Below are 129,901 nucleotides of genomic sequence, written 5' to 3'. Positions count from 1 at the left end.
GATCAGACCAACTCTGACCAGTCAGACCGAGGATATGTTTGTACTCGGACATTCATTTCTGCTGACACTTCCACTTTCCCCATCTCTTCCAGCGCCAGTCCAGATTAACGCCTGTGTACGATGTCTGACTATTGAGCTTATTGTCTAAGGTTCAATTAGACCGCCAGGTAGCTTTAGGACCAACAACCCAGAGACGGTCTGAGGATGGATTGTCTGAGAGTGAGTTACCTGTAAGCTAACTGTTTGACAGGTCGGGGGCGTCTGCCTCATCCCGCCAATGCTTTTCGCACTTGTATGAGGAGATAATCCAACGGGCTGCGGTTTTCAATAGAAGGGTAAGGGAGGCGACTACACAAAGCAGGAATCAAAAGTACCATCTTCTGAAATAATATTAATAGTATTAATAATAATTATTTCGTGCACAGAGCATAAAATTCGACTCTACCTGGTAAAAGGCAGGCTATTACTACTAATGCCATGTAGCTCAGGGAAGAACCAGTACCACCCGCGCTGCGGTTGTTTCCCTTGATCAATGGCCCATGTAGAGATAGGTGTGTGATACACCTTTACGGTGAATGGTAAATGGCTACTGTCTAACAGTCAGCTAAGCTGCTGATATAATTACTATAAGAAGCATTTAAGCTAACTGGATACTTCAGCTAAACAGCAATATGTTAGCGGAGAGCTGCACAGCTGGCTCCGGATTACTCCATTGCAGTCGGCTTAGGATGGTTAAGGGTGAAAAAAATGTTACATGAACTTTGACCTGTGTGTTAATATGTTAACGTCAGACCACCGATTACATTGCAATCTTATGTTGTGAGAGAGGGAGGGTGTTGAGGGTGTGTTGAGGAAGGGAACTAATATTTCGTGAGTGAAGCCAATGTGCTGCGTTGTTTAAAGCTCACTTGTCAGCGATTGAAACAAGATTTTGGTGAGTAAGCTTTGGGAAGAGGCTCAAGCGAGATAAATGTGATAATGTTTTCTTAAACCACAAAGTATTCACGGTCGCTGGAGTAGTTAAGGGTGAGGCGCGTTAGTGGTAGTCTATAAAATATAATTAATAGTTAAAAGTTAGACTGTTCTGCAATAACGGTTTTTTAATGTCCAATGTGGGTGGATGTTTGAACAAGTTTGGCAAAGTGTTTACATGATAGTTATATACATGATAGTTACATAAAAGCTTTCCAAAACTTGCTCAAATATTCCTTCGTGTTTGTTCGGTTCACTGGCCTTTTTGGATAGATTTAACGGTTAACATTGCCTTTTCAACAATATTCTTTCTTTTTTTCTCATTGAGAATCCTTTTATAACACACTTTAGGCATAATGTTTTGACCTTTACTCAAAATATTAATTCTTCTTCATAATTAAGTGTCTTCATCAAAATGAATATAGGACGGTAAAAATCAGCCCTGCTCGTTATTTTCCTTACATAGTCTGAATAATTCATGTTAGTTCCTGCAACAGAACATTTACGCACGTGCTTTGAACGTTCTGGAATGTGTGAGAACAGTCTTTTTGTTCATGTCAGTGCAGCTGGGTTGTGACTGTGCCAGGTCGTGTAAACAATAGCAAAGTAGCATACACAGTGGGAGTACCCAGCGTTGTTGATGGTAGTGATAGGTGGATAAGAGGAGAGAAAAAAAAAAGAGAAGAAATATAAGGTAATATTTAACATTATGGCAAAAAAAAGTTTCCATGGTTTAAAACATGTTTGGGTATTTATTGCTACCAATATTTTCTTTAGAAAAAAGTTTAATATACGTTCTGACTAGAACAGTTTTTTTCACCTTAATTGCTGGGTTAGTTAATTTGCTTGATTACATGCTCACAGATTAGGTATCAATTTTAAAGGAAATAAATGAGAAGGCAGCCCATACTTCTTCAGTTCGGCTAGGTGTAAATAATCATAGTTTACTGTGTATTCAGTTAAATTTATTGTTTAGAAATTAAAAAAAAAAAACTCCTCTGTATCTGTCTCCATATTCCCGTCTATTCTTCATGTCTTCTTTTTTTTCTTTCCATTATGCTTCTTTTATTCGTGCTAATTGTCATTTATATTTTGAGTAATTGTTTTAGCGCATTCATTACTCACTTTTAAAATTAATTTGCACAGTAAGATTTGTCAACGTGATAAAACCTCTCAGCACCCAACTCCAATCACAGGTGGGAAAATTTGTTGACAGGTATCATCGTCGTCGTCGGCGGTCATCCACGAGCTGAATAACCGCAGTGACAAGAATCCTTTCTGAAGGCTGTCTGGTCGGACCGTTCCGGAAGCGGCTGACAAAGGGGAACAACAAGGAGCCGTCGCTCATCGGCTGACGACAATTGCCCTGGCGATGGCAAAACGTTTGGTCTGCGCCATCGTCATTCATGATCTTGGACAGGGGAGCTCACTCGAGGCGAAAATTACCGCCGCTGCCCCGTTTTCGCGCTGCCCGATCAACGTCTTGTGTACACTGAGCCTCGACGCATAAAAGTCTCATCAATGTCGGCCTTATCAGGGTGGGGGAACGGGGTGGATGGTTTAAGGGAGTGGCGGGGCTAGTCCCAGAGTGACGATGAGACGACAAAAGGGGTGTCAGACCGGGTACTGTTTTCTTTCCTCGCGATCCTTTTGTTTGCTACCTCCCTGCCTCCCCCCTGCCAGTCCTGGTCATCAGTTCGGCCCAAAAGGAAATCGACTATTGCACGCCATGCGAAGGTATTTTGCACATGTGCGATAAACGACCCTCGGCTGCCGCGAAATGGCATCCTACTGTGACCCTCCCATCTCTCTCTCCCCTGCCCCCAAGCTCTTTTCTTTCAGCACAGTTCTCGCACCCATCCCTCTGGAAACTGGGAGATGGGATAGGGTGGGGGTTGGGGAACTGAGAGCGTGACAGGTTGCCTTGTACAGCCATTTCGCACCTGAGCGACACCTGAGTTCTGCGCCGCACCGTCTTCCTCGCTTCCTGTAACCAAGAACCCACTGAAGCGGGTTGGGGGTGGAACCAGCGAAGCGACAGACAAGAACAGGAGACATCACAGCTTGTGGTTACATCACGATAAAGGAGAAACGGCCCCGGCGGTGGTTTCGATACGAGGTGACAGCTGACACCCATGGAGGAATGCAGGACTAAACAAGGGTGGGAGGCAGGGAGGGGATGTAGTAGTGGTGTATGGGTGTAGTTCACGGAAATATTTTCCTCTCTCTGTCTCATTTGTATCTTCCTCTCTCTATATATATATATACACACACAATAGTTTGCTTTTTTTGTAAAAAAATTTTTTTTTTGAAAAACAAATAACTTTATGTTGCATTGATTTAAACTATATTAGCTATATTAAAAATATATAGTGGTGTGTACATTGGCGTATTTCTGTACATAATTATAGAACTCAGCTGAGTGAAAAACACTGACAAACTAAAGTCCTGACGATATTACAAAACAAGAATCCAGACTTAAGTATTCCACATTCGTACTACAGCAAGTCCTCCTCGTCGCTGATCTTTAATTAAAACCGCTGATTAAATAAGCAGGAACTTTACAAAAGGTATTCAAACCGGACTTCTCAAATAAAACATTTTATGTCAGTGTTTATTACTTGCTAAGTCCTAAATCACTCTTTCTGTGACTGTAAAAGCTTGTCTTTTTACGACTTCTCGCAAGGGTATCGTCTTGCATTTGTCTACCATGAAGCCAGTTGCATGATCCTTCAATTTCATTTACTGAATATAAAAGTCGCAGTGCTCCCTAGTTCCTGAGAAATTTGTGGAAGGTGTATGTCTCACAGTCGTGGGTTTACCATGTATTACCATGTAATACTGTACTTTAAATTTAAAAAAAAAAACTGTTTGCCATGTCTCGGGTACTCAAGCGAGTTATAATTATAAATATTTGAGCGAAAGCCAGACGCGGAAGAGAGGAGGACTAAGCGGAGGCACCGGTGTTCAAAATATTTACTCCTCTTTCTTTGCTTGGAGCAGTCAGTGAGTTCACGTGCAAACATCCGAACCTTATCTGCACCTTGTCGTCTCTTTTGTGGCTATCGTTCGGGCCTGGTCTAGTGAAGAAATGCACAGATCAAACAAACAACATGGCTGTGGTGCTAACGCAGAAATCCACTCAAGCCCGGGGGGCGAACCCTGACAGATTAGTTGATCGCAAGGGTCTCGAGTTCTAGTGTGAAGTTTCCTCCGAGGTAGACCTGCCATTGGCAAGAGGCGAACCTTCAGACCATTGTTTTAAAGGCGAGGCCGAAATAATGACAAATAATTCGAGCTTATATGTGCTTTTCTTGTTCTGGCGACGGCTTTGGCTTCACCTTACCTAGCATCTGGTAAAGTAGTTGATTAGAGATTAGCATTTCTATTAAAACTTAATTAAAAACAATTAACAACAAAACATTGTTTTAAAAACGGTTTATTTTAATAATCTGGGAAACATTTCTAGCTTACATTCGAGGTGGGCTTTAAGCACGATTTATTGATGTAGAATCGCTTAGAGATGCCATTAAAGTCTGCGAGAGTTTGGGGTACAGATGATAAAAAAATAATACAGAAATACAAGATAGCCGAGCCGGATGTCGAAAATGCAAGAGAATGCAGGATTTGAAGTTGGAACGGGTACGTGATTGTCCAGTACTGCAGGGTGGTAGTGGTTGCTGCACACAAGTACACCGGGACTGGAGTCCGCTGCTATAATATTGTCAAGGAAGGGAGCTAATCTGATTTACTCTCGTGCGTCTTATCGCTTGCCGCCCTTGATGGGTGTCGTCTTCCTGCTGCTGCGCTGACAGTGAGCTTTGCCTAGTTACCCTGCTCTGCTTCCGAACATTTTCTTTGCACACTATGTTATTAATATGCACACACACACACACACACACACATCTGCATATTGCCACGTGCGCACATGCACATGAAGAAGAGTTGGTGATTACAGAACAAGCAGATAAGACTGCATAACTTCAGTCTGCTAACCTGCATTTCATGGTCTATTTAACACCAGCCCAGTCTGCTGATTCGCGACTGGCATTATCTCGTCCGCGCGCTTGGCGTAATAAGCATGTCCGATATAACCTGGCGCTCGTCTCGACAGACTTAATTTATCGGTGTCTTCATGACCTGCTGGTAACCTGAAAAAAACTTCATTACCTTTAATGCGCTGTTAGCTTCTGTCTACAGGTGACCTGGAACTAAATTTGAATATTCGACGCCTCTATAGCCTCTGGTTGTAATCTGTGAAAGAGGGACTTTTTCTAGAAATACATTTGTTATAAATTCATGTGTCATATATTAACCCTGTATTATGTTGTGTATTCCAATGATCGTGTTACTCGCATGTGACTTCAAGAATTACTGAAGTTTTAATGATTGATTAAAGCTCAGTGCAGGTTACTATGAACCCTAATCTAAGTGAACATCTCATTTCGTTCTCGAGATACACGCCTGGCAAACATCACCATGCAGACAGAGGTAAACAAATTAAACATCCTGATTTTGACCTGTTTCTTTTAACTCCACTAGTCCTTTAAAACTCTCTTGTTTCTCGAAATGGAAGCTTCCATCCACCCACTTTCACTAAAATTGCGAAGAACAAAAAAAAATAAAGCGAACTTGTAAATAAAAAGAAAATGGCAAAAAGATAAAAGATAAAGGATAAAAAGGATGAAGATAAAAAAATATACCAGCACACAAGCTCTAAGATAACTGTCAGAACTTATTTTTAAAAATTGACCTGAATGCTGGAAACCAAGATAGTAACAACAAAAGCAAAGATGCAAGGAATTTCAATTACTACAACTAACATTTTATTTAAAGTTTTATTCAGAAAGACGTTTAGCAAGTATGCATGTGCAGAGCGAAGAGATCTGCTCGCTTGGTAGCCTCGCAACAGTTCGGAAAGATAGGCAAGAAAACTGTTCTTCCATTTTCATTTAAATTTTTCCTTTTGTCTTAGTTGTTGCCGCAACGACCTCCTTTGTCAAAAGAGCGATTTTGTTAAAATATACGACGGCTCTTTAAAGTTGGCTTTGTATGCTTATATTTCTTCCCCCTGAGGATAAATGTTTAAACGCAGCATTTTTCTCATCTTATCCTCAGTTTGTTTTCAGTCTATTTTTTATTTTGTTGTCTGCAGAATATCTAGAGACGTATTCCATTTGACAAATAATAATCGATATACAGTGAACTGGCTGGCAGATAAGAAATCGAGCGAAGAGAGAAAATGGGGGAAAAAACTAGAAAATGGGAGTTGGTGGGATGGGTGGGTTGGGGGGTGAGAGAGCTCCATTTTGGAGGGTTTGAGGACGAGGTGAGATACGGCAGATTCGGCTCGCCAGAAAATATGGGCGCACGGTCGAGCTTGTTATATTGCGCTGGCACTAGGGCCTGGGGCGTCTGTCCAAACGACAGCAGGAAGCGGATAAAACAGATAAAAATCCAAAAACGCTGCTTTTGGACAGAAAATTGTGAAATTTGAGCCTCTTTCACAAAAACAGCCGACAGTTTGCGAAAATCCTGGATTTGTGCCACTGATCTCTATCCAGTCAGGAGAAAAACAGGAAGATGAAAAGGAGAAGAATAAGATGACGATGATTGATGATGAAAATGAAGAGGACGATGAAGAAGAAGGTCTTTAAATAGCCGGGCTGTTCATATTCTGTGGTTAATGTTTGATTATCGTTTGGTACCCGCCCACTTTCCACCTATTAGCTCCTCAAGACTCAGAAGTCCTGGCACACTTTAGACGACATAAAAAACATTTTATTTGCAAGACCTTATAAATCTCTGCTCGCAGTCATTCGCGTCAAAGATATGCTCGCCCTCGCCAGCTGAAATCTCCTGACGCGGCATTGCCAAGCCAACGTCTATAATCTTACAGGTGACCAAGGAATTTCATCTGCGGCTCCTGCTGTCTTTCTCTGATTAAGGTCTCTCTCTCTCAAACACACACACATTCTTCATCATAAGGTTACTCTGGGAATATACGACCATCAAAAGATCGGGTGCTTTACAGCTTTGAGAAGTGGAAGCTGGCAAGGTAGTGTCAGCTCTGGTGATGGAAAGGGTGGCGTCAAGTGTGGTGTTGGTGGGGCGAGGGGAAGTAGGGTAGGTTCTTGTGTTGGAAATCTTCACATATATTTAAACAGTCATCAGTGAAGTTATTTTGAATTGCAGGCGACATATCATCGTGCTTGCCAGCTTTGAGACAAATATATGAGACAGGACCGCAGGAAGGTGTAAAACATTAGTTTCAGCATGGAATACGTCCAGACAAAGCGTTTCTAAGTTGGTAAATGGTATTTTATAAAGAAAAAAAAAACAACGAGGACAAGTTAGCCTTTATTGCAATGAGAGTAAACATGATTTACAACATCAAATTAAAAACGCATCATCATCGTCAATCATTATCGTCGTCGTCATCATCAGCAGCAAAATCGACAAAATAAAAGAGATAAATGCTCGTAATAATGTACTCATGGAGACAGTTTTACAAGTTACTTCAGTTAGCCTTCATTGCAAGTGTAGATAAAACAATAAGAGTAATCAAGATTTACATCAAGTTAGATAGAAACACATCATCATCATCAAAATAAAAGGAGATAGATGCTTGTAGCAATATACTCATGGACAGAATTTGCCATTATTCAAAGAGAATTTATAAAAAATATGGTACACGTCTTGGTAGGAGAGCTTCATTTCATTGTTTTTGTTTTCTAATTAAAAAAAAAAAATACTGTTAATATGTCACCTCTCCGCTCTTCACCACACCTCTCACCATTCCCTCCCCTTCACCCGTCTACCGACGAAAATAAAGTGGTCCGTCAATAAATAAGCGCCTATCAGGGCCAGCTGATTACCTGACGGCACTATGGGAACATGCAGCCATGCGATTCTCGTAAAGCACACGCGCTTTCGATAAAAATAAACATTTTCGGCGAGAGGACGTGCCTCACGCGCAGATAGCGCGCAACTGTACAATGTTAGGCCGCAGACGCCTCGGGGCAGCAACACAAGAAGAATTTTCCTTGCTTGTTGCCGATACCCCGCTGATGTATGAGACGGAGGAGTCGGCGTCGTCGTCTTGGTTTCTGACACATGTGCTGCCGCGCTGAAGGAATTGTGATCCGCAAGGGGCCATAACTGTCCAGAAACAGACGTGCACAATCGCACGCGCGCCCCCTAGCCGCGCCAGGGGAGGCGACTGCATTAAGTTAGTACTGCGCAGCATGGGAAGGGAGTTCGAGTCCGTCTCCCACAGATTATGCCAAGAGCGGGGTTGGGTTTGCCGAGGTGTTTGAGACCACCCACCGGAATAATCCAGGACAGGTGTGGGACATCGCGGGTATGTAAGTAAGTACACTACAGTAACAACGCATATCGTGAGTTGCTTGTTGTTCAACAGTCTTCAAATAAATCGGTCACAGTCTATAAAAATGATAAACGATCACACCAGACAATCATCCACTTCTTTTTTGTGTTTTTTTTTAGTCATCAGTCAAACTTCTGTATCCGCGCAATCACACAGCCTGACATGGTACAGCCACCCGTACCTGACAGTTACATTAGGCAAAGATGTTGCATGGTCGCCAGCGTGAAGTGGTCCAATTCCAAACTCATGAACGACTCCCTCCTGCTTTGTGGCGACCCGGCCTTTATATACCTCGACACCTGTGTTTGTCTAAACTCTAAACAAAGACCCTATATCTCTCATTATGCTATTCTCATTAGCAAAACCTACTGTTTAAGCCTCCCTTACGGTAATGCGTAAATCCAATCCTTTTCGAAATAAAAAACCCAGGCGCAAAACACAGCAAAGATTTACAGATGAAATAGGTACCTTGTGTATTAAAAAAACAAAAATTCTGCACTTGTAATATTTTACTTGCTGTTCCAAAAGTCCCGATGCTGTCTACAGGACATAAGTCAATGAGTCAAAGGTCGCATGTGCCAAAAGTAAATTACTTGCGTGCAAGAGTGCAAAGAAATGAGGTGGGGGAGAAATAAAGCTATCTTCTGGGTATATTTCGCATTTTCTGTTCCAAAGAGTGCCATTTCCATCTTTCATTAAATTAAAGGTTAAAGGTTAAAGGCTTCAGTGTAGTCACAGCTTGCGTCACAGTCGGTGAGCGCTTCATGTGACTTCCTGGCCGGAGGAGCTGCAGGTGACTACAGCAGGATAAGTAAATATCTCCTTGAAGGTGTACGACGAAGACCTTTATCACCAGCCCTTATTACGGTTTACATTCGAAGTCAGTCTCTGGTTTTAACTGTTGTTATGCCTGCAGCCTTGCTCTGTGTCGGAGCCAAGACTCGTTAAGAGGATGAGAAAGCTGGACATAAAAATGCCCTGCATAACCTTATAACAATGTTTTTCTCTCTCACCTGGTGTTTTGTAGTTCTCAATGACTGTGATTATTTTGCTCCTTATCGTATAGTAGGGGATGCGGAAGTGACAAGAGTTCTGTGTGGCTGGTGGACAAGCGATGGACCGCTTACGCAAGATAAAGGGTATGTGATAGCTCAGAGAGAGGTCACGTGGAGCAGACAGCCAGCCAAGCGCGACCTGAAGTGTCAACAGCCGGGAGGAGAGTTACATCAAAGAGTTCTCCCATACCTATCAGTAGGACCCTAGGATGACACGGGGGAAGGCTTAGTCGCCTGTCCACAGGTGGTCGGGCTGCTGATAATTTTTAAGTCAAGTTCTCAGTGAAGCGAAAGACTCCGGAAGCGTGACGTCAGCGACCTTGACAGTCTGAGCTAAGCAAACCTCCATTTCAATCTTTTCCAGCTATGAAAATTGTTATGGCGCTAAGTTCAGCAACTTTTAAACACTGTGAAGTGCTGCATAAAGTTAAATGAGAGGAAAAATAACTCAAGGCCTAAAACAGATGACATGGAAAGGTAACATAAACGAGGGCCCAAAACAACCGAGACAATGTCAAAGTAAAAGTAGGTTTGATTAGAAAACATCGCGAGCATTTACTTCTTTTGTTTTGTCTACATTTAGCTTCAGAAAGTTCTCGTCGCACCACTGTACAGAGTTTGTTAAGGCATTCACCATGATCATTCTTATGTTCCTGCAAAAGAGTCAGCAGTGCAGTGTCATCAGAGAACTAAATGAGGAAGCTGTCTCTTCTGTACTTCTTCAGCTGTCAGTGTACATGATAAACAACAGACAAACCTTGTGGGGAGCCAGTGCTTGTAACAACAATATCAGAATTATTATTTACATATATCCTCTGTTGTATGTATCCATTATCCACAGAACCAGTTGACGTGGAAGATTAAAATCAGAAATAAGTCTCGCAGCCAGAAGTTAAGGTTGCACTGTATTGAATGCAAAACTAAAGCAAAGTTCAGCAAGGAGGAGTCTATCATGCTTATCCAAATGTTTGTACAGTGTGTTCAGAATGAGCAACTTGGCATCGTCAACACCTCTTCTTTTCCTAAAGGCAAATTGTAGTGGGTCCAATTTACTCTCTACAGAGTATCACTTATGGAATTATTACCCCCTCCCCACAAACATATCAAACAGTCCTTCACCAACCCTTCCTCCGTGGTCAGTAGAGAAAAAGAATAAAATCGTTGTCTTGATTGAAATAAACTTTTGTTCAACTGCAGCCGAACCATCCGAGCACTCACAAATCTTACAAAAGGGCACGGACAGAAGACATACAATTTTAATTCCTGAATTCAGAATGTATGTATGTAGTATAACTGATGTAGAAACAACAGCTATAGTAACACTTTCTTTCCTAAACGACACAATCATCATGAGATGAAACCAAGGCCGAGAGCGCGAGACAGGAAAAGGGAAGTAACAAGAGATAACGTTCATGAGACTAGGGATGGTTTACTTCCCTTGTATCATAAAACACCTATAGTAATCTGACGACTCGACGATAATAATTTTAAAAATTAAAGAAAGTAAATAAATACAATCAAGCGCGCGCACACAAAAACACACATATAATATTGTGTTCTTTAGAGAAACAGAAGTATCCAAAGTGAGATAATGAAGCTAGCGCGTTCGTTTTGACACAGACATGCGAGCCGTTGCCTGCTGTATGATGCCAATCATGTCCGCCCTCTCCAAGTCTTTGAAAGATTGATCCAGTGCGAGGTCCTTTAGGTTCTGAGACATGAAGTCGTAGCACAGTTCAAGAATGCTTTCTGGAACAGCAACACACCATCAGTGTTATTGTCATTGGCATTGTCGTCTTATGTTTGTCCATATTTCCTTAATTTCTTTACTTTTTAAAAATTTCATTCTATCTTTCGTTTGTTTTTGTTATGATCACATTTTCTTAAGCCTGAACAAGACTTTTACTCTAGTCATGTTTTGTTTTCGAAAAAGGGGTAAAAAGTAATTCTCGAATGAGGCCTTTATCTGCAATGGTTAGTGGATTAGTGAGTCGCCAGGTAAGACATGGCGACTGAGGCATTAGCAGGCATCGTGTCGCAGATAATTCATGGCAAGTCTCACCAATGGGCGGCTCCCTGATGGCTTCTTTGTACACCGAGACGACACTGGGGACCCTGAGGATGTTCACAAGATTGTGAAGGGCAGCAGACTGTCCGTCTGTCATGTTGAATATACAGGCAGCTAGGCAGACAAATCTCCACAATCTATACATTCTCCGTTGGTATGAATTCGAAATTATTCGTCTGAGAAAGCTAATAAACAAAAGAGAGTGTAGAGATGTTTGTGGCTCTGTATAAAGCCTATGCAAATTTACACAGTTAGCCCGAATCCTAAACAAATTTAGTAGGAGTATTCTTCACGCCTACAGACAGATGGTAACTGTGTTGTATGTTTCCATAGAGTGCATATTTTCCGTGTTCTTTTTCTATACTCATACTACCACCACAGCTATTACTAATTATTAATATTGGAAGACAGGCGTCTACAATATATTTTACTGTCCCCTTTGCTGTCCTCTGTCTTGTGCTCTTTCTGTCATTCCCACTGACACGCACACACACACATATGTACACCTTTCTACTCACCTCTCCACACTGACACCATTGTGACAGGATCAGCTTTGGCAGGAAATTTGTTGGTGTAGAGGTAGTGAAGAATACAGTTAAATGCCTGACTGGAAACACCTTCTAGCCAGATTGAGTCCTTTGTTAAATTAATAATAATAACAACAACAATAATAATCATCATCATCGTCATCATAAAATTAAAATATACAGTAATAAAGATATGTGGCAATTTTCATTTTCATTTTTTTTTAAGACAGAGAATACAGAAATGATGCTTTAAAAGATGGAAAGCTGATCATGGGAATAGGAGGAACACAATTTTAAAAAGATGGAAAAAGAACGAGTCAAAGCGTAAAAGGAGAAGGAGATAGAAGAAAAAAGAGCGAGCCTCCTTTCCAAAGTCTGAGAATGTTGTCTAGATTGTCTCCCTTGATATCGAGATGCATCACAAGGTTAACAACTCCTGGCCTTTTGCCTCTTTACCATTTTGCGGGTGCTGTCCTTGCACAAGAGCGAGAAGTACTGTGATCGTACGCTCAGGATGCCCCTGTGAGCGTAGAATGTCTGACCCTCGATGTTGAAGCTGATGTCGCTGGTGTCCTTGTCGTTGACCAGCCGCGCGAGATCTTCCTGTAACTGTGTCACGTCCGGTGGTGGCGCTGAACATTTAGGTCAGAACCAATGGAAGTTACAAAAAAAAAAAAAAGATAGTTATCTCCACACGTAGTGCCCACTGTGTGGAGTATGTGTGGGTAAGAACAAGTAATAGACATATGTTTAGAGATTACAAAGAAATGACACTAGACATATAGAAACCTTGATCAAAACTCTATTAATTATTTTGTTTCCAGGTGTGTGTGTCATACAGGTGTCACATGAGTTGTGTGTGTGTTTATGAGAGACACATTTACTCGTAAATTTGGTAAATAGTCAAGAAAAAGGAAAAGGCCTTTGCCAGAAAGAAAAGAAGAAAGCGAACAAACATTTTTATTTTCAGCAACCTCGTTCTTCTGTGTATCGTGCTTAATGTTTAGTGTTGACAAACAAACAGGAGACCTGTGTCCACGATTCTGCCGACCAGTTCCACGGCGTCAATCTCCACCCACGTGCCTGAGGCAGTGCAGTCCACGTGCAACTTGAGGGCACTCACGCGGAAAGGAGGAGCCTGCGCAAAAGACCAGGATGCTGACGATTTTGTGAAATATGATGACCTATGACCAAGCTGTTAAAGTATTGATGGGCATGCAGGACATGTCAGACAGAGAAGTTTCAACTACAGTACAGGAAATAGTATACAAATAGGTCTCTCTTACTATATATATACAACAAAAATTCAAATATATCTCACTCTTACTGTAAGTACAGTAAATGCAGATACAAAAGCAGCTCACCTTCTCTATAGGCACTGAAAACATGCGACTAGTGGTTATCACCATCGGGTGATCAGCTTGCCACACACTCAGCCAGGACCCTTCAGGTGACAGTACCTCCACATCAACCACTCCCCCCGCATTGTAAGTCTCGTAGATATTAATGGCATCAACGAACACTGGGTCACAAAACCAAGCTGCAAAAGAACATTTTCTTAAAAACCTATTTTAAGGTTTGTAATTTGGTAAGGACATTATGAACGCCGAGTGGATAACCTTTGTGAGGACCTTGTCATGTACAGTGTGTGGAACATGTTAAACTCTTGTGATGAGACTAGCACACATAGTCATCGCCGGCCTGACAGCAGAGAAGATGGGAGCAAACTGAAACGGGGGCTTGCCTCAAGAAACTGCTTGTTATCCTTCTTTTGAGGAGCCCAAGACCCTTGGATGTCGCCGTAACGCGGGAAGACTTTGGGCGATCCTAAGGCCTGTTCTGCTGACCACCTGCACTGAGCAGATGACTGACTTTAACTTTGGTAATGACACAGGGAAGTCAGAAACAAAATATAAACACAGTAGAAATGCTCATAAAACATTCACTCACCAATGCTAAAGACACGAACAGGCATACACTGTTTTATACGCTCGCGCGAACGCAAGCACGCACACACACGAACTTTCTTTTTCTCTGTCTTTGTCACACGCTCTCGTCAACGCTACACAATTTTTCTGACATAATAACACGTACATAATATACACAATACTTATTAACTACAAGGTTCTCGGAAAGCAGGTAATCGGCTACACAGTTAATTTTTATCCTCCAGAGACTCCTCTTGCTCTGACGACAGGGGCCCGGACAACTCTTTAAACGTGTGAACGTATCACTGACATCCTGATCCAGCATCCCCGCCTCCTACCCGCTACAAAACTGCTAAAACGGGTGTCCCTTGCAAAAATTCAAGGTTACTGCATGCATTTATAAGCAGAAGTCTACATACCCGTCCTCGTTGTACTGCGACGAGGAAGACAGAACATAGGAGGCGAACTGTTTGAGTGCCATGAAGGGCATGGATCTCCAGGTATGTCCGTGTACCTTGTATCGCCTGTCATACCCACTAGGGATATGCAAATTATTGACATGATAAAGCCGTACTTCTATTCATACAATACTAGGTAAAATGACTAAGCGTTGCCAAAGCAAACCACTGTCAGGCGTATGGAATACAGCTGTGGTCATAAAAATCAGCTGAAAGCCAGGTATGAATGAGGCAGGATCAAAGGCTGACACTAACACACGTGTTTATACAATTGTAGAAGCATGTGAATGACTATAAGGGCAGCAGACAGAAATGTGTATTTTGCAGACGACAAAGATCTTGACCTGACTGTTTCAGGACCAAAAGTTGAATGCGTTCAAATGAACAGATTTTACTTTTGTTGACGTTTAACTTGTAAATGTTCATTCACTGTTACAACAGGAACGTTAACGTTTTAGTGTGTGTGTGCGCGAAGGATAGCTGGTTAAAAAATTGTAATAAAAGTATTATTTCTTTTTATTTACTATATATATATTGGATGATCTGAAAAGCATTTCTCTGTTATAATTAATGGTAGTAGACTAATAGTTCCTACACATTTCTCCTTTTCCGCAAAGATTCATTCCTCTAACAGCAAATCTTTATGAATATTTATTAATGGGTATTTTACAACATTTCTAATGTTAACACTTAATGTGGTTCTATTAATCAGCTGCTATTTCATAACAAATAACAAATGCTGCAACACGCATCTTTTACTTTATTGTTTTCCATGCCGAGTAAAGACGTTGGAGCTTACACTGTAAATAGTTCGCTTGTTTTTTTTGTTTTGTTTTGTTTTTTTTTATATATTTGTTTGATCTCGGAAACGTTTGTATGCTGTCACTGGAATATCCGATTCCAAGCGGTTGAACACGGGTCTTTAATTTGAAAACCTGATACGAAATGTCCACTGCATACAGACAAGATTTTGTTCTTCGCTAATGGATCAAACGATCGCTAGAATAAATGCGGTAAAGCAAGGGAGACAACTGCGATACAGCTATTCTTTCCCGTTTCGACTTACTTCCCTTATCACGACTTCCTGAGCAGGTCCCTTGACGTGTGGGCTTGTTCACCTTTTGGTATGTAATTAAGCTGTAAGATTGCTCATGCAATTGGTAAGGTGCTAGAGAAGATATAGACAGTGGTTATATTATTCATTCCAAATGAGTTTCCATTGTAAATGACTCATGCTGGCATGTTGTAAAACAACAAAATGACTTCAGACAATGTGGGACACTTGATGTTTATTTTTCTAATAAATTTGTATTCAGTAATTTTACTCATGTATTTCATTTTATGTATATCAAATTGTAGCTGGTGCTGAATGTCATGAATAGCGCACTAAAAGAGGGATTCGAGTGTAAACATCAGGTTAAAAAAAAAATAATAATGTTTTAAACTGTTGGAAAAATCTAATAACCATTTATCGTCAACGTTAAAAATTAGATAAGTTAGAATTATTCGAGCAGAGAGACTGCCATCATCAAATCCTTTAGAACTATAACCTACAAAAAATGATAAAATTTCACAACTGAAAATCATCCGCTTTTTTTGTTGGTTTTTTTTAAAACATTTTTTTAGTCATCATTCAAATTACTGTATCCGCGAAAATCACAGCCTGACATGTTACAGCCGCCCTTTCCTGACAGCTACATTAGGCAAAGATCTTGCATGGTCGACAGCGTGAAGTGGTCCAATTCCAAACTCATGAACGACTCCCTCCTGCTTTGTGGCGACCCGGCCTTTATATACTTCGACACACAGATGATGCTTTGGGCATACAGTGAGAGTGGATTCAATCCTTCCTGTTGTAACTCAGCCGTCGCCGCGCGAACTATTTTCTTGCGTTGTTTAGGCAATAGTACAGGACAGTGCATAAAGATGATTGTAAAATCATGAAGCAGTATTTTCAGATCTTGGGTGGTTATGGACCCGAGGCGGTACAGCTTCAAAATTATGGCCACGTCACAGTGTTCGTAAAACGCTATCACTAGAGAAAGGTCAAAGGGCGTATTCAGACACGAGAGGGCAGCGCCACATCTCAGAAGAACGTCCACGAGCTTCTCACGGACAGACCTGTCTTCGGGACGAGTGGCGCAGTATATCGGCGTTCTGCCTATGTTGTCCTCGACCAGGACGTTGGCCCCGCAAGTGACCAGCTGCTCAATAAAGGCATAGTGTCCACGCTCGCAGGCAACATGCAGCGGGGTTTTCCCCTCCCTATCCCTCGTGTTGAGATTAACCAAAGGTTGCTGCAGCAAAAGGGACACGCAGCTTTTAAAGTTGTGGATAAATTGCAATGTGCTGGCGCAGGAGGCGTGATGGAATAAATTAAAGAGGATGTGAAGAGCAGTTCTACCCTGCTCATCACCATTTCCAGACACCTTAGCGTTGACTTCAGCACCCAAACTGAGGAGGAACTTTATAGCTTGCTGGTCTAGGTTCTCGACTGCGGTATGAAGAGGCAGGTAGCCTGAACTGTCGGGTACGTTCAGCAGCAGTCTGTGCTGCTTTTCCGAGAGGATATCAGAAAGGTCAACTCCACGCTTAACTGCCAGGTGCAAAGCAGTCCCCTCGCTGTTGATCTCCCCGTCATACCAAGCTCCGTATGAGGGAAGCAGCAGACGGGGTACTAAGTAAATGTCCAGACGGCAGCAAATATCATTCACGAACATCGCGCATGGCACAGTGCTGTTGACTTTGGCTGCCTCGAAGTTGAGGTCCGCTCCTGACTTCACCAACATTTTTGCAATGCTTACAGCAGGACGCGTGCCTCTGACGAGGGCAAAGTGCAATGGAGTCAAGGCGAAGTGTCGGTGCTGCAAAGTAGTGAACTGCCCAGCATTGACATCAGCCCCCAGATCCACCAGCAGCTCCACGACCTGCGGGTCATCGCTCAGAGCCGCGAAGTGAAGGGCCGTGAGTCCGGTCTTGTTCTGGGCGGTCACTAACTCCTTTCGGTCGTCTTCGTCCTTACACATAAGCAAAAGGAGGGACACCAGAGTCATGGCAGAGCCCGAGGTAGCGGCCAGCATGAGGGTAGTGTTGTCTCGGCTGTGAACGTCAGCTGCCTTCTCCTCGAACATCATTGTGGCCAGATCCTTGTGGCCAAAGAGACAGGCCAGGTGTTGCGGGTAGCAGGTGTAAGGCTCCGTGCAGCACCAAGGGATGTAAGTTGCGTCGTCAACAAGTGACCAAGGTATATCATAGAGCTGAACGGGTATCTGAGAGTGTGGATCGAGGGCTTCTAGGAAAGAACAGTCTGAAAGGTAAAAAAAAACAACAAAAAACAAAAAAAATAAACGGCATTGAACGAGTCGTGCTAGTTGCAAAAGGTTAAAGGTAACCAGCATCATACAGCATAATATATAGTGCCTAGTAACCAATGCCTTTAAAGCTACGAATGCATGTAACCTAAGTTTGAAAAAACTACATTTAATCTACCGTGACCAAAGAAGTATCCCAAATATCTGTTTCAGCGGAGGACATGTTTCACAGACTTTTGTATCAAAAATTGACCATTCGTTTTCGATAACCATTCCTTTATCTTGATTACAGTATGGCAATGTGTTTGTCTAAATAATTACCTTAAATCTTTCATTAGCCTATTCTCATAAGCAAAAATTCCTGTGTAAGTCTCCCTAACTGTAATGCGTATTTGCTGAAAGAGTTAAAGAATAGAATCTTTTCGAAATAAATAGCTTGGCTTCGATCTCTCTTTGTTCTTGTCTTTTTACACTTATAACAGGAAGATAGGATTAAAAATTTATGAAAGAAATAGAAACATATGTTGAAGTCCTTATGCATACAACCATCCTCCAATTTGCACCGAGAGGCTCCTTCTTCGCTGTCGTGTCTGTTCTCACATCCGCAAAGTGGTTCTGCTGCAAGAACTTCATTTTGCTGACCTCGGACAGCCTGAGGGTTATTCCGGATATTCTCTGCATTATCAATTTGCCAGAAATCTTGTAAGGGGCCTTCCAGAAAGTCAATGTCTGCAGGAAAAAGAAGTCTTTATTCTTTCGTCGAAGATATACATTCGGAAAACACGCTTACTCGGCAGATAATTAATTATCAGTTGTAAAGAATTAATCGTAAACAGTTAACAGGTCAAGTCTTCATTATTTTAATAAACCCCATACGTCACCGGTATAAAATTAGACGGTCATATATAATCAACTAAATTAAATCATACACGCCGCCCTGTCTTTTCCAAAGGAAAAATTATTGCTCCACTGTAGAATACTTACTGCTGAATGGGAATAAGACAAAAATAGCTGTTTTGAACCTAAAAAAAAAAATCCGGCTTACTATTTTCGAAACAAAGTTCTAGTTTTTCTCTCTTTTGTTTTAAAAGTTTAGATTACAGGACCAAAAGGAGTCAGGCAGAGTACGAACAGAGAATAAGTTCAACAATTTAGTGTTACTCTAGAAATATTGTGCGTTTATATATTTTTCCCTTCTATGGGCATACTAAAATTAAAATATGAAAATTCAACAACAACAAAAAACCCGTTCAAGAATACCCACCAAAAACAAAAAGACATAATAACCTCTCTCAACATAAAACATTAAAAACGCATAACAAAACAAACCCGCCACAAAGAAAAGAAACCAAACAAGCAACTTAACAAAACAACAATAGCAGAAACTTGAAACAAACCTATCACAAAATTACAATTATATACAAAATATCAAAACAAAGGAACTATACCAACAACACTGTAATAATATAACAAAATAAAATAAGTATGCATCGTTATTCTGTATGTTTTATACATACAGATGTTACTGTGACTTATTGAAGATATGCTATTAGTCACGTGTGCAGTAGACGTGATATTGTTATTTCAGAAATTCATTCAACATTCGCCTTTTCAATACGATCGGAAGTTAAAAACAAAATAAAGGTATTACGTACCGGTGTATAAGCGGTAGAACATGGCTGCTGTTCTCAGGGTTGACAGCAGAACGTGAAACTACCCTGATCTGAAACACACATCAGAATAAAAGCAAAAGCGATGCACAATCTACAAAAGTTGAAGAGAAGGTCTCTGCTTGCACGTGCCTCTCTTTGTAAGCTAGTATCTCACTTATAGTAATAGGATTATTCATGAAAGAGGAAAGACCTACTCTACAATATATATATAAAGATTCACTGTCAAAGTTGCCTTAATATTGAAAGACAGTTAGCTATAAGTAGATTTCTATCTTAAACTTACTTGCCTTTTTCTAGACCTTTCTCGTGAGTGTATCACTGGTTTTACTTTCATCTGGAGGTAGTGACCGTGACACGTGTTCCTTCTCCGCAGAAAAATCTGAACTGTCTTCACTGACTCTTGCGACCAATCTGCACTGCGGCAAAGCGTGGTTTGACCCTCAAAGTCTAAACTGTCACGTGACTTATTTTTGCTGATTGGTTGGTTTGTTCAGTAGTGCTGCCACCTTACGTCGATTACTCATTATGTGGGAGGGGGAGTGTAAAGAGCGAGGAGGAGGAAACCAGAGTACTCGAAGAAAACGTCCGACGCCCTGACCTGGGGGCTTATGAGGCGCTAAGAAAGGTCTGCGGAAGTTCATAGGGTCACAGTTGTCCGACCATACGAAAAGAGAATGATAATAAATGTAAACATAAATGATTTAAAACTTCATACAACGCACTTCTAATTTAGATAGTGTGTGTGTATAACAATCAAGATTTAAATGTACAAATCCTTTATTAGTTCGTCTTAAAAAAAAAGTTTGCCAAGGGTATATTTAAATTATGCATGTTTATAGCATATGGAAATATCAGGTAGTGGGATTGGTGGTAGACAATCACAGTATAAATAAAGGTCGATGTTGTGGTGAGCGTTTTTTGAAATGGTTTCGCCCGTGAGAGGTAAGTAAGGAGTACCTGTCATTAGTTTAATAGTTGTTGAACATAAAAAGTTTTATAGCTGGCGAAGATTGAAGATGGAGGTTTGCTTAGCTCACACTGTCAAGGTCGCTGACGTCACGCTTCCGGTCTTTCCCTTCACTGAGACCTTGACACACAAAATATCAGCTGCCGCCACCTGTGGACAGGCGACTAATCCTTCCCCCGTGTCCTCCTAAGGTCCTACTGATAGGTATGGGAGAACCATTAGACGTAATTCACCTTCTGGCTGTTGACACGTCAGGTCGCGCTTGGCTGGCTGGCTGCTCCACGTGACCTCTCTCTGACCTGGAACGTACCCCCCTTATCTTGCGTAAGCGGTCCATCGCTTGTCTGAATTTCTAGTGACAAGATTAAGCAGTGATGTACAAGCGCTTTTGATAGATTTAGCCTGATGGATAATTATTATTATTATTTACCCTAACCCATTAATTTATCAATGAGGGCATTTTCCAAATAAGAAGTGTGTTGTAAGAAATTTAAAATGAAATTAAAAATCATTTATATGCTTACATTATCATTCTCATTTCGAATACTTTCTAAAATTCCTGTAAAATATTTATAATTCAAAAATGTGTTTGATGACTTATTTTTGCCATTTTGCATTTTCACCATGGGACCGAGGCTGATGTGTCATATGCCCCCCCCCCCCGATACTTATGACATGGAATCTAGATGTCCCACCTCTTTCTTTGCTACTTGAGATTAAGTTCGTGTGATTAACAGTTGCATAACTCTTGGCCATGCTTGATAGCCCGTGCGGAACGGCCATCGCGACTGGTCGGATAAATGTGAGCTGATGAACCTCCGCAGACCATTCTTAGCGCCTCATCGGGGATTCTCTTCAGGTACTCTGATTTCCTCCTCCTCGCTCTTCACCCTCCCCTCCCACATAGTGAGTAATCGCCGTAAACCAACCAATCAACACACCTAAGTCACGTGACAGTAAAACGATTTTCCGCAACAGTCAACGAGATTTTTTTTTGCAGTAGGCACACGTGTCACAGTCACTACCTACAGAGGAACACAGTGATACACTCAAGAGAGAGGTCTAGAAAAAAAGGCAAGTATTTTCACGATAGAAATCTACTTATAGCTAATTCATTTCAATTCAATCTACATTTCATTTCATTTCTACAATCTTCATTTCAATCTACATATAGCTAACGTCCAGCAAATTTTCAAAAATATTTTTGTAGAGTAGGTCTTCCCTCTTACATGAATTTAAGTGAGATATTAGCTTACAAGTGGAGGCATGTGCCTTCTCTTCAACTTTTGTTCACAATGCGAATAAGAGAGAGTATGTGTCCGTGTGATGAAGGTCTTCCCTCTTACATGAACATTTGAAACCGTATTTTGCAGCTTGACAGTCAACCTTCAGTATTGATTTCAATTTTAATTTAAGGATACCCTTGTTTTGTCAATTTATATTATTTTTATTAATATATCCGTTTGCAAATTTGTTTCTATTTTAAAAATTGCGGTGGTGTTGCTAATGGGGGAGGTGGCACTTCCGTTAGTCTTCATTGCAAGTGCAGATAAAACAAGAAGAGTAAACATGATTTACATCAAGTCAGAAGCACATCATCAAAGTCAACAAAATAGATGAGATTGATGCTTGTAGCAATGCACTCAGGGACAGGGTTCTCCATGACTTCCAAGAGAACGTATAAAAATATGGTACCAACTTCTTTCTTTACTCAGTTTTAAAGATTACTGTCTTCAAATAAAATCGGCCACAGTCGCGATTAGGGCACTAGAAGGGGTTTCGAAAAAATCCGCCAAAGACTAGATGAGTTATTAGATGAATGATTCGCGCAGGGTTCAGTCATCATCAACTTATTGAACACAATAGCCTGCAAAAAGGATAAACGTTCACACAAAATAATCAATCGATTTTTTCTGTGTTTTTTCAGTCATCAAACTGTATCCGCGCAATCACACAGCCTGACAGGGTACAGTCGCCCTCACTTGACAGCTACATTAGGCAAAGATCTTGCATGGTCGACAGCGTGAAGTGGTCCAATTCCAAACTCATGAACGCCTCCCTCCTGCTTTGTGGTGACCCAGCCTTTATATACTTCGACACACAGATGATGCTTTGAGCATACAGTGAGAGTGGATTCAATCCTTCCTGTTGTAACGCAGCCATCGCCGCGCGAACTATTTTCTTGCGTTGTTTAGACACTCCTACAGTAAAGTTCCTCATGCTATATTTAATGCTATAAAGCATTCTCTTCAGATTTTGGGTGGACATGGCCCCGAGGCGGTACAGCTTTAAAAGAATGGCCACGTCATAGCGGCCGTAAAACACTTGCACTGGAGAAAGGTCAAAGGGCGTATTCAGACACGAGAGGGCAGCTCCACATCTCAGAAGAACGTCCACGAGCTTTTCACGGACAGACCTGTCTGGGGGCCGCGCGGCCAAAAACAGCGGCGGTCTGCCCTGTCTGTCCTCGACCAGGACGTTGGCCCCGCAAGCGACCAGCTGCTCAATAAAGGCATAGTGCCCACGCTCGCAAGCAAAATGCAGCGGGGTTTTTCCAAGCGAATCTCTTGAGTGCACATTCACCGAAGGTTGCTGAAGCAGAAGGGACACGCAGCTTTTAAAGCGGAGGCTAGGCTTCAGTGTGTTGCAGCAGAAGATGCAATAGAATGTCACTAACTGGAAATTAAAGAGGATGTGAAGAGCCGTTCTACGCGCTTCAGTCACCTTGGCGTTGACGTCAGCATCCAAGCTGAGGAGGAACTTTATAGCCTTCTGGTCGAGGTTCTTGACAGCTGAATGAAGAGGCAGGTACCCCCAATGGTCGGGTACGTTCAGCACCAGTCTCTTCTGCTTTTCCGAGAGTATATCAGAAAGGTCAACGCTGCGTTTAACTGCCAGGTGAAAAGCAGTCCCCACGCTGTTGATCTCACCATCGTACGAAGTTCCGTATGAGGGAAGCAGCAGATGGGGTACTAGGTAAATTCCCAGACACAAGTAAATCCCACAGGAACACTCTCTAACGAACATCGCGCATGGCAACGTGCTGTTGACTTTGGCTGCCTCCAAGTTGAGGTCCGCTCCTGACTTCACCAACATTTTTGCAATGCTTACAGCAGGACGCGTGGCTCTGACGAGGGCAAAGTGCAATGGAGTCAAGGCGAAGTGTCGCTTCTGCAAAGTGGTGAACTGCCCAGCATCGACATCAGCCCCCACATCCACCAGCAGCTCCACGACCTGCGGGTCATCGCTCAGAGCCGCGAAGTGAAGGGCCGTGAGTCCGTCCTTGTTCTGGGCGGTCACTAACTTCTTTCGGTCGTCTTCGTCCTGACACAGAAGCAAAAGGAGGGAAACCATGGTCATGGCAGAGCCCGAGGCAGCGGCCAGCATAAGGGTAGTGTTTTCTTGGCTGTCCCTGGCATGAACGTCAGCTGCCTTCTCCTCGAACATCACTCTGGCCAGATCCTTGTGGCCAAAGAGACAGGCCAGGTGTTGGGGGTAGCAGGTGTAAGGCTCCGTGCAGCACCAAGGGATGTAAGTTGCGTTGGCCACTAATGACCAAGGTATATCATCCAGCTGAACGGGTATCTGAAAGTGTGGATCGAGTGCTTCTAGGAAAGAGCAGTCTCAAAAAAAAAAAAAACCGGCAGTGAATGAGTCGTGCTAGTTGCAAAGTGTTAAAGATAATCATCATCATACATCATAATATATGGTGCATAGTAACTAATGTTTTTAAAGGTACGAATTGATGTAACGTAAATTAAAAAATAACTACATTTAACCGACTGAGACCCAAGAAGTATTCCATATATCTGTTTTACAAAAACCTTTTTGTTACATTCTTTTCTAACATAAATTGACCATTCGTTTTCGATAACTACTCCTTTAACTTAATCACATTATGCCAGTGTGCTTGTCTAAACAATTATCATAGCAGTCATTCGCCCATTGTCATGAACAAAACCTTCTATTTAAGCCTCGCTTAGTGTAAAGTGTATTTGCTCAAAGGCAAAGAAACGTATCCTTTTGGAAATAATCAACGATCTGTCGATCTCGCTTTTTTCTTGTCGTTTTACACTTACAGCAGGAGGACATTACTAAAAATTTGCGAAACAAATATAAACGTATGTTAAAGTCCTTATGCATACCACCATCCTCCAATATACACCTCCAGTATCCTTCCTCGTTGTCGGTGTCGCTTCTGTCGTTGCTTTTCTCACATCCGCAAATCGATTCTGGTGCAAGTCTTCGTTGCAGAGCGTCAATATGCTGACCTGGAACAACCTGAGGGTGACTCCGGATGTACTCTGCATTGGTAATTTCCCGAAAATCGTGCAAGGGGCCTTTCAGAAAATCAATGTCTGCAGGAAAAAAGTCATATTTAAGTATTTACTCTTTCGTCGAAGATACACATTTGGAAAAAGACATGTTTACTCAGCTGATAATTAATTTGCTTAATTTTTTTCTATTTGAGTACAGGATTATATCTATAATAAGGTTTTAACGGTAGGTAAAGTACGAACATGGAGGAAAAGTTCAATAATTTATTGTTTCTCTACAAATATTTTCTGTTTATTTTTACCCTTTATAAGCGTATGAAATGATTATGGTACATTATTTCTCTTGCTTTGCTAGCAGAAAATATTAAGCACCAAGAAAATTATTGTTTACATTTTATTGCTCAACATTTCAAAAGCCATTCACATTTCAATGATTTCATAACCCTAAAGAAACGAAGTTAAAACAAAATTAAAGGTATTATGTACCGTTGTAAAAGCGGTGAAGAAATTTTGATGTCATTCTCAGGGTTCTACACAATTTGAAACTGTCCTGATCTGAAACACACATCAGAAAAAAGCAAATTTTTTTGTACTATTTGTTTCTTGATTGCCATGATTTACTTGTATGCATAAACATAGTAAAGATGGCACGTCAGTTTTTCTTTTTAAAAAACTGAAATTATATGTTTTCTTCTTTTGATGTCACCTCCCCCATTAGCAACACCACCACAAGCGAATATATTAATGAAAGTGATGTCAATTGACAAAGAAAGTTCTTTTCAAATTAAAATTAAATGAATACTGAAGATTGACTGTCATGCTGCAAAATACGGTTTCAAATGTTCATGTCAGAGGGAAGAAATCATCACACGGAGACGTACTCTCTCTTTTGCGCACCGATGGCAATCCACAAAAGGTGAAGGGAAGCTAGGTCTCTGCTTGCACGTGCCTCCCCTTGTAAGCTAATATCTCACGGATAAAGTAATGGGGTTATTCATGTAGGAGGGAAGACCTAGTCTACAAAAACAGATTTGCTTTTAAAGTTGCCTTATTTTTAAAGGCAGTGAGCTATAAGTAGATTTCTGTCTTGAAAATACTTGCCTGTTTTGTAGACCTTTGTCTTGAGTGTATCGCTGTTTGTCCTTTCCATTGTAGGTAGTGTGACTGTGACACGTGTGCCTTCTGCAAAGAAAAATCTCAACTGTCTTCGTTGACTCTTGCGACCAATCTGCTCTGCAGCAAAGCCGTTGTTTGACCCTGAAAGGTTAAATTGTCAAGTGACGTTTGCTGATTGGTTGGTTTGTTGATTAGTTACGATGATTTCACCACCACCCCCACCCCCCGCCTGACCTGGCCCCGTATGTAAATCGACTGAGGATAACTCCAATGAGCTGCTAGTCCCGGAAAGCTTGTCGAGACCTTCTCCCTTCGGTCCTTCGGTCTCTCCGAATTCCGCATGCACGAAGCGCTACTCGCCCTCGACTAACTCTCCGGGCCTGGCTGCGGGAAAACCCGATGGCTGTCAGTGGAGGTGAAGGAGGCTAACTACTTCCTATCGTCACCTCCTTCTTTCCTTACATCGAGCTGTCGTCTCCGAGGTCCCACCTACTTAATTAGCAAGTCATTGTCTCAATGTTCGGTATTTGACCCTGTTGTAGTCGAGTCAAGTAACTCAGAGTGTGAGGCAGCGATCTCTCAACTTGGTGTGTTTGTGTGGGTACTAGCGGAGACAAAGAAAGTAAGGAAATAAACAAAGGGGCTGGCGAAAGGATTTGTCAGAGAGTAGACGGGTTTGCGATGTCAACTACCAAAGGGAGTTGTATCTTGTGACTACATTACATGTGCAAAAGTTTAAAATGTTCAAGAAATAAACATATGGGCAAGGCTAACTTCAGCGTTCCGACATTGCTTGTAGAGATCTCCCTCAGTTATAAAACAAAGTGGTACATCGTAAAATAATGAATGGCTTGATAAAAAAAATTCCTAGTTTCCTACATCTGTTCTAGGATCATACCTTTCACACTCACACACCTTTCACTTGGTATTCAGCAGTTGAAATGATAAAGGAAATGATTTTTTGTATATATATATTGCTTCTGCACTTTTGGAATAGCATTAGGTTTGCCTGAATTTAATAAAACAAGTTCTCCTGCAGCGACATGTTCAGATATTGAGTAAATGCCAATTTCCTGACAAGTTACTAATTGCAACAAAACCCAAAATTCCTCTGCTTGACACCAATGATCTTATAACTATCATAGGCAAAAGTGTTCAAACTGTTCCTATCATGGACAGACAAGCACAGCATTTGGCGTGTGTAGAAAATGTGTTTCCTACATTTTGTCTTTTTTAAGGTGTAGTGTGTTCACTGTGTTTAGTTACTTTGTAATGTTTGATTAGAGTGGTTAAATTGGTTGCTTGGACAAAACATCGTGTGCGGGCCAAGCCGGCACATCTCCTCTGGCTGGCGCGACAACCATCTCGCTGCCGGTGTCCGGTGTCGGTGTCAACTTCGTCGGAGCACATGACGTGGACGACCGCGCTTGACGTACGGCAAGGGGAGATAATACAGTGGAACATCGGTTAGCGAACGCCTCGGATAGCGAATATTTCGGTTAACGAACAAAAATTTTGTTAAAAGTTTGTCTCGGATAGCGAACAAAATTTCGGATAACGAACAGCCACGTGAACCACACGTGACCGACCAGCATGTCATCATTCGCGCTCGAGACACAGCTACGATCAGTCGTTCCTTATCTGTGTGCATCCTTCTTATTTCCTGATTTTTGTGCTTTATTTTAATAAGATAATCCTCAATCATGGCTCCAAACAAGATTAAGAGCAATTAATAGTAGTGAGGTAATCACAAGGAAGCGGCCAACAAATGAATTGAAAAATGAAATGATTTCAAAGTATGAAGGTGGCATGCGTCTGTCGGATATGTGATGTCGTATTACCGTATTACCGAAGTGTTTTACAAAAAAGTCAGAAGGAACAGACACTGGACAAGTTTTGTTCTTTAACCTCAAAGCTAAAGAAAAGGGAAGTCACCCCCGATTTTATAATGTCACGTGCTCATGGAGGGGGAATCAAAGCGGTAATTCCACCCCTTCCTCCCCTCACCTGCTTCCAACCACGCCGTCAAAACGCAAGTTTTCTGATGTTTAAATGCTTTCGTTAATGTTTTTATGTTTATTTAACTCCATTTATATTGCATTATAACTGCTCTCGTTAAAACAAACACCTATATATATAGCCTGTAACTTTCATATATCAGCGAGTCAACAGGGGCTGGGAACCAATTAAATCTATTTCCTTTATTTCTTATGGAAAACATTGTTTCGGATAACGAACATTTCGGTTAACGAACAGCTTTCCAGAACGGATTAAGTTCGTTAACCGAGGTTCCACTGTAGTTCCAATCCTTTTGGTAGTGGTTTCGGGCCACCCTCCTAGGTGGGGAAAAAACCCACAGGAAGAAACGAACAAAGGAGGGAGAAGTGGCAAGAACTTCACCTTTCCAGGCGACGGGCTAGAGCAGGGTGTCAAACACCCGGCCCGCGGGCCACATCCGGCCCGCCATGAAATTTTACAGGGAAAGAATTTTTGTTAATCAATGTTAATGGCCCGGCGAGGGTGCCAGTTAGAAGGCAAAGAACAGAAAAATTCCCGTCGAGCACAGCAAGCGATGGGATGAGTTTAGTGAAGTTTGTACAGACCACCAACAGTGCACTGGTCAAGTTACCACCGCTCCTGTTAATGACCTGAAGGGAGGGTGAAGGCGGGGCCCATAAATCTGACCTTTGACACGGTACACGCTGGCCTGAACACGGGCCGCGGGTCGACGATTTTTAGTACCTGTTAACTTCCCTGACTCGGTCCGAGATCAAAGGGTGACTAGGGGAAACCCACCTGTATGATGTTAAGTTTTGAGAAGCAAACTTGTGGTCTTTGTGGAGATCAAGTTGGTGGGAGTATAGCTTCTCCAAGGACAGGGGATTATATATATACCTACCAACTAGAATTATATGTGTAAACTGTGCATGATACTTGTGAACTGAATTAAACACGTGGACTGTGGACGATAAGTATCAACTGTGGAATACTGGCTGTCCAGTTCCTGCGTCGTCAAGAGTTAATGACTGCCACCAGAGAGATAAGTATCCGAGTTTAAACAGCAAGCCATGGTGTAGAAATAATTGCTGCTTGTGTATTGATGATTTGTGTCTCTTTTGCCTAATTATATCTTCTTTTACATACATGTACTGATGCAATAACATCGCGTGTCATAGCAAATAGTTCTGAGCAAAGCAGAGCACGCGATTGTTTATTAGAATTAATTGAAAGCTGTGTGTAGTGTGCGTAGGTATTGGTGCGCCATCTGTCGGGGAACAAAGGCAGATGATCAGAGCTAAGCACGTGTTGTGACTTTTCTAAAGACTTTTATTTAATCTTAATTTACTTAATAAAGATCGAGAGCATTACACTGTGTAGTGAAGGGATTTTTATAATTTCAATATCAATCATATTTCAAATTAAAGTGCCGTTAAAATGGCCAAGAGAAAAGTGGATTTTGAAAACAATCTTTCAAAGCCGATGGGAGGCTGATTACATGTTTACTAATATCAGCGGTAAACCAGTGTGTCTACTTTGTGGAGATAGACTAGCTGTGACCAAAGAATATAATCTGAGATGGCATTACGAGACTAAACATCAGGACAAGTTGAAAAGCCTGAATGCAGAACAGAAGCTAAAGAAAGTGGAAGAACTTAAGAGGAATCTGAGATCACAGCAGACATTGTTCACTATAGCAACATCACAAAGTGAAGCTGCTGTGAGAGTTTTATTGTGGCAGAGGAGATCGCTATATCAGTCCGGCCATTCAGTGAGGGAGAGTTTGTGAAGAGTTGCATGATGAAAGTGTGTGAAGTCTTGTGTCCAAACAAAAAGCAAATGTTTGCAAATGTAAGCCTCAGCAGAAACACGGTTGCTAATAGGATTTGTGAGATGGCCACTGATGTGAAAACACTGCTGATCGAAAAAAAGCAAAGACTTCGTTGCCTACTCTCTTGCAGTCGATGAAAGCACTGACACGACGGACACCACACAGCTCGCCATCTTCATCCGTGGAGTCGACTCCAGTCTGAATATCACAGAAGAAATATTAGACATAAAATCCATTTATGGGACACGACAGGAAAGGACATTTTTGACAACGTATGTCAAAGTATGACTGACATGAACCTGCCCTGGGACAAACTTGTTGCACTTACAACAGATGGAGCGCCGGCGATGTGCGGCCCACAGACTGGACTAGTTGCAAGGTTGCGGTCACATGTCCAAGAAAATTGTAGTGGTGAGTTGATAGCATATCACTGCATAATACACCAAGAACCGTTGTGTGCTAAAGTCCTCAACATGGAGCTTATTTGTGTGAGCAACTTTTCTCTGCGATGAAGATCAACAAACATCACACTGGAGTCGTCTTACTGATACACACTTGCAGTCAATCTTGAGAATCTCCACAACACAGAAACTTACTCCAAACATAAACGAACTTGTTGCCAAGAAAAAATGTCAAATGTCCACTTCTGACAAAGTAAATTAAAAAGAAAAACTGCTAAGCCTTGGTTTGTTATTACTTTAATTTTGTTTTAATGTATGATTTTGTTTACACAAAATTAATAACAAAAAGTTTAGTTTTCTACTGTTCAATAAAAATTTATCGGACTTAAATAATAACCTTCGGCTCGCCACCTTGTGTACGATGTGACATTTGGCCCGCTGGGTAATTGAGTTTGACACCCCTGGGCTAGAGAGTGGCCACGACGGAAAGTCCGAGACAAAGACACGAGGCAGACATGAAAAAAGTAGAAGCAGCGTTAGAAGGCCAAAGGCTAGCGGTAGAAAGCGAAAGGATAGCATTAGAAAACAGGAAGCTAGAATCGCAAAATAACTTTGGAAGCGACAGAGTAGCGATCAAGGAAAAGGAGATCCTGGCAGGGGTTTATGTGGTAATAGTAACTTTTTTTCCTCTTATGAAGGTTCATTGTTGTAATTGATTACTGGTTGCTTTATTCATTTAACAGATGCTTATGTGGTAACAATTTTAGCAACTGTTTGGATTTAATTGAATTATGCTAATTCATTTCATGTCATGTTATTATGTATGGATTTGTATTTTAAAAATTGTACCTTAGCAGGCACAATTTTTTCCCCGGAGGAAGGGGTGATGTAGAAAATGTCTTTTTTAAGGTGTAGTGTGTTTACTGTGTTTAGTTACTTTGTAATGTTTGATTAGAGTGGTTAAATTGGTTGCTTGGACAAAACATCGTGTGCGGGCCAAGCTGGCACATCTCGTCTAGCTGGCGCGACAACCATCTCGCTGCCGGTGTCCGGTGTCGGTGTCAAGTTCGTCCGAGCACCTGACGTGGACGACCGCGCTTGACGTACGGCCAGGGGAGAGAATTGTTCCACGGCTTTTGGTAGAGGTTTTGGGCCACCCTCCTCGGTGGGGAAAAAACCCACAGGAAGAAACGAACAAAGGAGGGAGCAGTGGCAAGAACTTCACTTCTCCAGGCGACGGGCTAGAGAGTGGCCACGACGGAAAGTCCGTCTCGTAACAGACGTTAAACGGTCCGAGGGACTTTGAGTTTTATCCTCTTCTGTAGAGAGTGTGCGAACTCCCACTTGAAGATTAGCAGTGACCTGTATGTTATTGAACTTAAACTTCACCGGAATCTGTGAACTCTTACATGCGGACGTGTAATCTGTGGAATACTAAAGGACCGTCAGAGAGATGAGTGTAATAAGTCATTGTAACCAGATGTGTGGTATATATAAACTCATTCATGTATTGCTGAAATTATATTCTTTAATTATTATCACAAACTACAATGAATTGTTGTAATTAGGTGTGTGGGCGAATGTATGAACAAAAGAGTATCCATTGCGCAGCAGGGCCCACGTAACCATCCATTACAGCGTGTTTAACCAGTGCTTGTATTTGTAGGGATTTGATTTTATAACCTTTTACTTCAAGAATTCTTGAAGAAATATTTTGTGTAATCTAGCACTAACTGACTTGGTTCATTCCTTATATCTTCACCCATGCACTTAGTTCATGTTTTGGTGTGACTATATTCCTTGACGGGAGCGGAGAGAAGGAACAGTCTCCTGGGTGTTGTCAGTGCGACCGGAGCGGACGTTTTTGTTTTGTAACAAGTCTTGAGCGGACTTGGTGTTGTAGTCCTGTCCTGAACAGACTTGGAAGTTACCAGATTTGTATCAGAGAGTAACATTGAACCTGTTGAGGTGAGTGTGTATCTTTGTTGATTTTCAGTGAGCTTGTGTTTAATGTTTGAAGAATGGGGAAATTTCTGATGAGTGTGATATATTTGTGTATATTTTATGGATATGGTTAAAAATAGTTAAGTTTTGAACTTGTCATTTGTTATTTTTTTTTCTCTCCAGGTTTTTGTGTTTTGTGTTTTTTTGTGTGTGTGTTTTTCTCTTTTGTTTGTTGCTCATTGTTCTTTGTATCCGTCTGGGGTTCGCCGACCAGCGTTGAATTAACATTTTCATGAAGGACGTCGGTGCCAGTGGAAACTTCGTGTTACATTCAAGTGCATACTTTGTGTCATTTTCGAGTGGAAACTTTGTGCAACTTTCAAGTGTAGATTTTGTTTGTTTTAAAGTGGAGACTTTGTGGGGAACTGTATTGTCGGCAAGAAGATCGGATATTTTGAGAGATGTTTGTGTGCCTTGCCGACTGGTGACAGCGATCTCGCATGCCACTTCGGCGGTCAGCGCTAGAATGTTCTCTTGTCTAAAATGAAGTTTGCAGTACAGATTTAATTCATCCAACACTTCAAACGGGTGCGATCTGTCACCAAACACCCGATTTCGTCTCGACAATCGATTTTCCTCCCGAGTAGTGAGTTATTCATCCCCGGGACCACCGATAAGTTTATACGCGAGAAGCCAGACCGGAGTGCTTCTCCGGGCTCCCGTGAATACGAATTTTTCGCTTCTATCCACCCGGATGAGCGCTACTACCGATTAGACCCCTTCTCCGTCTACATGCATACGGGGCCTGTAGATGAAAACAAGCCGAGAGCGAGTTTATGTCCTCGGAGCAACTCGCAAGATTAGAGGAAGATAGGAGAAGGGAAATAACAAGAGATAACGATGATGAGATTCGGGATGGTTTATTTCCCTTGTATCATCAACACCTAAAGTAATCTCATGACTCATTGATAATAATTTAATAAAAAAAATAAAGAAAGTAAAAAAATACACCACAGAGCACACACACAGAGATAATATTGTGTTCTTTAGAGAAACAGAAGTATCCACAGTGAGATAATGAAGCTAGCGCGTTCGTTTTGACAAAACATGCGAGCCGTTGCCTGCTGTATGATGCCAATCATGTCCGCCCTCTCCAAGTCTTTGAAAGATTGATTCAGTGCGAGTTCCTTTAGGTTCTGAGACATGAAGTCGTAGCACAGTTCAAGTACGCTTTCTGGAACAGCAACAAACAATCAGTGTCATTGTCATTGTCGTCTTTATTTTTTATGCCTGTCCGTAGTTACTTTTTACTTTACTTTTTGAAATTTTCATTCAATCTTTCGATTGTTATTGTTATGATCACATTTTCTTAAACCTAAACAAGACTTTAACTCTAGTAATATTTTGTTTTCTAAAAAGGAGAAAAAGTAATCCTCGAATGAGGCCTTTATCGGCAATGGTTAGTGGATAAGTGTGTCACCAGGTAAACATGGCGACTTAGGCATTAGCAGGTATCCTGTCGCGTGCAGATAATTCATGGCAAGTCTCACCAATGGGCGGCTCCCTGATGGCTTCTTTGTACACCGAGACGACACTGGGGACCCTGAAGGTGTTCACAAGATTGTGCAGGGCAGCAGACTGTCCGTCCTTCATGTTGAATATGCAGGCAGCTAGGCAGACACATCTTCACTATCTATACATTCTCCATTGGTATGAATTCGAAATTATTCGTCTGAGAAAGCTAATAAACAAAAGAGAGTGTAGAGATGTTTGTGGTTCTGCATAAAGTCTATGCAAATTTACACAGTTAGCCCGAATCCTAAACAAATTTAGAAAGAGTATTCTTCACGCCTACAGAAAGATGATAACTGTGTTTGTGTTAGTTTCCCACGAAAGTGCATGTTTTCCGTGTTCTTTTTCTGCTTTATACACTCGTACCAATTGTTCCAAATAATAATAAATGTAAAAATGCATACAAGAAATATTTGCATAAATATACTAGGTATAAGCAAATGTGAATAGTTTGGTAATCCGAGAGCGCACGGTGTGCGACTGTAAAAGAGTGAGCGAGCAAGGGAAGGGAAGTAAGCTAGCGATAGCAACTTCACTTGAAATGTTATGACCCCTTAGCAAAACATGAGCTGTCAACCTGTCAAGTTAGGAAGGGATATCAAGAGTACAAATGTTTACTTCACTACACTGACGCCACGCATGAATAAGCTTGACTCAAATGAAGCAATACATCAAAAGTCATAAAATCACGACTGGAATAGTTAGTGTCAGTATTTTTGCTTGTAAGAAAAGCACAAAAAGAAGAGAACTGCACAAGGCAAAAGAAGAAAAATTGAAAAGAAAAAGACGAAATAGTAAGGTCATGACGAGAGTTACAACAAAAACGCTGCTGTTACTACTTCTTGTTAAAAATACTACTACTACCAGCACCAAAACTATTACTAATTATTTCAATTGTCTACAATACATCATCATCATCATCATCATCATCATCATCAAATTAAAATACATAATGCTAAAAATATATTGCAACTTTAATTTTTATTATTTTTTCAGACAGAAGACAGAAATGACTCTTTAAAAAGGTGGAAAGCTGATCTAGGAAGAACAAAATTGAAAAGAGAGAAAAAGAACGAGTTAAAGGGGAAAAGGAGATGGAGATAGAAGAAAAAAGAGCGAGCCTCCTTTACAAAGTCTGAGAATGTTGTCTAGATTGTCTCCCTTGATATCGAGATACATCACAAGGTTAACAGCTCCTGGCCTTCTGCCTCTTTACCATTTTGCGGGTGCTGTCCTGTGAGCGTAGAGTGTCTGACCCTCGATGTTGAAGCTGATGTCGCTGGTGTCCTTGTCGTTGACCAGCCGCGCGAGATCTTCCTGTAACTGTGCCTCGTCCGGTGGTGGCGCTGAGCATTTAGGTCAGAACCAATGGAAGTTAGCAAATAAATAAAATAGAACAGCCAAGTAGAGTAGAATTCCATTGTTTACAAAGACAAACTGCAACTGCAGTGCACACATGCACACACACAGTAACACACACGCACACACCAACATTCTGTCATAGACAAGAGCACATATGAGCTTTCTCTCTCATATCAGCCCAAGCTACACATAATAACACGTACAAAATATACACTATACTTATTAACTCTACAAGGTTCTCGTGAACCAGGTAATCGTCTACACAGTTAATTTTTATCCGACAGAAACTCCTCCCCAAATTCTCTTTCCTTGACGACAGGGGCCCGGACAACTCTTTCAACGTGTGAACGTATCACCGACATCCTGATCCAACATCCCCGCCTCCTACCCGCTACAAAACTGCTAAAACGGGTGTCCCTTGCTCTTACGAGCAAACATTCAAGGTTGCTGCATGCATTTATAAGCAGAAGTCTACATACCCGTCCTCGTTGTACTGCGACGAGAAGACAGAACATAGGAGGCGAACTGTTTGAGTGCCATGAAGGCCATGGATCTCCAGGTATGTTTCCGTGTACCTTGTATCACCTGCCAGACCCGTGTAATTCGAAGGCTAGAGAGCACCCCGCTAGGGATATGCAAATTACTGGTAAGATAAAGCCGTACATTATACAAGTATTTGTACAATACTAGGTAAAATGACTAAGCGTTCCAAAGCAAATCACTGTCAAGTGTATGGAATACAGCAGTGGTTATAAATATCAGCTGAAAGCCAGGTATGAATGATCTGCAAAGCACTTCACTGTGATATTTGATTGTAATAGACTAAACGTTCCTGCTCATTTCTCCTTTCTTGCAAGGATTCATTCCTTTAACAGCAATTATTTATTTTGCGACACCTTTATGAATATTTATTAACGGGTATCTTACAACAGTGCTAATGTTCGCACTTAATGTAGTTCTCTCCATCAGCTTCTATTTCATAACCAATGCAAAATGCTGCAACACGCATCTTCTACTCTACTTTTTCCATGCCGAGCAAAGAAGTTCGAGAGTAGTGTTTGTATTTGTCACTTAGCTTCATTAATATTTCCGTTCAATGTGAACAGCCGCACAATAAGTAGGGTAATATGTGTGATTCCGGATTTCGTATACCTACTTACAATACAAGTTTATGCATATCACTTTTTTTCCACTTTCTGTTACGAACGCTAGATTTTCATGTCCTGATATTTGAAGATTAATATTTTGACAAACTCACTTCCTGAGGTATCTCTCGAGGACCTGGTTGCGTCTTTTCGACTTTTCTATTTAATTTTCGATAAGCATGTATGACAGGTTAGTGGTCCATACGAGAACTTCGCTTATGCTGGGTCTGGAGTTCACGGCAGTAAACGAGTGCATGAAGAAACGATTTAATGCAGGGGAGACAACTGCGACATAGTTTTATTTCTTTACCGGTTCGACTTACTTCCCTTATCATGACTTCCTTGAGCCTGTCCCTTGACGTTTTGCCTTGCTCACCTTTTGACATGTAATTAAGCTGTAAGATGGCTCATGCAATTGTTAAGGCTGCTGAAGGTTTTGTTCCATCAAATAACATATTTAAAGGAGTTGTAAGGTCTTGATCTGATTTACAGTGAAGAAAGGTGTAGGAGAAGAACTGCAGTTAGTGGCTTGTGTGTGGGGAGGACAAGCAAAAAAAAAAAATTGTATTTGGAGGTTTGATGCTTGAGCACATTGTCCAGATAAGAACGGTCTTTAAGAAAAGCTTAACCTACATTTCCTAAGCTAGGTAGAAAAAAGGAAGAACAGGCCATTCGCAGAAATTGTAAATAAATAAAATAGAATTACAATTTACAGTTTAGCAAAAAGCATATCCTACCTTTTCGGTCGTTATAGGACTGAAGTTATAGAGACCTCAAATTTCGCGGAACCAACCTGTCCCTCACTGCCTGACCTAACCCATATCGTCTGCGGAGTCAGGTACTCATTAATGCCAGCTGGGCAAATTTAAAAATAAATCTGAGAAAACAGTAGTCTCAAAGGGTGGGGTATTGTTCAACTCACAAACAAATCATATTTCCTAAATGAGTTTCCAAAAATATCAACGTGCGCTCGGGGGATCCAAGCATCCGGGCATTACAGTGCTGACTTTGGTTTCACGACATCTTCTACCATGACTTCAACTTGTGTCTCGCTGTCTGGGCAATTCTTTTTGCATGTTTTCCCATTGGCTGCAGGTTAATTAAGAGTCGTCACAAGTTGAAATTAAGGTCAACGCATGTGTGTTGAACAAATCAAAATTCACGGTTTTATTTTTGTAACATATTAATAACAGATGAGAAAGTAGAAAAGTTATAGGATGACATTTTCTTGCAAGTGGTATTGGTTCGTTTAAAAAACAAATAGCGCAATGAACTGTGGATTCATTGGGCTAAGTGTCTAAGCAGTAAACATCCAAGCTGCTCGCGAGCTAGATAAAAGGTATAAGGAGAAGTTGGGTTAGGTGGGGAGCGCACGGTGCGACAGCTGGACGTGTGAGGTAGGCTGAATGTATCAGGGCCGATGATCCGCTAGTTGCTGTTCCGCGGCCATCGAGCGCCAGAAGCGGGCTGCTGCTGTGCCTCGTGCCTCAGCTTCCCTACATCCATCCTCCTCTCTCTTTCTCTCGCTCTCCCGGCGGCGGTCGTCAGACTCCAGCGGCGCCGAGCGCAAGCCAACATCGCGTGTGCGCATGCTTCGCACGTGCCTTTCTACACTCCCACCCCCTACTACCACCACCACCATAACCATCATCACACCCACCTACACCACCACCACCACCCCCAACCGGCAGCTGCGACAAGAGCTCCGTCAGTATGCCGACGTCTGCTCGGCAGCAACATATGCGTGGACCTTACAGCGGACCCCACAGGTGTGGTCTACCCTCCAGCCGGTACCTAGGGACAGATCGGCGAGGAATATTCGCGCGTGGACGGCGCACGTGAGAGAGCGCGGTGTGGTGACTGTGAGAGGCGGGCTCTCACTATGTCAGTGCTTTGCAGGCGTCGAGCCCTGACTTCGGCGAGCGCGTGCGACTCTAGCGCCCACCAGTCGTTCGCTGCTCCACGTTCGCACCTTTAACAGGTGTTGCGAGATGTGTCCGCCTTGTACCTGAGTGCATCTTTCAGGTGGGATAAATCTGTGCACCTGCGAATTCTGAAGTCGAAGGTAGGAGTTCTGTATTAACCATAAAATGACAATTTCATTCATTTACCAGATTACTTCTTATTTTATTTCTTTATTTACTGATCGCAATAGCGAGTAACCAAAGTAAATAGAATGTTTGTGCTGGTGTTTTTTTATGGGAGATAGAAAGATGGTGTTTAGAAAGAGTGGGTTTTAGCTTTGTATTTATTTCGCTTTTCTTTTTCTCAAGGAAAGGAGCTTGGAGTGGAAATTGCTTTCTTTTCCCTCTTTTTTTTCGATCTCAATGTTTAATTAAGGAGAATGTTTCAGCAGTGTTTGTGCTTGAGTTCGCTTGAAAGAGTAAACGAATATTTAGTAAAATGAAGAATTTGCATGAGTGCGTGCGTACGTATGTCTGTGTGCGTGTATGTGTGTGTGTGAGAGAGAAAGAAACAACAAAGTATGACATAGAATAGAGTGAGAAAGACTTTGTGCAAATATTCATAAATCTGCATAAATATGAAAACATACTACCCATGTAAGATAGTTCTGAGATAATGATTTCTTAGGATCAGTGTTCGGGTTCAAAAGAAAGGCATCTCCCTTCCCTTGTCCGAAATAAAAGCCGGCATCAGAAAAGCTGGCGCCGGGTGAGTTTAACCTCTCTGGAACCATTCAAACATCGATAAAGTGAGTGAGATTACATTCGTTGAGCTCGGTCGTGGCAGAGCCTTACAGTAACATCGCATTAATCGGTGTTGTGCAGCTTCCGACATTTGGCAGCACTAGAAACATTAAATACTTAAACGAAAGTTTTGTATTCAGGTTTCTTTCATTTCTGTTTAAGAACGTCTAGTTGCGAACGAACAAAAGAAGGAAAGAACGATGAAGAGCAAGAGAAAAGATAGAAAAGGAAAATTAACAAAATATTGAAGAAAAGAGTCCTTTTCATTAATTAGTTTTTTTTTTTTAAGACTAGTGTTTCTCTCAATGGTGACATGTAATCATCAGCGAGAAAGCTCGCTGGTCCCTTAGGTTTCAATGGAGGAGGGAAATCAAAATGAATAAAATTAAAAGACGCCAAATGTAAATGAAACTGTCTCTGGAGTATTGTGCTGTAAACCCTTGCTGGAGATTTATGTAGCTTTTCCCTCATTCCTACTTAACAATTCCTTCACCGTACGTAGCTTTGGGACGAAACGACGCAAGGGGAGGAGGTGGGAGCTGGTCTTGGCTGTGAGTGACAAAGTGAGTATTGGGGCTGGTGTGGTGGTGTGGTAGTCGTCGTGGTGGCAAGTAGTGGGAAGGAGGGTGGGGGTGGAGAGACCTCAGTGGACGGGAGGTACAGTCACGTGATGTATGACCTAGGACAGGTTTGGCACGGACATCGCGTGCTGGCAGACAGACACTGTGTAAGCCGGCGGCGTGGGATGTCCAAATAGTCCGTCAGACAAGCGGAGGTCAACGCATTCAGAGCAGAGTGCAAGGCCACCGCCTCGTCCCCCCATGTGCATGCGTTCACCTGCTTTGGTTACCGCCGAGCCATAACTGCCGCCCTTCCTTATTCCCTCCCACCTCTCCTACCCCCCAGGCCCTCGTACACTCTGGGGTCAAGGGGTCAGCAACTACTCTAGGCGCTATCTCCATGGCTGAGCAGTCATCTTAACTTCAGCATCAACTATAAGCACGAGGTGCACACGTGACTCAGGGCAGTTAGGGGGCTCAGCAGTTGATGCTCCATTCACCCAACGTGTCGCACTAAAACAGGGCGGAGCTTAAAATTTGATCAAAGGATTTTACAAGCTCCAGGCTTAATTTAAACGGAGCAAAAAAGGAAAACAAAACAAACCATCTGAATATATCCTTATTACCTGGTCTATTAAACACTTCCATATACGGCACTCATCTCAATGATGTACTCCCTTCTGTTGAATCTGTTCCCCTCCCCTCTCTTCAATGGGATCGTTGAATTATCTTTAAATTAACTTCTTTAAAATGTCATCTCAATACCACAGAAATCACATGTATGACAGTCGCAAAGGAATTTGAACTCTCTCACACACACACTTGCCATGTTTAGACAAAAGTTTTCTGCAGCTGCCAGAGTTAACTCTGGGAAGGCGTTGATGTTGACAATCTTCGACCACATCACAGGAAACCCTGGTCAGCGTCTAGTCTTGTGTTTGGGGTCATGGAAAATCCCCCTGTTTTGACCCTTCAAGCCAGTGATTGTAACCATTACACGGCACATACTCTCTCTTTTACTAAATCAGCCTTTCTCTCCTTCCCATCATAAGCGCAGCGATGCACAATCCACGAAAGTTGAAGTGAAGGTCTCTGCTTGCACGTGCCTCCACTTGTGAGCTAATATCTCACTTAAAGTAATGGAACGAAATGTGTTTGTCTCATAACTGGATAATGTTCAGCGCAAGATGCTTTTCCCTGACTGGATGAATACCCTTTTCTTTCTCGAGATACAGGTATAACAAACCTCATCATGTAGAGAAAGAGGCCAACAACACGGATATCAGAATAGTACATGGATACATTTATGCTGTGTAGCTCTTAGCCAATGGGAAGGCTGAGAAAATGAATTTAAACAGGTTTAGTGCTAATTTATATAGTAACAGATAATAACATCGATATATTCGCTTCAAGTAACGTGCCAGCAACTTTGAACAGAATTGATGTTTGGCTGAGGGTGGCCTTTAACCTTCTGAAACCTGATGACTTTCTTAATAATTTCAGCATTTCGATACAACCATCACATGTATATGTTCTACTACAACACATTCTACTCGTCCTACCCGGTGTCAAGAAGGTTTTTATAATTAGTTCTAAACACAAAGCCGCTGTTTCGAAGGTCAGGTTGGAGAATACGAGAAAATTCCTCTGTCCATAAAGCAGCGGATGGAAACCTGATTTACCATGGAGGGTCCCAAAGCTGCTGAAGGAAAGTGGCTCCATCTACTACTTGAGGGCCCCAGACACGGAGACACACAGTTCACTGCCTTTTCGATTCCTTGACTGTGGGAAATCGACCTTATTTATGAACACAGCCTGTAGTTCATTATTTTCCCGCTGTTACACCCCTTCATTACCTCAGGATGTGCAGAATCGAGTTCTCTTTGAAAAGGGATCGAGCTGAAGTGAACCGAAAACACAATATTTGAGACTGTTTTATCAAATATCAAAAATATCATCAGTAAACAACCAGACAATCAACCATGCCAAAGAAAAACCACACAACAACAACAAGAACAAAAAACAACAACACACAAACAAAAACAAGCAGTGAGACTACTTACCTTGATATAAAGGTAGTTGCCTACCTGTGTTATAAAAGGCCATCTGAGAAGAAACTACAATCTCGATCGTAAGGTCACCGTTATGTCGGTGACTTCAGCTCGTCTAGGAACACACATGCGTATACATATTCAAGCATGCTCATTGCAATGGAAGATGTAAAGTTAGGTGGGGAAGAGAGCAAAAAAGGAAAAAAAAAATACAGAAAGATAAGGAGAGAAGAGAGATAGGAGGGGAGTGAAGAGACGTGGAGACAGTATAGAAAGAGAGAGAGAGTGACAGAGAGAGAGAAAACTTCCTTCCCCCCTTTTAGTGCTATGATCGATGTAGCAGACAGCAGCAAATCTCTGGGTAAATTCCCTTTGATGAAGTCAGAAAACGGAAAACCCTCAACGGCCGCACTGTTTACAAAACTTTCTGTGCCGAGGGCATTAACTTCTCTGAATATATCTCCTGTGCTAGACGGGCATGTGGTTGTTGATAAACCCTGCAACTGGCGGAGACGGCTAACATGTTTGAACAGAACCCACAGCGCATTTTGGAGAAATCCTTTTTCTCTCTGTCTCTCCTCCACTACCCGTTCTTTTTTAACTTCACAAGCGGGAAACAAGTTTGGGTCCTAACGGCTGTCTGTACAAAGCAGGAAGTCTTGCTTGTTTCCGAGGCTTTCAAAGGCCGAGCCACATTCTTTCATTTGAGCAATTCTCCTTCCACTCTGCATGCCCGTCCGCCCACCCGCGCTGTCAGGGTGAAGAAATTTACCCGTTTAGAGTCTGAGCCTAAACATCGATCCTAATTTCTCAGGACATCTGGTAGAGGTTCGAATCCAGGTCACAGACGTAGATCAGTTTGAATAATCAGTTTAAAAAAAATGTTTTCATTTATTTACATCTCAATTCTGCATCCTTTGATTTGTTGCTGCGGAGGTCGAGCTCACCACAACCATCACACACCCGACACAAACAGACTACATGGTATCTACAGACAGTTTATACTTCATACTGCAAGATATTTAGTCTACATGGCAACTGTATTCAAATAGTTGCTTGGGAAATACTTTCCAGTTAACGCATGTCTGAGCAGAATACACCCTGCCAACTCAATATAAACATGTCAGCTCAATAGAGAGGAAGGCATGCCAGGACCTAATGTATCCATCGAGCTCAGAATTCACACGTGCATAGGTGCCATGTGTATGTATATTTAATGCAACATGCATGTGCGCGCAGTTATGTGAATATTTTTGTATCCAAGGCTATCATAAAGACAGAAAGCCTTCTCGTATTGTGTCTACAAATCTTCACCAAGATAAACAAGCTTTTATAATGTTCTTGATAAAGACAGACAACTCTAAACGTATCGATAACAACGGACAGGGTACTCGAATTACTCCCATAAATTACGAGAAACATTCAACAAACATCAGCAACCGAGTGTGTACATTTTGTTAAACAAAAATGAAAACAGATGAACAGGGAAGAGACGCCGGCAAAACTTTTACAGAACTGGACAGAGAGGAAGCAGGCATGACAGGATGCCGGAATGGCGATAGGGAAGAGGAGAGAGAGAAAGCAAGAAAGCGAGGGGAGGATGGAGAGAGAGAGAGAAAGCAAGAAAGCTAGGGGAGGAGAGAGAGAATGTTCATGGAACAACAGTTTAGATAAAACATCAGCGCGTGGGGAATAATCTGGGAAGGTCAACCTTCAGTCTGCTGCTGAATTGCAATGACGCAACTTCCGTTGCTGTGAAGAGACAGGGAATACACGTCGGAGCGAATGTATGCAAATGATTGTCGAACTCGCCTGTTGATGGCAAACGTCGGTTCTAGTTAAATGGCCGACGGAAGATTCCTCTTAACCAGCACCAAAAACACGTGACCACATTATTCGTCGAAAGACGGTCCAGCAAGGGAGGCTATTCTGAGACACACGAGCTTGAATAAATTAGCGGTTACTTAATGACCTCAAACTCGTGACTAGGGCAGCATGTTCCTGCCCTCCCCACTCGTGTTTTAGGGCAGTGACTGAGAGAAGAGAGATTTACAGCACGATAATTGTGTCTAAGGAAGTAGGGATTATTAATCAATGATAACAAAATGTCTCGAATATAGGATGGATATTCATGTAAACAAATTAAATTTCTTGAGCACAAGTAATTAATCAAACATTATAAAAAGAAATATTTCTACAATCAGACCACACCCCGTTCAAAATAAAATACTGGTCGATTATTTTATTACCTGTGGATTCATATCAGTGTATAATTAAAGGTTGAAATTTGTCTATGTTTACATCATATTGCATTATTTCATTGAAGACGGGAATAATGAACAACACTATTAAATAGAATATGAACAATTAGTCATTCACAGTCTGTGACCGTCTTGAGGTCCGAATGATCAAAGGCTGTTTGTAATGAAAGACGAGTTTGACATTCATTCAGGCAGACATCATCGGAGGCTACTGAAACATTTACATCTGATGCCGAAGATCATAGATTCACTCCCTTTCCCAGGTGGGAGCCTGTATAAATTACTCTCAAAATCAGTCATCCACAGCGTACTGTTCATTATTAATGATGATTTTTTTTCTCTGTTAAGTAATCCGGGCAGTTGCTATTCTGACAACAACCTTTAAAAGCTTTGTGGGTCTGGGAGGAAGTTAGGGGAGGCAACTGGGAACAAAAAAGATGGACATGTTAGTCAATCACGTGAAACGCCCAAGACAGCTTCTGAGTCCGAAGTGTCACAAATACTTAAGAGACGACCTTTAGCCTTAAATGCCGGGTATGGGGACACTTCGCGTGAAGAGTTGTGGGCCGTACCGAGAATAGTCGCCCTTTCGCAGCCCCTGACAAGTGCGCTGGTGGTGAGGGCTGCGCATCCTTCAGGCAAGTGGGGAAGATACTCATCTAGCAAGGTCGGCCAACAAGTCAAACTCCGAGGGAGGTTCGCATTTTAAGGCGAGCGATGGAATGAAGGATGTAATTGTTTTGTTCTTTTTTTGCTTTGACTGACAGGAACATTCGTCTGAGTAAGGGCTACATGTCGTGACCCTCCCCTACTCCTCCCCAAATCCCTTCCAGGGGCCAGAGTCTTGTCGCGCCTCGAAATCACTTAGAGCTCCCCCATCGCTCATAAACAGGAGGGAATAGAGACGGCAAAGTGATGATTATCGCTCTGAAATGTGACTTTGAAAGTGTGAGGTTCGCATCCCGGCAAAGGGCACGTGATGTATGTTAGTCTCACACACGCCTGCGCGCCCTTTTGATGAATGAGTTGCTTGTAGTCGCCGCCGCTCGGAGTCGCCAGCCTAGTCGTTAAACCAATCGTCTGAACCTGAAGACGCTCTCACTAGGCGGTTCGAGACCCGCATCGCGCAGTATACTTCCTCCAGATGATCCATCCGTGAAATGGATACAAAAAAGTTTCCAACAGGGTTCGAGAAGGTGAGGCAGAGAGGGAAAGGAAGCAGCTACAGAAAAGATGAAGGTTCTCACTCACATATGACCTTAAGGTCACAACACTATTTACCCTTTTGAAACACAAGCGTCGATGTATATTAATAAACATTACAATTGATATATATATATGCACAACCAATTATGTGCTGGCGAGGGATTCAAACTGATTTTCTGGGCATGGAATAAATTAATCGTTGCACGTTTTGACATTTTCCCAGCACCAGACCAGCGGGAGTTTTTATAAAATAATAATGTGTGTGGGAAGCAAATCGGAATATTGAGTATTTGCACAGTCATTTACTGGTTGATGAGGAACACAAAGTATAATACGTAAAGAGAATAAGTTAGAGCTCTTTTGAACATTTGTATTGCACCGTATAAAGAGACCGACACTAAAAAAATATGTGTGCACGAAGCAAATAAATTTCAGAGACCTTTGGGCAATCGTTCTCCTGTTTCACTAAAGCGGCTTCCATGATGACTCCACCACGAGGCCTTCTCTGCGAATGGCTTATAAATTAGACTTTTAAGTGTCTTTACACCCGAACTGAGTATAAGATCACAGGGTACAATTGTCATTGAGGTTTGGGCTGCTATATTATTGCCATGTATATGTAGGCGGGATGGCTTGGGATTCGAGGGAAAAAAAAAATCCTTCTTCTGTTCTTGAAAGGGCCGCCACGCTATAACCAAAAGCTCACTGTAATTTATCGAAAGGCTGCCTTCGCCTTGTCGCTGTAAATTTCCTGTCTTCTTTTTTCGAGAGAGAAAGAAGTGAACAGAGGGGAAAAAATCATCCACAAAGGCTTAGCGGTATGTTCTGAGTTTACTCCAGCGTTCAAGGAGCTGAAAGATTGGCTGTTCACGTCCTGAGTCATCATGGTTCGTGTTCCCTTCTTTCACGTGCCCCCACCTCAGCCCCAAACCCCACCTGTACCTAGACAACGAGACTTGAGGTAGAGAAAGGCACTTTCTTTCTTGCCATCGTGGTTTTACTGCAGTAAAGCACACACACAGGCTTCACACAGGGCGGGAATGAGTGTTATTTATTCACGAGAATGCTGGAATAAGCAGCGCCAGGTATCTGCTTTTTAGCAACTAGTCCTCGGTCTGAAGATGGAAAAGTATGTTAAAACAAAACAATCATAAAAGCAAAAAGGCTGGGAGAGAGAATGTTATATATATCCACGAATGTGATAGAACAAACAACAACAATATGCTTTTTAACATCTATGCCTCGTTTTGATGACAGACAAGTATGTTCAACTACAGCTACAACCGCAAAGGAGGGGATCGCTATTTATTTATGAAAGTGATAAGATAAGCAATGCAGTGTGCTTTTAACACCTCCCTGAACATGGAAAGGTATGCTCAGCTACAACAGCAAAAGGAAGGAAGGAAGCTGGGGGAGGGAGAAAAAAAAAGGTAGACTGCATATCGAACAAATATAATTGCTTATGCGCATGTCTTCGATTGAATACCAACGTATGACTGGTGGATGTTACTGCTGACAAGGGCGTTGTCATTATGTCATTGGACATGTCACTTGTGACATTTACTGTACGTACCACGGACCGAAAAGTCTTCTCATGTTGAGCTCCACACAGTTCGATACCACTCTGTGCTGATGTGACGAGAGTGGCCTCCCCGCCTGCCGCTAACATATTTTCTCCACGACCATCTGCGCGCCGGAGGATCAGAAACACCGTGTCAAGGACGTGCAAACTCGATGGCGGCTCTGGAGGGAAACCCGTTTCCACTATGTGCTTACCTCCCTGCTAAAGACATGGTTGCATTTGATCACCCTGCCGGGACTGAAGGGGATACAAACGAAATATCACAGCCCCTCTCATTGACCCCTACCCTTCACCCCTCTTCCCCCTTCCACTATCAAAACCTCATTTTTTTTTTTGAGCTGATGTTGCCATCGGGTTCGTTATCATTCATACGCAAAAGAAACACTTTCAATGGTGGTTAATGCCTCCCTTTCAGGCTGCGATATTATTTCTGGGGACGAGCAAAGCTGTCTTCTGCTTTTCACATTTCCCGCGACCAGAGATTATCGTCTTTTCACCCTGAGACATTTCGCGGGGCTCCAGGGTTGTATCAGTTCTGTTTGAAGCGATGGAAAGAAAACACACTTTTAGCAGAAGCGTAAAAACACTGGTGCCTCCAAGCGCGAGCAGCTCCTGCAGGTCTGCCTTGTCTGAAAGACCAGCTTCCTGCGGACATAGTGTATTAGCATCGATCGAATGAGAAAAAAAAATGTATGATGTTTATTATTCACACTTAGATTGAAAAAAATGAAAAGGAAACATGAAATTCTCATCAGCACAACAGCATATGGTTAGAAAGACTGATTCAACATCTCCGTGGTCGATTAATCTTCCCACTAGTGACGAGAATGGCGGGGAACGAGGGATGAAACAGGGCGACAATCGATAGTTTGGTAACTCAGCTTTTTCGATCGAATGTGCGAAGAGTCTTCTAGAGATAACGAACTATTATATATACGTGCAGTCACCTTCGGAGAGCAGGCTAGCAAACAAATTATTCGAAAGGGAGTGTATGAAAATCGGCGTCTTTATTAAAAGGAACCTTTGAGTTATGATCCTGTTTGCCCTGGGACCGCGAACTAGACCTGCCTTATCATTCAGCGAAGAAATAGCTACCCTCATTCATGGGGTCCAAAACGGGATTTTTCCTGAGAATATTTTTTTTCTCGCTTTTTGACTGTAGCTTGCGTTTTGCCTCCAGAAATAAGAAGATTAAAAACGAAATAGTTTGGGCTTTCTTGTTAAAATATTTCTTGGAGAAAAGTTATTAAGCCGAAGGCACAACAGGAACAAACAAGTTCCACTGACCTGTTGACGAGTACCTTAATTAAAAAAAAAGTCCTGGATGTTTTCTTGTGTCAATTTTCTTTCTCTCTCTTCATTGTTTTCTTCTGTCCCTTTTTTATATCTTCTTCTTTTTAGCTCATTTACTTTCTGTGACTCCCTCTCGCTCTTTCCATCCCCACATCCACGACAAACGAGCATCTTTATTGTTTTAGGTCATGTGACCTTGCATCAGTTCCGGAGCTGAGCACAGCTCACATACTTTTTAGTTTAAAAATACACTTTATATGCAATAAGAGGAATGTGGCATGCATAGATAATAGCATCAGTAGGCAATGGGCAACCTGCAAACATTTGTTAAACACCTGGTCATTTGCGTTGATTAAACTGTAATAACGATATATAAGGAGGAAAGTATAGAGGGATCAATCACTCAGCAAGGCTGAAATGGTCAGGTCTGATGAATGAGCTAAGTATTTCGTTGGTAGGAACTTAAGTCGTGACTCTTGTATCTGAAGGTACATCTCATCATCTTGCGGATTTCTTTTTTAAATTGAGGGCATTTCGTCTGCACCTAGGATATCACGTATCTAAGTCTACGTATTTTGACATCGGAAATTCTTATTATAAGAAAGAGCTTCTTGGACCCAGTACAGGTAAGGTGTCACGTGAAGCTCCGATTTAAAACTTGCATAAACGTGGAATCTCGTTCTGTCAGTAACATGATGATGCCAGTCGTTTTTGCAGCAATCTGACTGACCTTTAGAATACAAAGTAATTTGAGAACATTTTCATCACCTTAGTTTCCTTAAACTGTACACTTATAATGTATACTCACCCAGAAAATGGTTTGCTATGAAGCTGTACTACTTTACTATGCGCTAAAGCCTGAGCTGTGAAGTCAAGTCACATTAGTTGTAGCCAGTATCGGACTGGTGTACACAAAAAGGATGTATACGAAGGTAGCTTACACCAGATCGTTTAGTTTTTGAAATGACATTTGATAGTTTTTTTGTGTAAAAGTCGTGTACAAGATCTACCAAGAGATTAATTTTAAACTGCATATATCTGAACTGTTTATGATTATCGGTTTTATCTGACTGAAAAATATAGACGAAATGTTTAATTTACAATATCTTAATTGTTGAAAAAGTTTTCAGATTCTGGACGATTTCTATTTTAATTTTTGTGGTCAGGTCTCTAAAACAGGTGGCAATAATAATCTGGTTGTAAAGAACAAGATATTTGTACGAGTTGACTACTTTAGAGTTTGTATTGTACTATTCGTCTCTGCTTGCTAATACCACCATTCCTAACAATTATGTTTGACTTACAGATTAATCTGTGAGGTCTAACGATTTGGCACTTTTGGAAAAAAATATTTAATTAATTCTTTAAATCAGCCGCAGTGTCAGGCAAAATGGAAATATCGGGAATAAAAGAATAAAAGTTTCTATGACATCTGGATGGTTGAATGCCATGTTTAATATCCTGTGTAATATTCAGTGCTAGCTGGTTTTTAATCAAATAAAACATTACAGGGCTAACTAATCAACTTTTTGCAATACATCTGGAAGAAATCTTACAGATCGGCTGTGAAGGGTATCCTTACTTGAAAGGTTTTAGAGATAGTTTTTAAGGTATGGTTCATTTTCCCCTGACTTCCTCTTTTCCACAGAGCTTGCCATAGTTGTGACCAGAGAATCAAAAGCTTTCTGAAAATCTACAATTTACATTTTATTGTCTGTGTCATGACATGTAGTGTAAAGATATTACTTGTGGAGAGGTTTTTATGTTACAATGTCTGCATAGCTTCAACTGCATTTCTTCAACTCAATCATATAAGTGTGCCGAAGAGAGAGTCTGGGTTAAACAAAACTTTTTTGAAAATAGTTTGAGTCTAGGTCTTTTGAAATTGTGTCGCGTCCTGTGTTTGTGTAAAACAAATTGCATATAAAGATTTAAGGCATAAAAGTGTTAAAATTAGAAATGTGTCGTGCAACTGGTCATTGGCCTTCATTGTCTCGCAGTGAGGCCCGAGCTCTTTGTTAGGTGAACACAGAGCTCGACACAAAGCAAAAGTGAACGATGCAAAATGGTATATTTCCAACTGGCACGCGTGCTTGTCTTGTATCTTATAAAATGTGATTTTTTTCTGGATTAATTTAGTAAAATCATATATCTGACAACTCACGAAAACTTGAACAGCCTTGCTTGTGAGTAGCTCATGAATCTCCCCATCCCTTCAACACACACACAGAGGAGAGGTTTACAATGCTATCTATTTAAGAAAATGAGAGAAAACATGAGTACGGCCTTTAAGAAAAATTTGTGTTTTCTCTCGAAAAATACGAAAATTAAAATGTCTGGCTTTTTCAGTAGAAAATCATTGGATGCAAGTCTTTTTCTTTTGTTACTTTAGTTTTGTTATGCAACACATTCTGTGTGCACCTGCCCACACCTCGTGCTTGCGCAAGTCACATCAGTGCGTGGGCACGTGCTGCCACACTCGCTGTCCAGCGCACGTGTGTCTGGATTCAAGGCACGTTCCATGCTTTGTTCTCTACTCTCTGCTCTTTGCAATACTAATACTGTGCTATATGTATGCTGTTGCTTACATTCGATCATCTTCTACTTTGTATGCTGTGATGTTTGTTCGATTGTAGTTTCCTAGACTTATTGAGTTCCATCATCATCTTGAGGCTTTCAGTCACCCATTCCTTCACGGATAGTCATTGTTGGAGGAAGGGGAATCTTTTTTTGGAAAGGGTATTACTAGTCACTGCGTCCATTCTTAAGGCAATTTTCTTTTTTCTTTGGTACAGGGCAATGATAGCTATGAAATGCTCAGCTTGGACGTTGTAGACACCAAGATATTTAAATCATTCACATTGTGTACCACTCTTCTGACCTTTTCCCCTATGTCTGGTAGGTCCTTAAGTTTGTGGGTTTTAGCCCCAGTTATTGTAAAGTATGTTAGCGTCTGTCTGCAGCTGGATGGGACAGGTCTTTGCAATATTCAGTCCATCGATTGATTACAGCAATGGTCGTTTGTGAGAAGGCGGCTGTCATTGATTATACGACTGAAGTCATCTCTTGGAGAGGAGTCTTTAGTATTTGGTAGACATTAGTTTTGTCCACCATGTGCCATTTGCTCCCTTATTATCTTCCATTGGCTTCTATCTTGTTAATTAATCTATACCTTGCCTGATTGCACCCTGTGCACTGTAAAGATGCTTGGGGTTCTCTTTTCGCTTTCTTTCTTGAAGGCCCTCTTTTGGTCACAGAGATTTAGGATGTCGTTTGTGACCAAGGATTGTTTCCATATAAAGTTCACTCCTGTCTGGTATCCTCCCCAGTAAACCAGACCTTATGCTGCTCGTCGATGATTGTCTCCCAAATACTGGCCATGTGACCTCTGCCACTCCCCCTTTGTACCACCGGTTTAAATTCTTTGGTAAGTTGTTCCGTGTACAGTGGATGTTTCGTCTCTCAACTTAATATTTGCTTTGGTTCCAGTAGCACAATTCTGGCATCACCACCCTGAGTGTGCCGGAACGGCGCGGGATCGTTGTTGATCCTGGCCTCGACCTATCCGTCAGTTTTTTTTTTGGACGGCAATATCGATGGTCCTGGTTCGTGGGTTTATGCACTTAGTGTCGCCCATCTTACCTTCCAAATGAACCAGGACCGATAGAGCGGACGTCGCAGCACGTGGGCGTTGGATCCTGACCGTTCACTTTCTTCACGGTTAATCTTAGCGCCACTGATGCCATGAACTACGAACTATCTTCATAGTTCTCTGTAGGAGTTTAATACATCAGGATTAAGATTATACGTATTTATACTTATAAGGTATTCCATCAAAATGCAATAGTGGACATAAAGAAACAAAATTCAGACTCACATACCACTCACTTAGTAATATACATCCACATATTCACTGACACATAACCCTATCATTTAGATCCCCCTAATCGTTACCTCGCACACATTATTGTCATCATACCATTATGTATCGTTCGGTCAGGTCAGATGTCCCGGATGTCCAGGCGGCAGAACGAAACGGACACAGACTCCAGAGATCGACTCTCGTGCAGTGAACGTCCTGCAAAGATGTGCAGGGTGGCACAGTCTAGACATGAGCCATCGCTCGGGAGTGGCTTTCTCATTACTCGCAATTTTATGGGCGATCAGCTGCCACGAGCGAGGTGTGAAGTTACGGGAGGCTGGGGAATGCAAGGAGGGACCTGCAGTGGGGTGCGCTTCACTACTAAATTGCAGGAAGCTTGCGCACAGACTCTTTCGCGCATGGATTTTGCGCACACTCTTACGAAAGTCACTAGTGGTGCGAAAACCAAAGTACTCTAGCTCATAATAATGTTTCTATTCTTTAACTTAAAAAGACCCCAAAACCCCGGTAGGGCATTACTCAGAAATACTGAGTGGTGAAAATCGCAGTTGCTTCCCTTGGCGGAAGTCTTCCCTGGGCAAGATGGCTGAGGCTTGCACAGGCAGAGTACCCAGGGAAAATGTGCTTCCCCTTTCTCTGAAAGAACACTGTTCCTTGGTTATTCTCACACACCATTAATATATTGTCTGTGACCATGTCTATCATGCCACAAGGAGGCGTTGTCAGTTGAAGCTCGTTGTCTTCAATCATCTGAAGGGGTCATCTATGGGTCACTGATCTAGGGTGCGAGAGTCGGGAATAAAGGAATGATTAAACTTTGGCATGTATATACGTACATCAAAGGAAAACAAGGAAAGAGAATCTCTGAGGTAAGCGTGTAGATACACCAAAGGTAGACGGACGCAAGTCATGTGGAAGTCAGGAAGGGCAAAGTTATTCTTCAGAGCTTTTTTTAGAGTCCATGGCACACTAATGGTTGTTCTTTCACACACAGACCACATAAAAGCGGCTTCCTCCGATGCAATGGATAAATATTAAATGGCGATGTTGTCTAGATAAAGCAGGGCCACTTACTCTTTATAAAACTGAATTTGTGAAACACTTTCCCCGTGTAGATGCAAGCTTAATGCACTGCACATGAAAGACTTCAAACAAACCGACAATAAGTAACAAAGAAACGTAAAAAGTAAAACAAATGTCTATAATAAAATGGGAACTATATACAACCCACGTGTTTTCTAGTCATACAATGAAAATAAAGTTACGGAATTTCATGTAAAGTGGACAGCAGGGATCCTACCTACATATTTTGTTTCTTAAGTTAAAAAAAGTTTCTGAAGGTGACATTACCCAGAGACTTTTCAAAGAAATATCAAGATGATCTTTGTATCTTTTACTGGTTTTCCGACGGATTCTTTAAGCATGGAGGGTTTATGCGATTAAGACATAAATTCGCTTTCATGTGTCAGAAGATATGGAAAGTCCTTTGACATTTTGTTTTTGAGCTGTTTTTATATCATCTGCTTTCTGAAGGTGTTTTATATAATAGCAAAATCTTCTCAAACATATTGATGCTTGCCTTTGAAAAAAAATATAATTTTAAAACTCAGGAAAGACATTTTGGTAATCAGAAAACCATTTTTATAGACAAGTGATGAGATGTAATATTTGTTCACAATAATTTGAGAAATGCTACGCTTTTGAATAAGTACTGATGGAAAAAAAAAATAAAATAACTGGTTCAAAGTGGTGAGCAGGGGTAGACGATCCTTACACCTTCAATGAAAAAAACATTATTTGGAAAATTTATTTATTGAAGCACTATTTTGTGACATTCTTTGCAATCTGCATGAGGCATAAAATAAAACTTACAGAATTCAGGGACTGACGATCGCCTATCTTGCACTTTTATGGAAAAGGAAGTTTATGCCATCCAGAACTTAAGTAAATAGCACATTATAATTTTCTTCATACATAAAAGTTCTAAAAAAAACTATTTAAAAAAAAGATGAGGAAATTTTCAACATATACTAGATTATAAACAATTCCAAGAAAAACAACCCATTATAAGAATAGCATCTCTACTCGACCAAAAAGCATTCTTTCTAAATGTAAAACCAAAAGAAAAAAAAGTCAGAAGCTGTAACTCTGTTAGCAACGGAAGTGACATCTTGAAGTCTAACCCGACTGCCTGGTTGGAGAAGTGGAAAAAAAAAAGTTGTAAGCCTTTTTAAGGGGCACTTAGTTCACCTCAGTCCTCGCCAACAGGAATCTGAAGTATGTTTGGAAATGCAGAACGCAAGGAGATTCGAATCCCCAGACAGGTGTACTAATACTGATGAATACGAATTCATGAAAGCAAACCTACAAATACACATCCATACATCACTAGCGGGACTTATGATCCTTGAATACACAAACCTTTTAATGCATTTACATATGCAGGCAAACAGAATATATATATATGACATATTTTAACCTGCAGCATACACTATACATATATATGTCATATTTTGACCTATAGAACAGACGCACAATATTTACCTTCAAGCCATCATGAGCCATGGTCTTGCAGACCCTGGAATGTCGAGAGGTCGAGCCCCATGAAGTCAGCTTGAGCTGTTTGATCGCCAGATTAATCCCGGGGGAGCTGCAGCAACAGGTCCTGCCACTCGACCCAAGCCATCTCTTATCCCCGACGATCTGCCGTGAATGTCGTGCCACTAATCAAAGCTCGCATTTCTTCCTTTAGTTTCGTAATTGTGTTTGAGGACACGTGTCGTTTTAAACTGGCCTACAAACAAACAAACAAAAAAAATGTACAGTACAGTAAATTGTGTTTCGTACTGTACCAAATCATAGGGGATGGTTATTGTTTTGAAGGGGAGTCCTCTTCAATTAAAAACAGAGGGTAATTTCTGTTCTCTGTTCAGAAGTTTACGGAAGAATTTGTCAACAAAATTTTGTGGACATAACATTGTCATTAAAAATGTTAACAGCTCTATTTTGCTTTATCTCATTTCATGACTCTCTTGCACACACTGATAGAATGAACGCCATTCGGCTCAACTCGGCTCATCTCGGACGTTCGGATGTTCGAGTTCCAAATATTTGTTCGGATTCCAAGACAAAATTTTCTGGAATTTCCTGGTCGAATACCGATTTGGTCGAAAGTCAAGGCGTTCGAGAACCGAGGTATCACTGTACTTGTGTACGGAACTACACACGATGTTTTTTTTCTGTAATTTTAAATTCAGAAATTATCTTTCACTTTCAGTGAAAGCTGACTGAGCGTGAATTTCTGAGCTTGTGTAGATAATTATAATTATAAAATAGTATAATATGAACGTGTCTGTATAGATGTATAAACAACAATATGTGTCTACATAATTAAAAGTATAACTAATTAGTTGACATGTAAGCGTGTGAATAATCATATGTATAAACTAAATATTATAATGTTAATGCCATCTTAAACGGGTCTTTAGATATGTAGATAGCATGTCGATAGCTGTGTGTGCTTGCTTGAAGTAAATATTATTTTCTTAACTGTGTTGGGTGTGCGATGCCCCTTTCTTCTCCCTTTTCCTCGTCATTCATTTCATTGTTAATGTCATTCAATACATTATGTGTATGCGTTGGTGTACACGCGCGTGCGTGTGTGACAGATCTGTTAATTTCCAGATATTTATTTGATAAGTATGTAATACACTATATTTTTTTATGAAATGTTATTTGTGTGGCGCAATAATAATAAAAAAACAAATTCTTAGAATGCAATGCTTGTTTCGCTTTTTGACTATGTGTAAACATAAGCTTGAATACAGTTAAGAACTCTAAAGTTTTTTTTTTCCTGTCTTCTCTGACTCGGATGAGTGGGTGTGCACCCGCGTGCGCGCGTGTTGTTACTTCTGCACGCGTTCGCACCTTCTGACCTTCTGGCTGTGCAAATTATATATAGTCTCTACTTACCGTGCGCGTGCGGGCGCTGGACTGGCGTGTCTCCTTCGTTCCAGGATTCTGACCGGGAACATTCCTGTTTCTTTCTATTCCCTTCACTCTGCAATCCCAGATGACACCGCGCGTTGGGGCGAGTTTAATCAGCACTTCTGCTCTTGCCGAGCCAGTCACATCGTATCAATATTTCAGACCCGACCATAGGAAGACATTCGCTCTCTTTGATGCGTGCGTAGCCAGTGTAGACATTGTCCAATCTCGGCCCCTCGCAAATGTCTACACGACATCTAGACTTCCGTAAAAAGCAGTTTTCTCCTTCTTCTTCTTCTCAAAGTCTGAGTTTATGAAAGAAACCTTACCCGGAAACTTTCACGATGAATATGAAGAGAATCTTTGTATTCTGACACTAGTTTGCAAGGATTAATGTGAAAATCTGTTTTAAACGTGGACTAACATCAGAAAAAAAAAGTTTCAAAAAAAAAAAAAAAGGAGAAAAAAATTTCTAAACTGTAATAGGGCCAAGTTTGAAAGAAAGTTTTGCTGTGTGAGACTGAACGATTTTAACAAAAGTGGTGATGGAGAAGAAAAAAGGAGACTTAGAGTATGAAGAGTCCCGAGGGTCTCTCCACTATTTGCTTAACTAATTATTCTTTTTTTTTCTTTTGCAGTGAAATATGCAAAGGGAGAAGCGGTAACAGGCACCACAGCAGTAGCAACAGAAACTGTTGGCACGGTTCTCCCAGTAATACCCTGTCTCGCTCACAGAGGAATCTTTCTGAAAAAAAAAAAAAAAATCAGAAAAAAGCATTCTTGTGTCTGTCGGCGCATTTCATACCAACAGTGGCACCGAATCCCACAAGTACCAACCCCGTCATTCCTTTGCAGGGTGTCTAGAAGGAAGGCAGGAAAGGGGGTAGATAGATAGAGAGAAGGGGGGCAGAAGGTAAGGTTGTGAGAGGCTCACGAGCTCGTCACCAGCAAGACCAACATGAAGTTTTGTGAAACGTGCGGTTCAGATGACTGGGCGCGCGGAACGCAAGTGGTGGGCAGGTGAAAGCTCGTTTCCGCAGACCTCTGCGTTTACCAAGGGAAGGCAGTGTATGTGTGTGTGTGTGTGTGTGCGTGCGTGTGTTGCCAGTCTTCCCATCTTCGCAATGTTGTGACCTTATCAGGAATCGATCGTGACTCAATGTTTTTGTGTTGTGCCTCGGCAAATGTCAAAGGAGTGAATTGTAAGTGCGGTGGTAGTCACACTACACACTTCTGCAACGTGTAACTCGAAATTTCATCTAAATAGTTGGATGAGAGTCGATGCATGTCTTCAAATCTGAAGAAAAGTTATTTGATGACCAGCAAACTAGGTGTTGATACATCAAGACATCTGTGAAGTGTAATTGCGACAATCCCTGCTTGTGTGCACTGACAGAGTGGAAAGTTCCTCCTTGTCAACATCCTCGATGTGACATCTACCAGAGAAAAATAATTCTCTTTTCCACAGCCAAAGTAAAAGAAAATAAAACTTCCAAAGAAGCGATTGTTCAATTCATCAGCCAAAGCTGTGCGCACGGCTTCTGATGTCAGAGGTTGATGTTGTTGTTGTGTGGTGACGTAGGAACTACATCGAGGATTCGTCGTCGTGGGCGAGGAGGCGGCAGTCGTCAAGGCGAGGGATGATAATCTGCCTTGGCGAGCTCGAGGCAGCGAGCAGAAGGTTCTCGCGGGTCTCCCAGTGATGAGCGTGGCACGAAGGGGGCTGACGTCACAACTGCGCGTGCGCCACCTGATCACGTGCCTGGCCGCCGCTCTTCTGTGCCTGATAGGTAAGCGCTTCTCTTACGTGTGACACCCTACCCTGCACCCAATCATCTTCAAAGCAAGTGCTAGCACGTTCTCTCCTTTAAAAAAAATATACACTCAAAAAATAGAATGGAAACATGCTAACCAAAGAAGAAAAAAAGACGAAGACAAAAAAGAAAAAAGTTGATCAAACAAACAATAAATAAAATAAAGCAACAAAGATAAAATAAATAGAACAGGTTGCTATGCATACCGTTAGTTCCATCAGTATAAACTTTGATCTGCTTTATGCTGAAAAAGTTGCATTTTTTTTTTCCGTTGATGAATACCAACTGGGATTTTTTTCCTGAAATATTTGTGAATGTTTTCATGTCAATATGCGAGTGTAAAAAATAAGTGGGGAGAGAGAGAGAATGATGTATGTATGTTGCGTTATGTTATGGTGTCTTATGCATGCAAACGTTCACACATTTGAATGTATGAATGCTTGAATGTATCCCTACTTGAATTACTGCATTTATGTGTGTTTGTGTGTGTGTGAGAGAGAGAGAACAAGGGAGCGAATGACTTGCATCTAAAAGAAAGAAGTAAAAAGTATAAAAATTTTTAATCTTATCGATTTTTTCAAAGTCTGTTTCTAATAGTTACCTTGCATGAATATTTTATGAACTTCGTGAGGACGGATGTTTTACTTAAGTTTAATAACGCCATCGAGCCTCATATTTTCATTTACTTTCATAAGAAAAAGATGATGCGGCAGTTCTTCCTGGTCCACATCTGTCACGTGACACTACTGACATTTAGCCTGGTGACAGTTGTTCGGAATGTGGGAAGAATACTTTGGCAGCTGAATTGTTAATAGCTAAGTTGTTGTTGAGGAATGGAACTTGAGAATGACTATATCCACCTGTACGCTTGAACTAAAATAACAAACAAATCAAAAATAAATAAAATATTTAAAGATCATGGTAGTAGACATGGCAGTTCGATTAGAACGACTTCTATTTACATACAGTACCAGCTCGATTTCTCGCCATCATCCGGCTTGTTTTTGTGGCGACACAAAGGTATATGATTAACAATCAGAGACAGTCTGGAGGGAATCCGTTTTTCCACAATACGAGTATAGACGGGAGAGAGAATGAATGGCGAGATAACGACCTAAGGCTATATTTATGATCAGTTATGCTATCAGTGCTAAATACACACACAAAAAAAAAAAAATCACGAAATTAAAAATTATTATTCATTTGCAGTATATGAAGAAAAACCAAAGGGATGGATTTTTTGGACTGATAGTCTGCTTTGAAATATAAATATTTTGTGTGTAAGGTACATGCCGAAAGGGGAAAAAAAAAGTAAGACATTAAACCAAATAGCCAACTTGAAGCAGGCATAGAAAAAAGTTTGAAGCAGATTACTTGAAAGGAAAGCACACTTCCCATTCACTTTTTATGACGAATAAAATTTAACTGCCTAGATTAGATGAATCAAACCGGTTCGCGAATCGGAATCAAGAACACGCAAAGCCAAGCTCAAACGATGTGTATTGAAGATGACTCCTTCACTCAGGTGATCAAAGAAAATGCGCGAAGAAACTGTGGTCCCTGTTCGAAACTAACTGAAAGAAGATGAGTAAAACGGTTTTAAAACAGATGTACAAAACTGTCTTTTCCATCCTTAGTCACCAAGAGTTTTTTTCAATATGTTTTCTTTTGGTAGAAATATATGTCGCTGGTCCAGGAGCCATCTTCAAGGGTCGTAACTACGGAAACAAGATTTTTTTTCTCGATTTTTTTTCCCACGTTTTACCCACTGGTAGTCACCTATCTTCGATTCATAAACTACGGCCTCTGGTCAGCAATTATATCTAAAGAATCCGCAACATGACAGGATTTTAATTTTGCCCATGTGATGGAGGAAACCTCTGTACCGGAAACCGTCTCCGACTGCTTTTAACCATGCCATCCTTGTGGCTGGTAAATTCTTTCTTGAACTCGTAAAAAATCTCCGAGCTCAATTTTCGACGACCGACCACTAACAAACCATACCAATGCAGAGGCTAAAAGCATGCCAGAGCTTTTATGGTTTTACAGTATTGTTGGGTACCCACAAAAAAGCCATGGAAGTCCTCTCCCATAAATCTAGACAAGCATACGTCCATAAAAAATTCTGAAAATGAAGTTCGAATGAGTTGTGCTTGATCTATTATGCCAAAATGAGCACGCGCATGTCTATAAATAGAAGCAATTTGTACTAAATGCATGAAAAATGTTGTTAACTTGAATGATATTCTGCTGATGTTCCTAACCATCCTATAAAACCGTTCTGTGTGTGAAGTTTGTGACTACCCTTTCTCGCACTTACTTTCTCAGTTTTTTTCTAATGTGCTATCATAGGAACCTTTATCTTCCTTTTCCCGATCTCTCTCTAAAACACAAACATACACACAACATCTCCACTCTCACACAGATAGACACATCCATACATGTTTATATAGTATTAGTAATCATTGACGACGATATTTGTGAAGCTATTTTTTCATGATGTAGTTAATTAATATTTAAAGATCACATCCTCCTCCTCCTCCTCTCCTCCTCCTCCTCCTCCTCATCTCCTCTATTTCTGAAACCCCGCCGACGGTATTATGAGTCTGTGCTGACGTGTCCTTACTGTAATTTACCCCTGGCTGCTGCTGTGTGAATTATGGGAAATGTACTTTGGTAACTGCCGGAAAGGTCAAGTCGATGAAGAGGAGCAACTTTTATGAATGACTTTATCATTTTGCTTGCAGCTTTACCGTTAACTCTAACGAATTTTACCCAGCATTGTTGAAAATAATAAAAAAAAATAGAACAATCGAAGTAGCTTCATTTTAGTATCAGGATGTTTTAAAATCAGACTTTGTACGGACTAGGCATATAAAAATCCACAAGAGCAATGACACTAGGAACTAACTGGGTTTCGAACGCTGACAAAAAAGAAAAAAAAATTATGAAAATGTCTTCCGTATTTTTACGAACTGAGGGATAGGTCAAACCACCGCTGGGTCAAACTGTTTCACGTAAATGTCGTCTTTTACTTCGGATCACTGATGTATTGACAAGGGATAAAACTCCTCTCCCCTTTCACCACAAAAAATGCAGAAGAAGAAAAAGTAAACCACGAAGAACACTGGCGCCATCCACCTCGCAAAGTGCACGACAGCGTTCCGCCATTGTGGTGGTGGTTGTCGCCCCAAGGAAGGACCACTCTATCACAGGGATCAAAACGCGGTCGCCCTTGACATTGCAGCACTTGAGATCGAAGACCTCGATTGTCCCCGAGGGACAGTCTGCGTGAAAGCGAACGACGGGGGAGTGCCTCTCAGGTCTGAGCGAATGTTTGTGAAGCCATCTCATCATGGCATCATGATTTCCGTTTCATGTGCAAAGATAAACCGGAAATGAGCTGAAAATAAACAGGCACGCGTACTCTCATCAAAACGTGCTTCTTCATTTCCATCGAGAAAGTGTTCTCTCTCTCTCTCTCTCACACACATAAATCTTTCTCTCTCTCTCACACACATACGCACGAAATTACCACTACAGTCATCAACTCAGTTAAAAAAAAAAAGAGGAAATAAGAAGACAAAGGACATGTTGCGCCAGTACGTCCACAAAAGTCTGATAAATTCTTATCATCCATATCCATGCATCCGAAATGCTCCTTTGTTATGTGGATGAAGGAACAAGCTGTTTTGTTCCGTCCTTTTTTTTTTTTATCATGTCTATTCTGACGTGTTCCCCAGACAGTTTTGTACGATTTAGTGTTCTGGCATTTCTGATATGAAGCCTCATGAGGAGTCACTCCAATAAAAAAGCAGACATGCGAGAAGTTTCTGGAATGTTCCTGACTAAAATGTCGTCGCATATAAACAGGCACCACTTGTTTCAGAGCCACCCGCTCCTTTCTCCATTTTCTCTCTCTCTCCCCCATACACCTCACTCCCTCTAAAAATTCTGTTTAGCTGAGGTGCAGTAGCAATATCACAGGAGTTGGTTGCTACGGTAGTCTGCTTTGTTAATCTTTGTAACTAGTTATGACACAATATTGGCAACATTCACAGGCTGGCTCTGTGCTCGTCATTTGCAGCCAAGGGTGTGTGGAGGAGAATCAACAGGGTGGGCGGTTTAGTGCAGATGTGTACAATGCTGTACCCGGTGCACGTTTGGTACTTAAATATGTTAACCCTATGAACAAAACAAATAAAAAAAATCATGCATTTGCTTTTGCATGCTCTCATATGTAAACAAGTATGCACGCGCGTGCGTGTGTGTGGAAGGTTGTGGTTTTGTGTGGGTGTATGTGAATGAGTGAATGAAAAATATACTAGTGAGTGTGTGAGAGAGTAAAATGAGAAAGAAAGGAAGTTTTTAAGTCTGTAAGAACATTGGAATTCTTTAAGAACATAAAAGTTTTTTTAAAGATTTTGTCAGTTTTGAAACACAAAGGCACAAAATGCCACATTTTAATTTCCCATGAAATCCCGTCAGGAATTTGGACCAGGAGCTGGGAACATAAACAAAGAATGTAGAAACTGCTAACCTCTCGCTCTGTTCTCTACCCACCCGACCGTTTCTTTTCTTGTCTGCTGTTTACCTCCGGACCTCCACTTTTAGCTGATGAATAGATAGAGCCAGCCGCCCATGTTGCAGAAATCCTAAAAGGAGAGGAAGAGTAAAGGGACACCACTCTAAAGTCACGCGGTTTGTCTTTGAAAAGGAAAACATGGCGTCTGACGAGAGGCGTGCCCGATACACGAGTCTTATTTTGTGGAGAACAATAATAGTCCCGCTCTTTGAGCTGACAAAGTAAACAAGTTGAAAGATCCGTTGAACAGAGTGATGAGCGTTAGAACTGTACTCGACATCCTCCCCAACAAAACTCTATTCACCTTACATTCCTCAACCCTTCTTTCCCTTTGGGGTTTGTTGAACGTCGCACAGCTCGTTTCCGGATGTTTCTCGCGAGATGTCAAGGTCAGAAATTCATTGATGAGAAAACGATTCTCAACACACATTTTTGTATCTTTTATTTCTCTGTCATTTGTTCTTCCTTCCCATTCTTTCACTCGTTCTTTACTGTACTGTGACTTTGTTGCTCGTTGTTTGTTCTTTCCTTGTGTATTTCTGTCACTTTTAGAGTTTGTTTCTCTGTCTGTATCTCTCTTTAAGTCAATCTCGATGGTGTGGATGTCTCTGACTGTTCTTTCCTCGTTTTTAGAGAGTAATGTTCTTTCGCCTAACTTTGTGAGTGACTGCTTCGTCTTTTTCTCATCAGTCATCTTTTTTCTGTCGTTACCATTTGGTTTTCGTCAACATTGATGTCATCTGTTCATCTGTCTTTTATTTATTTATTTATTTTTTGCTGCTGACTACCGTTCAAGAATGTTTTTTAATGTCTGCGCTAACTTTTTTTACTTTGACTAAAGGTGTAGACGGCCATGTTCTGTATGTCTCTGCAAATTTTACACTCTCGGTTCTGGGAACTATTTGATTTACTTCAGATTCTTGTCCTCTGTGTATTGACAATGAAGACGGAATTCCTCTGATTTGCATACCCCTGTTGTGCAATCTGGGTACATACCAGACATGGACGACCACTTGAATCATAGCTGTATATTGATATGAGAATTATTGTTATACTATGAGCGTGTGTATATGTGTGCGTGTGTGTCTCTCTCTCTCAAACACACAGTCATACACAAACCTTTTTAAACAGACCTGAGAACTGATAAATAATCTTAGTTGTAGATGAAGCTGGTGTGTGTGTGCACGCGTGCTTTCATGCATGTGTGTTTCACATTTGCGTGTTTATATATATATATGCACATCTATGTGTGTGAGTGCTTAAACAAGAGAAAGATGCAATGAGCAGAGAACAGACGAAAACATAATAATATTTTATTTCCTAATATTTTGTTAGATATGCTCACCTATATATACTCTCACCCATCAACACCCAGCTCTCACCTCTCTCTCTCTCACACACGAGTGAACGCGCGATGCAGACATTGTCACAAAAAAAAAAAGCAGGTTCTGATGCATTTGTTATTGTCACTGCCATCTTCTCAGCAGTCTTCTGTAGTTATTATCGCCTGCTACTCTGCCTGACCTTGCTTCTAAATTTGCAGACTCTCCTGCGTTTTCCATTGCCAAAAGCAAAGCCACCCGTTGTGTACCCTCGTGAAACACCGCCAGGCTGGACTGCAAGAGAACTTCACAACAAACCTATCTTCCTCTCTTCTTTTCCCCCTTTTCTTCTCATCTTTCTCTTAATCCTCATTTTCTTCCTCTACAATCGGCGTCATTTCCAGCAGCAACCCGGGGTACCTTTAGCTTTTATCTTAACGATTTACAATGTGGCGGTCACGTTTCCCATCATTCTCTCTGTTCTTTTGATCGCCTCTCAACTTTGGGTTTATTGCTTTCTCTCTAAGTAGTTCTCACTCTGTACGGAGCAGGGTCGAGTGTCGGAACATGCAATTAGAAGAGGAATTTTGTAAACGCTCTGTCACTCCAGTGACACGCCAGGAGCGTTTTCAATATGATGAAGGCAAAATTGTGTCCGAAATTATTTTTAGAAAGTCTAATGCTCATTTCCTGGAGCTTTTCACTGGTGTGCTAGGAGATGAGGTAGAGGATAGGACATGAAGAGACGGGTGGGGTAACGGGTGGGCGGGGGAAGGTGGAATGTTTTTGAAATCAGCAAGCAGAGAGGATTCTTTCGCAATTTCTCGCAGCTGAGAACTGTCTTAATTGCCAGGCTGAACCTTATTCGCTTTCCTCCAGCTTTCTTAGCATTTGCATTGGGACATTCGTGCACCTTTTGGCACGGACACAAATTTTAAGAAAGAAATTAAAGAAAAAAATATACTTTGTTTAAATAGAAAGAAGAAAGTAGAGAAGAAAGAAAGAATATATTTACTACAGGGAAGATTTGAAAAAAACGTGTGAGAATGAACACAAGAGAAGGTATAGAGAAAAAAAAAAAAAAAAGAAATATTTAAAAAAAATCTCGGAAATGACTTGTCTGTTTGAAGCTAAATTCGAAGATAAAAACGTAAGTATGAAACGTAAAATTTTTTTATCAGACTTTAATTTCCGCAAGGATGAATAAAGTATTGTAATTGTCATTACTGTTAACATCTTCGATGAACTTTAATGCAGAGAGCATCTTGCAGATGTGACTTAGTCTGATTCCTTTGTTCCGTCTCGTCTCCTTCCGAGTCCCCCATAAAAGAAAAAGAGAAGTAATACAATATAGATAATTTTAGTTTTTCGTGGTCTCGTCACAACGAAGGAAAAGCTGATCTTCGGTATACGTTGTTCTTTGCTCTCTATGTTCACAAAATCATATTATGTTCACTCCGCTGCGTTCTGTATGGCAGAGCGCACTCGTCTTGACAGCACAGACCCACAACTTTAAGTACTTGGTGGTCTTCTCGCCAGACAGCTGACATCGGCGAGAAACCGAGCCACCCGTCGTGAGTGATTTACACGCTTCCTTAAGCACAAAATCGCATCAGCTGGGTTTCTAACAGTTTGATTCTTCTTTTGTACTTGTATGACGCTTCCTTGTCATGTTCACAGTTGAAATCCATTAATCTCTCTTTCTCTCTCTCTTTCTTGCCCGGTCTCTCTCTCTCAAGTGTGACGCATCACTATCGTTCTGGGAGTTGAACTTCGCAATCCTCATTCCTCTTTCGCCACTTCCGTTTGCTCAGATTTTGCCAGCTTGGTCCATTGACTTACATAGACAAATGTCTACAGAGATGCCTTGTCACTCCTTAAGGTTAATCAATGATGACCTCCTGACCTGACCGGCCAGTGGTCAGTGGTAATTATTATAGCGGTGGAAGAGACAAGGGTTGGAGGGTAGGGGTGGTTTTTAGGGGGTGGTGAAGACGCAAGACACAGGAGATCGCCGTCTGACAGCACTTCTGACTTTCGTGGCCGATGCTTCAGAAACCAATTTGTCCATCGCCATAGCGGAGGACCGGACGGCTGGTAAGAGCCCCCTGGCGGCCTCGGCCAACCCTCGACAGAAATTGGGGGGAGACAACCTTTGTTTGCGTCGTCAAGATGCGGTATTTGGGAGGAGGACTGACAAGCGGGCCGCACAGTGTAACGACAACTAAGTGCACCGTGAATGGCTCCTGGCAACACTTGTTTATTAATGGAAGCAGAGCCAGAGATGTGGATGCTCAGTGTACGTCGTACTAATAGGACATGATGAACCTCATCCACAGGCGTCCAGCTAACAGGATTCAGTGGAGGGGGTGGATGCTGTTCTAAGGACCGAATGGATATAGATGGAGCAGTTTAATGTAACCATCATCATCGTCGTCGTCGTCGTCATTATCATTATCATCTTCATCGCTTGGCATAAAAACAGTAACAGCAAATCAGAATAACGAAACTCTTGAATTTTGTAGAAAGGTCCTTTATAACTGAACAATCATGGACGCACGTGTGTCGCAGTCTGGCAAAGTTTTCGATAAAAATCATGCAATAAACTTTGCCAGACATGGACAAAGGTGAATTGAGTTAAGACTGACCTCGCGTGCCAAAGACACTGTACTAAACACAGAGTTCTACCCAGGTCTGTGAGCGATCTCCTGTGTAAACCTCTCGTAATTTCTGGCAGGGACGAGACTTGCCTGCGAGTTGTATAGACACGTGCGGGCTAAAAGTGGTTCTGTGATTATAAACACCAGTACACCCACCTTAAAATTGTTGGCATTTAAAGAACTGGATTACAAGCAACCGAGCATGGAGAGTACGAGAATCGTAGACTAAATAAATAAGAGAATTACAGATTTCAGATTTATGATAACGCAAACCGTATTCCATGCAACCCATATGGCTGAATTGAAAACGAGGCTAGACAGCAATGGTAGATCAAAGGAACATGGGGCGTTTTAAAAATGCTAGGTTTTTTTATTGTCATAATCAATTGGGAGGCAAAATTTTGGCTAGAAGAACTCGAGAGAAAAAAAAAATGACAGGAAATTGTAAAAAAAAATTCAAATTTTGATCTTCCACGAGAGCTGCCAGCTTGATATATGGCTTTCTTATTTCCTTCTAACAACGACCGCGCAGTTACACAGACACGAATCCGCTTTCGTGAATTTTATTAACTGTTAGATTATAATTAAATTTAACACAATTCAGAACTCATTTTACAGCAGGGTGAGAAAAACATTTAATGTGTTTTTTCGGGAAGTGTGAAAAGACCGGGGTAGCTGGCGTGTTGGACCTGATCCACTCACAAAACAAGACTTACAGCAGTGAACACTCAGTCAGGCGGCATAAACTCCTTCCAGAACTGTTTGCGCATAAAATGCGTTTGGCACAGACATTGCGGTAGACTCAGTTCTCAAAGTTCATCACCATCACCAAGATGGATTTATATTTTTATGCTTAATGTAATAGAAAACCCATTCAGAGTTATTACACTCAATTGTGGAACCTAATTGAATATAATTAGGACAATAACTCTGTTTCATAATTAACCGAAATAAAACACGAGGAAGAAATTACGAGCTTTTGGTCAACATGACATCAGTCTGTAGTGTGTCGTAGTTCAGATAGAGGCTTTTCTTAGAACTTCCTCCACTCCAGGTCTGTATCAGATGTGAGAGGACCGTCCAGGCTGAGACAACTTAATTTAGAGTCGCTCTCCGTCTACTGGTAGAAAAGGGACAGCGACGAGACATCTGCGCAAGTTTGCAAACTACTGTCCAGTCAGTGGTGAACCTTGATTGCTGCCACGGAAATGAATTGTCTTCCTCTCTCAGTTTGCAATCAGCGCCGCCGACAAGGACCTACATCTTGGTCAATGGTGCGTTGGCTTTGCTTGTGACTGGAGATGGTGCTGATGAGGTTTTGCTTGCTGACCTGACAGCTGGTTTCACATTAGAAGTGTGATAAAAAGGCTGAAGTACTGTGGGAAGAGAAATACGGAAATGAAAGTACGGAAAACGAGGAACAAACGGACTAGAGACCTAGCTATGTTCCGCTTTTTCTACATATAACTTCTAATCCACCCAGAGTACATAGAAAGAGACTAAATGGAGAATGTGCAATGTTCTAGAATCTTCTTGTTAGCAGACCTAACGCACTAAACATTTTTGCAAACTAGAATAAAAATACCCTTGAAAAAAAAGCATCTTGAAATTATCTTGAGTAAACTTACATGAAACATAAATAGCTCCAGCCCATCTAAATAACATCGAGCTGTTCTTAACTGTAAAGATGGTTGCAAACCATCTAAATTTTCTCTCCTTAACAACAACATAAAGCGGGGTCCAACGTGTTTATTGCGGAGGAAAGGTTATCAATGTTTATCTGCGAAAACGATAATTTTTAATCTTTTTTTTAAAGAACAAGCGTTCGGAGACGAGATCTGAACTCTGACACCCGACTTTCACTACATGGTTAACCTGAGCTTGGTTCTGGACAAGTAACCGAAGGGCAAGGATGAGTCTCTCACAATGCTTTGTTACAAGGTACTTATTCCGTTGAACCGTTGGTGTAACAGCTAACAATGAATTGTCGGGTTCTGGCATCACCTTTTGCTGAAAGCCAATCAAGAAGAACACCCCTAGAAAAAAACGCATTCCAAGCCTAAACAAAATAATAAAACAAAAAGCTCAGACCGTATTATAGCAGGGAAGCAACTTTTTCTGTAACTCAATTTGTTCGCGTGCAAAGGTGCAGCATTAAGTAGAAGATGTTTTCTTTCCCGCCTTCGAACAATTCGTTTCCTTGTTCTCCTGATTTCTCTGACTGGTACAGAGTAGAAAGCATTAACTTAAAACTTTTCTTGCTTTCTTAGATAACTTTTATCATCCGAATAATTCCATTTTTTTTTGAAAGGGCGTTGTTTTGGTATCTTTAAACTGCTCTGTCAAGCGATGTGTCACGGAAAGAGCCCTGTATCTTCTGTTTTGCACCATCTTGAAGGAAGGTAAAGAAAGAAGACGATGCTCCGAGGAGCAGATTGCTACACCACATGTTGTGATAACATCAGCCTATTCAGTATCCATTAGGCAGGCTACCAGTTGTCTTTTGAAGCCAGTTCTTAACACATTACCCCCTTCTCATTCCCCTCTCCTCGACCTTTCCTTGCTCCTTAGTTCCTCTACCAAGAGGACGTATCATGGATGACTCCTGCAGACCCTTGCCATTACTAAAGCTGCCTTCAGAATGTCCAACATATCGCGAACTGCAGCAGCATCGCATATTTGAGCAGCTGCTCGCTCAGGGTGGGTGCAACGTGCAAGAATCTCATTAGCTCCGATTCGATGTAACCTGTTAACCGAAATGAGGTCCTTGTCCTGCTCCACCCCTGACGTGTTCCTCGCCGCTGGCCAACGAAGGACCCAACGGAGGATTGGTGTATTGAGCAGCGGCGAGACAATAAGCTATCGTGCTAGACCTCATCGATCTCCTCCCGAGGAGGCAGCGTTAAGACGCTCACGTCTGGGGCAGCGAGATGCTGCAGCAATGCTAAGTGAAAAGACGGACGGACAACGGAACACGCATTCCAATTTGGAACCAGTCTTCATTGCGACACTTAGTACCTGCATCTACATTCCCTTGTATACAATTTTCTTTATCTACTTTGTCGTTTCTGGTCGAAATCAACAAGAAAAAAATTCTCAAAACTTTCAAGCGTCGATGAATCATCGTATAAAGCTGTGATCAGTGAACATAGTCTATAACAGATTAAAATAAAAGTCAAGTCAGGTGGTGGGTTCTGCTTGTCCTTCTGATGGTTTAGAATTTTTACACTTAAAAATGTTGGGTTTCAAACAAACAGACATGTCTCAAAGTATCTGTTCTCGGAAGCCGCCATGTCTGTACTCTTATGTAAACGAAACACAGACTTGCCTATCTGGGATGTAGGAGGTTCTAATTTATAAGAAAAGAAAATGAGAATAATTTTTCATGACCAGATGAACTATTTTTTCTGACGATGAATGTATGCAGATTGTAGCATCCCTGTGTAAAAAACAAGTCCTGCAATTTGCGGACCTAACTAGAGCCGAAAGATTTCTGAATGTTAAAGAAAAGAGAGCATCTGTATCCACGTCTTCATAGTCTGTAAGAGTGTATACTCAAAATACGAAGGGAGACCGGTACAAACAACCCAGCGAACTATCAATCTCTGTCAGTTGGTGGAACCAAAGCTTGACCCAAAAGGGCGTGCAAGATGGATGAAGAGTCTAGAGCACACTTATCTGCCTTTATCACACTTTGAGCAGGTAATCTCGACCGGCCCGACCATGACGTTGGCTGGACAGATGAAGGACAGATGGCTCTTGACTTGACTTTCTCTACAGTGCTAACAAAAACCTCGCCGAACCCCTTACTGACAAAAGACACACCCACATCACAGCTAACAACGACGACAGACCTAACCGAGTTAACCATGATGAGGAGCCCACGACAGACACTTTTGCAATCTACCATTGCAACCAGACGCTGGAGCCTGCACACCACTCATGCAAGGCGACAAACTACATCATTTTTTTTCAAAGAAACTATTTTTTATGCAGCTTATTAGCGGGACTCGCGTGTGACTTTGGAACAGGAAGTCGTTCGGTTGAAAACTTGCTCACCCTGAAAACTCCCTCTACCAGGTAATTACTCAGGAAAGGCGAAGGACTGTTGAAAGACTGGAATGCATTTTCGTCTTACACGTGAGTGCTCTTGGTACAGTGAGCCACTCACATTTCACTGCACCATCTGCTACTGGGTTAAAGACTTCTTTATTTGACTTTTCTATAAATAGAACAAAATTATAGGACAGAAAATGGGAGAGGTAAAATGAAATCACGTGAAAAAAATAGCAAGATAGAAACAAGGAGCGACGATTCAAATCCAAATCCTCCTGAATCCAAAAAAAAAAAAAAAAAACAAAAAAAAGCAAACGTGGATTCCTGTTCCTCGTGTCACACGAGCACTTGTACAGGAGAAGCATATAACGGGTTACAGGCTCAGTACACGCACAAGAGGAATAAATCGATTGCCCTCCCTTTTGTAAAGTGAAAACAACCCACGGGAAAAAAGTCAACATTTTCTTGGATATTTACAACGATTCTGGCATTTTACTGGACAATGATTGGTTCAGATTTGATGAATTACAAGTACAACTACCGGTCAGCTGTGGACGATTTCTGAGTCCGAATGTCATTCTGAAATTGAATTCCAAGAAAAGGATTTTTCTTCTGGCAGAGGGATAAGGGAAATAAATGCTTGCACCAAAATGAAACAAAAGTCATAAAGCAACCAATTACTCAGACCGAGTAATCTGAACACAGATACATAAAAATGACAACTTGTAACGACTATGCATGGCAAAAACAAATTCGTCCATGCTAGTCTCACGTAGCAAGTCATGATGCAAAATTTTTCTAGGAATGTAGTTTAATAATCATCGGAGGTAGCTATGAAGTGAGGGCAAGTCGTTGCCCTGGGGCAGCATGGGCAACTCAAAGACAAGAGTATTATTTCCAAATAAAGTGGTGTCTAGACCCCGGATATATTGTTTTACTCTGGACCCGGTGGCAAAGGTGTCTTTGGATAAAGAAACATGAAATAGTGTCCGCGGGGTCTGGACATCGCTTTATAACTTGACGCTTTTCTGTGGGTTCCCGATGTTGGAGAAAGACTTGCTCTCGCTTCATAACTACGACCCCAGGGGTTGCAAATACGATACTGAAAGGAAATGCACAGAGAGGAGATAAAAATGAGGTAGTGAAAAGACGAAAGAGGAACTTGGACTACATCTGAGAATGAACTGACCTGTCATCTGAGAGATTTCAGCAGATGGTGATAGTGTGGGTGGTAGTATGATCAGCATCTCCCGTCATTGATAACATTTGAGGAACTGATGATAATGACAATGCATCACACAAAGCGATATCTTAAAATTAAACTCTATAATTGGATTTGAAAGTTAGCCAGTCTGGCATGTTTTAAATACCTCACCTACACGACACACCAAAGAATAAAAAAGTAAATACAATGATAATTAAAGCAAACACGCTAAAAGCACACCATCTTTCCGAAATAACAGTGAACTTCTTGTCACTCTTAAACCCGTATGTTCTTAGGTAAATACCAGTTAGGAATTGTAGCAGATGTCGTCTGCAGGAGAATGATGGCGCCTGGTGGAAAAGGACAGCGGTTGGTGGGGGAAAAAAACTGCGCGGCGCGGATAGCGATCTGGGGCCCGCTGCATGGCATGTCGCTAGGCCCGGCACCGCACACCTGGCTTCTGATAGGTTGATAACCAGAAGGCAGGAACACGGGTTATTTCTAGCATCAGGACATAGCAAAACAAAAAAGTAATTATAAAAGAGAAAGATATTGCTGTCTAGAAGAACAAATGATCACACGTGCGTTTGTGTGTTTGTCTGTGTGTGGGTGCTCGCGCTCTCTGCTCACAGCTGCCAACCAGTGTGTATTTCTCGCAATGTTCGGGTAATATATTTTGCTGAAGTCGGCGTGCTCTAACACATTTTTCTCCTACCAAAGCAAGCAAAGCTCTCGCAAAAGGCTTTCTTTGATTACACAAGCATCGCCAGCTAGCTAAAGATCAAAAAAGACCGCGATTCTTCCTGATTTAGACGGCATTAGGAACCTGCAAGTAAGCCGAGCTCCCGTGTGGTCCCCTTACCAAAAAAAAAAAAAAAAAAAAACAAAAAACTCAACCGCTAAATTCAGTGAAGGGCATGCCACGATTCCCACCCATCTTTTCGTTGTGCTTTAAATTTCCTTCGCACTCCAAGCGGCTCGGATTTTCTGATTAATTTTATTGTGGTGGAATTTATGTTGGCTTTGAGATCGTTAACGACCTGCTCTGTTCTGTCCCTCGTAGCAAGCAGGTCTTTCGCAACCTTTGCTAATTTGTGTCCTGGTCTTAACAACACTAACTAGAGTCCTCGCAGGCTTTTAAAGAGGAGATGAGAGGGTCTCGGAACTTATTAGGAAGCTTCAGTCCTCTTGTGTACTCATTATCGTCTCCCTTTCCTTTTCGACAATTTGTTTTGTCTTTTCTTCTAACGAACGGTGGAAGCATCCTGGAAATATACTTAAAAATTTTTTTTGGCTTATTTATTTGCGAGCCATGCATCTTCTGTGTAAGCAGTGTGCTCAAAATGTCATCTTAAAAGATTACATTTTTATTGCGCTGAATTTTTCACAGCGTGCAACACTTTCAGATTGTCATCATTCTACATCTTTTCCCGAAGATATCTGCGTAAAGATTCTGGAAAAGTAAACATGTTTCCGAATGAACTATAACTATAAAAATCATCATCATCATCATCATCATCATCATCATCATCATCATCATCATCCAATCAATGCCATAAGGAGAACCCAGAGACAAATACTTAATGATGAGCACGATGAAGTCTTGCAAGTTCCTATTTGACGAAGATTGGCATTTAAAGCAATTAAGACCTCTTCTGTGCCTGTTTGTCTGTCAAACACACTTTGCTAAGACCGCACTCAGATATGTCCGTCTGTCCAAAAGTTTGTGGGTGAATCTTGATGCAACAAGAAATGGATAGATCGATGGAAAGAAAAACTAGTTTAGTGGGTGTCGATGAGGTTTATTTTTCCTTTCTTTTCCTTTGATGTGTAACTTTATATTTCTAACAGCGGAGGTCAACGAAAAGCAGAAATAAAATCTTTTACATGAAGAAGAAAATAGCTCCACACGCTTCAAGGCTGTTGTCAACACCACTTAAAAACTAATTTGTCTGACATTTAAAAAAAATCAAGCTGGTCAACGCTTCGGGGATAATTTGCAATCAAAGCATTGTTGTTATGACAACGCGCGAAGAAGATTAAGTTCGACGAAAGATATACGAAGAGGTTTCTAAAAATGTAACAAAATGCGTGGATGGATTTAAATGTGCGCCATCTAAAAAACAGGTTTTGTTGATTTTAAACTTGAATACCTCCAATGTAATTATGGATCTGATTCTACCTAGCAGGCGTCTGAACTGGACACTTACTTGCGACACATCATGGTATACGTTGGTGTTAGCGAACAGCCAAGTCAGATTTCTTCATTTTACTTACAAATGTTGAGAAGATACGTGGCACTTGCTAATACTGAAGCTGAAGATCTGGGGAGAGAAAAAGAGAAAGAGATAGAAAGAGAGTGGCGGTCCAAGCTGTGTCTAGGATTGCTGCATTATCTTTGTGCTTAGCGAGGTCCCCAATGTTTTGCCTCAAGCGGCGTTGCGACGTCAGCAAATGGCGCCAATCCCTCCAAGGAGCCGCAGAAACAATTGATCGAAGGAGTCGGTCACAATGCTTTCACTTTATTTTCCTGTTTTTATCATCTGACTCATTTCTCACGTTATCGAATGTCCAAAAAAAAAAAAAAAGCTAGCGAGAAAAGCGGTTTTTGTGTTCACTTTGTGCACTCGTTAGCTGCAGAAGGAAGGAAGGCCTTCTTCCCTACATAAACAAATATCAAATTACTAGACATTTATGGCGCAGGTCAAGAAACAACCACAAAAACATATTTAACCTCTCATTTAAAAGATTGTTGTTTGTGTAAGCTATATATAAATATTTGAAGGTGCATTTTCCGTCATGATGATGGACGAGGGCAGAAGGGATCCAGAAGCAGGTTTCTTCGAGCCTGTACACACGCCATCTTGGTCTGAAGCCTTCTCTATTTTCCATGTTCACAGCACATGGTTTCCAAAGGCCGTAACCATAAATCAGAGCCGTTTCCTACCTCAGGGTTTGTGTTACCTCCGCTCATTGTTACAGCCAGCCCTCGGTAACCATACCCGTGGACTCTACAAAAGTTGAAAAACTCTCGATTATCAGCCAGAACCTTTGCGTCTGTGTATAATCCCAGGATCCTGGTAGGCTTTGGGTCTTTAGGTCATTCTAACAAAGTGGTCTTACCTCTTCTTCATGACCCTGGTCCCAGGACGAAAGATGAGGATGCAGTGGGTTTGTCGCCTGAACGGCGCTGTCCAGACACAGCAGGGAACGCAGGCGACAATTAGTTGCTCCGGACACGAGACATAACTCACCCGCTCGTCCTTTCTCTCTCTCTTCCTAAGACACATTGGGGCCGTCTTTGAAACCGATTGATTGCTGCAAATAAGGATTCATGTGTTTTCTCGTTCCCCTCTTACTTCTCTTCTTAAATGAAAAAAATCTTCGTGGACTCTGAACTGAAATCAGCAATTAAACATCGAGGCACGCACGTGCTGGTTCACAAATATGCTGCAGCATAACATAAAAAGAGTAAGAAATATGTTCAAATGTTCAAAACAGGCTCAGAAGTATGCCTACTGCATCCTACAGACTCAGACCTATATCCCCAAAAACACTCACCAGCATCCTTCATAATAAAGTATGTTTCAGTACGCGCTCGTTGAGGTATAAAAGATTGAAAGTAGTTGTGGTGTAATTTGTAAGGTGTAAACAAAAGTCCAACATGGAGTAAATTAAGTTCAGCATTGTCTGAACCAAGGACTGAATTTTCGTAGCTTGGCCTCATGGTAGATGATTAGTCGGTCTTTCACTGGATCCTCACTGGTCCTGGACTAGACTAACCTGTGTACATCTGGTTGCCTCGGTAACTAGTGTGACTCGGTCAAAGAACAAGATGAAAATAGATGGAATAGTTGTGATGCTTTGCTGACGTTCCTACTGTTCATTTTTCAGGCATTCAACATCGGAGTATAATGTCCATGCCTTTTTATCTAAAATAAATAAATAAATATGGTTAAAATGTCAAAGGCAAAATTAAAAATGAAAATAATTAAAACCCGCAGACTGAGATGATTACAAGTCTAATACCTCAGCTTGAGAAAAATCCCAAATTCTAAAAAGGAAAATTCTGCTAATCTTGACTACTATTTTTCTAAGCACTTCTTACTTCAAAAGAGCCGCGGCTGGATATTGGAGGTATGTCGAAGAAGCTATAGAGGTAGATAAAGACATGAAAAGCAAGAAGTCATCAAGGTTCAAAGAAGTGTAGACCTCGAGACCATCAGAGGACCTAGAATTCTCCACCTTTAGCGATCTCTCAACAAATACAGCTCCGAGAGAAGATTGGAGGATGGGGTTAGGGTGGTCAGGGGATCCAGACCCTAGATGCTAATCCATTGTCTGGCGATGGACTTACTCCTCTCTGACAGAGTTTTTGATGGCGTTCTCGTGTTACCTGTATTGTTCATTGTGCAATCTGCCTCAAAATAATCCCATCGCCCATAAAAATGAGAGATAATTCATCTGTGATGTTGGCGACAGCTGCAATGGATATGCCCAAAGTTTTCCGTTTCCAAGGCGGATATATTTCATCATAGGTTTGCCAACTGGTCCTGTACCTGTTGATGTTTGGAGGGCTGTAAATAGCGAATGGAAGCAGTTTTTTTCTGGAATTTGGCGAGCTTGAAAATTCCAATTAACTAGAAACTAATCATTACTCCCAAACTCTGTTCTTTAAAAAGTTATTTTTTGTTTGATAAATTGGTTGCTTTAGATTCCATGGATTTACCTGTATTTCACACAGCTCCGCGATGAAGTTGCAAAACAGCTGTTGCGTCAATAAAATGTTTTGTAACACACACACACACACGCACACACACACACACATGCACACACACACACACACATGCACATGCACCAGAGAGCAAGCTGTTTGGGTAAAGGCATCTGATGTGTGCAATCTGTTGCGTGACACCCACGGAGGATTAGCTGTATTTAAGCAGTCATTAGCCACATTTTCTATGATATTCTCAGACAGGTTTGTTGATAATTATTTTTCATCAAACGATTCTAGGAAAAAAGATCTTAACCCAAAGTTTATTATTCTGAATGATAAAAAAAAAAACAAACAAATAAACAAACAAGCAAAAGAAAAAAACAACAACAAACAAACTAGGAAGCGAACTATAATAATACAGAAATAGATATTTTTGAGTCTACTGGTTTTGAACACATCTTTATTTGCTCTCTCACACTTCAGTCACAAGCAAAAGCAATAGTATAGCTTTTCATTGGGTCACGTGCTGAGCCTCACTTGAGATGGGAATAGAAGGGAGGGCAGATGGAGGCTGGTGAAAATATGCAGACAGGTCCTCCACAGACGTGCACTGACTGCCGCGGAATCTTGCAAGTTTGTCCATCGCGCGCCCCTGCTGCTTCACATTAGGAGTGGATCATTTTCGAAACATTTACCCTGATCCTTTCTGCCTTGCTTTACCCCCGGGGAACAGAGAAACCTTCCCAGAATATTTATTTACTCGCCCCACGAGAGGATGGAGGTGGAGGGCTAGCATACGTTCCCTTGTCAAATGTGGGGCTGGCCCTTCCTCCCTTCCTTACCCCTCCTTTGGCTATGAAACGGGGTCTGGGCCACCGGGGAGAAAACTGTTTCCGACAAACAGCAAGAAGAGATTCCGAAGTCGCTCGTAAAAATTAAAAGAAGGAAGGCAGGAAAAAAAATTCCTAAAGTAAAGGGGAGGGGTTTATTTAAAATTGTTAAAATAGTTTATAAATTATGCTGAAACCAATGAAGATAATTATATAGGGTATATTATAGTCGCGCAGAATCGAATCGTGTGTGTTTGTAAGTACGTACACACTTTAAGCTACCGGAACATCTGTTCGTGACTTTGTTTGGTTTGTTTGTTATTCCTGTGTGCCTATCCGTTCGAAGACCTGTTAGCCTGTCTGTTTGACTCTTCGCCAGTCTGTTTGCATGTCGGCCTTAGCATCGATCATTGCGCATCTTGTATCATCTCGCCCCCAGAACTGCGCAGCACATCCATGTCTGTTTGCCTCTCTGCCCGTCTGACTGTCTGCCCGTGTTTGTAGTTTTTATGCCCGCAAAACACTATTTTTACAGTCGATGGTTGGTCTAAATGGTCGGAACAGCAGAAAGCTTGCTCCGGCATTCTGCTTCTCAGATCGAATCTTGCCTTGGGGAATATCTACGTGAGAGCGCGGTGGGCTTCAAACCGTCAGCATATCTATGAACTAGGCACTAGGGATGCTAGTCATGATCTGGTGACCTCCATCCCTCACAACCTCACTTTTATTCACCCCCTCCTCAACATTATGATTTAGGTTATTTGGGAACCTTTATAAAATAGTGTATTTGTAAATACGAGACTTGCTTTTGTTGGTATTTATTTTTTAACATAAGCCTTTTTCTGTCATAATAACATATCTGTCGGCCTACTCCCTGATCTCCAAACCTCTTTGTACTGCACCCGAACCACTACCCAACCAACAACCGCATCTCCATCATCGCTGATTATTTTCCGCTGCATGAGCGATCAGAGAGCATTGCATCCATGACGGCAAAGATCGTAGACTAAGGGTTCAGATCTCGTCTGGCGCAGGTCATTTCTCTCTTGACATGACGCCACCCAGTCTCAACCTAAGTTCTTTTTTCTGCACATTTCTCTAGTATGGTGTGTATTTATATGTTGACATGTGTTTATATCAACGCAGCCTTGTGTGATATGCATTATTTGCTCATTTAACACCATTTTCATTCAAACTTTAAAAGACTTTTTTTTTTCTAATCCATTTTCGTAATGTCACGTTGTCGATCTAAGTGCCTTTTTTCTGTAAATAGATTCTCTTCTTATGCTTTTGTTGTTGACGAAGTGTATTTAAATGTTGAAAAAAAGATCATCTTCTTACTATTTTTTCAGAGCCTGTCTATTTGTACGACCCTTGGAGCCTGACACTCCTCCACCTGTGTTTCTGGAAGGACCTGAGGAAATCACGGTGCAGGAAGGTGACAGGGCTGTTCTGCCTTGCAGAGTTAAGGACCTGGGAACAAAGCAGGTGAATATGCACAACATAAAGCTGTTTACTTCCACACCTTCATTTTTTTATACCTGTGTAGGGGATACAGAGAGGGAGAAAAAAAAATGAGAGAAAAATAGATGAGATATACAGAATTAGCTCATTTAAAAGTCTATCGAGTGTAATATTGTTTTCAGGTGACTGAACTGAGCAAAGTGGGGAACTATTTCTCACACTCTGTACAAATAATATCCTCTGTAGATGCTCACACCACCCTAAGCCCACCCACCAGGCTCCAGTTTTTATGGTCGGCCGTTAAGTTGCCGGCGACAGCAAGACTTTAGTCAAGATTAATTAAGCGTTCTGTAAACATTCTCGGCTTCAAACCTCCTCCCAGTTTCTGTTACTGGTGATGTTTAAAGACTCCAGAAAACCTTCAAACGCCGAGGTTTTTTGAGTTCTGCATATTAACACAAGCACCAGCATGTCAGAGATTAATAGCATCACAAAGTTAGCCACGTCTAACATTACGGCAATAATCCATCTCATTATTCTTATTGTGATTTTTTTTGCCATGGAGAGGGAGAAGATACTTCATTACCATATATTTTGCATCTCAATCTTGTGTAGCTTAGGGGGATTGCCATAAAATTACTGATGTGTGATATGTGGATGGCATTAATAAATCTCTGCTAAACGATTTCTGAGTCCGACATCGTCGTGAGTGTTAAATTGCTTATTACTCTTATTACTAATTACATTTCTCTATCTAGCCATGCTTCCCCAAACATCAAACCTTATCGAGAGGCTACCGATTAGGAAAGGTTAAGTTAGGGGGAGGGGGGAGACTAAAAGTTTGTAAAGTGAAAAATAAGAAAGTGGAAAGAATGGAGCAGCTGTAAGTCTGGACACCTTACGATGTTGCCGCAACCACCATCAAATAACTGTTCAGCTGGTTTAAAGGTCAACTGGGATGCAAACTATCGGTGACATTTTCCCCACCACCTTTCTGTCCTGATATACAGGCGCCACATGTATCACCATGCTCAGAAAGAGGTCGGGAAAACAGATATCAGGATAGAAAATGGATGTGTCTTGAGGGCAACAGCTAATTGGAAATCTTGGGCTTTTAATTATTCGTATTTGTGTATACAAACGTACGCCACAAGTTTGAACTCGTTCTCGTGTATGATGATGTTTGTAGACATGTATATCGCGAGAAGGGATATAGAGTCTTCCCCCAGGGCTTGGAATTGTAGTAGTTTGAGTTATTTTGTCAGTCACTCGAAATATTGTACCCTACTAGGTCTTTAAAAAGTGTTAAACACGGTTAGGGGTCGGACAGTCTAGTGCAGTGAGCTTCCAAACCTAAAGGCCTATTCGATGGAGCGATAACCGTCTAGATGTAATATGTCTGTCTAATCGTGTGAGTTGGCACGGCCAGCTTTCGTGGAATGGTCCAAAGTTGATGAAGTTCTTACTTTTGTGACAAACTTTGCTAAGTCACAGAAGTACAGTCATTCCTGTTTTGTACGAGTATGGAGGAAGAACTGCAGGTAGTGGAGGACCTTTTTGAAAGGCAGTGAGGGCGACTGCTCGAGTCTTACGATCGCGTTTATTTGGCTAGACTGGCTGCCTGACAGAAGAAGGAAATAAAGGAACAGTGATGAACATTGGAAGCGAGACAGTCTTGTCAATAAACCTGAGATTATATTGAGATCATTGTGAGTTAATGTGGTGCAATGTCAAGGGCGATGTCCGAGTATCACGTGCGCCCACACGCGCCCACACGCGCCCTCACTCACTCACATGCGCGTGAACAGATCCGGAATACAGAGAAAGAGCGAAAAAGAGAAAAATAAGGAAGATCGCATCTGAGAAAGGCTCAGAATGCCATCTATTGACCTCAGAATGATGGCCCTTTTACCTTACCCTCGAACTCTTCATGCGGACTCCATTTTTTACGGGCGACCTTAAAATCCTTAGTTTATATCGCTTTAGTTTTCCCGGTGAGCCACGCGGCTTTGATGTCCCGACTCAGTTGTGAGTATCGAGGTAATTTTCTCAGTTGGAAGCCTTCATATCGACCACAATATTGCCGGGGCTCCCACTATTACCGCCACAAAATGAAACCTTCGTTTTAAGGGAAAATTGTTCTCACTCAGTTTATATTTGCTGGCGTGTACGGGTTTGTTGTTGTCGTTGTTTTTGTTGTTTTTGAGTGGGAATGGGCTTTTGTCTCGCAACAAGCACACCTCAATCTAATTTCGCAAAAACTTGGTATTTTTGGGGGCAGGTATAAAACCTTTTTCTGTAGATATGCCCCCGGGAAATATCACGACGTGCAAACTCATGCATAGCACGTGACTCTCGAGAGAAAAACTTTTTTTGAAAGATTGTTTTAAAGGAGATGGAGAGTACAGATTCTAAAGTTAGCCAACTGCAAGGAAGCCTGGTTATTTTCTTATAAATTCATCCACTACGGTTAGCGCCTGTCACCGATACAGTGAGGATTGACTGTCCTGGGTTCAGATCTTGTCTCGGGCTTTCTGTTTTTTCTCTCCATGTGTATTTTTTTGCAGAGCCTGCTGCTTTTCCGTAATATTTGTTCCGCACAAACAACATCAGTTATCTCTCATCTTTTTCTTATTAATACAATTATAATTATATATAATTTGCACATAGTTTGGCCTTTACTTGACCTGAAATTATAACAGGCTTTCTTTCTAAATGAATTACAGACACACCTAAACATAAATTAAATATTTCTCATTCAAAAGACTTTGTAAAACTTTATTGTGTGGGGCTAATGTCTGGAGAAGAAGAAGAAAAGATTAGGGATGGGAGTTAGCAGGTCTTCGCTGAGGAGGGATCCGCATGCGAGTTTGAGTAAAAGGTGTGAAAGTTGTCGATGTTATCTCAGAGAATAGGAAAGCCATTACGGCGTGAGTTCCAGACTCGAGACACTCGAAAGCATCTGCACGATGTTGAAAGTTTGTCTATTGTTTGTACTTCCGGTGAGACTCAGAGACATAAACAGTGTTGATATGACACCACTGTATTGTTTCAAGGTATCTGTCGATCTGCGGATTTGTTTTTAAAAGGTTTTGTTTCTCTCCTGGCACTCTCGGCATCATTCGGCAGGAGAGAGAGGTGTAGTTCATCAAGTGAAGAGTTCAACAGCAAGACCTCCCAGTGATCGATTTCGCGAAGTGTGGTAAATAATCCCGAGGCAAAAAAAGAGATTGCACCACCATACCAGCCTCCTCTAAGCATCGCAGTTGCTTTTTAACACGGTTAGATGGAGTGATAAATTGAAGAGAAAAGATCTGAAGAAAGTTGATTCCTCCAAGTCTGTATTTTAGACAGAACTTCTTTCCTATTTTCCCAGCATTGCAAGATAAAAAAATTTGTTAAATAAATTAACACGTGCTCAGAACCTTTCTTAGACAATAGATGATGGATTTGAGAAAAATAAATGATACAAACATGAAAAGATGTAAACAGAAAGTAGGGAGTGATCGATTCGAAGAATCGAACAGAAAGTTCCGAGCTTCAAAGAGATCTGATTTCGTTAAAAGGCAAAGAAAACTTCTGGCTTCAATGATGGACGCAAAGTGACTCTTTAACTGAACGAATAGGATGAAGAAGTGCTTGAGGAGGTTCTTGTAAGGGGAGAATGATTTGATCCTCAAAGGAGACTGAACTTGGTATGTGAGACACCGTTTAAGTCCTTAGTGTACTCGATGAACCATCGACAAGATTTGTATCGTCTAAATGCGATTTTAAGTGGATATATTGAGATGACGAGAGAGAGAGAGGTAAAGGTTATGTATACGGATGAATAAGCAGCAGATGGAAGTGAGCGCCTGGTGCTGACAGCCACACGTGTCAGGGTAGCAGACCACCCGTACCTTGAACCCGTTGGTAGTGGAAAAAAGGTGTGAGTGTGTGTGTGTGCACGCGTGTTATAGAGTGTGAAAGTTGAAAGCTAATGAAATCCACTCTGTTTTCATTCCTTGTTTGTATCCTGTGTTTAGTTAGAAGGATGTTTGTTTTGAATGTTTACTTTCTCCCGTATAAGATATTGCCAGCGGCTTCAAAAAAATGCGAAGCAGAAGAAATTGTGATGTTCCACGTCATAAAAACATAGATGAAGCTGTAATTCAAGAGATAGCAAGCTAGATAAGCAGAGAGACAGACAGAAAGAGGAAGTGGGAAGAGAAGGAGTGAGTTACGGGTAATCTCAAAACATCGCGAACCCGTTGCCGGACATGAACTGTCAAGTAAGGGGAGGGACATACACAGTACAGTCTTACTTATTTGATAAATATATATCTATAGAATGTAAGGAGTTTGTGTTGATGCCCTATACCCTGCATATTCAGAGAAACATCTCAGGGATTACACATGCTTACAAACCTTGCTTTTTACACACATCTCAACTGCATCAAAGTCAAAAGTTCGCCGCCATCTGATAAGTCCTTAGCTTGAATATACAGCCATCTGCTTCCTCTTTCTCTCTCTCTCTCTGCTTCCTGCTAATGAAACCTAGCGTTGACCCATATTATCTTTAATTCTGTTGAATTACCCAAGAAGTTTATAAATCTTAGTTTGTGCCAGAATATATTTAACATTAGTCTTGATTTGTCGCGACTACGTTTTCCTCACCGATCCACAGATTTCCATCGATAAGGTGGTGATGTCTGTTCTTCTTCTCGTCTGTTCCTTGGATTTAAAAAAAAGTCTGATTCATGATTCGTACGGAACAGATGCTGCCAGCTCCAACTTGCCTGTCGTAATGCCTGGTCAAAAAATCCGACTACTTTCCGAAAACACTTTTTTGAAGACTATTCAGAATGTATTAGCGAAACAAACAGCTGCGTTCAAGACACAGAGAGAGAGAAATGATAGAAAGAAGTGAAAATTTGTGTAAAACAATTTGTGAGAGAAGCTCAGAAGAGCTGATGTTCTTCCTGACTCTTGGATTATCACTATTTAGAGAAGAACTTGCGAAGGGTTCAAAGTTCGAAAAAGGAGTTATTGATAAAGACCCTTAGATAAGTAGATAAATAGAAAAGAAAAAAAAATACAGACGGAAAAAAGACAAAGACAAACACCGACCGATAAAGAAAGAGCTAGAGAGACTTAGTCTCTGCTTCATTCATTCGTTCGTTGACTTTGTTCTTTCATGCGTGCTCCTTAACCACTCCTCTGTCTACTTGTCTCTCATTCAGTCTCTGTTCCTTGTCTATTCACCGACAGGATCGATTCCCGCGTTGTTCGCCATTGTATGCGACAGATGTTTCTGCTTCATCCGGTGCTTCCCAGACCTTTTGTGCTCATTTCTGTCGGTTGGCGCTCCATTAATAACTTGATCTGTGACGTATAAATATTTAAGGTGCAGTTCGCGGTTGGCGAGTAAAATCAATTTCAGGTGTGTCTTTGTTCTGCTTGAGAGACTTGTTAAACAACGGCCATTAAGTGCGCTTTTCACACTAGAATTTAAACCTTGTTGCTATGAAAATTGTTTGTTTGTTTGTGCATTACTGTAGAATTATCTCGATCATTATCTAATGCATGCGTGACTGTCACAAAGTTGACCTGCTCTCAAAACACTTTTACACTTTTCATTCTTCTTGTTTTTGCTGATGATGGATAGGAGTTAATTAATCAATAACTAAATTTTTCTTTGTTTGTGACATTTAATGTTATTTAAATCAGGATAAATTAACAGATTATTTTGTCTCATTAAATATTTTAACGTGAAAATTACTTTATAGAATCACAGCCAATTTGAGATTTAATTAGAGCGATTATGCGAAGTTAAAGATTGTGCAATGTAAACACGAGCTTCAGTTAATAGTAAATAAATATGAGGGCCGCAATGATGAAATATTATTGTGTCAGCGTTACTTCCTTCCGCATTTTAATAACAATAATAATAATATAAACAAAGTTTGATGCACGTAGCAGATAATCGTGCTATGAAGGAGCTTGCTGTCAGAGCTTAAGAGACATGCACAACATATGCAGGACGGAAGGAGAAACATCTATGCGGACAAGTAACAAAAGACATATAGAAAAGACAAAGAGAACCTGGGACAAACAGTAAGAACGAAGAGGGCATAAATCTGCAGAGGAAGACGTGCAGGCGACTAGTCAATGGACTATAATCATTATTATTGACAACTATGTTGATTTGTGTAAGGAGTAATGCTCGTGAAACAAATGTGTTTATAGCACAAGATAAAAAAAATTCGATGGTGGGTAGATAGCGGACGTGGAAGGGAAGGAAGTTTTTCTTGCAGCACAGTAACTAAAAAAAAAACAACAACAAAAAAACAGAAAAAAACAAAACAAAAACAAAACAAAAAACAAAACAAAACAAAAAAACAACAAAAACAAAACAAAAAAAACAAACAACGACAAAAAAAACAAAAAACAAAAAAAACAACAAAAAAACCAACAACAAAAACAACAGAAAACAAAAAGAAAAAACCAGTGACATGAGGTTGTTTTGTGACAGCGATAGTGTACGATTATCAGACGAATAGTAGAGCAGCCGGGTGGTATGTGAGGGAAGAAGAGTTCAAACAAGTAGTCAGGAGCCTGCAAAGAAATAAAAATTCAGCCCAGACAGTTTGACTGAATACGAGAACTAATGGGAAGACAGTCCAGAAAACAAAGGAGTGACATGGTCCAGATTCCTAGCTCTAAGCAGCAGACGTGAAGTGGAGTTCTGTACTTTCTGGAGTGTTTGAAGAAGGTATGCTGGGCAGCCTGCAAGCAAGGAGTTAGATAATCAAGGCGAGCTAGAACAAACGCACCAGCGAGTGTTGGCGCCGATGTTATGGAGCTTATAACAGACTGACTGACAAATGTAACTTGTCTGTCAAGGGTCATGTCTGCAGTAATGGCGAATCCGAGACTGTGGACGAACGACGTGAAGTTGATGGAGTCACCCACCTTGAAGAAATTCAGAAATTCAAGATCAAAGAAGGCTTTTTTAAACCATGGAACGTTATACAAAAGCTAAAGGAGCGATAGTATTCCACGACCAGATGGGAGACTTCCTACAGACAATAATAGGTGTTCGCAAGGACGATCCTTGTTGCCCTTGCTGTTGAATATCTTTCTGGAAAACATCTTGTCAAATACTTCATAACCACTACAACACCATTTCCATCGCTCTTATGTAACATTCACTCGCAGATGACATTGACCTCATGGTTTCAGGACTCACAAATAGGATGTTGGACAGATTGAGTGCATATGGGATAAAGATCAGTGACCAAGGTGGACAGAACCTGGAAAATCAGCATCGTGAGATTTACGAACAATTTTAGGCTGTACAGTGTACAAGTCCTTTATAGTTCACATCCTGTGGTACGGGTATGAGAGGTGAACTCTGCTTACCGATTTTAAAGCAAGTGCTTGGAAAAACTGCTGCAGACCTCCTAAAAGAAACACAAGATCAACTATTTGGTTCGGAGCCCGGTGGCTGCCCTCACAGGACGCCAGGAAACCCTTCTAGCATCTGTGAAACCGTGCAAGCCAGTCTGGTTGGTCTTGTCACCGGGAACGACACTCCATTTCCAGGCCGCCATGGGAGAAGGTCTCAAATGAAATACGCAGATGGAGAAGCTACATGGCAAAGGTGAAGGCGTGAAATGGTCATTCCATGTAGGACATGCTTAACACCTCACAGTCCCTTCCTCTATAACAACTCGACCACCCACAGTGGTGATCAGCTGGTGCTAGTCAAGGGTTGGCTAGAGTGATGGTGATGGTGATGCTAACAATAAGTATCTTTGTCTCTGTGTATGTGTGTATATATATATAACAACAATAGCATGTGTGTCAATAAAGTGCTATCCAAGCTTCTATAAAAGGAATCCGGCTCTAGAGATAAACATGCCCCCTGTTAGTCTGCCAGGAGAAATCTAGAAATTCTAAACAGATCGTGATTAACACAAATTGTTTATTAACAGGAAGCTAGTCTCTTGATAACTTAGTCGCCACAAAGGACAAACGTGATGAATGGAAGGATAGTCTTGCTTGGTGATAAAAGGGAAACCTTGGCGCAGTCACCTTCGTTTAGTAATGCAGAACAGCTCCTCATTAACAGCGCAGACCATTCGTTTACTTAAAGAATAATTGCGAGTCTGATGTTGCCGACAGCGGAAGTCATTCATGAGGGGTTTCCCTTGGGGGGCCGTTAATGGAACTGTTACTCAGACGAATGGTCGGAGATCACTAGACTGGCCGCCTGATCTCGTAAAATGAAACGGCCAGCAAAGGAGAGAGTGAAGGGAAACTACACACGATAAGAGAGAAAAAAAAATAAAAGGCTGGATTAAAAAAGCAACTACATTCACTTTCTTGTTCTCTCCATCCATCTACCTTTCTCACACACGAACGCACAGAAACAAAACAAGTAGATACATTCAGGTCGACAGGCAGAGAAACTAAAAGTCAAGGGAAATAATGTATGAAAAAAGCATTTATATTTGCCCAAGATTACCTTAAATAAATTACCTTTAAATGTGCACTAAATCACATTTATTCCTTGAACAATATTCCTGACAACAATCCACATATTGCTAGTCCACCTTCTAAGCCTTTCGCTTGCTTTTTAAGTTTGTTTACTAGTCCGCCTGCTCGTCTTTCTCTGCATATTCAAGAAACTCTCAATCCTTATTATTTTTTCCACTGATTCATATTTGCATCTTTATTACTTGTCTGAACCATTGTTTCTACTTTCGTCCATGTCTCGTTCCTGTCTCAACCGCCGAGAGCATGCTATTTAGAAGCGTGATCACGCGGTATGTCAATCACACATAATAATAATAATAATAGAGTTAAAAATTCTTTAAAATCACGGGATCAAGAAATCTTTAACATTCACCAAACATCGGAGGAGGGGATCAGTCACCTGTGTATACAGAGATGTGCTAATAATAACCGGTGGCTTTTATCTTCAACTCAAATCTTTTAGCACCAAACCACATTTCGACTATACATTCTATTTATTTTATCCTACTAGTTTTTCGAATTTATTTATGCATTTCCGAGATTATCTCTGCTGAAGATTTTATTCGCGTTTATCATTATTAAGGTGTCCCTCAGGTACATTCCCATCCAACAAGTTCATTCATTCTTTGAAAAAAATCTCAAAGTAGTGATAGCGTAAATGTAAGTTCCGTTTGTTTGTTTGTTTGTTTGTTTTAGCGTTTTTTTTTAATTTAATCTGCAAATCTTCCATCCGGCTTCACATTTCTAAAGCAGCTTTCGGACCTTACTCCTACGACCTGTCCATAGTAATTTTCTATCAAATTCTAGAAGGTAATATTAGAAGACACTTTCAGCACTCAAGAGGAAACGTATCTCGACACCAAGCTCAACACTTAGCCTGACATCTGGTGTAGAACTACAAGAACTACAAGAACTAATATTGCAGGTCCACATAAAACTGCGCAGTTGGAGAACTCATCCTGACAACGTCCTCTGTTGTTTGGCTGATAAATGTCGGTTTTCTTTAAAAATCTTTTTGCACCACTTTTTCTTCCCAAATTTCTTTCACGTTTTGCATTTAAAATAAGTTTCTGACAGTTTCTTTCGTTCTGTTTTTTTTTCTCTCTCTTTTATTTTTTTAAATTTTCTGCGTCTTATTCTCAACCTTTGTCACTTCTTCCATCATCGATATGAATGTGTAGTGGTATTGGTGTTTTTGTTGTGCTTTCATATAGAGCTGTCCCTTATTGCCCTCTGGGATAAATAAAGTCTTATCGTATATCAATTCAGTTTTATCAAACGAGAGTGATGGTATAATTTTTGCCATTAGTGCCGGTCTTTGTTTGAATGTTCAGATGTACCCTCAGCTACTTCTCCGCATGTCCTTTGAAATCTCTTGGCTTTCTTTCAAGGAGAGTGCGTGTTTCTAGAACATTCTTTTCCCTGTCTGCTTTTTGGAACAGGTGGGTGTCGTCTGCTCCTTGCAAACGCAGCTTCTCCTGTGTTTTTTCATCTTGATGGCTGTGAGCCATGGCGCTAGAGGTGCAGGGTTATGATTGGTTCCTTCACCGACTTGTTGTAGTTCGGGACCAAGAAACGAAACCAGGTTTTCAGTGTGTTTATTTTTGTGTAGAACAGACGCTGGGGTTTTAACCTCCCACCATGGAGGGATCGCTTTCCACAGAGCACATGAGCTTCGTGGAGGGCAAAGCCTTGGGTGCCTTCCACAAGCTAGATGTCGGCATTCTCACAAAAAAATGCATTCGTTAGGATAGGAGAAGATAATTATATTGATAAGAAATGACCTTCAAAACAGCAAGTAGATGTAATACGTTTAACTAAATATAAAAAGGACGAGGTGTTAGTTGAAGATTTATTGGTTTAAGTATACATGTGTTTATGTGTTAAATACCAATAACTGTTAAATCTCACTTGCGCCCACACAACATCAGCAGATCACAAACAAGTTTTAATCTGATTTTTAAAAAAAGACAAACCTTGAAATAATTTTTAAAAGTTCGTGCTGACGTAGGAGACTCAACTGAAAAAAATCCAATAAATTGATTAGATTAATACTGTTTGTGACATTTGAACTTTTTTCCTGAAATCTTTTTGATTTAATGTATTTGGCTGGAAGCAGATCCTGTTCCTGCTGTTCAGAACCAACCACGCATCTGAATGCTTAATAAAGAGTACCCGGATGGAGCTTATAAAAATATCGCATAAAAGTTAATTCACATCGTTCACAGCCACCGACACTTGAGAAATCGTTCTCTCACGGCCCTAATTACCCATAGAAAAGAAGTTCAGTGGAGAAAGATGCTAGCAGCCTCCGGATCGTGTTGCTGTCTTAAGCCGAATATGAGACAGTTCAGTTTTTTTTGCGGTTAAGAAGTAAGTGCTCTAACATTTACTTTGAGTTTTAGTGTGTCAGTGTGTGTGTCTATCTGTCTGTCAATGTGTACTTCTGTTTCTGCGTCTAGGAATTAAGAAAAATGCCCCAGAATACACGTGGGTTGAGCTATCAAAAGTGAACCTTTCATTACCCGAAAACTGCATTATTTCCTTTTGGTGCCTAAATCTGAATCCTAAACAAGATGCTACACTTAGACGGAGAACGATATGTTGATATGAAGGTACAAAAATAAACGGAAGATAAAAACTGCAAAAGAAGAAAGAAGAAGAAGAAGATGATGATGATGATGATGATGATCTATTTAAACGCCTGCTCATTACTCTGGAAGCGTTATCCTCACATAATATAAACTGAAAATTTGAAACATTAATAAATAAATGAAATCATGACAAAGGAGAAGAAGATAGCGGGGAAGAAAGTAATGTTGATCGAAGATTTGTTTTCTCTTTAAATAAGTTTTTTAAAATTAGTTTACTGGCAACATTATCAAACTAACATTAGCACTCTAAACACCACATCGTTGCCATTGCCGTTCCTTTGATTGTCGTTGTACGTCCTGCCGCATAAAGGTACATTACTCGAGCTGAAGTATTAACACGGTTATGCCATTCCAACGTCTTCACCAGCTCGCAACAGAGAACTTTGATCATCATCATCACTGCCTTGACTGCACTGGCCGGTCCTGGAACACTCTGGAAAGGGAAACCTCATTGTGCCTCACAGCTGTCAAAAGTTGTGCTTACGGTCGCAGAACTCATGTAAAATATTGTAACACGACTGGACAATAATGCTGAACTGCTATTAACAGGCATCTCTTAAAGAAAACGAAGGAGACAAAAAGGGAAAATGGACAAGAAAGGAAAAGGCAGCGTGAGAGAGAGAAGGTGGAGAAAGAGTGATTGTGAGACGATTGGGCAGAGAAATTTAAAGCACTGCTTGGCCAAAGAATGAAAACTAATGCAACAACTCCGCAGCGCGGGACTAATTCAATTGCAAAGCCAACAGCAAGGGTGTATTAACGACAGCGGAAAATGTGAAATCAATGACATCAAAATGACCATCTCATACATCCATAGCCCGACTACAGTCCACACAGCGAAATGGACAAAAAAAAAAAAGAGAGAGAGAATCAATCAGAAGATATTACGTTTTCATCTTTTTAAAGAATTAAAAAAAAAATTCTGCCCGTTGCCCTGTCGAAATAGCCTGGAACGAACGTGATCCATCTTCACGTGAGGCACGTTCGTCCTACAGGGCTGATGTCAGCTACTTCCTCTTCCACACCAGAACGTCTAAAGGTTCTAAACGAGTTTTCAAACTGCTTCGCATTCCCGTAAAGCTGAAAAGCAGTTGCCTTGCATTATTGATGAGGCTGATGCAGGGGCCGCTAGATGGCGCGGGCATTGTGATCACAATGGTCCTCGTCATCGGTTGCTCCCTAAGTGCTGTGAGTCCCCTATTTGTCGGAAAGCCGCAGGTTGCTGGGAGGTAATCAGTAGATTACGTCCATATTCGGCTGGATACTGTCTGATCCACGAGAGTCTTTCTCTCTGTCCTCCTTTCCTCTCAGGTTCTCTATCTTTCTTCTTTTTCCATTTTCTCGTTTATCATTTCAACGCTTTGGTTCATTGTCAACCGACAAAATGTTTCTGTCTTTAAATCATAGAAGACAGAGCAGTTACAGTGTGGAAACTCAATAGGTATAGTGAAAATATTAATTTGATCGAACGGTGAGATGTAGATACTGTCTTCAGTGTGGATACAATACATTGATTATTGGTACAGCTGCTGCAGCATCCAGACAGGGTTTCTGACCAACAAAAGAACGACTTTTCAGTTTATTCTTAAGACAAATATTTATTGGAACGAATTTATCCCTGTCAGCAGATATCTTCGATTACACAGCCATTCTTTGGGGGAAAAGTAAAACCAACTAACCAGCCAACCAACCAAACCAACCCAACCAAACCGACCAACCAACCAACCAACCAACCAACCAACCAACCAACCAACCAACCAACCAACCAACCACCCACCCACCAACCACCCAATTTTAAAATGAAATCCTACAATGGCCAAGGGCAACACAACACAAGAATTGAAAGTGTGAGAATATTGACATCGCACACTTCACTCACTCTTCCCAGAATCCATCTCCCCAATCCATTTCACGACAACAGCTTCCGACTGTGCTGGAGGCAGGGAAACTATGTTTCAAGTGGATGGTGGCGACTGCTTGTCCTGCCCCACAACATTCCGCCACTACTCGTAGGTCGGACAAATTAGCTTAATGCGAGACAAAGGCCGGTCTGTTGGCTCCCCGGTGTAGCGGATCCACCTTGCCCTTCATCAGATGCAGGCCAAGCCCCAACCGCTACAAGTAAGTGGTTCGTGGAGAGAAATGATATTATCACATTTATTGCAAAGGACTTCTTTGCCAGCACTCTGTACAGAAATACAGATCGTATTGCAAATAATGGACTGAAAGACGACTCGCAGCATTTCCAGAAAACAAGTTCTTGTTGTTTATTTATGTTACTTAATGAATCCGCATATTCTGTTTCACCAAACCGTGAAGATGATGATGTGACGATGAGCTCTTGTAAAGAGTAAATAATTTACTATTGGTGAGTTGCACTTTACAAGAGTTATTTTCTTCGTGTCGATGATGGGAAAATTTTGCACAAAAGTAGCCCATAGTTTCAAGTTCTTGAACCTGCCACCATCATAATATTTCTTGTTCTAGCTGTTGTGACTGTTTTCAAAAAATCGTTTGAAAGCTTGGCGATCGCATGGTATAAAGAAACTGTTGTGTTTAGACTGCCATTGTATCCACGTCCCATTGATATGGGAGGAGATGTTTGTGATGGGAAGGAACTCTTGATCAAATGTGTCGATGTAAATGTAGCAGGTGTGGAGAATATTTATTTTAGAGGCATGAGTGCCTAGTAAATTAAAGAACAAAGGACTGAATCAACGAGAGTGCATCCTGGTAGCAATCGATGTAATTAACTTGTCGACCAAGCTGGAGTAGGTCAAACCGACTAATAAAAAAAAAAAAAAAAAAATCGCTACATTTTGCCCTCACAGTCAACTTATTAAGAGAGAGGTAGGTAGGTGATGGTGAAGAAGAAGAAGAAGAAGAAGAAGAAGAAGAAGAAGATGATGATGATGATGATGATGAAGATGATGATGATGTCACAGTGTAGCAGCCCACGTCACGAATGTATCTGAGCTCTATGTCTTCCATAAAAGTACGTTTCTGTCGATGCAGTACTCCTACACCTCTTCCTCCTCCCCGCTCCATCTTTCTGCAGGTCCTTGTGACGGAGCAGCCTGGCACGGTTAAGCACACTCACCGCCTCCCATGGTCATAAACATTATTTGACATCCCCCCGTTGATTGCCTGCCTGCACAGCCGCTCATATTGACGTCCTTTGGGCCACGCAACGGGGCAGCGCGTGGTGCGGTCTTAATTGTGTGATCGAACTTCCCGCTGATGATCAACCGACCGTTGGAGTTGCTTCCCTTCAAGCCTTAAAACGCGAAAAGAGGGCGCCACCGCAGGCGCCTGTCTAATTTTGACGAGCAGGTGAGCTCGCACGTTCCACCATCACGCTCTAAGCTGCGCGTGCCGACCGACGAGGGAAGAATGACATCATTTCAGCCCCTGCAAAAATTCATCTTTTTTTTTTTAACCCTTGGCTGAGGTTTTGCAGAAACAGACAGCAGAAGCTGTTGTGGACAACAAATTTTGTATTTGCCCCTCAAGACAATTTTGCGCCTCTTTTTGGAGAGAGTTCCAGCTCGGTTCGTACATGTATATTTGTGAGTGCTACGTGGGCAGATTTTTATTATTCGAGACAAAGGCAACACACAGACGCATACATTACAAAAGATAAAACAATCGATGGATTGATGCCTGGAATTCGATCCAGGGGTCTTCACTCACCCCTCGAGGAAACGCCGGGTTATGGAACGCTTTCGTTCACGGAACAATGCGTTTGTTTGATTAGATTAAGCCCTGGAGCCGTGTATCTAGTCTTTGTCATTGCAGGCTGTGGTCTGACTCTGCAGGCGCTGTCTAAATATTTGCAGGATTCTTTTCTGTGGAAAATTGTTTGTTCCGCTTCAACTTTACAGAGTGTCATAGCTCCAGCAAGCAGACCGCGCCATATGGGTGTTATATTTGTTATGTGTTAATCTGCTGTTTTGTTTTGCTCTCTTGGTGGATGGTGGTGGTTATTGTGGGTGTAGACATCAAATAAGTCCTGTTGCCCAAAATTAAAGCTATAGCTTACATTGAACTCAAGAAAATCAACATCAGGTCGACTTGCTCAGCATTTGATACAACTTGTAAGTTAATCTCCTAAAATGCACAAAATTGTATTTTATGAAAACTGTGTAGACAAGCGTGTACTATCTGTTGTAAAATCTGCAGATAAAATATTCATTTACATGATCATTGAACATATGCTTTCTCGAGAATGTAAATTATTTCCTAATTGCACTACAAACAATGAAAACATAATAAATGCTTTTTAAGTTAAATCAGACAAATGACTATTTAATATCAGAGCTATCTTGCAATACTGGAACATATTTTCGAATTAATTCTTTGCTAATCTTTCTTCGGAGGTTTATTTACAGGTTCTTCTATGGGAAATACATAAAGATGTAAAGAAAGTATTTACATCCCTTAATGATTGATTTAAAAAAAAAATTTGAAGCAACATGGACATCCATATTTTCAATTAGCAATGTCGTTTAATATCATTTTACAAGATGATGTCTTAATTATAAAAGTATATAAAGTATTATTGCAGTTACCATAAAATGCTAGATTATTTAGTTGCGAACGTGTGATGATTTCTCACTTTACTTTAAAGGAAAAACCACTAAAGGGAGGCATATTTCCATTTTTCGTGATTTTTCATTTATCATTATTTAGTCTGCCGTCTGTGAAGCCCATCTCCACCAAATCATGACACTCTCTCCAACACCCACTCCTTTTACACTAAGAAGACCAACTCCACCCTCGCTGACATACTACAACTGGAGAGTCCCTCCCGAGAGCTGTTGATGTGGCTACTTATTTGAACAAGGCAAGAAGATAGCTGCTGCAGATTACTTAATCCGACAAGTAATAGTGTTTAGACTGACAACACCAAGAAAAGGCCGTCTTCACTGTCCGTAATGGCTTTAAGCACTTCGCCAAGAGAAGGTTCAGGCTCAGGGGAAAAAAAAGTCTCTTCTTGTAAAATTCTGACGCGTCTGCTGCAGGATGCTAACCGCGCTGGAGTTATCCCAGTGTTTATTTTGCTAGTCCTCCAGTTCTGAAGCCTTCTCCTGGCTACATCACCTTGTGCACGATGCCAGAGTATCGGAAGCTGTCGGGAGGAAAAACGAAAGGTGAAGGCGTTGAAAGACGATTGAGCCTGTCGCTAAGTGCGGAGGTACAGACACATTGGAGGGAGGCTTACAGTTGGCCGCCATCTTTAGTGTCGCGGCTGAGCTTGCAGCTCCATTAAGTGCAGGCCAGGTTTGGACAAAAATAAAGAAAGACAAAGAATAAAAAATAAAGGAAAGAATTGACAGAAGAAAGAGAGAAAGAGCGTTTTTACTGATTAGGATGTCATGTATATGCATAATGGAGTTTAACAAAGAAACCTCCACGTGCTATTTTTAAAGAATGACGTCATGCTCATGTTTGATCGGTTCTGTGATCTTGCTGGAGGTCACGTGTTCTCTTTGCAGCGTTAATCAAAGTCTGCCTGACAGTGTGTGCGCGTGCGTGTAAGCTGTCATTAACAAACTAATTTATTAGACAGCAGAAGATATGTGTCCGCAAATCGAGTCATTTTATCGAAAAAGCCAGAACACTCATTAATGGCGTATGAAATAAAATATCCGTTATTTTTATGTAATATGTTTTATTTCATAATCATCTTAACCCTTTATGTATGAAGATGTTTCACGTTTGCTGATTACGTATAGTTGTTGAAGTATAACCGACGGAAGAGTTTACCCACAGGACGCATTACTGTTTTCAAACAAGTGCCAGAAGGACTTGATTAAATTGCAGCCTTCAGACCGAGCATTTTATTTTCGTCAGCCACGTGGACACCAGGGTATATTGCTTGTGACACCGTGTAATTCCACTGACTTCATTTGTCTCTCTCGGCGAGGACAGACAAAGTACACAGCCCCGGCGTCTGCCAAAGCCTCTAGTGACCTTTCTAGTCTTTGGCGAGTCTTTCACAATCGCCATGGACAGGTCTGGCTGTTAACAGGACATCTTTAAGAGAGATATATAGCAATATACTCGGGCTTTCTTTGTTCACGGCGCTATTGTTCGCCGGTACTGTACCTTTGTCGATGTTTGAACATATATTTGAACATATGAGTATACTTTAAAAGTCTTTTCTGCCAGAAAGTTTCAAAGGTCTGAAATATAGAAAATTATTGCTGGACATGAAGCTGAAACAGATACCGTTATCTATCTTTGTTGTACACATCTGTTTGTGTCTTGAGAGTAGAGTAGTTGTTTTATTTTGTCTCTTCCAGTGCACTTAGCAAAACATTCGGTGTTATCATCGTCTTTCCCCAAACAAATTTACACTGTGTAAGAATGATGTTTGACTCCAAGAAACACCGATCGTTTTTAGTAACATGAGACCGTTGTTTTCAAAAAACTAATTCTTTTTAAATACTTCCGTCAAACTATTTCAGAACATTATAAAAGAGTGGTTTTAGTATCAAAAATAATATTTAACAGTTGTTTTTCAGTGAGATTAGGATTTCATTCCACAGTTTCAACTTCTGGCCTTCTTTCCTTTAGAAACAAGTGTTTCTGAAGATATACTGATGTGTATCATTTGCGGTTTCTTTCCTTGCTAGCAAATTTCTTATAAACAGCTATTTGGTGAGATGTTTTCCCACTTCTTTCCGCCATCAAATAAATATCTTTTAAAAGGAGAAGTGAAAAGGGGAACAGATAAGAGAATAAACAAGAAAAGTGATAGATAACAGAGGAAAAATCTAGGAAGGGAGAGCTCAAACAAGATATAGAAATATCTGATCACTCACTCACGAAAGCTTGCCTGATCTCTTCTCCGTTCTGTAAGCTGCATGAAATATTTATTCATGTCTCAAAACCCCACTGTTGAAAATACACAATAATTTAATTTAAAAGACATGAAGAAATCAGCGTAGAAAAATAAAACAATGGAATTAATCGGTTTCATTTCCGCAACCATTAACTCATTGACATGTTTGCGAGTTCTCTAGCTCCTCTGAGAACCTAACAAATTCCCTCGGCGTAACAATTTCAAAAAAGTTTGGCAAACCCCCCTTCCCTTATTCCTGGATTATTTTCACTTTATTGAGCATTTTTTTTTGTATTTGTTGCTATATTGTATTCCCTGCAGACGCAGCTCAGAGGAATAATAACTTGTTTTGTTCTTAAAAAAAATTCAGTCTTAAACCAACCATTTTTGGAAATAAAAATATTATCAATGTTATAATGTCTGCTTTGAAAAAAGTAGACTAAAGGTCAATGAGTACGCAAACATCTGGATTTTTTTCATTTTTTATATCACGTGCAGATTTTTCGGTCTTTGGGTGATCTTCATTATCATTATCAATATCATCGTCGTCGTCGGATTTGTACAGCGCATTTTTCCGTGCAGAGGGTACTTTAAAAAACAAACAAACTCAAACGAAGTACAAGATAAGGTTAAAATCGAGCCGGCAAACAACACTTCAATAAACACACGTTCTTAGTAAGCAGGTGACACCAAGGCAAACAGGGACTAAGTGCATGGATGAATATTAAATATTGAGTAAGAGTAACAGTTCGCTGGATTATAAAAGATATGTCTTAAAGTTGCGGGTTTTGAATCCAGACTTGTCATGTTCAAATGTAGACATAGCCGGAAGAGAATTCCAAACAGTAGATATGGATCAGAACAGCGTTGAGAGAGCAGGGTATCCGTGATGCGCTCCCTGACGTGGAACTCAATGACGGGCACAAAGTCCACCAAAGGCGTTTAAAAACAAAGAAACAAACAAACAAAGAAAGAAACAAACAAACAAACAAACAAAAAACCAAACAAGAAAACAACAAAAAACTGCAAAGCAAACAGCGACCAAGAATTTTAGGATCGCAACATGCTCCTCGAATGCTCAACAAAGATAAAAAAGAAAAAAGAACCCACAATAGACCATAATGTAACGAAGACCGTTCTAGAAAGAAGCTGGTGACCGATCACTTTTGTACACTTTGTGTGTATATATATATACGTGTATATATTCATGCGAGCATAGAAGGGTAAATTTCTCATAGTTTCAAGGTTCCCAGATTGAAAGTAGTCACCATGTCTAAGTCAAGCATGTGGGAAGTGGAGTCCAGACGTCTCCTTCCGCTGTCTTTACCTCCCCTGATAAATCAGGTTCCCATTTCTGTCCAACATCTCAGGGTGGGCAGGGGCAGTTTATGAGCCACAGGTCCAAGCAGGGCTCAACCCAGTAATCTTCTGTGACTCTGCCTTTCTTATTGCGAGTGTACACCATAATTTAAGACATTTATTTATATTCTAGTGTAGCTGGAGTAGTACATCTGAGAAAAGTTGCAAAAAAACTAAAATAAACCCAAACACATAAAAAAAATGAAAAGAAAGAAATAAAAGACAGAAAGAAACAAAAGAACTAAACAGCTAAAAAAAACTCAACAAACAAATAAATAAAAAAGCAAGAAAAAGAACAAAGCAATCAAAAAGAAACAAACAGCAAAAAAAATTAAAAAAAAATAAAAAAAAAACATTTGGTGCGATAGAAGAGTTTATCACGCAAGAGCTGGCACGACAATCATCTGCACGACATGACCCCTAAAGGGCACGACACTACAGCTAAGAGGGGCCATGGTAGTACATAATTATTGACAAAATTGACCATTTTGAGATTGTTTTTCTGAATCTTAAAATCTCTTACTTCATTCCCACTTTTCCTAGTTTTACCTTTTGTTGCATTTTAAGTGTAACCAAGAAGGTCAGAGCTAAGAATTCGCAGGATGTTTGTTTTATACATTATTCTTTAAAATTACGTGGGAGAATTACCAAGGATAATTAAAGACAAATTAATAAATCCTCGATTATATATATTGATATATATATATTAGGACAGTCACAAGACACTGTACTATTGCCGTCTCTCACCTGGACCAGGTGACGTGGAAGCGAATGGATCAGGACCACTTTATAGCCATTGGGGACGTGAAATGGGTGCAGGACGAGGCCCTGTTCGTGGACCACAGAACCAACCAGCTGGCCGATCTGACGTCATCGGATCTCATCTTCGACCCGGTGAGGCCCTGACCATTCTGGGGTGTACGAGTGTCAGATCTCGGCAAAACAAAAATACAGTAGATACGTCACACTCAGAGTTATAGGTAAGACGTGTGTTCGTTTCTCGTGCAAACGGCAATCAATATTAAAGACATAAATACGTTTTTTTCCTTAATTTTTTTTAAATTAAAAGGTAATAGTATTTTTTTTCTTAAACTTGGACAAGTTAATTCGTGTAGGTAGGCAATCATTTGTGTTGAGCAATTTTTAACAAGAATGATTTCAGCTATTAAGTGCTTTTATCTGTTTCAAAACGTGGGACCAAATGTCCGTCTGCTTTTTGTTCAGATATTTAACAGTCTTTAGTGGATTACCTGAGAGCATTGGTATTTTTACAGTGTCATCCCGAGAATAAAAATGCCAGAAATGTCACAAAATGTTAAAAACAAGTTTGATTCAGAAACTATTAAGTGGAAGCAGTAGTCATAACACTAAAACCTTTGAAAATGATTTAAATGAGTTAGGAAGACAGGCAAGATGAAAAAAGTAAGAAAGGAAGGGGAAAAGAAAGAAAAATAGGCACTGTAAGCCACCACCAACAACGAAGAAAAATGAAAGAAAAGAAAAAAGATATAAAATAATTGAAAAGCTAGAACAAGAATGGAGTATTATTAAAAAGAAATTTTGTCTGGTATGCATTAAAACACGAGCAATCGCTACAAACATTTGCAGTGAGTGTGAGATGTCGTACTCAACATTACTAAGCTCATTTATAAAGGTAAACGGTCAATATTGTGGTTTCCTCGCCTCGAAAAGCATGACCATTAGTGCTTATCGATTGCTCGCTTCGATGAACTATCATTTCATCGCTCATTATTACATCATCAATCAACATATTCATGAAACGTTATTGGCCATTTAGCGAAACTGTTACTACATGTCTTTTTATTATCTTTTCACAGGACCCCCAATCAGGAAAGGTAAGTCAAAAAAAAAAAAACCCAGCAAAGTCGTAAATGGTAAATACTTTATTTGTTTTTTTATACTTTGTCTGTAGCATGCCTCTCTCTTTTTCACACACACACACGCACGCGCGCATTCTTGGCTCGCCATGGAACATAACTCTCCTGTGGAAAGATTTCAAAGCGATTCGCTTTTAAAAATGCATTAACAAGGGGAAACAAACCTTTGGCGCGTTTTATTCCTCGTACAAGGCGAGGACCTGAAACCATTAAGTTTATCAGGATTTATGGAGCACAACTGCGCCAGAGAGAGAATTTTCCCCTTTGAAGGGTAATGGCCCGAGCTTTAGACGCACGAGGTCTTCGGAGCCCGAGTGTAGTTGTAAACGAGGCGAGGTGAAGGATGCGGTGCATCGTGGGTAACAGCTCCTTCCCCTCTCCTCCCAGACACCCCCGGCTTTCTCTCTCTTATTTTTTTCCTTTCTGCATTCCCTTTACCATGTTTGCAATTTCTTTACCTGTTTGCTTGGTTTTATGCTTGCAAGTCCGTCTGTCTGTCTGTCTGAATCTGTTTCAGCCTCGTCACACGAACTCACTCACCTCTTGCACTAACGTTGTAGCGATTTGTTTGTTTATGCATTTTTTTTCTGTTCAAGCCTATTTAATGCTTTCTTTCTCCGCTTCCAATCCTTCTGTATCTGTTTGTTTATCTAAAACAAAGACCTTTGGTTTCTTTGTGCTTCTTGATATATTTTTGGAGCGCAAAGTTTTCTACTATCAATCGATTGATAGATGAACTCCTAGCTTGAATTATTGACTGCTAAATAATTGATTGATTTAATTACTGATTTTGCCTTTCAACAACTCCTGAAAAGAAGGATGGTGTAGATTGATTGATTGTTGTTTTCAGGCTGGTTGTTTACAAACACTCTTTTCTCTCTCTGTTTTCATCTGCCTACTGACGTAAACAAAATATTTTCGTAATGCTCTTGTTTTCCGCCGGTTTGATTTTTCAGCCGGGAAACCAGGCCTGGTGCTGAAGGGAGAAAAGTATGTGAACCTCGGGGACAAGATCTCCCTCACGTGCACAGCACACACAGGGCCCTCGGAACACCAGGACATCGACTGGTTTAAGGACGGCGACAAGATGGTGTCGGGGGCGAAGAAGTAAGTCATCCCGGACTCGTCGAGTAAAGCAGCTGGTAGCTTATTGATATAACTCATGATGATATGAACTGTTACACAGCAATCTGCTTTCTGCGGTAGCTGGCAACAGAAATAACTTCATACTTACATATTGTTTTCTATTCTCTATATAAAATAAATAATGAATGTGTATGAATGAAGTCCTAACATTCCAACATCCAGTGATGACCCCCATTATTAGGTCAATGTCATTTCCTGTTCAAATATTATTTTACGCAAGAATAAAGATTATAACTAGAAATTGTACATTTAAATACTGTCATCTTCCCTTTGAAAGTCTTTATCTAAACTTATATTTGTTTCAAGATAGAACGACAATAAAAGTATTAATACTTTTGTTTTCAGTTTATTTTTTGTAAAATGAAATGGAAATGTTAAATCAATGCATTTGAGGGAGAATGACACTTTAAACTCATTAAATAAAAATTTCTGATGTACACTAGCGTCCTTGAGAGATTTTAATTTATTTCATAACTGTAATAAGCTGAAAATATAATTTAATTAAACGGAAAATAATAATCTATACAAATGTACAATTTAATGTTATTTAAACAGGGATGAAATGATTAATAATAATAATAACAACGATTACATCATTCTTTACTTTATCATTCTAAAACATCAATATTTTTTTTTTTTTAACTTGCCATTCTTAGGTCGTAGTATTTACTTAGATAGTTCCTTTTGCATGCTGCATGACTGAGCTGTTCACTCATTGTTCACATGATAATTACTAGAAATGTTACGGTAGCTGTTGTTTTTTGCACCCAGAGGACTTCTTATCACCAAACACAACCCTCCCATGACGAAAGCCCTTGTCAGCGAGCTCACCATCGACCGCAGCAGAGTGTCGGACACCGGCACCTACATCTGCCGCAGCGCCACTGACGAGATCGAGAGTTTAAAGGTCACTGTACTCAACGGTGAGAAACAGTTCTAAGACATGGCAGCGGGTAATGGTAGGATGTCAGTGTTTGTGTGTGTCAGTCTGAGTACACGTCAATGGTTCAGTGAATGTATGTGGACATGTGTACGTGTGTGTCTATGTCTGAAAGTAACAGTGTGTGTTTGTGTGTTTGTGTACATGTATATCTGCATATAAAAGGGTGTGTGCGGGTGTGCATATGAAAGTGTGTGCATACATGTCTGCATATAAAAGGATACGTGTGTGTGTGTGCATGATGAGCGTGGCTGATATTGTGGATGGATGACTATATATATATCTTTACAAATGTGTGTGTGTGCATGTAGCATAGGTATGGTGTATGCATGCGCGTTACACAGAGAGAGAGTGTGAAAAATAGAGACGGTAGGGTATTCTTTCATAATTCAGGCTTCTGACCGACCTTTGTGTAGGGTTTAATACGATAATACACAATGTATAATGCATATATTAATATAATCACCGTAAGACGTTCACTCATTCATGTTTAGGTACACAAAATAATGTTTATGGGACAGATATAAAATTATGAACCAAGTTAACAGTCAGCATAAGAATGTATAAGATAGAAAGAGAAAAAGAGACAAAGAGAGACAGAGATGGCCTAAAGAGTTTTGTAAATGCAAAACCAGGTTGTCATCCTGGATGTTAATAACCGGGGGCGCAGCATGTGGTTATGTCAGGTAATGACCATAGTTTTATCTAATTCCTTCTCCAGCTCGCACGAAGCCCCTTAACACACACACACACGCGCGCGCGAGCACAAATAAACACTTTTTCTCTTCTAAACATATTCAAACGATTGCACTTCCTCATCAACAAACTCTCACTGGCAAGAGAGAGAGAGGGAGGGTATGGGGAATATCAGAAGAATGTTCATATGGCTAGAAAGAACTTGGTGGGGCGACTAGAAACTAGATCAAATCCAAACAAACACTTGCGAAGCACGATAGGCGAAGTGACAGGGAAACGTATCTAAGACCCTCTCCAACACTCGCACCACCTCCCCCGCTCCCCGCCTGGCTTCCTGGAGAGTGTTCTTGAAGACTCTCTGCCAGCAACCAGGAGGACAGCCGCCGCCCTGGAGGGCCTGTCATTGTGGCATCTAGCGACTCGTCTACTCCTATCTCCACTGTCCTCCAAACCCCGCTCTCCCGTCAAGACTTCTACACATGGCGAGGAATTTCATTTTACTAAAAGGCAGGGGCTAGCTTTCTCACAGTCAACAAGAATTATAAAAAAGAGAATACCCAAGAACTGATGAAGATTGTGTTACGTTTATTTCCGGTGCCTGATGAGGAAAGGAATCCCTTGTCGTCAAATTATTTATTTCCAATTTTTTTACAATAAAAAGTTTCTTCTTATCTAAACGATAAAGAGCATAGAAATAGGAAGGCCGACACATGCCCTTCCTGTTGGGTCGATGAAGCTGAAATACATCATCTTTGCACCACTTCAGTTTCTACTGTACCCTGCTTCCGTTCTGAATAAAATTCTTGAAAGGATTTCTATTTATGACTGCTTTCTACCCAACGAATTCGCTTCGTTCTTGCTTTCAGACTCACATTTGCTAACCAGCGCTGAAGATATGGAATATAATGCGATGGGATTGAGAAGGTTCTGAACACAGCTTAGAAATTTATGTCGGTTATTTTCCATCAACGTATTGAAGCGACCTCCAAAATGTCAAGCCATTCCCTTGAGATCTGAGCGACATTTCATCGAGGCTCTTTGCTGTGATTAGAGAGGGATTTGAACTTGTGGGGGATATTGGATCCTTACTCTGAGAAACCGAGAGCAAGGCATAGAAAGTGGTTACGGGTCTCCTTCAAAAATAAATGCACAAAAAAGGACAGTCAAGAGATAAGCATTCATTTTTTTTCCAAGAGGAATTTTGTTAATATTTCAACAACAACGACGCTGTCATGTTCACTGGCCATGCTGCATGAAGCCGTTTATTTTTCTCGCTGCCGTGGTGCACTGTTGGTTCGCGGCGATGAAGGATGATGTCTTTTCCATTAGGGATGCGCAGGCGCAGAACTGATTTTCTGGGTGAGCAGGCGAGGGGCACACGTTCTGTGATGCAATAGCAAACGATGCTCGTAATGGGTGAGCCATTTGTGTGTATGTGTGTGTGTGTGCATGTTGATGTGTGCGTGTGTGTGTGTGTGTATGTCTTTTGTGAATATGGATGTCGAAGGGAAAGTAAGTGCAAGTATGTGTATTATGCCTGTCAGTATGCAGGCTCGTGTGTTTGAGTTTTGTGTCTGTGCGCTTGCATTCGACGGAAACAAAGAAATTGTATGCATGTGAGCATGCCTCTGTGTGTGTGTGTGTGGCTGCATACGAGTATCTGATGTCGTGTTTGCATGCAGTAACTTCGCGTGTATGAATGATACTATGATTGTGTAAAAACAAAATTTTGTGGCATGTTCTCATTATCACATAAACCCATAATTTGCAGAGAATGTAATCTGTTGACACCAACAAAGCTTCATTGTAAAGCGATAATCATCAAAATATATATAATTATGTGAACTTCTTTTGGCGAACTTATCACTTTCAATATAACTATCTCAAACAATTGCCTCTTCGTAGTAGTCTCAGTCTTTGTTGCCGCCTCACTTTACCCATATTCAAGCCATGGAGCATTTTACTCAGTTACCCTGTCTGGCCTGGGTAGATCTGCTACTCACTATTAACGGATAAAACCCCGTATTTATGGACTAAGGGTAGGCCTATTCAAGACATACGACCAGCCACTATTTTACCGGAGAGGTCACCCTACGATGACTTTTCCCCATGCAGGTAAATATTGCAGGGGGAAGGATAGCCGAGTGGTTGGTGTCCGAACTGAGAGCGATGGTTCAATTCCCGAGTAGCGCACCAAAGTTCCCCCAGTCGACGCAACTGTTGGGAATGGGTATCTGACTCCACAGAGGGTTCAGGAAAGTAAGACAGCGAGGGAAAAGATTGTAGCCTCATTCTTTGAAGGAACAATGCGCAGTGACATCTATTTTGTTTTTAGTAACTCGCTATGGCGGTCGGTTAGTTTACTTCACCTACTTGTTGGTTAGCTTACTTCATTGAGTCGGTGAATCGAGAGTTAAATTGCGACCAGGTGAGAGCAATTTTTAACCCATGTGTTTATTTCATATTGGACATCCTGCTGGAACATCTGGATATGGCTTGACCTGGCTGTGAACCCTATATTTACAAATTAAAAATACTTTCATCGACATACACAAAGGTTATGATTTCCCTGACTGGGTGTTGGGCGTAGTCTGAAACCAGAAAAGACAGGATTTAAAAAAAAAATTATTATTGAGTTTTGTTTAAGGATGCAATGTGAAGATTCAGATAGATTTGTAATGATATAAAATGGAGATATAATTTGAGGTGTCTCAGTGAGCAAAACAAAATGTATAAAACCTCTGGCTTTTGGCTGCGAGTTCAGGATCAAAATTTCATCAACTTTTTTAAAGTTTCGAGGTCATCGCCAGGGTCGAAATAAGATTTGTTAACGGGCTGATATTTGACATCTGAAGCTGCATATCATAAATATTTTTTGAGCAGTCTTCTTTGAAAATGACCTGGCGACGAAGCATGCTAATACGAGCAATAACTCACCTGAAATGTTCAGATGCTCACAAGTACGCAAATACACACACGGACAGATCAGTCTTGCAGACGCACGCGCGCATACACACAGTTACACACATGGAGAGTGAGAATATCCATTCGCCAATAATGTACAGGTAACCGAGTTCGGTAACACATTAAAACCTTTGCGTTACAGGGGTGTTCAATTACCATGGCTGGCAGGTAATTTTGCGAGAAAACAGTGACAGTGTTCACAGCTATGGAGAGAGACTTGTTAAAGCAACAGACAACTGAAGACTTTTGCTAGTATTTGTGCTGCGCGTTGTGTCCTCCCTATTTTCAATGGGTTTTAACCAATATGACATCCCAGCACCATCGACATGAAGCTCGGGAACAGTGAACTTATAAAACAGCGGTCAACAGTTCCCAGTTCCCTCGGGGGTGCAAGTGTTTCGAGATATAAAGACCTTATTCATTAACACGACATTTGAATTCCAGCCCTCCCTTGTGCATTTGGAGCAATATTCTTTCAACAAAAGATGAATTGCCGAGGTGCCAACAATCTGAAAAGTTTAATTGGGGGGAAAAAAGAGTTAACACGTCCTGTGCTCCATGGAAACGAGCGCCATCTGCAGATAAAAATGGACTAAATGATTCGGCAGCAATGCTGTTTTACGTGACTTGTTTTCCACTGAAAGCTAATAGGTCTTTATTTGTCCATTTCTGCCAACAGGGTCACCTTTGAAAAGAAAATGTTTGCTATCGGTGGGCATCGTATCCATGCAATCCCTTGTTTCCTGCATTTTAAAACCTTTAACTTCGTATTTAAAATATGCAGTTAAAACTACTAGGACACAATGTATCGAAATATTGGTTTGTTATTAAACAAAGATTTGGGATATTTAAGCATTAAAAAGAGTCTTGTCTGACATTTTTGCCTCAGTCCTTAGAAAACCACTATTTTCTTATCTATCTCTCTGAGACCCGATGGTGTACAGGAAGTCGACACGGTCATCGGAGGATTTCTGTGGTCCCGCCTGTATGTTACAGCCTCGGTTACATCGTCCACTGATCACTTGGAGTGTAATTGTTCCTCTTTGCAATCAACGGTTTTGTCGGTGCATGTCAAGAGCCGTGTCGTTAGTAGTCTTGCACATTCATGAGTTTAGATGATGAGGTGGATATTCTGATAATGATGATGGAGACCTACCTACATAGCCAGAGGGATGATGTGTATATCCACTGCACCAAGGTCTGCTGGATGTACCGTCCTCTGGCTGCATGGCGCTGACTCACGTGGAGCGGAGTTGTGGTTGTTGTGAAGAACACGATGGCAAAGTGCGTGTCATGCAAGCCTCTGTCATTTGTGTCCGTGGAGATTAAGGACTATTTTTGTTGTTGTAAAGCGCCGTGAGTCATTAGGAACGACACCGTGTAAGTAATCCTGATTATATATGAATTGTAAAAATATATTATCTTATTATTATATGTGAAAAGCGACGGAAAAAACTGTTGATGCTTATATGCCCACGATATATATATATAAGCGATATTTCTCTATAGAGTTCTTTATGATCATCATCATCATCATTAATTTAACAATCGGTCTCAAATGGCGCCGGAAACATCGCAACAGGATGGTAGGCCTGATTGTTCCTTTTTCATCATCAGTCAAATTTCTAGTGCAAGGTCACTTGGCTAATAAAATATTTCTTCTCATTGACTACCTACGGACTCTGTCAGTGTTTCGTTCTTTGCTTTCTTTCCCAAACTCTAAGATACTTAACGTGGCAAGTTGGATCTGTCAACGACGAGAATACATCTATCTTTTTCTACCAAGATTTATCTTTCTATTGTGACTTTTTTCGATAAAGGGAAAAAGTGAACACACAAAGATGCCATGTTCGAAGAAGAAGAAAATGGTGGTGGGAGAGAGGAAGATCTTGGAGGGAGAGACATAAAATAAAAGAGTGGATAATATTAACGATCGTAATACAATAAAACCGAAAGCAGGTAGAAATGCAGACGGGCAGACAAAGAGATACACAAAGGACACCGATAGGGAAGCAGTATATGTGTGGATGGGGAAAGCACATAACCAGATGATTTGGGTATCAGCATCAAAGACCTAAGGTGTATGCACTGATCCATGTGGGACAACATACTTCTGCCAGTTGACCCAACTGTTGACCCCTTGACCCCTTTAAAAGGTTTGGCAATGTTTGTTAGTGTTTGACGCTCTGCCAGAGACCATGGCTATATCACGGCGATAAAAAGTGTTCGTAAAGGTCAACCAGCGATATATAAATATATAAAGAGAGAGATAAGGGCACTTCTCTCACTAGATATTGGCTCCAAGAAAAGTGCAGTCTGGATGGAACAGGCTTAAATTTTTTTAGCGTAGAGAAAAAGATAGATATAAACAGAAACAAAGAAAACAATACTGATAGAATGCTAGTGGTTTGTTTTAACGTATCAGTCCTCACTCTTGGATATATCAGTGATCACATCAATGTTTTATGAAGCATCCCATACAGTGAAGTTCTCATTGTGCGCAGACTGTGGAGAGATGGAGGCGTTATGCTCACCCTCCTCAAGTGCAGGCGACCCATCAGCCTTATAAGACGCCATTCTCTTTAGTCAGCCAAGAGAAATTGAAGTCTATCCGAGCCCAGTATCGATAATGTGATATCTCAGGGTGATCGAATTGGCTTCCCCTATAGAGGAGACGTATTCCTCACCGCACTTTGCAAAGTGGCTGCCCATGGTTGGTCATGTTTGTACCCATAGTCCTCTGCATGACTGTGAATCCTTTGTTTGTTAAATATCTATATGTAGTATGTATTTCATGGGAAACTCTTCATGCATGACTCCTTCCATGTACGGTGAGTCAGAGATAAAGGGAGCAATTAACCTGTAAGAACTTTTTTAAAAGTAAAATGTAATGAATTGAAATATGAAGAAAATGACGGTTTGCTTGAAGAGTAGCAATAACAATGCTGTGGGTGGGATGATGGGATGATGATAAATGATGATACTGATAATAATAATAACAATAGAAAAATCATTGAGTTGAAGGCCTTCAAAGAGGAGCTGTACATCATCCGAACGCCTCCCTTCTGATCAGTTTTTATCCGGGGCCGTGGAAATGCTCGATAGCTCCGATAAATCCTTGGGGCCAACGTCGAAACGGACTCGCCAATGATTTTTATCCCTCGCTGTTGGGACTCTCTCATTATTGCTGGCTAAAAGGCTAGGCTTGTCTGCCCTCGTGCCGTTATTACGTCCCTTGTCTAATTAGCTTCGATTGGTTGTTACGCTCGAGGAGATGTATGCGGGCCGTGTGGTTGGACACGCATTACGACTCGCGTGAGTGGTCAGTGCTTAATTGCCGGTGTGTGTGTGTGTGTGTGTGTGTGTGTGTGTGTGTGTGTGTGTGTGTGTGTGTGTGTGTTTTGCACGCTATTGTTCATGCACATTTTAGCTGCATGTACGCGTGCATGAACTGTGTTTTCGTCCACAGCTGAGCCTGATGATTGAATGTTTATTTGTGTACACGAACAATAATACCTGCAGACGTTAATATCAGTTTGTTGTATTTGAGTGACTGATTATTCGTTTTCTGTCTTTACAGCCGACACCAACAATGTCAAACGAGGTAAGCACGCCATTTGCCCCCATTTTGTGTCGAATAGTTTCGTATACAAATGTATAACAATTGTTCACGAAAATTATGTATATTGTTCTTTACAATATTTTGTATAATATTTGTTCATAATAATTTTGCATAATTGTATAAGTGTACAAGTCTATGCGTCAGTCTATAATCAGATAATAGGTAATAATAACTCCATCGTATTTTTTCATTGAACCAACAAATAATAATGTAATGGTGATTACATTTTATTGCTGCGTGCACGCCATCTCTCTCTCTTATATATATATCTACATATTATGTTTGTGTTTATGTGTGTATGAGGAAGTGTGTGTGGATGTGTTTTGAATGTGCGCGATGCGTATGTGTCTTTCTATCATAAATCCCATCTCTGAACAATATAAGCCAACCTATACAGGTGAAAGAGACGAATGGAAATGAAATCAGTTTAGTTTTTGACTATTTAACAGGAATCTCTCGCAATGTATGTGTGTGTGGGTGTGCGCGTGCGAGTGCGCGAGATGCGACCATTACTCAATATTTCAGTCCTCTCCTACATTAGCTTTCTTCTGTCACAGTTTAACTCCCTTATTCGTTTAATTGTTTTAGTTTAAATTTTTTTTAAAAAGACTATACACAAATACAATATACTAGGCTTTGATGACTCAGATATTGTTAGTTTTTCTACTTACGAAATTTAAAATACAAATTTATGTCTATTATCTTCTATGTCGTGCGTTTTATGTCTCTGTTATCCAGCTAGGAAATTTTTTCCTTTCTTGCCTCTAATTTCTCCTCGAATCGCTCAAGCTTCGCAAGAATATAAGGAGAGACACCTCCCACCTTCTTACCTCAAATATTCACAGCTCTTTAAAAAAATAAATAAATAAAGACGCACGCGCAATAGTAAGTTATTCTTCAGCTCATCAAAGCTGTCACGTGTCTAATTTTGTCGCTAACACGTTTATTTTCCTACCTTTAAATAGATTTTGGAAGGAAAGAGGTGAGGTGTGAGTTTTCCCACGTCCTCACTGCATCTCAGCTGCTAGCCAACTCTTGAAGCCAATTTTTACTGAGTAATTTTTATAAACTCCCCCGACACTTGTATTATATCGTTTTTCGCACTATTGCAGAAAATGAACTTTTTGCACATCTGTGCATAGCTCCACTACTTATTTTTAAAAAATCACCTTGGTATTCTTTTTGCGTAGTCTTCCCTGTTTGTCAGACTCAATTGAACAGGACGTGCGATTTAAAAATATGTTTTGTTTTTGAACGCACATATTGCATCCCCTACACATAACGTGCTCCATTTCTTCATATTGACCATGAACAATGGTAACTAATAATGCAGTATTCTGTTTATATAATTAACAAAAAGTAAATTTATAAATTAGTTTTTGATAGTTCTTGCCTAAAGACAACGTCAGTGCATTTTAATTACTGGTTTTGGTTGATATTTAATTGGAAGTCAAATATTGTGCTTTTTATGAACATTTATAGTGACTAAAAAAGGGAGTAAAAAGTGGAAAAGGAGAAAATCTGAATTTCTTTACGACCATTATGATTCACTACATCCAAACCACAAACATGTCATGATGATTACATTCATGGCCCCGGACCACCATCGGAGTTGCAACCACCACAGAACCACATCGTTATCACCACCACCACCATCACCACCTCCACTGTCGTAATTAAAAGTAGTCACAAACATTATTACAATCTGCAGGGGATAGAAGTAACTATCGCTAAAAATTTCCCTCGGACTTCCTGCCCTTCTTTTTTAATGTTCGTCCTAATTAAAAGCCTGGCTTTTGACACAGTGATAACATGATGAATGGATGGAGGTGTATGAACGTGTGTATCACTACCGACCCTCCAAACAAATGTTTGCCAGAGATGTTGATTTCAACATAGAGGGTGATGCAGATGACTCTGGAAGGATAGGGGAGAATAGGTAGGAAAATTGTATCTGCCACAAAGTGTGGCCAAAAGAGCAAGAAGGCAATCTGATATTGTAATGCATGAAATTGGTATGAACTTCACATCGTGTCCATAAACATCTCTTTCGCCAAGTAATATTAAACTTTAAAAATAATTTTGCTCTTTTTCCCTTTTGTCTCTGACAGAAGACGATAGGGACAAGGGAAAACACAACCTCCCAATGTCTGTGCAAGGTAAGAGAGCAAAGCTTACAGATTTTTCTTTTCATCAAAAAATTACAATGCACACTTTTCCACAAAACACACACACACACATGCACCTTGTATGTGCACAAAACACACATATAAACAACATTTATGAATAACACTGAAGATGTATTCTTGATTATGAGTATGTCTGGAGGAAGCCTTGATTGAACGCATTTTAACAACACAAACTAATTAATCAAGTAAATAAAATTATTTTGAGAAATTCAAGTTTGTGATACGCGAGATAGAACATCATAAATGTTTATTGTTAGGAAAGATGGTGTCTCTCAATTCACTCACTCGAGACAATTGCGTATTCTTCCAACAAAGAACACAACGAATGTTTTCGGTTTCCCAGGTCATGTACTGGCTGTCTGATCAAAGGACTAATATGCGAGACGATATTAATAAATCCTACCAACTACAAACAAATGTCGTCTATAGACTAGCGTATATCAATACACACACACACACACACACATCTTACTGTAGTGTGAATAAATACCAATTAGCAGAATAATTGATCCGTGATACGGATGATATTATTGAAACAATTTACCCTCCCTGGGTGTAATTGATGTCATTTATAATAAAATTAATTCATTATCTATAAACAATCCAAAATCATTGAACCACAAAAGAAGAGAAGTCTATTCTGAGTCAAGCCATAAGTAATCAACAAATGCATCTTCATATCAGTTAACATAGAATTTTCGCTCTCTTATGGGTGAACACAATGATGACTCTCTGCAGCACAACCTTTAACCTTTAATAACCTCATTCACGATGCACTCCTACCTTGTATACAAAGTAACATGAAATATTACATTAGACTAGCGAACGGATCGACTCTTGACAAATATAATAATTGTGTGGTCAGATAAATCATATCTTTTCATTTTGATGTAGGTATGCATACCGGAAACAGGCATAATGTGGGTTTAAGATGCTGCCGTCCCCTGAGTGTTCCAATAAAGTATGCCAGGAGACGTGGCCATGTCTGTGCTAGATGCAACGGAAATTTCTGCTTTTCTGTACATGTGATATCTCATGGAACAAGCCAACCCTTTATTCATTGTCAGGAAGAATATTTCTCTCTTGTATAACTCAGGACCACGAGTTGCACAGGAAAAAAAAGACCCAGACGTTGGCACTGCTAGGGGAGATGATTATACAGATGGAAAATGATTTCCTGTTCCGTTTCTTTGCCCTTAGTTCCAGTTGCTAGAGATGTCTGATAAAGCAGCCCCGAATGTAGGCAGGGAGGGGAATGTCGTGACTAGAATGCAGGGAGAGAGTGCGTGCCGTGGGCAAGACACCATTCTTGCCGACATATATTCATATGGAAAGAGAGTGATACATAGAAGTGAAAATAGAAGTGCAAAATACAGAAAATAACTTGAAAAAAAAAAGTGTGAAAAGTGAAATGAAGGAAAATAGAAAATAGACAATATAATCAAAGAGGAAAAATGAAATGGAAGGAAGAAATTGTATTGAAATAATACATTTATATTTAACAAGGATATGAACCAGGTGCCAGAAAGGGGAAAAAACCCCAAAAGAAAGCAAAGAAAAGAGAAATAAAGAAAGAAGAGCGAAAAAAATAGGAAGAAAGAAAATACAAAAAACGGGAAGAAGAAAAGAATAGACAGAAGGGTCAATGAAAGACAAAAATAAAAAAGAGAACAAGCTAACCAAATAAGAAAATTTTGTTTTCAGCCAAGGGTAAAAAAATATCAGTTATATAAACTACAACATTGGATAGAAAAAGGAGAAAAGCTTTCGCAAGTTTGAAGCTGTTAAGGAACACGTTCACGAGAGAGGATTTTCTGAGATTTTGCTTACATCTGCAGGAAGACAAAACAATCAGCCAGACGGCCGCCCACTCACTCACCCGATCCCCCTACTCTGGCAGGCACTGCAACCACTGTGGTAAACACCTAGATGAAAACAAGAATTGAAACCCTAGAAAAAAAGTATCGGTTTGTACATGAAGGAAGTACAAATCAACTAAGTTCATTGCGTGCATTCGTGCGCCGATTGCTGAAGGAGGCTGCGAGGTCCTCATGGACTGAGCAACTACAGGAGACGTCCGCTGCTCGCCACCGTTGGGGAAGCGGGTTCAATCAGCAAATGTCGGATTTGCGTGCACGCAAGACAGATGTGTCTGTTTGTACGCCAACTTCTCGGCTTGGAGAAACCCTATGGGCGGAAATTTATAATTTGCTGTATTAGCTTTCGCTTTTCTCCTTTCCTCCCAGCTCACACCTAAACCTCTGGTTTAACTTATATTTAGGCAATTAAAAAAATATTCATTGTAAGACAGATAGATCGAGAAGTCGCAGCGACTTTAAGTCAACGCTTGGACAAGAAAGCGACCCTTGACCCTAGGTCAGATAATGATTGTTTTGTATTTTTGTACACCCTGAAACTCTAGCCGTAATCTTTCCTAAGTTAAACCCAAAATAAATAAATGTGAACAAAGTATGCAGAACCTTAATATAATTTCGATAAAATGAGGAACCAGCTAAAATAATACAAAAGATCGTAAAAAAAAAAAAAAAAGACTAAAACTCATTGGGAACAGCATCGTCAGTTCTCTGTACTCCTAGTGGTGTTCAGTCCTGAGAAATATCAAAAGGACACCACTGTATTAATACAGAGAACATGGGCCTGTAAATAGTCACGTTAGCAGTCAACTAAAAATTCATCTAAAAATATTGGAAATTTAGTTGACTGCTAGTACCTACTGTTCACCCGGTCGCTCGAGGCCAAGGCAAGGGTGTTAGGAAGTTTTGAACTGATGAATGCTCCTCGCATTCAACAGCTGCCCAAGGGCCTGTCCGGACAGCATGAGCAATGTGCTAGGAGGGTGGGCGAGCTGAATGTGTGTGTGAGAGAGAGACAGAAAGGGGGAGGGGAGAAATGCATTGAAGCTGAATCTTTCAACACGGACAGTCAGGCATGGAATGTGTCCCAGCGTGTGCGACGGAAGGCAAGACTTGTAGAAAGGTTTAGATTGCCCGGGGGAGTAGTAGAGGATGGAGTGAAGGGAGGCTGAAGCTACGAAACAGAATGGAAGAAACTACACCCACGTCAGAACGAGGCGAGAACGAGGCTTGACTGATAATCTTGGGCTCAGAGGATGTGACGCAAAAAGCAAGAGTCACGTGGGATTGCTTGATTTTCTTCCTACGCTGCAAGAGATGATATAATCTGTCGACAGAAGCCTAATGTTTTCTCTCGTGCCTGTGAGGAAGAGAGAGAGATGAGAACTTTTGTAGCTACATAGCTACTTATTTATAAACCTAGCTATATTTATTTGCTTTTCTTTAATCAATGCTGCACGTAGTCTGTCGATTTCTTCCATCTTTATCTTTTTCGTCTGTTCTTTCTCCTCATTTATCTCGCCACCCTTTTCTTTGTCTTCTTTTACACCCCAACCTCCTCCCTGCTCTCCCCCCTTTATCTCGCTTGTTATCTTGAGTTGTCTCTCCCGTCGCCTTCCTTCGATTCCCCCGTTCAAGTTTTTTCCCCTTCTCATCTGTTCCTCTCACTTTCACTTTCGTTTTTAGAGTTCACTCCCCTTGTCTTCTGTAGACATCCCCTTTCCTTTCAACGCGTTTTGCCCGTCTTTGTTTTCCTTCATCATTTTTCTTCTCGCGTCTCAATTTGTTTCGAACTTTCCCCTTCCAGCTCCATTCCTCCTTTCTTTCGCCTACTTTCTCGTGTTGACGCTATGGTGTTTATTCCCCCTTTGCCTCCCTTAACCCCCTTATGCGTTTCTCTCCCCTTTCCTACATCGATGGCCGGTGGCGTAATACAAAACTTCCATTCCTCTCGACTTACAAAAACACAGCTCTCCAGTCGGGAGGCCGTCGGCTACATTTAGACAAAAAAAAAAAAAAAAAGAAGAAAAAAAACTGTTGCTGCTTTTATGTTGGTTATTCAAACCGGTTCTAATCTTTCTAGGTAGGTTTCTGGTCTGGCGAAGTAAACAGCAGTTATTGTGAGCGCGTGTGGTGGGTGTAGCTGCCATGTGAACTGCAAACAAACGGAAATCGATTTCATGGGAGGAAGAAATGCACTGAACAGGGGGCGCCTTGGTGACGGGGTGAATGGTGGGCAGGAGGCTGGACTGATGACCTCTGCCGAGGTGTTGGCGGGTGTGGGGATTGGATTGGTACAAACCATCGAGATAGGCAAACAATCATGATAATAACGACAAGAAATTAAGTAAGCTCGATCATAGTTATAAAAAAATATTGATGAATGAAAAGATCGAGCTTTACTAGGAGAGGGGGTGAAGGAGACAGAAAGCAATTTAAAATGAAGAAAATGAACTGAATTATTGACTTACTAATGCACACACACACACACTCACTAGCGCGACTGTTTGACATCTGTTTGCAGACCTGTTCTTCGGTGCATACATCAATCATTCATGCATAATTCTTTCAAGAACCGTTTATAACAAGCAAACAAACAAACAAACAAACAAACAAAAAAAAGAAAAACAAACGAGACTGCAGTTACTAGAATGAAGAAGAAGCAAGACAACATTCACAGAAAGAATGAAGGAAGAAAATAATTTCCGATCAGCCTAAAAACACCAAAGCACTAAGAAAATTAGAAAAGGGAGTAAAAAGTAGGATTATTTTTCTCATTTTAAAGATTGTATCATCAAAGACTTTTAAACACCAAACGCCCTTCATAAGAACGGATGTTTCATAAAACACAGCAGAATACATGAAATTGTTATTCATCTCCTCTCACTCATTAACAACCCTAGACTGCACTTACATTTTTTTCTGCCTATTTTGATCACAAACCAGCAATCTCTTTATCTTTTCTGTGAAAACGGATTTAAAGAAAACTAGAAGATTTTTGTTAAACCCTTTGATTGCATGCTTATCGCTGTCCATTACTTCCATGCGAATCTCTTCCATATCTCGGCGATGTTGACACGCAGGCACCGCCAGCAGACCAGACGACCAGAAAAGGCGTCGGTGCCGCCAAAATTCTATCTTCCTCTTCTGATTATGTCAGCTGCATGCCCCCTGCTGGTTGTAGACCCTGTCACCACAAAGGGAATATTAGCTGGCATCGCCTGACCCCAGAAGGAAGTTTCCGACCCTTTTTCCATTTCCCTATTCAGCCCTCCAGTCACTGTTTTTTCAGCTGCCATTGACTTTCTGTGTCTGTTGGGCGGTGTTGCTGTCTTTGTGTTCTTGAATAATCTGTTGGTTAGTTGGTGGTTTTTATTTTCCTCAATTTTTGGTATCTTCAGCATCTGTATTGCCATAAAATTAATGATATTTTTAAAAGGAAACTTTAGTATTTTTTCATGCACGTCTTTTATCTCTTCCCCCATCTCTCACTCACACACACGTGCGCACACGAAGTGTAAACATGGAGTCTTCTAGAAACAATTACAGGTGTATGCCATCATCTGAGAGAGCTTTCAGATCAGGCGTTGTACCGGAAGCTGTGTCCTTAAGAGGTTTCTTATCCTTTTCCTCACTCCTATCCGTGCCATCAGCTTCCGGTTTATCGTCTTCCACCTGCCATCTGGTTCGTTGCTCCCTGCCATGGATATATGATGGCGTATTGGCATGTTTGTCCATGCTAACCCTGAATATTATGATGTATTGACAGCTCTGTCCACGTTGGTCATCAATAAAATGATCGAGTATTGGCAACTCTCACATGCTAAGTCTTTAATCACTCACACAGACATTAACACACTAATACACTAACAAACAATAATAACAACAGCACAAAACAGCAAACTGTGGTAACAGTCCAAGACATTTTATTTCATTTTTATCTTTCCCTCAGCTTGCCATCATCCACGAACACTTTAGTGTCCTCATCGACTGGCGCTGATCGTTCTCACAGGGACTCACGGTCGTTCAAAACCACCTCGGGCGGCGCTAATTGGCTCAACTGCCTGGCGCATGCGCTGTGCGGCGCATTTCACACCTGACTTCCCGTGCTCTTGTCACTGCCCGCGTTTGCTTTCAAGCTTCGTGACGTTTGAATCAGGGGAAGCAAGCCCAGTCGTCTGGACAAAATGCAAATTATTTGTAAAAAAAAGAAGAAAAAAAAAAAAAACCAGAGAGAGAGAGATAGAACAACTTGCGCGAGCTCTTTAAGTACCAGGGATGCTAGAACCTGCTATCGGCGTTGTCGGTAATTAGTTGAAACAATTAGATCAATAGTAGCTTCTTAGGAGGCCTAATTAGTTTTCTAGCCCATTATTCTGGTTCTCAACGGCGTTCACTTTGAAGAACCAGGTGTATCTATACGAAATGTAGTAGAAAATGTATATTCAAATACTTCATTCTCTCACTGTCACTTCATATTCTCGCCAGTTCATTCTCACTCATGGTATACTAAAACTAATTTGAGGCTTTAGGTTTTTTTTCAGTAACTAAATACACGTAAATTTCGAACAGATATTAAAATGCGCGTTAATAATAATAGTAATAATAATAATCATAATAATAAAAATGCATTCTGCTATCTTCTAACAGCAGTTGTCTAATATAGCTTTACTGTCGTAAAATCAAATAGCAACAAAAATTAATTAACAAACCAGGTAACGGTGAAGGATGGAGAGGGTTGGGCTAAGGAGGTCCTTACACATGCCGTGCACTAGACACGGGAGCCACTTACCTGTACCTGTAGCTGCTTGTCTGTAGGTTATTTCTAAATCCTTATTCTTTATTATAAAATATTTCTGTAAGTTTTGGTGGATGTGTTTATGGACTGTTTAATCAAATACAAGCATTCGTTTTTTTAATCGGGCGTTCTTCAACGCCTTAAATTATTTCCAGATCTGGCGTCTGAAAGATAACCCAGAATTCCTTGAGCTACATTAACATCTTCATTCTCCTCCCCTACTGTCATTATCGACAAAGTTTTGTTGTCACGAGGGTGGACATAGAACCGAAAGATTTTCGTTTCACTTGACGGTGCCAAGGGCCGATAAATCAGTATTGGTGACCCTGGAGTCGTATTTGCTTCCCTTAATCTCTTCTTCTTAATCGCGTCGGCGGTCGAGACTGCGCATGCGCTTTGTGAGAGGTGATTTAAAGTGTGTGATTTCCGCTACAGTGATTGTTGTTTTCTTCATCTCTTACGCTAGAGAGGGCTTGAATGGCAGGACATACAATTTCTAGATAAAGAAATACTTCGACACTGAACTGGCTTTACAGACGGTTGTTTTATGGACAGAAGAGCTGGACTCACACTCGTGTTTTCCCTATAACCGTTAGCAAAAATGTATTCCGAAATGAAATATGTCTTGATGTTTCAGATGAGCCAGTTAAAAATAATCTACTGTTTCACACTGTACTTTTTTGTCTTTTCTAGAATTTTGACATTTAATATTTTTCATTACAAAAACTCGTTTAATCTACTTATAATGTATCTCTGACTGTAAAAATTTAATGATTAAATTAATTAATATTTATCTTAAATGTTAGGTGAAGTTTAAAGAATTACAATGGATTTATCAAAGAAAAAAAATTAAAGTAAGCAATAAATAAGCACCAGCTCACTGGCTTTCTAAGTTCTGGGCTGCTGTTACAATTGAGGCGAGGACCTCATCGGTATCAGGGGGTTAACTATGGGTTCTCCACCTCGGCACTTCATTCCATTGATTGAACAGTTTTATGTATTCTGGGACTCTCAGGAGTGCCATAAAAATTGACATAACAATCGTCTGCTGTCGGTAGGTGCTCGTGCCTCATCAGATATGTTCGTGAATGCGTGTGTATGTTCAATTCATCTACCAGCTTTGATGGTGGGATAGGGGGATGTAGTGTAAACGCATTTATTAATAAAATACAGACATCGCATGGAAGAATAAGTGCGATATTTTGGTACATTTGTAACCGTCATAGATGATGATGATGATGAATGATGATGATGATGATGATGATGATTTGTCGTTTTTCAGAGGACTTCACCAACAGTGTCTCCAGCCTGCAGCCCCGACTCCTGTCTGTAATGCTGACAGCACTGCTCACGCTGCTACTAGGCTTGACAAGATGTTCTTAAAACTAAAGACAGCGGCGTGCGTCAGCACCCTGAAAGCTTATTTGTTGTTAATTCTCCAAGCTGACGCGCCATTACGGACCAGAACTGCTTCATCCAGCCTCCCCCCAGTCCAGCACAGGGTCTCCCTCAAGACCTCGCAGCAACGATTCCTGGAGAGTGGTTGGTGGTAGGATGGCTGTTTGTAGACTGTCTGCATTCCGATCAGCGTAAGTGGGCGTTTGTTTGCGGAGGACTTGTTTAAAAAAATGCAGATTCAGTACCAGTTCGGTAAAGATTACTGCGGGAGAGAACTCTACGCTTGTGACGTGATTTACCTTCCTTGGAAGTTTTATATACTTTTTTTTTCACTTTTTTTGCGTAGTGTGGGTCAGTCTGAAACTGAGTCACCTGCAACATACCCTGCTAAAGCCTACACGCGATCATCTTGCCACATGTAATGTTATCTACACCAGTATGGAACAGTAACAACTTGACACCTACCTCCTCAGAGAACTAGAGCAGCTCAAAAAACAAGAAAATCCAAAGTTGGCAGTTTATGGAAAATAAGAAAATACAGTGGCAGGGTATTCTTAGCAGTGAAACACTATCCAGTTACAAGTACCAGAAAGGGAGGCTGGTCTGCATCAAGCAGAGCCAGACAAGGTCTAGCAATTAGTTTCCGATCAGTGGATTCTACAGACGGACTTTAGAGAATTCTTCTACTCTTCACTCCACAACTTCTAGACACTCTCGCGAAAGGACAGGTTCTAAAGTAACGGTCAACAACATATTAATTCACTAAAAAACTAAAACAACTTTGATTGTAAGGCTTTGTATTTTTTTTTTAGATATCTCATTTTATAGCCATTTAGAAAGAAGAGGATATCTTGTTGCTAACTGTTAACAGGTGTTTTGTTTTGCCGTACTGTTCTCAGGTCGAATAACAGCAAAAACACAATCTGGAGTAACAAATATTCTAGTTGAACAGCACTGAGTACACAAAATGTTGGTGTTCACATTATTTTGCTGAATTATTTTCATTTCAAAGCGAGCAGTCTGATAAGTGAAGCACTCACTACTACAGAAAGCTCGTTGATTTATTGGCAAGAGAGGACAACCCAGTCGGAGACAGGTTGGGTTAACTCTACTGCATCGGTAGTGGGTCTCTAAAAAGGCTCATACTCCGATCCAGGAACTGGAAAAAAATATACTGGCATGTAAATTCCAAGGGCGTTCTAGAGTCGGCTGGAGATACCCGAGGTCAGGAGGTTGAAAAAGCGGAGTTTCCAGACGCATGTATCTTCGCAAGTCTTTAGCCAAATCGTCTGGAATCTGAAACAATTTTTTTTCCACCCACAAAGAGGCTAAGGCGAACACTGTTGATGAGGGCAGTGCAATATGTCTGACGAAATGAATCAAGGATGCTGGACAGGATGTGTCGCCTTTAACCCCACGCCCCTTCCGGCTCTTTTCTGCGGATATCCGTAGGAGGACCTGAGAGGGTTAGGATGGGGATGGATGAGGGAGTGAGGAGGAGGAGAAGGAGGAGAGAGAGAATCGCACAGGCTCTACACAGCTGCGCCGAATGGAGTGGCATTATACAGAGGTACGCCATAAATGCGAGGACCGACACGTGAGGTCGAGTGTGTGCGCGCGCAGTTTATCGTTTGCGCACGTGCGGATGTGCGCATTGGAAGCAAACCTTTGCGCTTGAGTAAGCGTGGATGAAGTGTATCTGAAACATTGTGTGACTGTTCACAGTGTTTTATTTTATTTATTTTTCTAAGTGTGAGCAGATGTGTATGCGTCGATATACGTGCTTTTCACGTGAGATCCGTGCGTGAAGACCCGTTCTTAACTGGACAAATATGGACAAACATTTGACTAATGCTGGCAAAGTGGGCAGAAATGTTTTTTTGTATAAAGGTCATGGTTATCTAAAAACTTTGCCAAACTTGTACAAGGATATTTGTCCTGGTTAAAAACGAGCCTTAAGAATGTGTATATTTACGTTCTGTGAAACAGAAAAAAACATGGATGTGTGCGGCTGTAGATGTTTGAGGTTGTATATATGATCGTGCGCAGACATGTTATTAATAGGATATATCTGTATATATTAGATTCACCAGTCAGAAAAAGGCATCGTCCTAATAAATTTATTTCCCGTTGACAACACACAACCCCTTTCGATTTCCTCCATTTTCCAGTTGTCTCTTCCCACGACCCTCCACCTCAGCACACCCAGTCCCCTTCTCCCACCCCGCACCACATCCCAGTCTATTTTGCACACACACAAGACACTTTGAATGCGACACAACAGTGATAAACTGAGAGTTTCAACTATCAGAATGACCAAGTGAGCTTTCATGTCACGTTCCTCAAGCTCTGCCGAGGTTCCAGGCACGTTTCCATACGTCACACCGAAGCCTGTGTCGTGGTGTAGAGACTGCTAAACCGTCACGATTATTGTGCCACGTCACCTACGCCATGTATAGCTTATCACGTGACAATCTCACTAAATTCGCAGGGAATTCAGGACAACATTAAGCCGTTGTTGTGTATTTTTTATTGTTTCTTAACTGTCGTGTTCAACCACCTAGTCGTCGTTGAGTGGATTTCTGTTGACTCTATTGGTAGTGAAAAGGTAAACGGTTCCCTTGCACTCACATAGCTCTAAACATTATTCCTTAATATTCAGGCTAGTCTGACAGTTTCTAAATAAAGTATAACTAGTAGTTTTTAGCTTTTGTAATGACAGAAGTTTGGGTTGAGAATCGGTTGTCTTAAGTACCCGGAGCAAGCATTTTTAGCACAAATAAATTTGGTTTTCTTTTCTAGAAGGGTGTGTGATTCAGCGATAGAGACATATTGCTGGAATTTAAAGACGAGAAATAAAATTACTGGAACAAAGCAACAGTTTTGTTTTGCTTTTATTTGTGTGGGGTCTTTTACTAATTATTCTGTTTTGATCAATCTTATTTCTAATGTAATATTATTTATCCGAACAATTTGGCGACAAAACAAGATGACAGTCACGTTTTCAAGCAAAATAATATCTAACACATCAAAGGTTCGTTTTTAATAACCATGCGTTGGCTTTCTTAAATATTTGAATAACAAACATTTCTAACTATTCTGCATAAAAGTCTGTCAAGAACGAGGCCCAGTAAGCGGAGACAACTGTCACACATTCATTACGTCATCTGCAGAGGGCAACAGGAGGTCGAGCTTAGACGAACCGGAAGTTCATTGCGACGGAATCATCAGGAAGGGGATGGAAAGTAGAGGTGACTAATCTCGCGAGAATGGATGAGGCAGACTATTCTAGAGGCGAGACCTCCTTGCAGACTATAACCAACTTAAGGAGTCAGACGACTGATAGCTATAAACGTCCAGGATAGAGGAGGGGCTCGCAGAGACTATTTCCATTCCCGGCTCTTCTGAGGGACCCGTTAGGTTGCCTTAGTTTGGAGAAAACCCTCTGATAGCCACTTACAGTCTGAAAGTACTTCGGACTGTTTGAGTCCTACTGCATGTAATCACTCTTCTGTAGAAGGAAATATGTCCCACTTCCCTCCCATCTCAAACATAAAAAGGTCACAGTTCAAAATCGTTCTCCTTTCATCGTGAAACGATTGGCAACGAGGAGTGAGAAAAAAGAGTGACGATAAAGACAAAAAGGCTTCTTAAGAAGAGGTGAGGACAAAACAAAAGGATTTTGAATGATATCATCAAAGGTGAAAGTTAAAGGAAACTTCTGTAAAATGAAAATGTTAATAAGTGCCCATCTCTTAACTTTTTCCGGCATCAAAGAATATGTCTTGACATCTTCTTCCTTCATTACACCATACACTTTACTTCAGGCACATCTTTGTAGCAGTTATTCCACATTAAGATTTATTTTATATTGCATCTCTTCTTGCGATCAAAAACATTCGTGCAGTTATGTTGCCATAGAAACCTTGCGAAACGTTTCAACCCTTGACTAACATATCGAAGTTCTCCATTAGTTTATTTAGATTTTGATTACTTTCAGAAAGTCTTTCTTCAGATTTTTGTCTACCATATGATAATGCTTTCTCAAATATTTGATGCAAGGAAATATGTTTTATGGACAAGAAAACATGTTTTTACAAGGAAACAAATCAGTATTCGACAACTGAAAGGCATCACGTTTTAAAGTCAGGGATTATTTCTCTCCCACACATATTCCCTTTATTTTCCCCATGGATGAAGTGGCCTTAATAAAATGTTGGAGTTTGAGTCCATTCTTCCCTCTTCTGCAACAGACACTTGGCTTTCTGTCCGCTTGTCTTTCACAGCGCGTCCTTCAGGTGTCTCAGCTTCTTTCGTGATGTCCAACCATAGGCGACATGTCTTATTCATGTGGATATGTGTATTTGTGTAGGGATGGTCACATACAGAAGTAATAGAATGTCGGCTTCTGGTATCAAGATTGGCTCACAATGATTTATTGTCAGTCAGTTGATGAGATATTGATGACCTGGTTTGTCGAACAACCAGCAAACATCAACCTGCCAGCGATTTTGAAGAGTCAATCAGCACACACCCACACCCACACACCTCCATTTCAAGAGATCATTGTTGTTTCTATATAGTTACAGGAATTAAACAGGCTTCATTACATTTGTTTCTTTTACTTGTTCATATCCAAGAAAAACAAGCACACCGTCCGCTCATATTGAAGAAAGTTGCGAGAAAAACTAATCACATGATTATTCTCAAGTCCTTGAAATGATTAAACAAGACGGAACCGTGACAGGATCTCAACATAAATAACAACCCAGTTACATGTTGGTAGAGATAACGGTACCCATAAGTATTAATGTGTTCACAAATACACAACTGTACACACATACCTGCAAACTTCTGATTCACAACACATATTTCTTTCGGAAAATCTTTCTGCACATGGGATCAGATACGCAGAGAGAGGGAGAGAAGGGGTTGGACAAGTAGAAGAAAAAATCAGGTTCTGTCTGTAGATATGGTTGACACCCCGATACTCCGAGGCTTAAGTGCACTGTTATCATTTCTCTTTCCGGACGCTGAAGAAGTGCCAAGTAAAATGCACCTACAACCCCGTTTTTAACTCTCGTCCACAACGGACGTGCAGGTCGAAAGGGAAAAAAATCCAGCTTCAGACCATTTGGCATATTAAACATATCAAAACAGCCTTACTTCTTGTCGTCTGCAAATTTTCCCTAGATTGCTTTTCCTTGATTGCAGACGAGTATAATATTCAACACTGCAACCATTAGAGCATCTGAAGGGTAGAATGGATTGGACTTTGTTCAGAGCTTTCCAATCTATTATCATCCGAATTTTTTTGTTAGAATGATTGCATCCTACTGTGTTTGTTTCCTTTTGAAACATTCCGACACAAAACTTTAAAATTGTCTCTCAAGTTATCTGCTAAAAGATTTGGTGAAAAAATATCTGACAGATTACGATTAGAAAGCTTTAAACAAAATGCAATAACACAGTCACGATGTTAAAGAAATGTATTTAATGTATTTAATACAACCTTCAAGCAAAGGCTGCAGAAGCAGTCCATATAGAGTTCACATCAAATGTATACAGAGCAAAGCATTGTGTATATTAAATCACTTCTTAAAAGTTGATGCATTCTTTGAAAAAATTATTAGCGTGTCTGAGTTTCAGCACAGTTTGAAGCCTAAGAGACAGAGAAAAAGAAGGAAGAACGAACAGGTCCAGAATGGAAACCACAGCAACTTGCAGAGTAAGAGCAGTAAAATCAGAAAGAAAGAAAAAATACAACTAAACGAAAGCAAAGTGTCGCGGGTGTATAGGGATACATACGGCTACTCTTCTTAGCATCTTGTCTAACATCTGGCGCATTATTACTTACAAGAAGAATGTAATATGAGATACATTATATTGGCTTGAATGTATTTTAAGAAGATATACATAGTATCAGTTATTTTCTCAAAACGATGGAACGGAACGCTAGTCCCACGAAAGCTATTGACAAAGAATGCACACCCTTCCTTCCTTCTTTCCTTCACTGCAAACAAACTTCTCAACTCTCCGCGACGTCGCGAAGTAGGCAATCGCTTCATTTGGTCCTCAGGGGCATCCACAAGTCTTCTCCTGGGTCCACTTGCATGGACCTACATACATCCTTTCCGTTAAGAAAGTCTCAAAGCAAACTTACAGGGTTAGCTAACCAGACTGCTTCAGTTTTAAAAACATGGGATAGGACCATGTCATGCAAGCCACCCCAGGACGCTGGGAAAGGTTTGAGCCCGCACAGCTGGAGAGCACGGCTTTTAGCGGGTAAAGGTTACCATAAAAACAACAGCAGCCTTCTATACACACAGACCTGTGTGTATGCAAACACTCGTGCAACGTGATTCAGTTTGATGCGAGTTCCGAGAGGCTGTTTACACGAACGTCTGTAGGTGGCAAAGGTTTTTAGGTGAGGCGGTTACCTTTTGCACCTCAGACCCTGGCCCGTGGAAATCGATGGACACAAGCAGGACGACTTGAAGGAGATTCGAGTGGGAAGTTCTAAAAATGAAGTAAAGGTGATGTGCGAAGTATACTATTTCCGTGCTGAAATATTGAAGAGATTACATTAATTAAAATCGGAAAAAATGGCGGCAACTTGTGCGATTGTTAAACATGAGCGATATGGATTTTGAATTCAAGATAGAAACTGATATTTTACTTTCTTTATGCACCAAGACGGAAACTTTCACATTTTCCCCTCATTCTATCTCTCTCACATAGATACATATAGAAATACAAATTTGGAAAAGATAATCTTTGCATTATTCTGAAGGTTTTAGTCAATCAATTGAGTTTCTTTGCTCGTTGGTTTGACTGTTTTTCAGCTTGACAAAATATAAAAACAAAAGCATTTTACAACAAAATTATTTCAAATTTTGAATTAATAAAGAAAAGAGTGTAGAGAAAATTGGTGACTTGGTATCATTTATCGTGATGGACAAGAACCGAAATAAATAAATAATAAAAAAAGTTTGACAATTACAAAGTACCCAAATGTAAAACCTCCGAAGTGCTTTAAGTCCCATAGTCCTAGACATACTTTGGTCAATGTCTTGTGAAAAATAATTTGGACTGCGCTCACCATGTTGACCAACTCTCCATTGTCCAGACAGAACCCCTTGTCTCCTATATCCTTCATACATAACTTTGTCATTCGATAACATTTGCTTTGTTGATAGATTCCCTAAAGATATGTAGACTAATGCACATAACCAGCGTTTGTTTTCGTTTTGAGTTCTATTGACATAAATGTTCTTGCCTATTTTCGTTTCATGGATCAACATTTTTTTTTCAACAACAGCCTAAACACTGCATGAAATATTTCGCATTGGTCACAAGTTGTTGAAAAAAAATAGTCATGGAGTTATGTTAACGATTGGCAGGATCTCTTGTTGGTCCTGTGGTGAGCTGTTTGGCAACCCACGTATTGAATAACTTTCAGAGACCTCCACTGCATTTCGATAATTTCTTGCCAAAAATAGTTCTGGAGCACGCGAGGGGGCGAGTGCAGCACACGTGGCTAGAATACTCCGGCACTGGGAAAATATTCATGGCACACACACACTAAGCGACTAAGACAGGTCTCTCTTCACAAGAACGTGGTTTGACAGTGTTGTTCCTTTTCAAAAGAATGCCTGAAACAGCAACGGATTTTTCTGTTTATGCCTCTTCGAGGTCTGCTGCAAACACACGGGACGATGTTCCACGAAACCCAAGCTAAAGTCAGCAGTAAACAACATACCTGGGAACATGGCTCCTTGCCTCTTTCCTTCTGTACCTAGGAGACAAAACTTGTTGCGGGGGAAACAGAAACCTATTATGTAAAGCAAACATTACCCTTGTTTATGTCCATCAGACAGACTGGAATTTTTTTCCAATCCCTTTATCGTCTACAGTTCCTACTTGATTCAGCAAACTGGGATTATTCAATTAGCCGTTAGCTCTCCAGTCTGAAATGAGAAAGAAGTTCCGACAAAAAAAAAAAGCAACCTTTTTTTGTTTTTAAAACTTACATGACCTGCAAGGTAAAGATGCCAGTGACAATACTTTACACAAAGTTGAAGAATAATGTCATTACTTTCCTAACAGAAATTAAAGAATAGCTGTATTAATGTTAAATATTAACATTAAAAAGTCAAAGAGCTCTTTACAATGGACCACACAGGAGTACAGCTTGAAAAAAGTTATTACAAGAATTGTTTCCTAATTAACAAAGTCTTCAATGCCATTTTGAAACTTGGAGCAGGATGATTGGTTGTAAGACTGGCAGAAACTTGGGTCTGGCATGAGAAGCGTCGCTTGCCAAACATTTTGGTGCAAACTTTTGGCAGGTGTGAGATGAAGTGGTCTTCAGTGGAACAGAAGTATCCTACATGTTGTTACACACTGTTTCAACAACACGCTACCTCGAATAACTTGTTTAAACGAACGAAGAACAACAAAATTAACAAGCAGACCAGGTTGGCATCATTCTCCTTGCAGCAGAGAAAGTGGAAAACACCATTTGGTCTTGGACGCGAATATAACTGTTTTGTGAGAAGCCAGCACGAGCAGTGAGCTGTGTTTGAAGACACTGTTCATCGGACAACACACACCCGAGTGTCTGAGGCTTTCGATCCACTGACAAATTAAACGCAAATGCGCTAAGTGTGTGTCACTCGGTGCTCCTGCTCGATGGAGGAGATGAAGCTCGCAGGCTCCCTGCACACCCTGTGTTTCCAGAGAGATGATGTGGACAGTACCACCAGCAGAAGACCGAACAGTATTTGAGGACAGCTTGCAGCACTTGCGTACAACTTGTGTTGCAAAGTATGGTACATCATTTAATGCTTGGGTAATGCTTGCAGGCCATGGATACAGTTTAGATGAAGCAATATATATATATGGGTACAGCTCGTAATAGCTACAATACAGCTTTTGCAATACGGAATCTTTCAGAACATGGGTACAATGAGTGTAGCTTGCAGTACAGCTTTAGTACTTTGGTACAGTTATAGCTCCAATCCACAGATTTCAATATTCGAGGACACAGGTTTCAATACTTTCTGTGATGGTGAATTGTTTAGTGTTTGTAAGAAGAAGGGGATGTATGTGGTGGTCACAGGGTAGTGTATATTCATACTGCTCCTCTGTTGATTATAGTAGTCTAGAACTCTTCGTTTTCAGAAGCTGTTCTGACCATAATATACACCTTCATCACAGGTAATATCTTAATACTTGTAGAATTTTTTTTCGGGACACAAAAAGAGGCTGCTTTACATTAAAAAAAAATCAATCAAAACAATAAATACTTTACTTGTTATTTTTAAGCAAACTTATGTGCAGGACACAGACAAAAATATAGGAATCTGTACAATTCTTGTTTGAACTATCTGATTTTAAATTGAATGAAAATATTATAGCAGATTTTGTTATGATTATGATTATTACGACGACGACGACTACGACGATCATCATCATCATCATTATCTTTAAGGTTGCTCCAGAAAGTAATGGAAATCGTCAATCGCACTGCTATTCAGTAGAGAATATAATATACAATGCAGCTGCAATTAAAAAGATGTAAACGCAAACATGAAGATCCAGTTCCGAAATATAATGCGAAATATGACCACAACACTTCAACAAAATCAAAGAGAACGTATTCCCTCAGCCTGTTAGGTGAACGGACACAACTCCCACCAGGAATTATGTGATATAGCAGAAAGCAATATCATTTCAGGGTTATAAAAACAAAAGACAAGTTTGTGGAAAGGAGAAAAAAGACAGGATCTAATACTTTTTACACTTCAAGTGTTTAACTGCTTCTGACTCCTTTTTTTAGCGAAGACACAAAGGCTTTCGTCAAAAATACAAAAATGGAAAAAAAAAAAAAACCAAACCCAAAAAACCCACCAAAACCAAAAAGCTGGGCATTGAAACGCAGCAAAAGTGTTAAAAATTTATTCCAGACTTGTCTCTTTTTGCATCATTGTTGGAATGGCATGCTCCAGGAAATCTGCTAACTTAGGCATAAATTCTGGAATTCTTAACATCATTAGATGAAACATGTCATAAGCGATGCAGAAAATGATGTTTAGCAGGCTCTAAAGAAGAAACACCTGCACACCGCACACACACACATTACATCGCATCACAAACTACATAATACTCAAAGGTACAAAAAAACTTACAAACAAAACGGGCAGAAACTGAAAATTTCTGAAAACTTTAATTTCAAAGAAAGGTAGACAGAACTAGAGAAGATTTCACTTATACTAGAGACACTTGTCATGAATGTAGACGAGCGCGCACGCTCACATACACACATTATCTCCCCCAGTCTATCTCTGGCTGTTGACACAACGTCCTCCGTTGTTGAAGATGTTGGTGTTGATGGCCATGTGTCTGTCGTCGTCCATACTTGTCTGCGAGATTTGGCCGATGTCAGATTGTGCAGACGACAGGCTGGTCACGTCGCTGAGACCAACCGATGTTTCCCTCCCTCACATCGCGCGTTTCTTCCTCGTGTTTGTCGATCTGACGTCCAATTATTTCTTCTTTCGCTCCATCACGCTCCGCTGTTTTACGTTCCATTTTAGCATTTTCCGGGAGCATATGGAGCCGTTATCGAGGAGCAACCCGCTGTGTCGGTAGGAAAATACTGTCGTGCTAGACATCTTTGCCCAGTCCGTGACAGAGAACAACGAATGTAGGTACGTAATTTTGTGAACCATCGACAGGCTGGTATCAGTGAATCAGTAAGTGTAAGGAGGGGGAGGAGAGAGAGGAAAAAGATGGGAGGGCAAGGAC

General features: G+C 40.8%; 2 protein-coding genes and 1 long non-coding RNA gene across 3 annotated transcripts; 1 reads left to right on the top strand and 2 right to left on the bottom strand.

The window, feature by feature from the left end:
• Positions 1–10,944: 10,944 nt before the first annotated feature.
• Positions 10,945–14,461, bottom strand: LOC112554383. Its single transcript, XM_025222141.1, has 8 exons — positions 14,360–14,461; positions 13,741–13,862; positions 13,377–13,552; positions 13,042–13,150; positions 12,469–12,644; positions 12,000–12,121; positions 11,480–11,772; positions 10,945–11,166 (listed from the first exon to the last, which is right to left on the bottom strand). Exons 1-8 carry the CDS (start codon positions 14,428–14,430, stop codon positions 11,015–11,017), a joined length of 1,221 nt encoding a protein of 406 aa, XP_025077926.1. The 5' UTR covers positions 14,431–14,461; the 3' UTR covers positions 10,945–11,014.
• Positions 14,462–22,338: 7,877 nt separating this feature from the next.
• On the bottom strand, positions 22,339–25,776 carry LOC112554382 (ankyrin repeat and KH domain-containing protein 1-like). Its single transcript, XM_025222140.1, has 4 exons — positions 25,728–25,776; positions 25,113–25,181; positions 24,495–24,707; positions 22,339–23,972 (listed from the first exon to the last, which is right to left on the bottom strand). The coding sequence occupies exons 1-4, from the start codon at positions 25,774–25,776 to the stop codon at positions 22,339–22,341; spliced, it is 1,965 nt and encodes a 654-aa protein (XP_025077925.1).
• Positions 25,777–37,354: 11,578 nt separating this feature from the next.
• Positions 37,355–101,520, top strand: LOC112554030. Its single transcript, XR_003097186.1, has 7 exons — positions 37,355–38,060; positions 56,165–57,316; positions 78,067–78,202; positions 98,321–98,544; positions 99,403–99,420; positions 100,419–100,569; positions 101,380–101,520. It is a non-coding gene; the product is annotated as an uncharacterized LOC112554030 (long non-coding RNA).
• Positions 101,521–129,901: the final 28,381 nt, after the last annotated feature.

This window comes from Pomacea canaliculata, linkage group LG13 (genome assembly GCF_003073045.1).
Source record: "Pomacea canaliculata isolate SZHN2017 linkage group LG13, ASM307304v1, whole genome shotgun sequence".
Taxonomy (NCBI): Eukaryota; Metazoa; Mollusca; class Gastropoda; order Architaenioglossa; family Ampullariidae; genus Pomacea; species Pomacea canaliculata.
Note: the sequence above shows the minus strand (reverse complement) of the source record. Positions and strands in the feature narration are given on the sequence as shown.

Bases quoted from the DNA above. Each gene is read 5' to 3' on its own strand.
- LOC112554383 (XM_025222141.1), bottom strand. From the start codon at position 14,430: ATGCCCTTCATGGCACTCAAACAGTTCGCCTCCTATGTTCTGTCTTCC. The intron at 12,645-13,041 runs GTCTCCTGTTTG...CTAAATGTTCAG, and splicing joins CGGCAGAATCGTGGACACAG to CGCCACCACCGGACGTGACA. The intron at 11,167-11,479 runs GTGAGACTTGCC...TTGCTGTTCCAG, and splicing joins CATCAGGGAGCCGCCCATTG to AAAGCATTCTTGAACTGTGC.
- LOC112554382 (XM_025222140.1), bottom strand. From the start codon at position 25,776: ATGGAAAGGACAAACAGCGATACACTCAAGACAAAGGTCTACAAAACA. The intron at 24,708-25,112 runs GTACATAATACC...TTTTTCCTGCAG, and splicing joins TCTTCACCGCTTTTACAACG to ACATTGATTTTCTGAAAGGC. The intron at 23,973-24,494 runs GTATGCATAAGG...TTTTTTTTTGAG, and splicing joins GTGTATATTGGAGGATGGTG to ACTGCTCTTTCCTAGAAGCA.